Source organism: Phalacrocorax aristotelis, chromosome W (genome assembly GCF_949628215.1).
Source record: "Phalacrocorax aristotelis chromosome W, bGulAri2.1, whole genome shotgun sequence".
NCBI lineage: Eukaryota > Metazoa > Chordata > Aves > Suliformes > Phalacrocoracidae > Phalacrocorax > Phalacrocorax aristotelis.
This window is the reverse complement of record NC_134310.1, coordinates 16270182-16414360: the sequence shown is the minus strand read 5'-3', so window position 1 is coordinate 16414360 and position 144179 is coordinate 16270182. Positions and strand designations below refer to the sequence as shown.

General features: G+C 41.9%; 1 protein-coding gene across 1 annotated transcript; it reads left to right on the top strand.

Moving 5' to 3' along the window:
• The first annotated feature begins 49905 nt into the window (after nucleotides 1-49905).
• Nucleotides 49906-139123, top strand: LOC142049883 (fibroblast growth factor 10-like). The gene is made up of 3 exons (XM_075078046.1): nucleotides 49906-50435; nucleotides 132434-132537; nucleotides 136345-139123. Exons 1-3 carry the CDS (start codon nucleotides 50105-50107, stop codon nucleotides 136540-136542), a joined length of 633 nt encoding a protein of 210 aa, XP_074934147.1. The 5' UTR covers nucleotides 49906-50104; the 3' UTR covers nucleotides 136543-139123.
• Nucleotides 139124-144179: the final 5056 nt, after the last annotated feature.

The window sequence follows — 144179 nt, the reverse complement described above, 5'->3', positions numbered from 1 at the left end:
GGTTGACCCCTAGGGTTTTGGAGTTGGGGATACAGAGGGTCCGAAGCCCGCTATACTCCAACTGAAAAAGAGATATTGGCAGCATATGAAGGGGTTCGAGCTGCTTCAGCAGTGGTTGGTACTAAAGCACAGCTGCTCCTGGCACCCCAACTGCCAGTGCTGGGCTGGATGTTCAAAGAGAGCGTCCCCTCTACACACCATGAAACTGATCCTACATGGAGTAAATGGGTTGTACTGATCACCCAGCGGGCTCAAGTAGGAAACCCCAGTCGCCCATGAATCTTGGCAGTGATCATGGACTGGTGTCGTGGTTTAGCCCCAGTCAGCAACCAAGCACCACGCAGCCGCTCGCTCACTCCCCCCTGGTGGGACGGGGGAGAGAATTGGAAGAGTAAAAGTGAGGAAACTCATAGGTTGAGATAAAGACAGTTTAATAGGTAAAGCAAAAACTGTGCACAGAAGGAAAGCAAAACAAGGAATTCATTCACCACTTCCCATGGGCAGGCAGGTGTTCAGCCGTCTCCAGGAAAGCAGGGCTCCATCACGCGTAGCGGTTACTTGGGAAGACAACCGCCATCACTCCCAATGTCCCTCCTTCCTTCCTTCTTCCCCCAGATTTATCTAATGAGCATGACGTCATATGGTACGGAATACCCCATTGGTCAGTTTGGGTCAGCTGTCCCAGCTGTGTCCCCTCCCAGCTTCTTGTGCACCCGGCAGAGCACGGGGAGCTGACAAAGTCCTTGACCAGTGTAACTGCTACTTAGCAACAACTAAAACATCTCCACATTATCACCACTGTTTCCAGCAAAAATCCAAAACATAGTCACATACTAGCTACTACGAAGAAATTTAACTCTATCCCAGCTGAAACCAGGACAGTATCCACCCCTTATTCAATACCATTTACATCATGCTCAGGTTCCACACCATCCAATACAACCTCATTAACCTCCAACCCCTCCTTCCCATCCTTTGATAAAATACACGAATATCATTTAGTCCATGGCTTCAGGCTCCATCTCTTGTTGTGGTCACCCAGGACAGGAGAGGTGGGGTGTTGCGTGGAGTTACTGGGCACCAATGCCAGCTCAGGTCGGGTCACTGCTGCACTTGCACTGCTCCTTGAAAGGCTTGTCCTCCATTGGTTCAGGTGGTTCCTGCTGTAGTAATTCCTATAACATGCAACTCAAATCACAGGTTACAACAATTTAAAGGTATATCCATTACAGTCTCCACCCCTGGTCCATTTGGATCAGACCATCAGGTTTAACATTGTAATAAACTCCTCCCCTTGCCCCTGCTCTGTCTTGGACTTATCCACAGACTGCAGTCCTTCAGGATTGTACCTGCTGCCAGTGGAGCCTTACCCAGGAGCCACAGTCTCTCCAGGGGCACACCTGCTGCAGCGTAGACTTATCCAGAGCCACAGTTGCTTTGAGGTGCGCCTGTTCCAGCATGGCCATCTGCATGGGCCTCAATACTTTCAGAGCTATACCTGCTCCAGCATGGCCTTACCCACAGCTGCAGTCCCTCCAGAAGTAAACTTGCTCCAACACAGCCTTGCCCATGGCTGTAGTCCCTGCAAAGCCTGCTCCAACATGGCTTTTCCCGTGGCTGCAGTCCCTCCAGAAGTAAGCCTGCTCCAATATGACTTTGCCCCACGGCTTCAGTCCCTCCAGAAGTAAGCCTGCTCCGTTGTGGGCTTATCCATGGCCACGCACTTTGAGGTGCTCTGGCATGACCTCATGCACAGCCACTGATGCTACAAGGTGTACCTGCTGCAGCACCAGCTTATCTACAGCCACAGACACTTCGAGGTGTTCCTTCTCCAAGATGGATATATTCTTGGGCCACAATTGCCTCAGAGGTATACCTGCTGTGGCACAGACATAACCAAGGCCACAGGTGCTTTGAGATATACCTGCTCTGGCACGGGCTTATACACAGACACAGATGCTTTGGGGTGTCCTGCTCCCACATGGACTCATCCACAGGTCACAGTCCCTTTGAGGTGCGTTCACACTGGAGTTCCAGACTGTCCAGTACAGCAGCACAGAAACAGCAGCTGGGCCCTGGCCACCTGCCAGCCCAGGTGCATTGCCATGGCTGTTATCAGAATGTTCCCAGGCCTGGCAGGGTAAGGTGATAAGCAGTACAGCAAGCAGCGAAAGCAAAAAGCACCACTAACGAGCACTAGATTTTAAGGCATACAGTAAGTCAGGCAAGCCCCATAGCAAGCACAGAAGCCTGCCAATTAATAGCTAAACAGCAATAACCGCTATAAATTCCATCTAGCACATTCCAATCAAACCTCTCGTTATCTCAAACCTTTCGTGCCCCACGTTGGGCGCCAAAATGGACTGTCGTGGTTTAGCCCCAGTCAGCAACCAAGCACCACGCAGCCGCTCGCTCACTCCCCCCTCGTGGGACGGGGGAGAGAATCGGAAGAGTAAAAGGGAGGTAACTCATGGTTTGAGATAAAGACAGTTTAATAGGTAAAGCAAAAGCTGCACACGGAAGCAAAGCAAAACAAGGAATTCATTCACTACTTCCCATGGGCAGGCAGGTGTTCAGCCATCTCCAGGAAAGCAGGGCTCCATCTCACATAATGGTTACTTGGGAAGACAAACACCATCACTCCCAATGTCCCCCCTTCCTTCTTCTTCCCCAGATTTATCTAATGAGCATGATGTCATATGGTATGGAATACCCCATTGGTCAGTTTGGGTCAGCTGTCCCAGCTGTGTCCCCTCCCAGCTTCTTGTGCACCCAGCAGAGCACAGGGAGCTGAAAAAGTCCTTGACCAGTGTAAGTGCTACTTAGCAACAACTAAATCATCTCCACATTATCACTGCTGTTTCCAGCAAAAATCCAAAACATAGTCCCATAGTGTGGAGGCCAGTGGCTGAAATATAAATATGTGGAAGCCTGGCAGATTGATTATATCACACTCCACAAACGCACCAAGGCAAGCACCATGTGCTTACAATTGTGGAAGCAACTACCGTATGGCTGGAAACATATCCTGTACCCCACGCCACTGCCCGGAACACTATCCTGGGCTTTGAGAAACAAGTCTTATGGTGACATGGCACCCCAGAGAGAATTGAGTCAGACAATGGGACTCATTTCTGAAACAACCTCATAGATACCTGGGCCAAAGAGCATGGCATTGAGTGGGTGTATCAGTGGGTGAGCAATTGTGGGGTGGGGGACATTTAAACACTGGGATACACATTTAGCAAAATCCACCTGGTTCGTCAGCACTAGGGGATCTGCTAATTGAGCTGGCCTTGCCCAGTCAGAACTCTTACATACTGTGGAAGGAGATAAAGTCCCTGTAGTCTACGTAAAAAATATGGTGGGCAAAACAGTCTGGGTTCTTCCTGTCTCAGCAAAGGCAAACCCAGTCGTGGAATTGCTTTTGCTCAAGGACCTGGGTGCACTTGGTGGGTGATGTGGGAGGATGGAGAAGTCCAGTGTGTGCCTCAAGGGGATTTGATTTAAGGTGAAAATAGCCAATGAACTGAATGGTATGACGTTAATTGCTCTATAATATTGTATGTCATCACTACTATGATTGCTATATGCCGTATCAATGGTGTTACAGTAGGAATCCTCCAAATTAATGAAGAATGAACTTTGATGAAACCAAGTGAAATGCAGCAGTGATGGAACAAGGACTGACTTCAGCATGGAACAATCCAACACCACATGCCCCATCTCTCCTGCCCTGTAAGACTGTTATGGCAGATGGAGCCCAAAGTCATGGACTAAATGAACTCAGTGGACATTTGTTGACATTTTAGAGATATTTTACAGGGGTGGTCCATACACTAAGGCAATGGTATCTGTGTATTATATCAAAGGATGGGAAGAGGGGTGGTGGTTGTCATGATCCACTGTTGGGTTGAACAGTTTGGCAGAGGTTAAACCCCCTTGCTTTCCAACCAACCTCAGGTAGCTCTGGGTTGTTGGGGGCAGCTGGGTTTAACTTCTGATTATCTCAAATGTTTTATCATGACTATTTTTCTTTTACATTCTCAGAAACAGAATTAAGACTCAAAACAGAGTCAAGTGCCAAGTCACTTTATTTGGCCAACAACAAGTATGCAAGAGAACAGGAAAGAAAGAGAGAAGAGAGTGAGAAAGGGAGAGAGAGAGAGTTGTGATAGCTACCACCACAGATCAGTGGCATCCTGTTGGTCCAATGTATCTTTGAATCCAGTGTGAGAACGTTCTTCTTTCTTCTTCCTTCTTCCCTTCCCCTCCCTTCCTGTTGGTCTCCACTACCTTTTGTAGCATTGTTCTTGGAACTGTTTTGCATACCCACGCCTCCCATTCGGCGATGGGGATGCATGCCCAGTACCATCACTAGAGGGTCTAGAGGGTCCAAGCCCCCCCATATGTGGTAAGGCAACCCTGGGCCTGGGTGCATGCACAGAGGACTAGGGCTATGTGCTCTGAGGCAACAGGATGCATATTTGTTCCTGTCAGGTAGAACTTCCATGATGATGAGGTTTCAGTGGTCAAACTGTCCTGGTTGCTGTGGTGATGAGGTTTCAGTGGTTAAACTGCCCTGCTCGGTTGCCATGGTGGTTAAACTGTCCTGGTTGCTGTGGTGGTTAAAAATTTCCTGCCAACAATGTTGAGACACGTTTCTAGGCCCTTACAGCAGTTAATGAGATTGTATTGGATAGTATGGACCTGAACATGATGTCAATGGTATGGTATAAGCAGTGGAGAATATGCTGGTTTTAGCTGGGATAGAATTAATTTTCTTCACTGTAGCTGGTATAGTGCTGTGTTTTGGATTTAGTACGAGAATAATGTTGATAACATGCTGATGTTTTAGTTGTTGCTAGGTAGTGCTTATACTAGTCAAGGACTAGTATAAGGGGGAGTGAGCGAGCGGCTGTGTGGGTCTTAGTTGCTGACTGGGGCTACACCACGACAATCTCATTTAAGGGATAAAAAGTAATTCACCTGACAGGATTCTAGAACTGAGATAAAAGAAACTTTTTGATTCAAAAAGCTGCTGAGGTGATATATATCCCCAGTCCTCCAGGCATTAAAGCTCTTCCCAAAATATAGGATACTTTGACTTATCAATTTGAAGTTGATTATATGAGTTCATTAGAAGGGGTTCCCTGATCACTGAATTATGAGGCATTTTGGACTGGCAATAAAGGATAGTCCCAGTTCCTAATTTCCTCCTCCACAGTTAGTAAGAGGCTTTGGAATGAATTTAGTTCCCATTTTGGGACACTTAATGGAATTTGTTGAGTGGCAAATATTTTGAGCTATAAATGGTTGTACATGTTAAAAAAAATAGTCCTGAATGCTTTCCACATCTTGCTGTCACTTGACAATCTCTATGTCGTCATGACCATATTTTGACATCTATGTTATACTTAGAAATTTGGAATTAATGTTGGAAATCACTGTGAAACCTTTAGATTAGATGAGATGCACTCACAAAATTCACTTGTAAATCTACAAATACATAATATTTACATGTCAATGGGCATTTGATTGCTGTTGAACGGTACAATAAAATTTAATTTGAAAGCTCCTAGTTCTAGATGAAAGAGTCTGCAGCCATGAGTCACAGTGTTGTTGCAATATAAAACCGCCCAATAATTCAGGTGCATTCCAAAAACATTGCTTAATTAATTTGTTACCTATAGGTTTTATGCCAAATACTCTTTCTTTCTACAGCTAGCATAAAAACACAAGGACAGCATACACTCTGGCTCTGTGCTTTAGCTGATTTGACAGCAAGATTCTGTGTCCATGCCTGATCTAGAACCTATTTATATTTCTAGGAATTGGACTGTAAAGGCCTACTATTAATGCCAAAAAGACACATACACAATGATCAGAACAAGATGTGATGTAAGCCAATATAAAAATTAAATAAAACTGTGGGCAAAAATCTTGATACATATGACTGTCAACTCTAAGACAGTACAGCCAAGCCTCACTTTTTCATTTTATCTAATTCAGAAACCTTTGGTGTCTATTCAGTATACGGAGGTACCCTGGTAGGTGTTTTGATTCTCATTAGCACCATGCAGCACACCGCTGCCAAAGAAAGGGGCAGGTTATTGCATATCCAGACAAATTCATGACATTGGATCACAAAGTTGACATAGTTATTAGATTTTTATTAGTTTCTGGCATTAAATTTATGGATGAATTTGAAAAGCAGTTCAGAGTTATCCATCCCTAGAACTGGCAATTAGAACAGAAATTTTTATAGATCTGTAATTTTTGGAAAATGAGAGAAATCATAATTGACATAATGAAATCCTTGTTGGAATTTTAATTTAAACTCAAAGTTCATTTTTGTCAGATTTAAAAGAACATCTGGCTTCTCAATTAGTTCGAGAAACACTCATTGTAGAAAATACAATGCTTTGTTACCTCAACTTAAAAATATATGTTTAGTTTTCTACTTTCTAATATTTCAGTTTGTGTTATGTCTGGAACCCAGTGAGATGAATTGATGGTATCAAATCTTCTCTCTGTGGGAACCCAGAGAGAACATACTGTACCAGATGTTATTATGAACCAGCTGCAGAAGCAGACCAAATGCCTAGTTTGTCAAAATTCATTGGAGCAGTAGCTTTTAGCATCTTATTTAATCTAGCAGGACTTATCAAGACATGCTTCAGCAAGATATACTTATGAGTAGCACAAGTTGTTCATTCTAGCATTTTTCAGACAAGTTAGTATTAACAAGCCTCTAATGATATAATGTGGAGAAGCATTGCTACCACTGGATAAGATGGCTTGACAAATATCTCTCTGACTATCATCACACACATATATGCCCTTTTAGCTTCTAAGCTCATCATCTGTCTGTCGATTAGAGTAAAATCGTTTGAAGCATTCAGCTTTTTCTTCCAGTCAGACTCGAGTCTCCCTGGACTAGATAAGAGCTTCTGCTTTACTCTCTTCTCTTATCTGAAATCAAGTAGTTAGACTACGATAAAGCGTCAAGGATAGTAGAGAAAAATAGCTGCTGCATCAAATTTGTAAAAACATGTTACTTCCACCAAATTCCTCTTCAGCAGATGCCAACAAATCCCCATCTCATCTCCTACTCAAATGCTATGGTGCCTGTTATGGGAAACTCTGTTAGGAAAACGATTCAGAAGTGAGATTAGATTTGTTGCTGCTTCTTAAGGTATTTAAAATGGTAACTGGAAAACTTGAGATGTAAAAAGTTGAACCAGCTATTGATTAGAGACTATTTGTTTTGTTCTGCTTATTATGCATGTGGCCATGATGGCAGCAAATTCCTCTCTACGTTAATTCTGATGATGAGCTTTCCCATGATTATGAAATCCAATAAATGTTTTCATAACACAGTTGTCAGATTTAATTTAGTGTTGCTCTTTTAAAAAAAAAAAATTGGCACTTTTTTCTTCAGCTAGCTGGACACTAGTTGTTTCAAATGCACTTACACCCCTGTAAATCATCTTCTGCCATTTGTTGTTGCTATTGTTAGGAGCATCATGAGCTCATAAATCAGTGGACTTTTCACATTTTTAGGATTTTCTCTAGAAAAATCTTTATAACCCTTAAGCTGATTCCCACAAGAGAGTTTACCACACTTCATTCCATGATAAAATGTCTTATGGGATAGTCTGCCTCCACACATTCAGATCACATGGCCATCCACTTCATATGCACATTAGAGAGCTCCCTGATGCATTTGTTCTTGGTAGGACTTCAGTGTCTGCTACCTCCTGCCACCAGAGAATGTCCATGATCTTTGAGGCAACTTAAAGAGAAGTGTGTTTCTTAATGTGGCTGTGTGACAACACACTGGAGATGTTACAGCATTGTCTTGCAGGACTTAAGTTTTGTTCTCAGTTTGATGCCTCTTCTCTCCACAGTATCATCCAGAGTCTTCTAAAACTATTAAAGCCTTTGATAATCTGTGGTTTATTTCATCATGTGGGCATGCATTCTATAAATGGTGCTTCTTGGTGAATTACTTCATCCATTGCAGACAGCAAATGCCTAATGGTGATGTTCGCTAACAACAACAGGAGCTGGTTGATAAGTGTTTTTTACCTTTTTAAAATTAAGAGTAGAAACCAAGTTATCACAAACCCTACAGACCTTACAGCTACCAATAACACTTTTTTTTTTCTCCAAAGAGTGTTAGGATCACCTGAATTATTCTTATGTGGAACCAATGGATCAGAAAAGGAAGAACCTAACACTGAGTTCATGAGAGAGTGTTGTTAGTAAAACAAAAAAGGTCTTCAGAAAGACAGAGGATTTAATGAAAGATCCTGGGCTGAAAAATCTTGCTGGAAATGGAGACTAGGTGAAGACAAATATGCAATTATTTCTCCATTTTGGGAAGAGAGTGGATAAATGAAAGGCAACTCATAACATAGGAAGAAAGGTAAGATAAAGGAAAACAGTTAAATCAAAATGAAAAATTGCCCTGCTTAAATATTGTGACTTAGATTGATGAGATTCTTATTCCTGATGGACAACTTGCAGACTAAAGAACTTTTAACTTTTTCAGCCATAGTTTATGTAAGTTGTTCACATTACTCAACCTCTAAAGATGTACTTGGCTTAATTGTTTGTGGTCTGGTTCTCATTTGTCTGGCTTTACATTCTAAGATTGCAATGACTCAGATTTCCTTTAGTTTTACAACAAAAAGCACTACCATATATTGTATGAGACATCTCAAATTTATTCACTTGTTTGTGGTCTTCTTGTGCAGGCTTCTCAAGCAGGTGTATCCACATATTCAGAGGACAAATAGAAACTCCCTGCTGTAGTGTTAATATAGTGACTCCTTCACTATATAAAGACTGACTTATATTTGAAGTTTTAAATGTAATTGGAAAATTTTCAGTCTGGGATGTTCCTGAGAAATTATTTGATCACAGTCCTTTATTTTTAATAAAGATTGAGATCTATGTTTTTATTCCTATTTATTCCTAGTTTTGTTTTGGTTGGTTGTGGGTTTGTTTTTTTTTTAAGGCATGGAAGAAAAAGCTATACTCAAGTTATACTATGTAGGAGAAAACAAAAATTGCACATAATTTACTTGGCAGTGCTTCCAGCAAACCTTGCTTAACCTTTATTCAGACAAAGCACTGCTAAATTTGATAAGTCTTTTACCTGGAGCAGGAAGGCAGGAGTTGGCTACTGTGGTGTTACAGTATGTTTTCACTTCACTAAAAAAAGAATTGCTATACATTTCAATTGGCTTTAAATCAATTAGTATTTTTGCTGTAAGCAATAAAAAAAGCTATTCAAACGTTCATGCTGATAAAGTGAAATGGATTCAAGAATTTTTTTGGGCATATGACTTCTATGTATACTTGAGAGCAGAAACAATGGTGTAAACTTTAGCATATGCTAACCAAAGATGTACTCAGATTCCCTTCACGGTCTATACTTTGACTGTTTTTGCCTGTGGCTTCATTGGCACTGGGTCCAGCTAGGATTATTAAAATTAAAATTAAACCAGAGTCAAGCATATGCTATTATCTCACCTTCCCTTTGTCACAACAAGAATGCAACACATGCAGGAAGAAAAAGCCTAAAAAAGGAAAGGAGGAGCTGTGAGCAGTTACAGAGATTTTGGAAAAATAGAATGATCAGTTTCTCTGCTGCACTTGGAAATGAGATAGAATTCAAAGGGACCTTGAATTTAATTCCTAGGATCTAGATTCCTATGGATATTCCTTTGGGCCTATCACTCCAAATTGGTGGCCAAGGGGGAAGAGTGTGGAAGAGGATATTGAAAAGACCCACCAGAGACAGATGATTTTTGAGAGAAGAACGCGTGTTCTACTTTGGATGGAGAATATTCTTCCCAGGACTGTAGAAACCCATCCCTTCAACAATCAGTAGGACCTAGCTAGTAGACTGAGATCAGAGGCACTGTATAATGACTACAGAGGACTCTGGATTTGATTGACACTGTGAGAAGCAACCCAGTGAAGCCTGAGAAGTCACATTTTGGTGACAAACATTTTCTTTGCACTTGCAAAGATTCAGTCACATAATAGTTTTAGTTCTACATATAATTAATTTAACTAGATTATTTAATCATACTCTCTTATGTCCAGCTATATTCTCTAAATAAAAAATAAGTAAGGGGGGAAAAAAAAACAAACCAAAAAACCCTCTGTGGATAAGCAAAGAGACAAACCTACACAAAATACTCACCAGGAGGTTTTAAATAAAGTCTGTGTTGAAATAGATCTATCTGGACAAGAAAATTTGTTAAGCATTTATTTATCATTGACAACAGGAATTCAAGAAAATCTGTAAGATGATCTAATGATCATTTTGTCAACAAAAAAATACAGTCTTGGACATTTTCATGTTCTCTGATTACTGCAATGGTTTAAATACAAGCTGTGTATTTTTTCAAATATCAGAATATTTTCCATCTTTCTGCAGTGGCCAAAAAATTAACTAGGAACTCATAAATCCTCCTGACCATGGAGAAAATTGTGTGTTTGCCTGCAAGCTGTTGTTGGCTTATCCTGTTCTTTTTCATTTTCTTTTTCCTTGGTGCCCTCAGCACTGACCCCTAAAAACCAGGCACAAAAAAAAAATCAATTTTTTTCTCTTTTCCATGAAGAAATGGCCAATAACAAAGATAAATATAGTAGACTGGGTGGCCATTGCCCTGAATCATTTTAGCACTTCATATAAACTTATGTAAAATTCAATTGGTTCCTGGAGTTTGACTGCATTCCATTATTGATGCATTTCCTGGGATCTTAGCTCAAATTCACTCAATCAGCCCCCTAAGCATCTCCAAGTATTCTAAATCTCTTCCTCCAGGGCACACTGTTTGACATGGTTTTAGCTGGGATAGAGTTAATGTTCTTCACTGTAGCTGGTATAGTGCTGTGTTTTGGGTTTAGTATGAGAATAATGTTGATAACACACTGATGTTTTAGTTGTTGCTGGGTGGTGCTTGTACTAGTCAAGGGCTTTTCCAGTTTCCCATGCTCTGCCGGGTGCACAAGAAGCCAGGAGGGGAGGGGGCACAGCCAAGACAGCGGATCCAAACTGGACAAAGGGATATTCCATATCATATGACGTCATGCCCAGTATACTAACTGGGGGGAGCTGGCCGGAGGAAGCAGCGATTGTGGCTTGGGGACTGGCGTCATCAGTCAGCAAGTGGTGAGCAGTTACATCACTTGTGGGTTTTTTTTTTTCCAGGTTTTATTTCTCTCTCTCTTGTTATTTTCCTTTTTATTATATTATCATTATTATTATCATAATCATTATTGTTATCATTACCATTATTACTATTACTGTTTTATTTAAATTATTAAACTGTTCTTATCTCAACCCACGAGTTTTCTTGCTTTTGCTCTTCCGATTCTCTCCCCCATGCTACTGGGGTTGGGGGGATTGAGTGAGCAGCTGTGTGGTGTTTAGTTGCTGACTGGGGCCAAACCACGACACTGTTCCAAAACCAGTATTTGTTTTCTCAGAAATTACTGTAGTGGCATACCAAAAGAAACTTTACATCCCCACACATGATTTTATAACATAGAGGATCCCAAGATTTCAATAAGCAATGCAAATTGATACTGATGAAAGCAATCAGCTTTCAAACTGTTCAAGTATAGAACACAATGGATCTGTAGCCAGTGGAAAGGCTTCTCCTTCCCTTTCCAAGGTTACTTCAACTGGCTTTGGATTAGACATTGTGATTATTATTTCCCCATAAGGACAATGAGAAATTCCATTATGCAATTCACCTTGAAAAGCTTTTTACATTTGAAGCTGTCCCAAAAAATGTAAAATATTGTAATCTTGTTACACAGATGTTTTATTCTCAGAACAGCACTAATAGGAACATTGTTTCATCATATGAAAATAATCAGTCATCGAAGCAGAAATGTAGGATTAGGAAACTAAGTTAGCGTCATCCTAGGAGATGCAGCACCTCCAAAGCAGAGAAGTTTGTGCAAAGACCAGTCCCAAAGGCAACAGCACCACATTGTCATAAAATCCTTCTGGTTTTCTGCAGCTCTACACTCTACTACATGCAGTGTCAAGGCTGAAAAAGATACAGCTTATCACTGGCATACTTGTACCATTACACCCAGGAGAGGATCAGGCCTCCAGTGGGTTTAACTGTGTCTAAACTTCACTTAATGTGAGGTCTTCACCCATGGCTAGTGTGGCCCATTGGAGAGGAAGCCATTGTAAGATTCAGATGTGAACCCTGACTTTGATCTTAAACTATGGAATTAAAAAAAAAAAAATTTAGTAATTAAGGATATTTTATGTTCCATTTCCATAACTTTAAGGAGGTTTCATATTATACAGAATTCTAACTAATAGCAGCTTGTGGACATTTTTTCAGACTCTATAATTTTTCAAGTTTTCTCCTCCTCCATAACACCAGATAAAAGCACACAATTTAAAATAAATCCTGTAACTCTATGGGCTTTTCCAGCTAGTACCGCAAAGAACCATTTCTAAGATTAAAAATTAGTATAAGCTCTGAGTCCAGCAAGATCATTTAAAAGAAATTATCCTCTTTATCCTTTACTAGTCAAAGTAATTATTCAAAATTAAGTCATTAGAATTTATTATATTAAATATACAAGACACCAGTTCCAATAAATATCAAAAATATAGAATGTCTCCAAAACAGAATAACACTTTCCATATTGCAATTCCTTTACAGAATAATAAAGACTAGAAGAGCTATCAAAATAGCCTGCTGTCCTCTCTTCATGTTATATTCACTAATATAACCTGACCTGCTCTTCAGAGAGAAGCACTGGGGTACTCGGGGGGAGGGGGGATGCACACAAGTGGTTATCCTCAGGATCAGGGTCCATCTCTCAGTCCTACAGATTTTGAAGGGTCAGTGGAAGGCCCAAGGCCACCCTTATAGCACTGCTCCTTGGCTGCAGGTCTCTGACCACTCCCTGCAGCGCATTCAATACTTGAAAGCCCCTCTTTAACAAGAGCACCTATTGCAAGCCGGAAGAGATATGGGACTGTATTATCCCTTAGTCTAGTCCAGGATGCTGACAAAAAAATGGCATATCCTGTTCTCTTTGGATGAAGCTTCAGGCACATAGAGAAACCTCCATGATCATGTAAGCAGAAAAATAGAAAGAAGAAAAAGGAACACTGATGTGAAAAAAATGTCTCTCCCCATACTTCAGGCTCAGCACATAGGAGCAGGGCCAAGACAAGGCAGCTTGCTTGGAGGAGGAAGTTGAGATAAGCTTAAGGGTACAGTAGCCTTAGCAAGGCACCTAAGTCTGAATGGGAATGCACAGTAAGAGGGCAGGACCTTTGTGGTGGGGGGATCCTGGCTTTAGGGGTTTGCAGGAGAAAGGTGGTGAGAAGGGGAAGGAGACTTTAGACTTCCAGTTCATACACACAACCTGCACAAAACAGGAGCTTTTAAAAAGGCCACCTGATAAAAGAAAAAACATAGAAGGCCAATTCGGGGATATACATAAAATGTTATTTGTTCAAAACAAGTTGTAAAACAGTCCCATAGTGTGCTGGTCAAGTGGGTAAACTGCTGAAAGGTAAGAGCCCTAGAAAACCTGTAATCTTATTCCCACAAAATTTGCAAATAAACTTTTATTCTAAGTTTGTCATTACAGGCTATGTCAGTGCAGGTACTTGCATAGTGAATTAGAAATCTTAAAAATTCAGTAAGAAATTGTGCCCAGCAGTTGAAAGTGATTTCTGAAAATGCAGCTCTATGGGCCTGAATGTGTATGAGTCTACCATCTACTTAGTGGAAAAGTTCCTGTGGAATTATACTCCCTTTCAATTGTTATCACTGGTATTATTCATTGCGCTTTGGCTCCTTCTTAAAGGCAAATTTTGGGGGCAATATAGAACAGCTAGTCATACTTTGTAGATGAATAACATATCTGAAAAATGTATATATAGGCCTCTATTAACCCAGTGCTCAAAACAGTATTGGTGTTCAATTTAAACAGTTTTAGAGTGCAAATTAGTGATGATAGAGCTAAAGCATTATACTGCTCTAGCATTGTGTATATATATATTTATATATATGTGTATATATATAACCTCAGAAGTTATCTCCTAGTACCTTTACAAGTCCTGATGATCAATACATCTAGATAATCAAGCCTGAAACCTCTAACTGCTCTACTATTACAGCCCCATACTATAATGCTTGCTTATTGAAATGAAATTATTCATTAGGACTTTACAATTAAGCATCCCACTAGCACAAGCAGATTTTAATCTCCTTCTACCCAATCTGAACAGAAAAAAAGACTTACTGTGAAAGATGTCAGTGTAAAGACTGCTAGATTTTGATACCTGGACTTCTGATTACAACCCATTTTCTACCACCCTTTAATGAGAATTATCTACAGAAGTTTTATTTTTGTCCAAACTCTTGAAATCCAAACAGTGTGTCTCCCGACTAGGTTGTGCATTAGTTTGCTGATAAATTTCTGCCAGAGAGAATTGCTTGTTCTTTGAGATTATCAGCCATTTTAAGCCAGATCTATCAGCTGCAAGAAGATCTCTCAAGTCCTGAGCAATTTCTCCTCCTTCACAAGCCATCTCCTATTAGGCATAAAATTTGCTGGGATAGTTCCAAATTCCCTCTTCATCCCTCTGGGATGTTTCTTAAATCTCTGCACCAGGTCCTCAAGAAAGGAATGACCTCTTGGGTTTGGAATCAACAAGAATAAACTGTTTAGTTTCTTACTTATTGGGCTAGGCTTTCTCCAAAAAAGACTAAGTTTGAAATTCTTATTCTGGCTACTTTTTCTAATCAAGAGCCAAGAATTTTCTGCTCCCTGGATGGGCACATAATTATTTTCATTTCTTTGGGGCTTCTACTGTCTTTACTTGCAGCTCAGAACTGCCTTATATTCAGGAATACTGTGCTGAAGGCAGAGATATAACAACACTGTGACAACAGCTACCTAGAGAGGACTGATAATTATCAGTACCTTTTTGTTAAAGCACAGGAAAGCAGAAGTGTAAAAATAAGCTCTGGGAAAGTAATGAACAATAGAGCACTAGCAAAGACAACAAATGTTATTTTTATATTCTAGCATTTATAGTCTTCACCAAGACTTTAAGTGTTTAATTTGCAGCCTCCAAACCCCATACCAATCAAGCTCAATTTATTCAAGTGCAAATCCCACAGCAACTTTTAGCATTGCATAAAAATAATTTCCCATACAGAAGCCACAAGTGACTAGGATTAATTTGGAAATTTAAATACAATCTAGTTCAAAAAAATCCTTTCTTCACCAATTCAAATCCTTTTTGCTGGTCCTCTGTCAAAAGTCACTCAATTATTTGGTACTCCAATGGCATTGCCCGCTCAACAAAACTGTATACAAGTCTTCTGTACTTTCAAACTAATGAATTTCTTCCAGTCTTGAAGAAATTTCTTAGCTATTTCTAATGGTCAGTTCTGTAACTGGAGCTGCAGGAGCATGGATACACAACGTTACTTTAAACTTGCATTCTGTTCCTGTGTGTTAAGATGTGAACTCTAAATTGGGAACACTCATTTGGATAGTTTTAGAATCCTTCCGGTTCCTATCAAATAGCTCTGCTCTATTCCATATAAACAACTGACATAGTCTAAGCACTTGAGAACATCTTCCATTCCTAAAAACTTGCGTTAGATCACTTACTGCTCACCAGTGAATCCAAAAAGTATTCCACAGTGAGCTTTTCCTCACTTTAATTATAACCTGAAGCAAAATATATTACATATTTTGCTCCCAATGTTTTACATTCTCTGCTACAGGAGAAAGTTGTTAACTATCTTGAACTACCTGTGCATTAGGGATCAGGGTCAACACATGTCCTCCAGTTTCTGTCATACTTTTAAAATTATTATCGTAAAGGATGTCTAATCAGCTTGTTATTTAATTACTTTTATCTTTAGGTGGTACACCATAAAAAATCCTACACGATGACTTTCTGTCAATAACATGGTCTGGTTTAAGCTTGTCCTAGTAACGCACCAGATCAAATCTCCCAAGTTTTCTGTTATTTTGGAAAATAAAATAGCATATGTTGAGAACTGTAGTTAAAATTTGCGCTTCTTGCCTTTTTTTTTGTTCCTCTCCTCCAAGGCATCCTCTAGATCTCTGATTCACAGCTGCTTCACAGCTCTTATTCTCTGCAATTAACATTGCAGCATAAGTTGCAGTGAACCCAGTATCCTTGGTTCATTCAAATCAGTTTCTGACTGACTGATTCTTGGTCAGCCTCAGTATTCTTAACCATATGTCACTCAGGAGTACAGCTCTCCTCTACAGAGAAAAAATTTTAATTTCAAATGCCAGTGCATTCACTGCCACAATCCAGTGCTAGTTTTATGCACTTGCATTTCTACTTCATTGACTTTGGTTTGAGAAACCTTCTCATGATGAGTTGGCCTTTTCCATATTTTGTCCCACTGACCTCAGAGGATCAATCATTTTGCTACGATTAAGGAGTATTCTGTATGTGTAATTGCTGCAGAATTCACCCCTGACATCATCACCACATCCTTCCCCACTTCCCGAAGTTTTCTTTTACTCCTCATGCCCCCTGTAATCTACTGAGTTGCTAGCCAGGGGAAAAAAACGTCAGCACTGAACACAAGTATTTCACATATACTTAGAGCTTCAAAAAGGCTACAACATCATGAAAGACTATCCCAAATGATAAGATTTATAGACACCATTGATTAATTTAGAACTAGACAGGACAGACAAATTGCAACTACATAAAAGCAACCACTAGATAAATCTGAAACTAAGTGCCTTAACTAGGTAATTTCACATCATTGCTTTTATTTGGTTTAATCAAATCTGAAACAATATCAGCCAAGAGTGGGAGGACAAGAAAAAATTTAGGTTCCTTTCTTAAAAATAAAATTTTTTGCTAATTTCTTTTCTAGAAAGCTTTCATACTGAGAGAAATCAGATTCTTAGAAATGGAAAGAAAAATCTTGTTCCAAGACTCCACTGGGGTACTGTTTTCAAAAAGATCTTGGAGGTGTATGTGTCAAGCACTTGGTTTAGGGAGGCTAGAGCCAGTGAGAGTGCTCTCTGTCAAAGGAAGACATTTTGACCATCAGAAATGAAAGCATTTCTGAAGTCCTAACAGATTTACAGGAAGTCAAGATATTTCCATATAAAATGAAATGCTTTTGCAAAAACATCCTATATTTGAAAACTTAATTTTCTATGAAAAACAAATATAACCCAAAACCACTTGATCACTTCTGGCTAGATGCATGGTGACATGTAGTGAATTATTTCTAAAGGCTTCTGATTTACTGTGTTGCTCCCTTGATCATCAAAACTTTGCAGATATCTGTTAACTAATAAATCTAGGCAAAAATTAAAAACACATTTCTTTAAAAAAATATAAAAAGCTGTAGAAATGTGAACAGGAAAATATTGAATTCTCAAGCATGAAGAAAGCAAGACTTTTTTCTGGGCATTGCCCTGCAAGAGGAAAAACCTCAAGTATTCTCTGAAGTAATTAGAAGAGTCACACTTAAGAAAACTATACACTCACTCTTTAATGTATGAATTAATCACTTATTCAGAAACAGAAGCAAAGTAATCCCATGTCAGAAAGTTTAATCTCTTCACTATTTGCTACTGTTATGTTCTCTTCACTGAAGCACTAACAAGGTATTTTATTGTGTTTAACATGCATAGCCAGCACAACTGCAATTTAAGTTCTAACGTGCTTGGTGCTGCACAATCTTCAACAAAAATACAGTTCCCTTCACAGTCCTACAGTTTCATAATTTGGATAAGATCCTAAGAATACAATTCCTATTTAATTCAATGGTAAGCACATAACTAAAACCCTGTGCAAGGCATTGAACATTTAGCACAGTATTCACTAAGTAGACCCAGATGATGGGCCAAATCCAGCTCTGATGTAGGTGGGCAAAATGCCATTGAAATAATTTGAGTTGCAACACTACAGCTGAATTTGACCTTGTATTTTTTGAACATGATGCCAAATGACTGCAAAAACAATGTAGTTTTTACTCAAGTGCAAATGAATGTGGTGGCTTCATGCTAGCCCCTGGAGGACATGTATTCAGAGCACAAAAGCATCACAGTTTGGCAGAGAAATGATCTAGGACTAGAGTGTTCAGGGCGTTGCAGGTCATGGGCGAAGGAGGCGAAGCAGGATAGCTGCATGGACATGGCTGCACAATGTTTGCCTCTTGCTAACCTCTTGCCAGCACTCATTTCCTCATTTTCATCATTCACTTTTTCAAGAACGTGTTTCGAGAACAACAAAAGCAATTTGAATTATTCTGAAGTCTCAGTGGATGTGCATTTTTCCTCCCCAGGGCCTACTGAAAGGCAACTCTGTAACTTTGTATTTATGCTGATAGAACTACAAAGTGAATTTGTCTTAGTGCAACTATTAACACTTGGCCTGTGTAATGTTTTACCTTCAAAGATGTCAAGGGTCTTTCTGAAGGTAAATTTGTAGAAGACAGTGATAAATGGGACTGGCATTTTTAATACATGTACTTGTGACCCATTCATATTTTCATGTTTAGACTTTGGCTTCCAGAATTACTAAGCATAAGGAAATTTTATTAGCTTCCTTGAGAACTATAGTCACCCTGTGCCTCCAGGGACCTCATTCAGGATATAAATCCAAGCCTTTAAGCTCCCTTCAAGTCGGTGGCAACATCTTTAATTAGCACAAATAAGCACAAGACAGGTAACAACTGAAAAAAGCCCAAATCTATATAGCCTCCAAAAAGGCTGCCTGGATCATCAGATCCAGCAACTAGATAATATGAATGTGGTCAAGAAGGGCTCAAAATTCTACCTTAAACTTGTGCCTTCTCACTGCTTTATATAAGGGCATTAAGTAAATTTAGCACCATCACCTGACTGCTGCTTTTCCTATTTACCTTTTCTATCTCAAGAGTAATTAGAAAAAGCAGAAAGCTTTCTATAGAAAAAGGAAATAAAAGGCACAGAAGTATCACGTCTGGGGAAAATTTCCTCATTTTGAATACTGGGGGGAGATTGGCATCTAACAAATTCAATATTCAATAAATAGAGGAAGAAGATGCAAGTATTCTGTTTTTGCTGGTATTTAATAAGGACTTTTGTTCTGCTCTTTGTTCATCTCATTTGTACTCTTCCAAACGGTACTGCCACCAAAGAAACTTCCCTGAAAGAAATCACGAGGATAACACCCCAGGGCCGCAGAATAGCTGAAGAAATAAGCTGCAGTAGTACTTGTTCTCTTCTCACATAGAAAATGTGAAAGATAATTTGTTCCTCACAACCTTCTCCACTCTCTTAGCAGTTTTTATCACCAGTTTAATTCTTTCTTCCAGAGTTCTCTGATCTGTCCAAATGAAATATTATAGCAGTGTTTGTTTTGCAGCTGTATGGATCCTATACTACCTCAACCTGCAGACCAAATCTACAAAGCAAACTGAAAAACTGAAGTAAACCCAAAGCAGGCAGTACCAATGTGAAGTGAGCAGAAGCATCTCTTTGGTCATCTAGCTAGACTATTAAGGAACAATTATGAAAAACACAAATGGAAGCTGAGGCTTTATCGGGAACTTTCCCAAAAGCAAAAAGTGAAATTAAAAGTCTAACTTCATTAATCCAGTTTTGACCATCTTAACTTACTGCTCTACATGCTTCTGATTTGGGATTTTTAATTTTAATTAGGAATACATGCCATTCAATGTTTTCCAAGATATTCTAGAAGAAAAAGGTTCTGATCTCACAATTCATTTAGACATCTTTCAAAGAATCTAGTCAACCAACAGCATGTAATATTGTTACACCTACATAAACTTCATCTGGTTGCAATGACATCAGAATTTTTTGCTAAATCAGACTTCAAATAGTGAGCTTTTCTGGGAGGAATTAAAAAACACTCACAAACTACTCCCATTTTAGACTGATTTTGACATTTCATAAGGATGTTAGAGCTAAGTCAAGCCAACTCTCAGGTGTAAGACTTCCAACCCAGGATTCTGTGGCACATAGGGCTGATGGATAGAATCATAGAATCATTTAGGTTGGAAAAGACCCTTAAGAGCATCGAGTCCAACATTAACCTAACACTACGAAGTCCACCACTAAACCATGTCCCTAATTGCCATGTCTACACATCTTTTAAATACCTCCAGAGATGGTGACTCCAGGAGAATGTTGTAGGAAGCAGTGTCAAAGGCTTTACTAAAGGCCAGGTAGATAACATCCACAGCCTTTCCCTCATCCACTAAGCAGGTCACCTGGTCATAGAAGGAGATCAGGTTAGTCAAGCACAACCTGCCTTTCATAAACCCATGCTGACTGGGCCTTACCACCTGGTTGTCCTGTACATGCCATGTGATGACACTCAAGATGATCTGCTCCATAACCTTTCCTGGCACCAAGGTCAGATTGACAGGCCTGTAGTTCCCCGGATCCTCCTTCCGGCCCTTCTTGCAGATGGGCCTCACATTTGCTGATCTCCAGTCAACTGGGACCTCCCCAGTTAGCCAGGACTGCTGATAAATGATGGAAGGTGGCTTGGTGAGCACTTCTGCCAGCTCCCTCAGTACCCTTGGGTGGATCCCATCCGGCCCCATAGACTTGTGTGTGTGTCTAAGTGGTGTAGCAGGTCTCTAACCATTTCCCCTTGGATTACAGGGGCTTTGTTCTGCTCCCCATCCCTGTCTTCCAGCTCAGGGGGCTGGGTACCCCGAGAACAACTGGTCTTACTATTAAAGACTGAGGCAAAGAAGGCATTAAGTACCTCAGCCTTTTCCTCATCCTTTTTCACTATGTTTCCCCCCACATCTAATAAAGGATGGAGATTCTCCTTAGCTCTCCTTTTGTTGTTAATGTATTTATACAAACATTTTTGATTGTCTTTTACAGCAGTAGCCAGATTAAGTTCTAGTTGGGCTTTGGCCCTTCTAATTTTCACCCCACATAACCTCACGACGTCTTTGTAGTCCTCCTGAGTCACCTGCCCCTTCTTCCAAAGGTCATAAACTCTCTCTCTCTCTTTTTTTTTTTTCTGGAGCTCTAGCCAAAGCTCTCTGTTCAGCCAGGCCGGTGGTCTTCCACGCTGGTTCGTCTTTCAGCATATAGGGGTGGCCTGCTTTTGCACCTTTAAGCTTTCTTTCTTGAAGAACATCCAGCCTTCCTGGACTCCTTTGCCCTTCGGGACTGCCTCCCAAGGGACTCTGTCAACCAGGCCCCTAAACAGGCCAAAGTCTGTCCTCTGCATAGATCTATTATAAACATTGATAGTCTTAATATATGCTAACCTACCGATTCTGTAAGTGCAAAGGATTTTGTTGTTGTTCGGGTTTTTTTAAAAGGTACTAGATGGCACTGCTATTCCAGGCTTTATTTTGAACAGCTGGGTTTCATAAAGCTATGCTGCAAATTATGAAAAGGGCATGTAAGGTATTACTTAAATTTGGCAGCTAACTCACTCTGAGAAATATACACCATGATGCATACAATAAAGTTTCCACTGTAATAGAATTCAGGTTTAGGTCTATAAACTCTAGTTAACTGCACTTAAAATTGTTGTACAACTATTGTTGTGTTTGCATTTTGTCATCTGTGTTTCCTTTTCACCTGCCACCTCATTTCATAGTCATTGAGTTATGATAGCATGGAACTTGTTACATATTTTAACCTGGTATTCAAAATGTTGGCTGTGGTATTTTACGTGCTTTTTTAAATTTAAGAATTAGCGATCCAACAATGGAAAAAGTATACATTATTTTACTTGAATCGTTTATTTCATAAACATTATGCCACCCATGAAAGTAATAAAATAATTATTTTGCAGTTCTGCAGAATATTTAAGTATCGCTGTAATCATAGTGCTCTCCGTTTCCTTCATTTATTTTATCATTTATTTAATCTATAGTTTACCTTTCTTTTATAGAAGGTAGGGATTCGATGGTGTTATCTGCTAACAGGTGAGTGTTTCATTTCAGAAAAAATACATTTTACACATAAGAAATGAGTGGAGGGAACAAAACAAAATCTTTGCAGTAAAAGACTCCAGTAACATGCAAAGTTTTTCCTGCTGCATAAAGATTTGTGACTTGAAAAATCTTATACAATGTTATTGACTGTTCATTCTCTGTTTACTTAGTATCAAATTCCCTTCTTTTGTTTATTGTGCAATAAGCTTACAAAGAAACTGCAAATTCTCAGCCTTTTGGGCAGACAGTTGGATACCATGTCTAAGTGTTCTGAGCCGTTCTGACCACTGGCTGGGTCACTGGCTGAGGTGTAAAAACTCACCTGAGTAACTTGAGAAATCCCTTCGGTCTCCCCTTTTGATTTGCCTTTCACAGGCCAATACTTTTTATTTCTTCTCATCTGTCTGATATCATGCTAACAAGCAAAGGAGCATCTCAGCAATTCATTGACAGTATAATAAAATGGGATTTAGATTTCAGTATTTGAAGAATGGCTTGTTTTTAGGGTTTTAAGCTTTTGTCTCGTACTTATATTTCCCCAGTGATCAAAAAAGCCCGAAACCCCACAATGTATGTAGTTGGCCCTATGAATTGTTCACCTAAGTTGTCCATTCATAACTGGCAGAACATACAGTGTTACATATCTGTAATACTATAATATTAAACAATTAATATTCTGGGGGGCTTTTCTCAGGCAATTACTTCCAGCTAAATAAAACTGAATATGCAAAGTCTAATTCAACACAGTTGACTAGAGAATAGCTCAAATTCATTCCAGACATGAATTAAGTGAACTGATGAGGTGAATTTGGCCTTGCCTATCTGCATAGGAAAACTCATACTTCCCCTTGGAAGCCCAATGAAAAAGTAACCTTTGAACCTTATTGCTTTGAAAATCTGTGCTACGTGATATTCTCAGATGAATATTGTGCTAAATACTTCATGACTGTTGAGATGTTGCTTGATAATGTTGAGTTTAGTTCCTAGATGAAAATAAACACTTGCAGGAGTGAGCATTGGTAGAAGATTATTTATTGTTGACAGAACAACTATAGTATAATGCAGTATTGAAACATCTGCAAATTAATATACTCTAAAATACTGCAAAACTTTTGATTTTTATAAGGCTGACTAAAATCACTAAATAAATATATTTATTAAAACATATAAATATATATTATATATTACATTATTATATTATATATAATATAATAAATAAAAAGCATTATTGCTTTCAAATAATGCTTCTGTATATATTTAAGTTAATTGTAATAGGTTTTATCTGAGCAAAAGAGTAATAAGAGTGATATTTATCTGAATGCCAAACATCGTTGTGCCATCTATGGAAAAAAGTCCACCTATATAGGTTTTACTCAAAACTGCAGTTCACCAAGTATGCTGGTAACAAATATGATGATATCTACTAGGATAAATAGCTATGTCTATTAGTTTGTCAGCTGTTCCTAATTCTGCATAATTTAGATGCTGTCAACTGGAGAGGAGTGCATTATTTATCAGGAATGTATGTGTGGATTGGTTTCATATCAGAGAAAGGTGAGTAAATAAAACCACTCTAATGCGCTCTATTTGTTATTAATCAGTGCAACAGAGTAACTCTTAAAATATCTCAGTGCGCAATAGACATCAGTAACAACTTTAAAGACTTCTGACCTATTCTGCACTAAGTTTTTGAGATCCTTGTTTAAATTGTTATGATTCTATGTCTAAAGGTAGTCTAATGTAGGATTTGATGTGATTTTTAAAATAGAATTGTCCATTTTGCCTATTCTAATTTTAATCCATGTCAGCAAGGAAGAAATTCAAATTAGGGCTTCTGTTCTTTAGAAACTCCCGTAACATATTAAGGCACTTCCTGAGAATTTAATTGGCTTCCCATATAGATATAGGGTCTAGCCAGGAGGCTTTCAGTGCAAGGTTAAGACTGAAACTAGCAGAGGCTGAGCACATCTTAAAGAAGCTGCATTATTCTTATCAAACTGGTGCCTGGAAAATAACCCAGAATTAATATAAATTCCATGCAGAGAAAAACATCAAGATGGAATCCAAACCAGCTGATTAGAGTCACCCAAGCTAGTCTGGGTGAAATGCAGTGAACAAAGGTGGGTTTTGTTCTGCTTTTGAATGTTTTATATATTTTATTTACGATTTCAGAGAGGGATCTCAATTTGGAAAACTTGTGGGGTGCCAAGTGGGTGGGACATTCAAGCATGGCCATCTCATGAGAGGTGGGAACATGGGCTTGTGCTGAGAGGTAGGTTTCTTCAGAAAAGAAAGGATAAAGATGCATTCACTTGCTTCTGGAGTCTGTTCCAGGAGACTGGGGTTTCATGCACCATTCTGCAAAAAGCCTTGCTCTTTCTTGCTGTCATCTTCCAAATCAATAAATTTTGATTTTTTGTTTGGTTGGGTTTTTAGTGGATCAGCTTCATCGCAAGGGTCTGAAAGCATCTATTCCTTACCTGACATAGTCATCAGACTAGCCAATACCTGGAGGGCTTAGGCACACCTGGGGACATGAACTCAAATGTCCTTGTGTAGAAAATTATTCTTTCATAATCTGCACATCTGCTCTGATCTCCTGGTGTAAAAGGGAAGGTAGTTCTTTCAGGCATCTTCTAAATGAAAGGAATTGCTACTGTGTTTTATGTAGAACCTATTTCAGCTGGCGTTCAGTAGATGTGCTCAGAAACTGAGTGCTTGATAAGAAAAAAAGGAAGAGTGACCCCAAATGCAGAGCTATTCTTACCTAACCCTATCAATGTCTGAGGTACTTGTCCTGTTGATGATAAAGTGAATGGAATCTATACCATAGTTCTGAGCAAATCTTGGGCGAAGGTAAGTTGTGCCCCAAACTCCATTAACTACAGTGGCTTGATCTCCCTTGACCAAAGAAAGATTCTTGCTGATAATATCAGAATGGGGCACCTACATTGTAGACCCCTGCAGTTTGACGGAAGGGTCTTGGTCCCAGAGCTTTAGGTCTACATCTGGCCATGGGTAAGTGGTAAGTTAAGTAGGGAGCACTATAACACTTAAGCTGTTTAGTCTGTGGTGAATTGGAAATAGATATTTATGATAACAGAGGCACCTGCAAAGTTTAGCAAGCTTTTGAAGAAGAACTTTCAGGGCTCTTATTATGGAATTAAGTGCCTCAACTGCTCTTAAACTAGCATCAGGCACCTAAAGCCTATTTTTTAAAAACCTGAGATGTCCTAGAAGTGGGATTTTGAGGTTCAAGATCCATAGAATATAGAGAATTTGTTTGACCTAAAATATAAGTACATAAAAGGCTATCCTATTTCTTTCAAGATTTAAGTCTAATGTCACAGGACTGATCTGCCTGTACTGGAGCTGGACTTATAACATTACCTTCAACAGAATCAAAATTGGCTTCCATTTGTGTGCACACACAGTAAATCTGAGGTATGAACAAGCCCTTCCTGATACTACAGTACTTTCTAAAAACTTTCATTTTTAACCAAGTGTGCTATTTTGGTTGAGAAAGAGTTAACTCTCATTAATGTAGCACCTGTAGTAGCCAGGGACCTTTCCAGCTTCCCATGCTCTGCCACGTGGGCAAAAGGCCGGGAGGGGTGGGGCCACAGCCAAGACAGCTGACCCCAACTGGCCAATGGGATATTCATTCCATACCATGTGATGCCATGACCTGTATATTAACGAGGGCAGTTGGTACATGTATGGGTGAGGGGTGGTGTTACATGTGGTTTCTTTGGGTTGTTCATTCTCCTTGCACCTGTGTTTCATGCCTCCCATTGTTTTCCATTCCATTATTGTTGCTGTTACTGTTTTATTTTAATTATTAAACTGTTCTTATCTCAACCCATGAGTGTCACCCTTCTGATTCTCTCCTCCATTCTGCCAGTGGGGGAGTGAGTGAGTGGCTGTGTGGGGCTGAGTTGCTGGCTTTTTTGGTCTTTTTTGGTGACCAACACGGGGCTCAGAGGGTTTGAGATAACAACACCTGCTGGTCACAGCACCATGTTGTCATTTTTGCAGTTGGTGTTAAAGATCGGTGTTGGTTTGTTTAGTCTGCTGTGATTAGTAACATTTTGCCTGAGAGATTTGTTATGCAAACACTCGTTTTCAGCTTTATCTGGTATTTGGGGTTTTTGCTGAAACCGTTACTGTACTTCGGATACCACCTTGCTGAGGCAATTAGCAATTATACCTCCTCCTCTGAGAGATTTTATATGGAGGAAATACAGAATAGTACCTTTGCAACTTTGTTCTATGATGTCTTGGCCTTTATTACAACCACCTTTTTGTATCTTGAACATCCTTGGGTGGTTAAGGTGCACTAACTGTTAGTTTTTGGGCATGCTGTTTTGGTTCTGACTAAGCAACTTCAGAATATCAACCAGAAATATGCCCCAAGGCTTGATAGTTACAAGTGGCAGGGCATGTGGGATAACATGGGCAAACACCTAGGGCAGTGGGCACCCCCATGTTTTGGAGTTTCACCCCCGAACAAGTGCAGAATCCTGAAAAACTAGTAGAATATTTGGAGAAAGTATGTTGTTGTGCTGGGAACTCCAGAGAGACACAGATAACGGCAACGTACTGGGGCCTGGCCCATGCATACCGATCCCTGCTCAACAGTATTCAGTGCTCCCAAGGGGAAGAGAAGCTCCCTGGATTGAAAGACAAAGTGACAGGCACTGCAGCCACTCAAACCCCTAGAACAAGCATGGTGGCTACTCAAACCCCCACGATAAGTACTGAAGCTGGCTCAGAGGATCAACCCATGCCAGTATCAGTTGCCCCCATACACAAGAAGAAATCTTGAAAGCAGAATTCAACTTAGAATGGGATGATGAAGAAGCAGGGCCATCACAAGGACAGGAGGAAGAAGTCATAAATGAAATAGAGACCACCCCATCCCTGTCCTTGAGCAAGTTGCGAGATATGCAAAAAGATTTCAGCCATCGTTCAGGTGAGGACATTGTCACCTGGCTGCTCTGATGCTGGGATAATGGGGCCAGTAGCCTGGAACTAGAGGGAAAAGAAGCCAAACAACTGGGATCCCTTTCTGGGGAAGGGGGCATTGACAAAGCAATTAGAAAAGGGACAGAAGCCCTCAGCCTCTGGAGGTGACTCCTATCAGGAGTGAAGGAAAGGTATCTCTTCAAAGAAGATGTTACATATCACCTAGTGTCGTGGTATAGACAGCAGCCCAGCCCCACACAGTCGCTCACTCACTCCCCCACCAGTAGATGGGGGAGAGAATCAGAAGGGTAACGCTCATGGGTTGGGATAAGAACAGATTAATAATTAAAATTAAAAGAAACAACAACAATAGAAATACAATGTAAAGGAGAACAACGAGAGGCGCAAAGCCCCAGGGGAGGGGGGAGGAGAACAAACTGACAAAAGAAACCACATACAACACTCACCACCTGACAACACACCACTCCCAAACCACAAACTGACCCCCCTTAATATACTGGTCATGGTGTCACATGGTATGGAATAAACCTGCCATTGGCCAGTCAGGGTCAGCCGCCCCCACCATGGCCCTGCCCCTCCCAGCCCCGCCCCGCCACGCGGCAGAGCGTGGGAATCTGGAAAGGTAGCCGACCCCCACAGTGAGGAGAATTAACCCCTTCTCAGCCAAAACCAGCACAGTCTCCACCCCTTATTCCATACCATTTACACCATGCCCAGGTCCCATACCATCCAATACAACCGTACCAACCACCACCCCTCCCCTTCCCATCCTTTAACATAATACACAGACATCATTCCCTTAGCCTATGGACCTTTCCTGTAAAATGTCCATTAAAATGTCCATTGTGTTCACTCAGTTCATGTCTCTGGGCTCCATCTGTTGTATCAGTCTTCCAGGATGGGAGAGATGGTGTGTGTGGCGTTGGGTTGCTGCACACCAAGTCAGTCATCGTTCCATCACTGCTGCACTAATTGTTTCACAGTCTATCTTGCATGGATTGGGAGGCTCGTACTCTGATATAATTGATAAAACACAGAGGTGACACACAATATTATATAGCAGTTCACATTGTGCCATTCAGTTCATTGACTGTTTTCACCCAAAATCAAATCCCCTTGAGGCACACATCGGATTTCTCCATCCTCCTGCATCACCCACCAAGTGCACCCAGGTCCTCGAGCAAAAGCAATCCCACGAATGGGTTTGCCTTTGCCTGAAGCAGGAAGAACCCAGACTGTTTTGCCCAGCATACTTTTTGTGTGCACTACAGGGACTCTATCCCCTTCCACAGTATGTAGGATTTCTGACTGGGCAGGACCAGCTCAATTGGCAGATGCCCTAGAGGTGACTAACCAGGTGGCTTTTGCTAAATGTGTATACCAGTGTTTGAACGTTCCACCCCCCATTGCTCTCAGTGTAGTTTTTAACAGTCCATTGTACCGTTGAATTTTCCCAGAGGTTGGTGTGTGATAGGGGATGTGATACACCCACTCAATGCCGTGCTCTTTGGCCCAGGTGTCTATGAGGCTATTTCGGAAATGAGTCCCGTTGTCTGACTCAGTTCTCTCTGGGGTGCCATGTCGCCACAGGACTTGTTTTTCGAGACCCAGGATAGTGTTCTGGGCAGTGGCGTGGGGGACAGGATATGTTTCCAGCCAGCTGGTGGTTGTTTCTAAAATTGCAAGCACATGGCGCTTGCCTTGAAGGGTTTGTGGGAGTGTGATATAGTCAATTTGCCAGGCCTCCCCATATTTATATTTCAGCCATCGTCCCCCATACCACAGAGGCTTTACCCGCTTGGCGTGCTTGATTGCAGCGCACATCTCACATTCATGGATAGCCTGTGCAATAACATCCATGGTCAAGTCCATCCCTCGATCACGAGCCCACCTGTATGTTGCATCTCTCCCTTGATGGCCTGAGGTGTCATGGGCCCACCCAGCTAGAAATAGTTCACCCTTATGCTGCCAGTCCAGATCCACCTCAGCCACTTCAATCTTGGCAGCCTGATCCACCTGCTGGTTTTTTCAGTGTTCTTCAGTGGGCCGACTCTTGGGGATGTGAGCATCCACATGATGTACCTTTACAACCAGGTTCTCTACCCAGGCAGCAATATCTTGCCACAATGTGACAGCCCAGATGGGTTTGCCTCTGCGCTGTCAGTTGCTTTGCTTCCACTGCTGCAGCCAGCCCCACAGGGCATTTGCCACCATCCAGGAGTCAGTATAGAGATAGAGCACTGGCCACTTTTCCCGTTCAGCAATGTCTAAGGCCAGCTGGATGGCCTTTACCTCTGCAAACTGGCTCGATTCACCTTCTCCTTCAGCAGTTTCTGCTACTTGTCGTGTAGGACTCCATACAGCAGACTTCCATCTCCGGTGCTTTCCCACAAGGCGACAGGACCCATCGGTGAACAGGGCATATTGCTTTTCATCTTCTGGCAGTTTGTTATAGAGTGGGGCTTCTTCAGGACGTGTCACCTCCTCCTCTGGTGATATTCCAAAATCTTTGACTTCTGGCCAGTCCATAATCACTTCCAAGATTCCTGGGCGACTGGGGTTTCCTACTCGAGCCCGCTGGGTGATCAGTGCAACCCATTTACTCCACGTAGCATCAGTTGCATGGTGTGTAGAGGGGACGTTTCCTTTTAACGTCCAGCCCAGTGCTGGCAGTCGGGGTGCCAGGAGCAACTGTGCCTCAGTACCAACCACTTTTGAAGCAGCTCGAACCCCTTCATATGCTGCCAATATCTCTTTTTCAGTTGGAGTATAGCGGGCTTCGGACCCTCTGTATCCCCGACTCCAAAACCCTAGGGGTCGACCTTGGGTCACCCCTGGCGCTTTCTGCCAGCGGCTCCAGATAGGGCCATTCTCCCCGGCTGCGGTGTAGAGCACATTTTTTACATCTTGTCCTGCCCGGACTGGCCCAAGGCCTACTGCATGAACTATTTCCTGTTTAATCTGTTCAAAGGCTTGTTGTTGCTCAGGGCCCCATTTGAAATCATTCTTTTTCCGGGTCACTTGATAGAGAGGGCTTACGATCAGACTGTAATTTAGAATATGCATTCTCCAGAAACCCACAACACCCAAGAAAGCTTGTGTTTCCTTTTTGCTAGTTGGTGGAGACATGGCTGCTATTTTGTTGATCACATCCATTGGGATCTGACGATGTCCGTCCTGCCATTTGATTCCTAAGAACTGGATCTCTTGTGCAGGTCCCTTCACCTTACTTTGTTTTATGGCAAAACCAGCTTTCAGAAGGATTTGGACTATTTTCTCTCCTTTCTCAAAAACTTCTTCTGCTGTGTTGCCCCAAACGATGATTTCATTGATATATTGAAGGTGTTCTGGAGCTTCTCCCTGTTCCAGTACAGTCTGAATCAGTCCATGGAAAACTGGACAGCCCTCCAAGTGAAAGCAAACTGTGGCCTGCACTCTGCTGCCAGAGGGATTGAGAAGAATGCATTAACGATGTCAATTGTGGAATACTACTTGGCTGCCTTTGACTCCAGTTCATGCTGAAGTTCTATCATGTATGACACGGCAGCACTCGGTGGTGGAGTGACTTTGTTCAGGCCACGATACTCTACTGTTAGCCTCCACTCTCCATTACACTTCCGCACTGGCCATATGGGACTGTTAAAGGGTGAGTGAGTCTTACTGATGACTCCTTGGCTCCTCAGTTGGTGAATGAGCTCATGGATGGGAATCAGGGAGTCTCTGTTGGTGCGATATTGCCGCCGGTGCACTGTTGTGGCGGTGATTGGCACCTGTTGTTCTTTGACCTTCAGCAACCCCACAACAGAAGAGTCCTTTGAGAGGCCAGGCAAGGTAGACAGCTGTTTAATTTCCTCCGTCTCCAAGGCAGCTACACCAAAAGCCCACTTGTACCCTTTTGGGTCCTTGAAATACCCTCTCCTGAGGCAGTCTATGCCAAGGATGCACGGAGCCTCGGGGCCAGTCACAGTGGGGTGCTTTTGCCACTCATTCCCTGTTAGGCTCACTTTGGCCTCCAATACAGTTAGCTCTTGGGATCCCCCTGTCACTCCAGCAATACTGATGGGTTCTGCCCCTATATAGTTTAATGGCATTAGGGTGCACTGTGCACCGGTGTCCACTAAAGCTTTATACTCCTGTGGGTTGGACGTGCCAGGCCATCGGATCCACACAGTGGATCTCTCTAGTTCCCAGCACAACAACATACTTTCTCCAAATATTCTACTAGGTTTTTAGGATTCTGCACTTGTTCGGGGGTGAAACTCCAAAACACTGGGGGTGCCCACTGCCCTAGATGTTTGCCCATGCTATCCCACATGCCCTGCCACTCCTAACTATCAAGTCTTGGGGCAGATTTCTGGTTGATATTCTGAAGTTGCTTAGTCAGAACCAAAACAACATGCCCAAAAACTAACAGTTAGTGCACCTTAACCACCCAAGGATGTTCAAGATACAAAAAAGGTGGTTGTAATAGAGGCCAAGACGTCATAGAACAAAGTTGCAAAGGTACTATTCTGTATTTCCTCCATATAAAATCTCTCAGAGGAGGAGGTATAATTGCTAATTGCCTCAGCAAGGTGGTATCCAAAGTACAGTAACAGTTTCAGCAAAAACCCCAAATACCAGATAAAGCTGAAAACGAGTGTTTGCATAACAAATCTCTCAGGCAAAATGTTACTAATCACAGCAGAACACAGCAGACTAAACAAACCAACACCGATGTTTAACACCAACTGCAAAAATGACAACATGGTGCTGTGACCAGCAGCTGGTATTGCCTCCAACCCTTGAGCCCCACATTGGGCGCCAAAATGACTGTAGTGGTTTAGCGGCAGCTCAGCCCCACACAGTCACTCTCTCACTCCCCCACCGGTAGATGGGGAAGAGAATCAGAAGGGTAACGTTCGTGGGTTGAGATAAGAACAGTTTAATAATTAAAATTAAAAGAAACAACAACAGAAATGCAATGTAAAGGAGAACAACGAGAGGCGCAAAGCCCTGGGGGAGGGGGCGGGGAGGGAGGAGGGAAACGAACCGCCAAAACAAAGCACACACGACACAGCCGCCCACCGACCCGATGCCACGCTGCTCCCGAGCCACCACCTGCCCCCTCTTAATATACTGGTCATGGTGTCACATGGTATGGAATGAACATGCCATTGGCCAGTCGGGGTCAGCCGCCCCCACCATGGCCCTGCCCCTCCCAGCCCCCCTGCACTTGGCAGAGGGAGGGAAGCTGGAAAGGTAGCTGACCCCCCACGGTGAGGAGAATTAACCCCTTCTCAGCCAAAACCAGCACAGCTCCCAGTCACCCAATTCAGATAACCAATGTCACCAGTCTGTGACACACCACCAGTGAAGTTTGTTTCCACAGAAACATGCACAAAACAAACCAAACAAGACACAGTTTAATATAACATTCTGCATCTGGCTTACATGAAAAAAACACAAACAAACAACTAAGTGATGTCAATATAACTCTTTGGCAGCCACTGTGAAGTCACCTGTAACTATCTCAAAATCATCGTTCTTTTAGCAGCCTCAATAGAAAAGTACTATAACTAGATATTTATTTAGATGATTCTCTTTCAGGGAACAAGTTTCTTTTACCAAAGAAAAGCCCCACTTTACTATTATCTATTTATTACAACTGGTATTATATAAGGTTTTATGAACTTCAACTATGGCACAGCATTCAGCTGAGTTAGATACAAACAGATTGTACATATCCATGATATTCCTATTTTCCATGTCAGAACTTGAATTGTGTGATACTAACACAGTAATTAATTGTGTATTTCTCTGAAACACTTTTTTTCCCAAGTGTGAAATGCTACTTCCCTGTAAGAATAGATATTTTTAAAATATAACATATCTGTAGTACTTTGAAAGAGACCAGCAGGTTTTAAATAGAGAAATGGAAAAGCAAAGCATCAATGCTTTAGTCTGATAAAATGTTTTCACCCTTGTAAAAAAACCAAAAAAAACACCACACTAACAAAAAAAAACCCAAACAAACAAAAAAAACCAACAAAAAATCCCCACAAATGGTAGCAGTATGCTGTATGTTTTCAAATACAATCACTCTAACTTTAGGCCTACCAACAGAAAGGAACAACATGCACTTTAAAAGACTCTAAAGAAAATGTGGGAATGGAGATACTGCAGATGCTTTATAGAACTACTTTCTGCCTTCAGGTCCTTATTTCAAGACTGCTAGAAAGGAAACACTATGAGGTGGTAGCCCAGAGAAAGTTTTATTTTCAACTCACTGCTTAAATGCAAGTCTGTATTTTACATTTTTGCTGTGTTCTAATCAAGAAACTTCTATTTTCCCTTCTTCTTTTTCTTCTGTTATGGCAGGCTAGTGTGACTGGGAATTCATCCCTACTGTGTAAGTCTCTGCTAACAGACCTAGGGAATCACAAAAGCATAGGTTGGAAGGGACCTCAGGGATCATCTAGTCCAACCTTTCTGGGAAGAGCACAGTCTAGACAAGATGGCCCAGCACCCTGTCCAGATGACTCTTAAAGATGGCCAACGTGGCCGAGTCAACCACTTCCCTGGGGAGATTATTCCAATGGTTGACTGTCCTCACTGTGAAAAATTTCCCCCTCATGTCCAATCGGAATCTCCCCAAGAGCAATTTGTGTCCATTCCCCCTTGTCCTCTCCATGTGACTCCTTGTAAAAAGGGAGTCTTCGTCTTCTTTGTAGCTACCCCTTAAGTACTGGTACATGGTGATGAGATCCCCTCTGAGCCTCCTTTTCTCAAGGCTGAACAAACCCAGTTCTCCCAGCCTATCCTCGTATGGCAGGCTTCCCAGTCCTTTGATCATCTTGGTGGCCCTTCTCTGGACTCCTTCCAGCCTGTCCACATCCTTTTTGTATAGCAGGGACCAGAACTGGACACAGTACTCCAGGTGTGGCCTGACAAGCGCTGAGTAGAGTGGGATAATGACTTCCTTATCTCTGCTGGCGATGCCCTTTTTGATGCAACCCAGCATCCTGTTGGCCACCTTGGCCGCAGCAGCACACTGTTTGCTCATGTTGAGCTTTCTGTCCACCAGGACCCCCAGGTCCCTTTCCACAGAGCTGCTCTCCAGCCAGGTGGATCCCAGTCTGTGCTGCACTCCTGGATTATGTTTTCCCAGGTGCATGACCTTACACTTGTCCTTGTTGAACTTCATAAGGTTCTTGCTGGCCCACTCTTCCAGCCTATCCAGATCTCCCTGCAGAGCAGCTCTCCTTTCTGGAGTGCCTACTTCCCCACTCAACTTGGTGTCATCAGCAAACTTCATCAGGCTACGCTTGATGCCGTTATCCAGATCACTTATAAAGATACCGAATAGCATTGGACCCAATATTGATCCCTGGGGGACTCCACTTGTGACAGGTTGCCACTTGGAAAAGGAGCTATTTATTACCACCCTTTGGGTGCGGCCTGTCAGCCAATTCCCCACCCACTGCACAGACCACTTGTCTAGGCCATAACGTATTAATTTCTCCAGGACACTGTGAGGGACCATATCAAAGGCCTTGGAGAAGTCTAGGTAAACCATGTCCACTGCCCACCCCATGTCAACCAGGCAAGTCACTTTGGCATAGAAGGCCACCAGGTTTGTCAAGCATGATCTGCCTTTAGTGAAGCCATGTTGGCTTTTCCCAATCACGTGCTTCATTTGACTTGTGATGGCCCCCAGGAGGATTCGTTCCATAACTTTCCCAGGGACTGAATTAAGGCTGATGGGCCTATAGTTACCCGGATCCTCCCTCAATCCTTTCTTGTAGATAGGGGTAACATTTGCCTTCCTCCAGTCCTCTGGGACATCACCCGTTCTCCATGACTTCTCCATGTTCCTTCTTGCAGTGGTTCTCAGGTGAGTGGAGACCATAGCTAGGGCCTCTCCTGGGATGGGGGGTGATGACCACTAGCTGAGTCACTCTTTAGAGCCAGGAAAGGGACAGCCCCCTGCCCGCACACCCTGCCTACGCAAACTGCTGAGCCACACCCTTCTGCCATGCCACACACTATTTGCCCACCCTGTTCACCTGGGGGCTGCTTTTGTATGTGCGGGGGGTTTTGTTGCCTTGGCTCTTGTCCCCACCCACACTGAGTCAGAGCTGCCTCACATCAGGAGCTCACTCCTTCCTGCTCGGTTGGGCGGGGCTGGGCTACCCTCGCTCTCCCTGCGCTTTTGCTTTTGCCTTCATGCTTTTTGCTGTGGTTTTGCCACAGTTTTGCCGCTTTGGGAAGGATCCTCTGGCGCGACACTCCACTCCGGAACCCTTCGCCTCGGTGGCCAATTACTACTGGCCCTAATGTCTGTGAAAAGAGTCTTTATCAATAACAGATGTAGATTTTATACCATATTTTATAGAAAGCCTGCCATGTACAAAGCTACAGAGCTACAAAGCCGGTAGTAATTTAAAAAGAAAGGCAAGATGTAATGGACAAATAGAGAAGTAAATTCAATCATTTATTTCGTAAAATTTTAAACTACATCTGATGAGCAAAATAGCAAATGAACAAATAAGCAGATGAGCAAAATCTTATTTTGTCAGCTATTCTACGAATCCAAGGTAAGCGGACACTACATGGGAAGAAAGAATTTGCTGTATAGATGGAATAGCAGACTAGGATTCTGGAGATTTGGCTCTTACCTCTTCTACTGGCCTTATAGGTTGCCTTCAGCAAGCCACTTCCATAACTTCTACCTCTGTTTCCTAGTATGTAATGTGGCTTTCCTCTGTAAAGCATTCTAAGATCTGTTGGTAGTGGTCTCATAGTTAAATTGGATTGTTTTCATATTTTAGAACCATAGAATATCTTGAGTTGGAAGGGACCCATAAGGATCATCAAGTCCAACGCCCTGCTCCTCGCAGGACTACCTAAAACTAAATCATATGACTGTGTCGTCCTGACAGGCTTGGTGCCATGACCACTTCCCTGTGGAGCCTGTTCCAGTGACTGACCACCCTCCCAGTGAAGAACCTTTTCCTAATGTCCAGTCTGAACTTCCCCTGATGCAGCTTCATTCCATTTCCTCCTGTCCGATTGAGGAAGTTGTAGACTGCAATGAGGTCAACCCTCAGCCTTCTCTTCTCCAAGCTGAACAAACCAAGTGCCCTCAAGATCTTTCACCATCTTGGTCACCCTGCTCTGGACACACTCTAATAGTTTGGTGGCTTTCTTATACTGAGGCGCCCAAAACTGCACACAGTACTCAAGGTGGGGCCACACCAGTGCAGTGTAGAATGGGACAATGACCTCCTTCAACCAGCTATCTATGCTGTACTTGATGCACCCCAGCACACGTTTGGGCGTTTTGGCTGCCAGGGCATGCTGTTGACTGATATTCAACTTGCCATCAACCCAAACCCCCAGATTTCTTTCCATGGGGCTGCTCTCTAGCCTCTTCTCCCCCAGTTTGTATGTATAACCAGGATCACCCCGTCCCAGGTGGAGAATCCAGCACTTGCTCTTATTAAATTCCATACGGTTGGTGATTACCCAGCTCTCTGGTCTATCCAGATCTCTCTGTAGGGCCTCTCTACCCTCGAGGGAATCCACAGCTCCCCCTAATTTGGTATCCTCAGCAAACTTACTTAATGTACATTTGGCTCCTGCATCCAGATAATTCATAAAAACATTAAAGAACACTGGACCTAAAATTGAGCCCTTACTGTAATCTTATCCTTTTTGAAGGCAAAAAGTAGTTTGGGAATGTGTGATATAATTTATCCCACAGCACCACTGTTGGGCAAATAATATTAATCCAGGTTTATTTATGTATCCAAAATGGGATATAAGGCAGACTTATGCATCTAATCAACCGAGGTTTTGAATACATTTGCTCAGAGATTGTTTAAAGTTCATAGGGGCCTCAGGCTTCAACAAAGGTGCATTGGCACCTACAGATCAACTTCTAGTGTGTACAAAAGCACCTAAGCACCTAAAACTGGACAGGACCAAGCAAATCAGCACACTGGTGCATTCCATATATCACGGTGTGAGCATATGTCCTGCTGGAATCCTAAAACTAAATCTGCTTATTTCCATGAGGGATTCAATCCAGTGAGCGTTAACAATCATACCTGTGAGAAGACAGACTTGAATTTGAGTGCCTGTTTGAACTGCTGCTTATTTATTTTGCATTAGGCAGTCATAAAATGCATAAACAGAGCATGGAGCAGTGACTGGAACCCACATCTTTATTTTAAGAGGAATGCTTTAACCCTAAGCTACTGTGTTACAGTTGGTGTTTTTCTGGACACTAGTCCATGCAAAGCGGAAAAGTGACATCAGAATTGAGTAAGAAGAAAAAGAGAGAAGATTATTTTGCCTAACATTCATCAAGCAGTTCGTTGAACTGGAGATGTGGACCTAAATCCTCTTCAGGCAGAGGGATTTGAACCAAAAAGTCCTATCACATTAGTAAGAACCTGTGGATGAAAGGCGATCTCCACTTGTGCTTTCATCTCTGTTTCACAGTACTTCCTACTTCATTTGAATGAAGATTTACCTTAAGTGTCTATAAATTCAAAGGAGAAGAAAGCATCTTCCTCTAGTACAGAAACAGCACTTAGGTCTCCAGCAGAATGATAACCAGGTCAGAATGTTTTCTTAGATATACAGACAACAATCTAGATGCAACAGCCTGTAGCTGCTTCTAGAGGAGCCAAGCATCTGATACTTAGGGACTGTGATGATGAACATCACAGTGCCAAAATCCTTTATTATGAACAGATTCTCATGGTAGTTACATTGCACAGAAACAGGAGCTCATTTGTAGACATGATGATGTCTCCAGGCACCCAGCAATTTCTGGCAGTTCTGACAGTGATTTAGTTCTGATTCCAACTTTATAACACATACATTTTCTCATAAAAATATGCAGGAAGAATGTTTTAGACATCTTGCACTTACCAGTAAGAAATTACATTCTGACAGTCACATAAAGGCATAATCAGTAACTATTCTGACATGTCCACGTCTATTTCAGGTCCATAGTACCTTAACCTGCTGTTATATTTATTACAGGTAATTTCAAGAATGTTGCAAAAAGCCATCAGTGAAGGGAGGGCAGGGGGGGTATGCACATACATTTCTGAAGAGGTTGATTCAGTCAGGATTTATGGCAGTATAAATTAAAACTTCCTGAGTTTTTATTATTGAATTATTTGTTTGAATGCCAGCTATATGAGGATATGATTCCTGGTAGAGTTCCCTGGTTTTCACACCTTTTATCTATACAGAAAATACCACAAAATCTGGCTCAGTAAAAGACAAAGACAAGACTACTTGAAATTGATGGAGTATTGACCTTTTTGACACAATTTAAAGCCAGCAGGAGCTCTACGAGTAAACAGGCTGCAGAATCGGTCTAGGACCATGAGGTCTTGGATTGTTAACTTAGCCTTGAGTGACAAATAAACAGCATCATGACAGAAGAAGCCCTTTTGAGTCACAAAGCCTCTCCTGACTTTTTTCCCCCTGTCCTGGTTTCAGCTGGGATAGAGTTAAATTTCTTTGTAGTAGCTAGTATGGGGCTATGTTTTGGAGTTTTGCTGGAAACAGCAGTGATAATGTGGAGATGTTTTAGTTATTGCTAAGTAGCACTTACACTGGTCAAGGACTTTTTCAGCTCCCGGTGCTCTGCCAGGTACACAAGAAGCTGGGAGGGGACACAGCCAGGACAGCTGACCCAAGCTGACCAATGGGATATTCCATACCATATGACATCATGCTCAGTATATAAAGCTGGGGAAGAAGAAGGAAGCGGGGACATTGGGAGTGATGGCATTTGTCTTCCCAAGTAACTGTTATGTGTGATGGAGCCCTGCTTTCCTGGAGATAGCTGAACACCTGCCTGCCCGTGGGAAGTAGTGAATGAATGCCTTGTTTTGCTTTGCTTCCGTGCGCAGCTTTTGCTTTACCTATTAAACTGTCTTTATCTCAAACCATGAGTTTCCTCACTTTTACTCTTCTGATTCTCTCCCCCGTCCCACGAGGGGGGAGTGAGCGAGCGGCTGCTTGGTGCTTGGTTGCTGACTGGGGCTAAACCACGACACCCCCCTTTTCTATAAAGATCGATAATATCACCAGCAAAAGATCCCTTCCTCTAACTCAGCACCAGAGGATTAAGAGGAACTTAGTCTACCTATTCTGTTACCACCATCTCCCAGCTACCTTGGTGAGCCAAGCACATGCATACATAACTCCTACTTACCACTTCCATAGCAGACCAATGTCCAAGACAACAGAATAAGGGTAGCTGAAGAAGTACTCTTTTTCTCAGCTGCAAGGATGCATTCTTCAGACTAATTGGTTACAAATGTTCACTTAACAAGCAAAGTTATTCATATGTTACAGTAATGCAATAGTCCAATTATTATGAAAACCCCCCATCCAGTACTTAAAGCAAATGTCATTTTTAATTTAGGGAAAATTTGTATCCCAGCATTTAATGGAGTTAGCTTGTTTGGTTTTTTTAACCAGAGAGCAAACCCTCTATATGAATGCACAGCACAGTTAAAAAATGATCAAGGATTAGAAATACAAGCAGAAGCCTTTTGCTGCTATGCTACTGATTTTTTCACTTAGTTGTGATGAAATAGTCATACTGTCTGACAGGTATTCAGTGCACTGTGTAAAACAAACTGCTAAGTCAAGCTCCTAGTGGATGTGTACACGTGACACAAATATACTACACTGGAAAAACTATAGGCAGAATGAAAAAAAATCAGCACACACTGAATGAGCATTAATTACTGTCTTCCTTAGTCTGCACTGGGAATTTCCAGGGAATTTCTAGAATTGCCACGCCCTGATGTATTTTCTGCAATTTGGTCAGCGCAGGAAAACCACATAGAATCTGTTGAAGTCAGCTGCCCAGAATCAACTGAAATTTGAGTCCTGTTTATTCTCTAATTTTTGCAGAATTAGAGTTTTAGAGAGAAAGGATCCTCATAAAAAGAAACGGAAAATAAATTATTGTGAAAGGACAAGAGAGCTTGCTCTGTTCTTGCTTATGCTGTAGTTTTGCAGGAGATGTCACTTAGTAATGCAAGCATTTTGTTAAGCTTTTAACTGAGATTTATTTGGTTTCTTCAAAATAATGAAAACTATAGAAAAAGAATCCAGTGATCATCTAAATTGATCCCTGCATCAGATCAGGTCCACCTAGAACAACCCAACTGTCTAACTTGCTTTTGAAACTTCCCATGAAAAAGATCGTATGACCTACCAGTTCCTTGTAATGCTCATCAAAAGCACCAAACATTGTGTCTGTAATAACGATTTTCTCCTGGGAGGATATATAACAGCTACTTTGGTACCATTCTTTCCAGTTATGAAAATGTTAGTATCTTTCAGACTTGAAAAAGTGCCATGCAAAAATAGTTTCTTCTCACATTTTGCATAGTTTTAAATCCCTTAAAAATCTTGATAATCTCACTCCTGATATCCAGATTTCTAGAAGAGGACTTCCACACCTGAAGAGTTTTTTATAAGCCAGCTGAAAGTGTAAGTAAGAAAAGGTGAATAATCCTGCCCTAAGAGTACTTAAACACACATGTAGCTTTAAATATATGTACGGTCATATTGAAATTTATTGGAATATTCAGATGCTTAAATACATGCATAAGAAATTGTTTGGTTGGCTGGCAGAGGGCTCAATGCTTTGTAGGGCCAAGTCCAGTTTTTCTTGAAGACTTCTAATAGATTAGAGGGCCTTATTTATGGATAATATTTTCTATGTCATTTTACTTAGCAGAACACTATGTTTTGGTGAGTTGACTTGCATTTATTTCCCTGACATTAACCTCAGTAATTATCTCTTCATAGATATGACTTGCACATTTGCTCCTGTTGTAGAGAACAATACTTTTTACATATTAGCTGATATTCATTGATTTGCTTTTGTCAGAAATCAGGGCTGGACATAGTCATTCATGGTGCCAAGCCACTCCCTATCCCCAAATCTGTTCAGTGTTCAGAAAGGAGATCTACACGTATCAGCCACTAATCAAAACACTGAGGAGAGGACGTCCCAGCCATCACTTCTCTGCAGATGCTCCATTTTGGGAATAGGATAGCCTGTGTTTAGGGTCCACAGAACTGTGCATTTCTTAACAGACCTTCAAGGACAAGTTTCCACTTTGGAGGAGGTATGGCTTTTCCCTAGCTCCCATTTGAGGATACTAAGCAATTGCAAGAGAATGGAAGGATACTTCTTCTGAAAGCCACTAGGGAACAACTTGTCCAATGGAGCTATGCATAAGCTCCCAGTTTTAGATTTATGGAGGAGCACCTTCTACTGCAAACTGTAGAGAAAAAAGAGCTTTATCCCCCCCCCCCCAGCTCGGAGCCTAATGTTTTTCCTTTCAGCAGTGAGAGAAAAGAGAGCTGACATCTGGTGGCTTATCTGATGATGCGATTTGTTGACAAATTTGGATGCATGTCCATAGGGAACCAGGACCAAAAAGACTGTTTGGTAATTAAATTGTATGGTCTGAGTTAATATATTATTTGTAAATGCTTTTTTAATTTTTCTGAGTAATTGCCATTCAGTTACCATGAATCTAACTAGCTGACTCATGTCTAGAGTTTTTTGTAGGGAGCATTTTCTTGCCACTTTAAAAACAAACTAACTAACTAACTAACTAAAATCATTAATTAATTGAAGAGTTTTGTTGCCTTTTGGTGTATGCCTGACATAAGTACCAACAAACCAAGCTGATGTGGGGCAGGCTGAAGCAAGGATCACTACTCTTTTGTTGAATCATTTGTACAACAGACTCACAGAACTTCAGAAAACATTAAAAGCACTAGTGTTGAATGCCTCAGAAATTAAGCAAATATTTTTATCCCTTTATCATCTGTGGAAATTGTAGGTTGGACTATCTATTCAGCCCTTCCATATGTTCTCTGCTTAGACGACATTTTGTATTAAGTAGTGCTTTTTCACAGACGACACTCAACATTTGCCACAACTAAGTGACTTGCTCTTTGCTGCTTATATTTCTATTGTTCAGATACACAAAAAAGGCTCCAAGATTATATTCTTTTCCTGGTAATCACGTGAATAGGATAACTTGGTGATTCAGGGCTGGAAGGAATAACAGAGGCAAGGCAGCATCACAAGCAGAGTACAAGAGAAAGAAATGGAGGTGCCTCTCCTTTTTTTGCCTCCTCCCTCCATTCTTTGGGTACAAGATGCTCTTGTATGCTTTTGAAAACTGCTCAGAATTAGCTTATATCATATATACAGGCTTCTACTGCTTGTTATGATCAGTAACATCTCTTGTTTGGCAGATTCCAGCCTGGTTTAGGGGCTACATATTCCTGAGCTGCGCTGAAAAAACTGCAGCAGGTTTTTTTTAATATTTAGAAATAGCCAAGGAAGGTATTTTACCAATTATTGGCATGCAAAAACCAATGTGTGTCATTTTCAAAGTTCCTTGCTTTTAACTGCATGTAGGATACATAAAACATGATGTCAAGTGTAGGGAATATGGCATTTAGGAGCTAATTATTATCATCAGTAACTGGCAACATGGTTAAAATCTGCAATAATTTGGATGTGTGGCCAATTGTTACCCACATGCTGTAAAGAAAAATAACCTCTTTAAAACTAGCAGAATGGATGACTGCTCTTCAGAGAGCTGCTTAAATCTTTAACATGCTGTAAACATTTTAAATAGTGCTAGAAAGAAGGTACCATATTGTTATCCTTTGTCTCTGTGTATTGATCTTAATAAAAACTACACAATCTAATAAATATAGAACTACTTAAGCTGCATTTCCAACACCATAACTGGCAGCTGGAGAGTACCTTCTAACAGAAGAAAAACATCTTTAAAAAGATCAGAGTTCAGCAATAAACTGACTTTGAGGGACTTGTTCTTTGATACAGAGCCTAGCACAGCAGTAGAACCTTGCTGTTCTTTCTGAAATCCAGGACTAAATAATAATAAGGGTGTATCTAGCTGGGAAATTATACCTGAGTCACAGTGTTCTTACTAATAACATTAAGGGTACTAGTATGCCCTAAGCTATGAAGTGCTTAAGAAAAAATCCCACATATTTCAGCTGACTCCATTCACATATATTTTTTGTCTTCACAGTATCTTCAGTGAGACATATTTGTAACATGTATGGTTAAAGTCTTTGGAAAGGTGGTATCCAACCCTGCACAGCATTTCTGTGGAAATACAGGTGGAATGTACCCTATAAGAGACACTGTGATACATATCTTCCAGATGATGCCATACGTAGGAAGGCTGACAGGTGCCCAGCCCGGCTTGCAGCAGCTCTGGCACTGCCCGCTTCAGCAGGAGGCATAGGGAGCTGTCCCTTGCTTCCCAGCCCTGCCCCACACTTCTCGGATATCAAAGGGCTCACTTCCATTACCCTTCCTCACGCTGAGAGGTATTTACTCACAAAAGTAATTCCAGTGACTGCTACAAATTAACTGACAAAGAAGAGGCAATGTGTGAGCTATTAACTAGCTCAGAGGGAGCCCAGCTGGCTACCCCGGTTGCCTGTGGTGAGGCAAGCATGTTCAGCTGTTGGGCTGATGTTCCTAGCTGTCAGCTCTGTTTCAGACAGCTCCACAAGCAATGCCTAGAAGAGACTTCTTGACTCCCTTCCAGTAGCATTCAAGGAGGATGGAGCCTAGCAGAGCTGCAGAGTTTTGGTTTGGCTTTTTTGCCTTTGTAAAAGGGATCTTGGTTGGATCCAGAAAGAGTACTGGATAATTAGTACCTTTCAGGGTACACACCCCTGTTAATAAAAAAGCTTGTATAACTTTTTTTTCCTCTGTTATGTCCCATACAGAGACCTTTTCCACTAAATTAATAGATACAATTCAAAGATGCAAAGATGATCTTACATATTTAAGTACCAAATTATCTCTATTTCTGGAAAGCTTCCTCCAGGGAACGGAGCTTCAATGTCTCAAATAAGCCAACACCTTGTTTCAGCTGAAGGTTTGGATCCTGGGAATGGTTAGTGAAAATGTTTATAGTGTATCTTCAGAAGAAGAGAAGTTGTTTTATAAACGGTTAGAATGTGTGTGTGTGTGGGGAGGAGAGAATTCATTACCATCAGCATTATCCATTACAAGGAAAACCCACAGGTGTATTAGCTTATGTGGAGGGAGGGTATATCAGAATGTGAAAAGTATTTCTTCAGAGCCCTGGTAGGTTTCCCCATGGAAAATGTAGGCTTAGATGAGATTGAGTGAGGGGAAAAAAAAAAGAAAGAATTCTACATTTGATTCTTCCTGGCAGTTTCTGACAGTTTTGTTATCAATTGTTCATATTTATAGGAGTATTTAAGTGGTCTGCATTCATGGTAGTTCTGTATGAAATGAGAAAGAAAAACAAATCCTCTAATATCAAAGTAACTCCTTGAAAATATTGCCTTTTTAATTATTTTTGTGCCACAGAGTATGCAAAATTGGCTGCCAGCAGACCGTTACTAAACATGGTCAGTGTCCAACCCACACACATAGCTATTTATGGCATTGCAGCTCAATGTCTGGGGGTCTGTAGTCTCCTCTAGCTGACCTCTGTAGAATGCATTTTTCTTTACTTATTTTTTTTTAATAGATGTATTTATCAAACAAAAATCACACAGATCTTTTAAAATTTGTCATACATACCTTATTCACAAATCTCTCTGTAATTTCTTTGTCAGACATAGCATAACCATAAACATAAGCGAATAGCCATAATTAGCATTTTAAGAAGAATAAACAATTTTCTTAATTGTCTGCTTGAAGCACAGTATTCAGACATCTTTGCCAGTACATCCATGAGAAACACATCCTACTAATTTAAGTAACAGGGCAAATCCCAGTGACCAAATCCTGCCTGATCCCACAATTTATATGTCTGTATACAAGATGACCTGTGTGGTCCTAAGAGCTGACATGTTTTGATTTTGTTTCTTAAAAGTAAAACATAAAAAAATGGTATATTCCAGCTAATCATTACTTATTGCCAGTGGCAGTGCTAGCCCAGCCAACCCTTCATTCTTCCACCCCATTTCAGAGAATGAGGACCATCTTACTCTTCCTGAGGACTAGCCTCAGCCTGGGCAAGGCACTTGGCCATTCTCACTAGCAATTCTGTAGGTTGGGTGGAACCACGTCTGGCTGAACTAAATTTTGGTTATCTCAGACTCATTTTGCACGTCTGTTGTTATATCTGACCTAGAAGCGTAAGTGGTTTTGAAATAAAAAAGAAATGCTGAAACAAGCATTTTATTAACCTCTGCTAAACTCTGCTCAAGTTCTTTTCCAGTTTTGGATGCTTAGTTGGAGAGGAGTGTGCACAGAGGAACCGAGGAGTATGTTCTACACACTATCAAATCCCACTACAGGCAGCTAAAATACTATTCTGGCTTTATATTTCTTATTCCAGCTACATATGGCACACGGATGAGTTACACCTCGTTCAGTCTTGATCTTTGTCAGTTTAAGGGTTTATTTTATACCTCATTCTATACATAAAATTAGAATAATATTAGACACTTTTTAAATGACATGGAGGTACACGAAAAGGTGAAAAATAAAGACAAATACAATGATGGTGATTTTTCAGATTTCTCAGAAGAAAACAACTATAATGATGGCTTTTTTCAAGCTTTAAGACGCACTTAATTCAGATAAAATGCAATGGCCTTCAGTCCCTGTTGTTGTTGGTCACGAACTCCACAGTGTAAAGATTCTGGCAAGTAGCACTGCATCTCAAATCAAACAGCTTGTCTCATTGCTGGTTGGTGATTGTGAACGTTATGTGCCACTGCCTTTTCTTTATAACTGAGATTAGTGTTTTACAACACTGTCAAGTTCTGCAATTCAGAACTGACATATAGACAGAGGCATCTGAAACATCACTGACATTTGGCATTCCTTGCCTCATTTCTGGCAGAGCTGCCTCTCTGGCAGTGACATTCCTGGCCCAAATCTCTCTCAGTGAAGTCACTGGCAAATTTCCCAACACCTTGAATAAGAACAGAATTGGGTCCCATGACGAGAAGATGCATGTGCATCTCTCATCATACTGTAAGCAGCAAATGGTCATGATTGCTGTCTAGCAATCCAAACTGAGGGGCTGGTGACATCTGAGTGAGTTGATTATATTAACACTTAAAGGCATAGACAGAATTTATTTACAACACCAGAAAAGATAACACATTGCCTAAGGGAAATTATACAAGACAAAATCTATTATAACTACCTTAAAATATTCCTTCTCTGATTCAAGTCATCTACTTACCATGGGGGGGGGGGAAAAAAGCAACTCGAAAACATCCCTCCTTGCTTATCAAAACACAAAAACATGACATAAGCAATTGCTAAAAATATATTAAAAATATTTTGCTTAGACTATTTTTCATTAAAATCCATCTGTGCAATTCATTTTCCTGAACATTCTTTGGAAAAAAAAAAAACCAGCCCCAAAAGAAAATCCTTAAAATATATTTTCTACTTTTTGTACATTGTTAGAAAGGGTTTTCTTTATTTCATTCTGGATGAGTCAATGTAATTCAGCATTTATAAAACTGAAGTGCAGGAAACTTTTCACAAAATCTTAGAGCAGTAAGAGGCAAAACAGAAACACTTAGAAGCAGCAGGTATCATTTTCTAATCTAGGACCTGTACTCTAAGGTCAAAACTTCATGGAACAATTAATAAAGGAACCCATTAAGGTCTGATTGTTGCTGCTAAAAAGGAAGGTTGAATTTCAGTCCTTTGAAGTAACTGAGAATGATTCTGGCCTCATTACAGAGATATAATCTACATTCATACATTTATGTTAGTGATTCAAATCTATTGGGACAGATTGAATTCCATTACATAGTGCATCTTTCCTGTGGAACTTTTCTCAGGCTTTGTCAGGCTAACCTAAGAGGTGACCCAACAATACATAGTAGTGGGGTATTTAGGGATTCAACTGTGCTATAAAAGAAAAGCTATACAGAAAGTAGAAAAAAAGAATGAGATATAATCTAAAAAGTTATGTCAGCTTTTCATTTGGACTCTGTTTTGTAAATGCCCTCCGTGTCATCACACAGGACTGAAAAGGACTCTATGCATTGTAGTAGTTTTAAGTACTGAACTGAATATTGCACCTGCCAGAAGCAGATTTAATATGAAATTCTGGATATGTGGGGTTTGTTCTTAACCCCAAGATCTTACAACCAACATACAGCCAATCACAAGCTAGAAATAGGTCTAAGCAGAACTCTTCTTGAGAAGTTCAAGATGGTACCTATTTTTTTAAAGGAATAGGGGTTAAATATATCTGTTTGACCCCCACACTGCTATTTTCTCCTGCCACCAGAGATCCTAAAATGCCAATTCATTGTATTTTCCATCATTTGACAGGAAAAGAGAAAAAATGAAAGGTTTCTTCAAATGTATTGTTTTAAGATGTTATGGTAATTATTTATGATTTAAGCTGTTGGAATCAGAACTTCAATTTTAGAAATAATGTGTTGTGCCTTTCCTGACCTAGACAGCAAGTGAACACTGACATCAGCTTTGCAGACATACATGTAAGCTGTCAGGCATTCATCGAAGAGTAGACTTTTGCTTTTCATTTTGGTTTTATTTCTTTTTTTATTAGTTGCCACAAAAGGAAAGCCTAAATCAGATTCACCAAAAATTTTCTGAAATGCTTTGCACTCAGTGCAAATACATGCAGAATAAATACTTTGAAGTACCATAAACAACATCATAAACCATATCAATTCTAACATTAAATGGTTTCATATTTCAGGCTGTTTAAATGTCACACACACCCCCCAGAAGCTGAACGCATAAACTTAGGAGCCGACTCTCTCCAAATAAACACCATAATAGGAGAAAATAATTTCTAATTTCTGTTGTGAAGTTAACAATATATTTAACACCCTAATCTAATGAATCAGTCTAATTTTAGAACTATTTCTTTTCTGCATTTTCTGTTGTTCAAATTAAGATTGACTCCAGATGCCAAATGTAATCGCACAGGCGTTTTTCCATTGCATTCTGCTGATCTGCGTTATTAAACTGCCTCTACTTCAAAAAAGTTCTGGGTTTATGTATTGAATAACTCATTGTGTTTCGGTACCGCTTCACTTCTCCGCTACTCCATTCTCTTAGCAAATGTTCCACCTACTTGCATTCCAAAACAGTTATTTTACAATACTAAATACTGAACCAAAATTTAATATTTTGCATGCTGCCCATATCCTGTCAGTGCCTGATCCCTTATCCTGGTGTTAAAAGATAGTACATCATATGGAAGATGCCTGATAATTACTGGGAAAGTTGACAGTTCAGTGATAGGCTAGAAATATGAATCTGTCATAACATTCAGTATGTGAAATGACAAATCCATTAGGAGAGATGGAATCAAAGGAAAAAACAACATATGCCCCTCCAGGAAAATAATAGCTTGAAAAATTCCTTGTTTCTGGCAAAGGAAACTGCATTAGTTTAAAAAAAAAAAAAAAAAAAAGGAGGCAAAACATTCAGACAGGTTTTATGGGGAAACCTTTGCAATCCCAATAAAGCCCATTTTGCTTTGAAGACAGATGCGTGATTCAGTAAATGACTCATGTTAGCAATTAGGAAATGGTCATTTAGGGCCCTGATTTCTTTTGAGACAAGGAGAGTGAAGGTGGGGAGAGAGACCCAATAAAAGGCTTAAAAGGAAAAGCAGGCTAAAGTATGAACCTTTTTATTTCAGCAACGGAAGCGAGAAATCAGTGATTCATTAAAGGAGGGTGAAAGACCTCCATGGAAGCTGACAAAGAAGGAAACCGAGCTATTACATCTCTTCCCTTTTTACTCTCTCTGACCAGCATATAAACTGCATTTCCAGGGTCTGCCTGTAGTATATACTTCTTTCCAACCTCTCCACCCAACCCCTCCTCCAGCAGGGGGGAGGGGGAAGATCTAGCAGGCAACAAGCTCCAGGTAGCTTTCTCAAGCACTTCACTGCCAAAAAACCTAAAATCCTCCACTAGAAAACAAGCTTCTCTCAGAGGAGTTGAATGGGGGGGAAGGAAAGCCTCCCTAGAGGGAATTGATTCAGCCTGGAAGAAAGGGAAGTTAGTAAAGCATGAGTCTCTAGGCCATTCTGGTGGTCAGCACTCAAAAAGAACACTTTAGGGACCCTGACAAGCTGCTGAGGGAGACCAACTCCCAAAACTCCCTCCACAGCAATAGGCACTACTCACTCCAACTATAAAAGGATTTCAGATGTCCCACCCCTGCTTAACCCCCTGTAAATAAGGGTTGACTGCCAGAGCCACATCCCATCTCTGACTTGTAATCACTGACATTTAGGCTACAGCTTCCAACCTGTTTATAACTAAAAGGGGAGAGAGAAGTTGGGATTTCTATTTCTCTCTTAGTCTTTTTCTTTTAATATTGTTCTGAAGAATTCAAAGCAAAACAAAGAAACTGCCTTCTCTAGGGCTGTCAGTGAGAAAGGACAAGTTGTGCAACTGGTTTGGGGCTTGCAAACAGGCAAGAGGGTGGGAATCAGAAGAAGGTGCATAAACCACAAAGTGTGAGTGTGTGTGGGTTAAGGTGGGGGGGAGGGGTGTACGTGTGAAAAATCCCTTCCAGCACCCTTTTCTACTGGTTGTTATTTTTGTTGTTGTTCACTTTGTTGCCATCTATTTTTCAGACCTTTCTGCATCTAAGATGGTGAAGAAAGGAGTGAGGAAGAGAACAAAATAACTACTGGGAAGCCTCAAACCAGGTTGGGGAGTGCATATGTATTTGGGGGGGGGGAAGGAAAGAGGATTAGCCACAGCAACTTCCCCCCCCAAAAAAAAAACAAAACAACAGCTCTTTTTTTCGGAGGGAGGACTCAAAGGATTAAAAGGTAGCAACTTCTGAGCCAGTTTGCCCTGAGTTATGGATGTTGGTGTACTTACTTCAGGTCAGATCACAGCTCAGAGGGATCTAACCAGAAGCAGCAACTACCAGCTCTCTATTTGCCTTTTACCAGGTTCTACCCTTCCAGTATGTTTCATTTGATAAGACATTTTCCAGCTCCCAGAGTTTCAGTACAATGTGCAAATGGATACTGACAAATGGTGCCTCAGCCTTTTCCCACCTGCCTTATTGCTGCTTGCTGCTGCTCTTCTTGGTGTCTTCTGTGCCTGTCACCTGCCATGACCTTGGCCAGGACATGCTGTCCCCGGAGACCACCAACTCTTCTTCATCCTCCTCCTCTTTCCCCTCGTTCTCATCTCCTTCCAGTGCGGGGAGACACGTGCGGAGTTACAATCACCTCCAAGGAGACGTGCGCAAGAGGAAGCTCTACTCTTACAACAAGTACTTTCTCAAGATCGAGAAGAACGGCAAGGTCAGCGGCACCAAGAAGGAGAACTGCCCCTTCAGTAAGTACGGTTTTGCCGCCGCGCTGCCGGCCAGCGGCTGCTTGCCTCCCCCACTAGCGCGGCAGCCCCGGCCCCGGATCGCCCGAGTCCCCTCGCTGGGGAGGGATGGGGTGACGCCTCGGCGGGGTGGGGGTGCGGGGCAGAAGTGAAGTGGGGTGAGCTCGGCTCCTCCGGGATGCCGCTCCCCGCCAGCCCGTATTGCAAATTCCTCTGGTTACGTTTGTTTTGCAAACGGCTTTGCCGAGCACAATTTGTTTCTCTGCCTGGCAAGAAGAGAAAATTAGAAAGATTTGTAAGGATGTGGCGGGGGGGCATTGTCTCCCGAATCTGAAAATCATTATCCCCTGTCATTAAAGTGCCTTGACGAGAACGCTATATTGAAACAAGGCATCGATTTCCCACACATACACGTTCTTCTCCCCGAGCCGCACAAGAGCAGTCTGCTCTGCACTCCCTCATCCCTGAGCCCGGAAAAGTAGGTTTTCCTTCGGGCTGGGATGTTTCCTGGGTTTGCTCTCCGCGTGGGGGTGCCTAGCGGGCGTTAGGAGACAGTGCGCGGTCGCTCAGCCTCTCGCGGTAAGGCGATGCTCGTGCCTGCCGCGCGCGGTACGCCCCGCCGCTCTCAGGTTGCGGCGCCACTATACTGCTTACTACTCGCTCCATTGTAAACATCTGGGGCTGAACTCACACAGACCTCACGCATTTCATTCTCTCTCTCTCAGGAATTATTTCAAATTAGAAGTCATAGCTGTTTCCATGGCTGTAGTTTCAAGCTGTTCTGTAGTACTAATTAGGATTTTAGTAATAGCATGTTTCTGGTAATGTATTTTTGGCTGTCAGTGCCAGAAATGTGCCTTTTTTTTTTTTTTTGATTTTTCCTGCCTGTGCAATCTCAAATTGAAGTAACTGTAGTAAATCACGACATATTGCATTGTAATTTAAGTGACTGCATCTCACTATAGGAGCATGCTGAAAAAATAAGCTCTGTTATACAAGCGTTAGAAGAAGCTCTCTGACTTGCTTCACTGGTAGAAAACTGTTTTGGTTCTTGGGCTGTCTTACATAAATCCAGATAAACCTGGGGATAAATCTTCTGTTTAAATTAAAACAACTTAAAGTAACTTAAGTAGATCCCTTGTTAGTTAATGTGTAAAGTATGGAGTACTTCAGCAGGTTGCCATGTTGTATGATAGACATTGTTAATTCCACTGTATTTTTATTAAATGCCCATAATATAGGCTTGCAAACAGGGAGGAGAGGGCAGCTGTATTGTCACTACTTCACTTGCTCCACCTTGCAACTTCATACTTTAAAGCTTTTTACAAACATTAAGTGCATGATGGATGTCAAAGCAGCTGAATCTTGCCACCTCCCTTTCTATATTTCGTAGAAAGCCAAATTCTTGAAAAACAGAGCTATGATGAAGGCTTCACTTGAATGAATTTGTGTGGAAATAGGTCCTAGCACTGCATTTCTTAGATTACTTTTATTTGTGGAGGAGGACAGCGTCATTCCCCTGAAATGGGATTCTGAAAGCTTTGTGTGCATCTCTGAGAGCACCACGCCATTCTGTTTGCTGCCAAAAAGGCTATAAGGGGCCCAATCTGACAACAGTGTATTCAGAGAAGTAACTCATCCGAGCAGCCCCACTTAGCCAGCAAAACTGTTCAGTGAGTAGAGTTGCACATGTGCATGAGCTTCTGTGAGATCTTGCCAAGAAGAGGTAGAATACACTGAAATGCACACATAAATCTTTCTACTCTTTTTCTACTCTTTTAGTCTACATGCAAGAACACAAGAACAACCTCCTGTAACTATAGGGTGTGATTCCTCCTCCTCCTCCCCCCCCCCTTTTTTTTCCTAGTCAGTGCATCAGAAAGAGAATTGGCGTTCTTGGTGATGTCATGGTTATTGTCACATCTGCAGAGTATCTACTGAAGGAGAGAAGAATGTAATTTTTTTCATATAAATGTAAACCAGTGCTGCTGTTATACATAGTTGTATCCTGTCCCTCAGGTTTATGTCCAGTGAAGAAAAGATTCCCGTTGTCTTAAAACTTGCAACTTGTTAACCACACTTACATTGCAAAGTCAGACATAGTGAACCACATCTTTAAATACAAAGCAATTAGGATCTTGCTAGCAGAAAATAGATCTAACAGTTGTATGTTCTTTAATAGTAATTATAATTTGCAGTGGGAAATTGTGTGTTCTGTAAAAGTACATAGGTTGAGACCATTTAAGTAAACATTTACTGTGCCTGAATTTCAAGGGTGTCTGTGTAGCAAAATGTTGCAAGTGATTCACAAAATCTATGGTTTTCATAATCTCACATGTAGCTGTGCAATCAGAATGCAGCTGTAATCCCCAGCTGGACTGATTCCATGCAAATATGTGGTATCATTAAGGTAGTCTAAAATATGTAATTACATGTGAACAAATTTCTGCCATGCATAAAGGGTTAGCCAGCCAGCCCACTAAATTGCAGCCTGCTTAACATTAAAAGCTATTTAATCTCTAATATAAGTTCCTCTTTCAAAACCATGCTTTCCTAAAGAAATAATAGTGACTGTTGACACACAAGACTGAAATATTCCAATTTGGGGGCTAATTTTCTTTTTCTCATATGCTAATGTTTAAAGTTCATTTATGCTCAGGAAAGCCTTATCTGTAGGACTGTAAGATCGTGATATGTTGTGTAATTAGACAATAGCTTTCATGGCTGGCTGCCAATTAAGCGCTGTCAAGTAAGAACGGTTGGAGAAAGTCAGAATAAACATTCAGAAAACAGAATTTAGTCCCTGGTCTTTAAAATGGCTCAAGTAGCATTCATAGATTTGCTCTATAAATATTGTGTAGAGTGCGCTAAATAAGTTTACTTTGGCAGATGTTTCCCAATTTGATTGCTTGGAACTATTCCATCAGCCTTTCTCTACCTATAGGGTAATGGGAACAGAGGGGACTTCTGACTGCTCTGTCAGGAGACTGGGGGAACTTGCAGAATTTGTCATAGCTGGATATGTCACTAGATAGAAGTAGGACACTCTTTAGGTTTTATTGTTCCTTACATCTGGAGTTTTGTCCTCAAAATGCAACTACTCAGTACTAGCTCGTCCCTCAGCACCACAGCTGTGAAGTCCCTTGTCCCTGTTCTTGATAGACCCATTTGTATGCATGAATAAGGACAGCTGTACTGCTTTTTGGTGATTTATGTACTTGTGGGGGGAAAACAAAACCAAAAAACCTCCAAAAAGTAATTACAAAGGCTTTTGCTGTAACTTGAGATCTGGGCTGACAAAGAGGAGTTTAAGCCATACATAAAAATTGAGAGAAAACTGCATGTGTGTAGATTCTCACTTGCACCAAGAAAGCTTTCTTGAAGATAGTGAAACTCTTTGGGTTTAAAGAACAGCATGCATTGAGCTACATGATATATGATAAGCTGGTTCAGGAAAACTTGAACGTATTTTTGAGCGTTATGCTATTTTTAATTGACTTTTAAGGCAATTAAGTGTTATGAAGCACGCACTTCAAATTTACAGGACAGATCTTAGTAGCTGAAGAATGGTAACACAATGTGCAATGCTTAATAAGCAGCAGCTAACCTCCAGTCTGTGGAGGGAGTTCTGCCTGAGCAAGAATTACAGGATCAGGCCATTATTTAGGTATGTGTTTAGGGAGAATGGAGTTTGTGTCATTGAGCTTGGATATTAGTGGGAAGAATTGCTGGAGCGATTCCTGTGGGCTTTGGACCAAGCAGTGCTATGCAAAACCTACGGTAGGTGGCGGCACAGACACTGTCTGGTGTCACCTCTGCTCGAAGTAGGTGGACAAGAAGGGGGTGGATTCTCAGCTGTATGAGCTAATTTAGCTCAAGCAAAGCTAAAAGGGCTTACACCATCTGAGAGGCTATTAATTCGCCTTCTGAGCATCCACAGTGGATTAATCCAAACAGTGCAAAGGCACTGCAATTGCAGAATAAGAATGTTTACTGGGGGAGCTAGCATGAAATAATTAGCTACTTCTCTATTCCAGGTATTTCCCCCGAGTATGCAATTATCTTTTATATGTAGCATTAGTCCCTCATAGTCTTTCGTTTTGCTATAGTTAGTGTGGGATCAGATTGGCAACATAGTGGCTACTAGCAAGACATTTTTGAGCCTCATTCTGTAGCCCAAAAGATTGTAAACAACCACTCTAATAGCTAGAAATGCTGAATGTTACTACTGAGGGTTTCAAGTGTGTGCATATATATGTGACACACAAATACAGATTTAAACTATATGTTGGGTTATATACATAAAAATAGCATTTAAAGTGTTTTAAGTATACTCAGTTTGATACTCAGTTTATTATACCTCAGGTGTAATTAATAATGTTTGATAGTAACATTAACCTCAGATGTACAGCTCAAACCAGATTAGAATACTTGGTGAAATATGTGGGGTTTTTTTGCTACTGAACATTTTTTAAGCTGTTTGGGATAATCAGCTCCTCACAAACTGCTGTTTGCAAGAACTTATTTTAAGTTGTGAGAACTTTTCTCCATTTTTTCTAATGACTGATGTTGTGGTTTAGCGGCAGCTCAGCCCCACACAGTCGCTCGCTCACTCCCCACCGGTAGATGGGGGAGAGAATCAGAAGGGTAACGCTCGTGGGTTGGGATAAGAACAGTTTAATAATTCAAATTAAAAGAAACAACAGTAGAAATGCAATGTAAAGGAGAACAACGAGAGGCGCAAAGCCCCGGGGGAGGGGGGAAGGGAGGGGGGAAGGGAGGGGAGAGGGGGAACGAACCGCCGAAACAAACCGCACGTGCCGCAGCCGCCCGACGCCGCGCCGCCTCCGCGCTGCCACTGCCCCCCCTCAATATATTGGTCATGGTGTCACATGGTATGGAATGAACCTGCCATTGGCCAGTCGGGGTCAGCCGCCCCCACCATGGCCCTGCCCCTCCCAGCACCCCCCGCCACACGGCAGAGCGCGGGAAGCTGGAAAGGTAGCCGACCCCCACAGTGAGGAGAATTAACCCCTTCTCAGCCAAAACCAGCACATTCTCCACCCCTTATTCCATACCATTTATACCATGCCCAGGTCCCATATGATGCAATACAACCGTACCAACCACCACCCCTCCCCTTCCCATCCTTGAACATAATACACAGACATCATTCCCTTAGTTCATGGACCTTCCCTGTAAAATGTCCATTAAAATGTCCATTGAGTTCACCCAGTCCATGACTCTGGGCTCCATCTGTTGTATCAGTCTTTCCGGGTGGGAGAGATGGTGTGTGGCGTTGGGTTGCTGCATACCGAGTCAGTCATCGTTCCATCACTGCTGCACGGCTTGTTTCATAGTTGATCTTCCATGGGTTGGGAGGCTCGTACTCTGATATCATTGATACAACACAGAGGTGACACACAATATTATATAGCAGTTCACATTGTGCCATTCAGTTCATTGACTGTTTTCACACAAAATCAAATCCCGTTGAGGCACACATCGGATTTCTCCATCCTCCCGCATCACCCACCAAGTGCACCCAGGTCCTCGAGCAAAAGCAATCCCACGAATGGGTTTGCCTTTGCCTGAAGCAGGAAGAACCCAGACTGTTTTGCCCAGCATACTTTTTGCGTGCACTACAGGGACTCTATCCCCTTCCACAGTATGTAGGATTTCTGACTGGGCAGGGCCAGCTCGGTTGGCAGATCCCCTCGTGTTGACTAACCACGTGGCTTTTTACTAAATGTGTATCCCAGTGCTTGAATGTTCCACCCCCCATTGCTCTCAGTGTAGTTTTTAACAGTCCATTGTACCGTTCAATTTTCCCAGAGGCTGGTGCGTGATAGGGGATGTGATACACCCACTCAATGCCGTGCTCTTTGGCCCAGGTGTCTATGAGGCTATTTCGGAAATGAGTCCCGTTGTCTGACTCAGTTCTCTCTGGGGTGCCATGTCGCCACAGGACTTGTTTCTCAAGACCCAGGATAGTGTTCTGGGCAGTGGCGTGGGGGACAGGATATGTTTCCAGCCAGCCAGTCGTTGTTTCTACCATTGTAAGCACATGGCGCTTGCCTTGGTGGGTCTGTGGGAGTGTGATATAGTCAATTTGCCAGGCCTCCCCATATTTATATTTCAGCCATCGTCCCCCATACCACAGAGGCTTTACCCGCTTGGCTTGCTTGATTGCAGCGCACATTTCACATTCATGGATAACCTGTGCAATAATATCCATGGTCAAGTCCACCCCTCGATCACGAGCCCACCTGTATGTTGCATCTCTCCCTTGATGGCCTGAGGTGTCATGGGCCCACCGAGCTAGAAATAGTTCACCCTTATGCTGCCAGTCCAGATCCACCTCAGCCACTTCAATCTTGGCAGCCTGATCTACCTGCTGGTTGTTTCGATGTTCTTCAGTGGCCCGACTCTTGGGGACGTGAGCATCCACATGCCGTACCTTTAGAACCAGGTTCTCTACCCGGGCAGCAATATCTTGCCACAATGTGGCAGCCCAGGTGGGTTTTCCTCTATGCTGCCAGTTGCTTTGCTTCCATTGCTGCAGCCAGCCCCACAAGGCATTTGCCACCATCCAGGAGTCAGTATAGAGATAGAGCACTGGCCACTTTTCCCGTTCAGCAATGTCTAAGGCCAGCTGGATGGCCTTTACCTCTGCAAACTGGCTCGATTCACCTTCTCCTTCAGCAGTTTCTGCTACTTGTCCTGTAGGACTCCATACAGCAGCCTTCCATCTCCGGTGCTTTCCCACAAGGCGACAGGACCCATCGGTGAACAGGGCATATTGCCTCTCCTTTTCTGGCAGTTTGTTATACAGTGGGGCTTCTTCAGCACGTGTCACCTCCTCCTCTGGTGATAATCCAAAATCTTTGCCTTCTGGCCAGTCCATAATCACTTCCAAGATTCCTGGGCGACTGGGGTTTCCTACTCGAGCCCGCTGGGTGATCAGTGCAACCCATTTACTCCACGTAGCATCAGTTGCATGGTGTGTAGAGAGGATGTTTCCTTTGAACATCCAGCCCAGCACTGGCAGTCGGGGTGCCAGGAGCAACTGTGCTTCAGTACCAACCACTTCTGAAGCAGCTCGAAACCCTTCATATGCTGCCAATATCTCTTTTTCAGTTGGAGTATAGCGGGCTTCGGACCCTCTGTATCCCCGACTCCAAAACCCTAGGAGTTGACCCCGGGTCTCCCCTGGTGCTTTCTGCCAGAGGCTCCAGGTAGGGCCATTCTCCCCGGCTGCAGTGTAGAGCACATTTTTTACATCTTGTCCTGCCCGGACTGGCCCAAGAGCTACTGCATGGACTATTTCTCGTTTAATCTGTTCAAAGGCTTGTCGTTGCTCAGGGCCCCATTTGAAATCATTCTTTTCCAGGTCACTTGATAGAGAGGGCTTACGATCAGACTGTAATTTGGAATATGCATTCTCCAAAAACCCCCAACGCCCAAGAAAGCTTGTGTTTCCTTTTTGCTAGTTGGTGGAGACACGGCTGCTATTTTGTTGATCACATCCATTGGGATCTGACGACGACCATCTTGCCATTTGATTCCTAAGAACTGGATTTCTCGTGCAGGTCCCTTCACCTTACTTTGTTTTATGGCAAAACCAGCTTTCAGAAGGATTTGGACTATTTTCTCTCCTTTCTCAAAAACAACTTCCGCTGTGTTGCCCCACACAATGATGTCATCAATGTATTGAAGGTGTTCTGGAGCTTCTCCCTGTTCCAGTACAGTCTGAATCAGTCCATGGCAAATGGTAGGACTGTGTTTCCACCCCTGGGGCAGTCGATTCCAGGTGTACTGGACGCCCCTCCATGTGAAAGCAAACTGTGGCCTGCACTCTGCTGCCAGAGGGATTGAGAAGAATGCATTAGCAATATCAATTGTGGCATACCACTTGGCTGCCTTTGACTCCAGTTCGTATTGAAGTTCTAGCATGTCTGGCACAGCAGCACTCAACGGTGGAGTGACTTCATTCAGGCCACGATAGTCTACTGTTAGTCTCCACTCTCCATTAGACTTCCGGACTGGCCATATGGGACTGTTAAAGGGTGAGTGAGTCTTACTGATGACTCCTTGGCTCCTCAGTTGGTGAATGAGTTTATGGATGGGGATCAGAGAGTCTCTGTTGGTGCGATATTGCCGCCGGTGCACTGTTGTGGTGGCGATTGGCACCAGTTGTTCTTTGACCTTCAGCAACCCCACCACAGAAGGGTCCTTTGAGAGACCGGGCAAGGTAGACAGCTGTTCAGTTTCCTCCGTCTCCAAGGCGGCTACACCAAAAGCCCACTTGTAACCTTTTGGGTCCTTGAAATACCCTCTCCTGAGGTAGTCTATGCCAAGGATGCAGGGAGCCTCTGGGCCAGTCACAATGCGGTGCTTCTGCCACTCATTGCCAGTTAGGCTCACTTCGGCCTCCAATACAGTTAGATCTTGGGATCCCCCTGTCACTCCAGCAATGCTGATGGGTTCTGCCCCTATATAGTTTGATGGCATTAAGGTGCACTGTGCGCCAGTGTCCACTAAAGCTTTATACTCCTGTGGGTCGGACGTGCCAGGCCATCGGATCCACACAGTCCAGTAAGCCCGGTTATCCCTTTCCTCCACCCGGCTGGAGGCAGGGCCCCTCTAGTCCTGATCATGGCAGTCACAACTCACTTCCTGTAAATGTGAATCAGGAGTCCCTCTACTACGCTTAGAAATAAAATCTGCGCTTCTACTCCTCTGTCTGGGGACTTGCTCGCTGGAAACTGGAGCAGCAGCTTTCCTGGAAGAGCCTCCCTGAGTGACTGTTCTTCCTTGCAGTTCACACACTCGTGCCTGTAGGGTCGAAGTAGGCTTGCCATCCCACCTCATCATGTCCTCTCCGTGGTCACGCAGGTAGAACCATAGGGTGGCCCGTGGTGTGTATCCCCTTCTTTGAGCCAAAGGACGCTTATTCCTAACAGCTGAGACACTGCTCTGTCGAGGTGGGGAGTAGGACAGATCTTCTTTGAGTTGCTGGACCTCTTGGGATAGTTTCTCCACAGCAGAGACAAGCGAGGAAGAGATATTTGTTTCATAATCCCGGAGTCTATCAATCACCTCTGCCACCGTTGGTGTCTCGTCATCTTTCCAGGACATCACTGCCAATGAGTTTGCATGCGAAGATAGTGCGCTCCGTACAAACTTCTGCCACATGGGTCGTGTGCACTCGGCTTCATCTGGATCTTTGGATGACCGTTGATCGTCCAGGTCACCATAAGTCACCTCAAACACAGCTAATTCCCTTAGATACTGGATGCCTTTCTCCATAGTTGTCCATTTTCCTGGGCGATATGTAACATCTTCTTTAAAGGGATACCTTTCCTTCACTCCAGACAGGAGTCGCCTCCAGAGGCTGAGGGCTTGTGGTTTTTTCCCCAACTGCTTTGTCAACGCCCCCTTCCCCAGAAAGGGATCCCAGTTGTTTGACTTCTTTTCCCTCTAGTTCCAGGCTACTGGCCCCATTATCCCAGGATCAGAGCAGCCAGGTGGCAATGTGCTCACCTGAACGATGGCTATAATCTTTTCGCATATCTCGCAACTCGCTTAAGGACAGGGATCGGGTGGTCTCCGTTTCATTTATTACTTCTCCCTCCTCTCCCCGCAATGGCCCTGGTTCTTCATCATCCCGTTCTAAACGAGTTGATGTCCGCTTCCAATATTTCGTCTTGTGTATGGGGGCAACTGATACTGGTATGGGTTTATTTTCTGAACCATCTCCAGTACTTGTGGGGGTTTGAGTGGCTGCAGTGCCTGTTGTCAGGGCTGGATTGTCTACAGTGCCAGTCACTTTGCATTTCAATCCAGAGACATTCTCTTCCCCCTGGGGGCACTGAATACTGTTGAGCAGGGCTTGGTATGCATGGGCCAGGCCCCAGCATGTTGCAGTTATCTGTGTCTCTCTCTGGAGTTCCCAGCGTAACAACATACTTTCTCCAAATATTCTACTAGTTTATCAGGATTCTGCACTTGTTCGGGGGTGAAACTCCAAAACACTGGGGGTGCCCACTGCCCTAGGTATTTGCCCATGCTATCCCACATGCCCTGCCACTCCTAACTATCAAGCCTCGGGGCAGATTTCTGGGTGATATTCTGAAGTTGCTTAGTCAAAACCAAAACAACATGCCCAAAAACTAACAATAAGTGCACCTTAACCACCCAAGGATGTTCAAGATACAAAAACGTTGTTGTAACAAAGGCACAGACATCATAGAACAAAGTTGCAAAGGTATTATTCTGTATTTCCTCCATATAAAATCTCTCAGAGGAGGAGGTATAATTGCTAATTGCCTCAACAAGGTGGTATCCGAAGTACAGTAACGGTTTCAGCAAAAACCCCAAATACCAGATAAAGCTGAAAACGAGTGTTTGTATAACAAATCTTGTAGGCAAAACATTACTAATCACAGCAGAACACAGCAGACTCAACAAACCAACACCGATTTTTAACACCAACTGCAAAAAGGACAACATGGTGCTGTGACCAGCAGCTGTTGTTATCTCCAACCCTTGAGCCCCACGTTGGGCGCCAAAAAGACTGTCGTGGTTTAGCGGCAGCTCAGCCCCACACAGTCACTCGCTCACTCCCCCACCGGTAGATGGGGGAGAGAATCAGAAGGGTAACGCTCGTGGGTTGGGATAAGAACAGTTTAATAATTAAAATTAAAAGAAACAACAGTAGAAATGCAATGTAAAGGAGAACAAAGAGAGGCGCAAAGCCCCGGGGGAGGGGGGAAGGGAGGGGAGAGGGGGAATGAACCGCCGAAACAAACCACGCCCACCGACCGGACACCACGCCCCCTCCGCGCTGCCACTGCCCGCCCTCAATATATTGGTCATGGTGTCACATGGTATGGAATGAACCTGCCATTGGCCAGTCGGGGTCAGCCGCCCCCACCACGGCCCTGCCCCTCCCAGCCGCCCCCCCCCCCCGCCACACGGCAGAGCATGGGAAGCTGGAAAGGTAGCCGACCCCCACAGTGAGGAGAATTAACCCCTTCTCAGCCAAAACCAGCACACTGATTAGTGGGCATATGTATTTTGTTGTTTTAATCTCCATAGAGTTCTGGTTTATTGTTTTTACCGATTAAAAAGACTGAAAATAGGAAATAATACTGTCTTAGTGAAGTAATTTGAATCTTAGGTTCTTTAATATTAAATTATCTTACAGAGATGATTTCTCACTTTAAGTCTTTTTTTTTCTTTCCCCTGCAGAACTCAGTTACATACTTTTTAACCAGCAGTATACGACCTTAGGCACTTAGGATTTATGAATGTGGAAAAAATTGTAGTATTTAATGTCTACATGACACACTCCTGTTACCTTTACTGCATTCCTGCCTTGTGGGCCCTCCATGCTGATACTGTAGTCCTATCATAAATCTGTTCAAAATATACAATTGTAAAAAGTTTTTGTCTTATAGCCACTTGCAAAAAAGAAAGAGTTGGGGGCAATTGGAAGCTTGTTCTATTTTAAGACCTGAGGAGTGGCAATTGGAACCCAATCTGTATATTCCATGCCATTTAGACTATGTAACAGCTATATATTACTTAGTTATTCCTTTGTATTTCCTTTTCTCATATGGCATAAACCAGTCAAGAACAGTGATTGCTCGTTGCTTCAAATCTGATGGTAACTGAGTATTAAGGAGCTACAAGGCTGAACCCACTGACATTGCTAAAAACATTTTAAGATCACTATATGGAAGACACAGAAAGATTACTATTAGTAAATGCAGTGTGTTAAATACCTTGCTATAGGGTTTTGGATGAGGAAATGAATTTCAGCTGGATGGTATACCTTACAGAACAGCTGCTCCTTCCAGGCTGCAACTAAATCGGTTGGGAAAGAAAAGGTCCAATACCAGCATTCTTTGTAGAAGAGTTTGGGGATTTTTTTGAACTTCAGAAAGGTTCTTAAAGACCATGATGGAATTTTTTTGTCAAAACAAGACTGAAATGCATAAGGGCTGGAACAATGACCTGACACTGTGGGAAACTAAAGGCTCATGTCCTTAACTTCACAGCTCGTGGTGATCATGGGCGTAGAAGGAGCTGGGGGACTCTGAGTTCTCCATGCTCCTCCTGCTGATGGTCAAGCAACACAGAAGAGGAATCTACTTAAAGGGAAAGGGAAGAAGACCAAACAATTTGGCACAAGGATAGTCTGTGGGAACTAAACTTTGAGCATAGGAAGTGCCATAAAGTGTTAGGTATTATGAAATATCAGGTCCTATATGTTTGTTAGCTGTTGTACCCCAAAATTTATAAATGTATTTGACTCCAATCTCTCTTTGATTCCTTGCTGCTTATAAAATGAGGATAGTAATACTTCCTACATGAGCATGGGTGTTATGAAAACAAATTATTTGTGAAACACACAAATAACACTGTGGTAAATGCCAGGGAAAAAAAGCCCACCAGGAGAGTAATAATTCTGTTTTTACAGAAAGGTTTGGATATAAGGAATAACAAGGGTAGTTTTGTCCTCTTTATAGAATAGCAAAGAGTAATCTACTTAACTCTAGCAGAGTTAGGGTTTCTAGTCAAAGGACAAACACCTGAACATTCCCCCACCACCACCATAAAAAACCCCACCCTATTCTGTAGCTTCCCTTGCAAGCACTCTGTCAAGATTACTCAACAAATTTGTTGCTGTCATTGCATAGCATAATACAAGAGTTAATGGCAAAATAACTCCTAACCAAACAGCATGGGTGTAGGTGCAAATTGGATCTGTCAAGCCGAGCTCTAGATCTGGTCATGCTGATTGACCATTATAGTTGAGAGATGTCAAAATTGACTTTGATTTAAAGGTCTGAACATTAGGATGTTTCAGCTCAAGGAGCTATATAATTTCCATGACTAAACAGTTACAATATAATTGTAATTTCACTCTTCTCTCTTTGCTGTTTGTAGTGGTTTAGCTGGCAACTCAGCCCCACACAGCCACTTGCTCACTCCCCCACCAGTGGGACAGGGGAGAGAATCAGAAGGGTAAAGCTTGTGGGTTGAGATAAGAACAGTTTAATAATTAAAATTAAAAGAAACAACAACAGAAATGCAATGTAAAGGAGAACAATGAGAGGCGCAAAACCCGAGGGGGGGAAGGGGAATGAACTATCAAAACAAACCACATGTGACACAGCTACCCAACACCATCAGTCTCCAAGCTGCAACTGCCTCCCTGTGCACCAACCACCCCCATTAATATACTGGTCATGGCATTGTATGGAATGAACATCCCATTGGCCAGTTGGGGTCAGCTGCCCTGGCCATGGCCCCACCCCTCCCAGTTTCCTGCCCATATGGCAGAGCATGGGAAGTTGGAAAGGTCCCTGACAACTACAGGCACTACAGCGAAGAGAATTAATTCCTTCTCAGCCAAAACCAGCACGCTGTCAGGCCTATCAGTTGAAGAAATTTGAGCATGATCCTTCCCTAATATTTACAGTATTTGGCCCTATTAGACATTTTTGGGACTGCCTTAATTTCCCTGAAATGCTGTCTGTGTTGGAGTTAAGATACTGGAATTATTTGTTTGGGATTTATTTCTTTTCCTATCTTTTTTTATTATTATTGATGCTTTCCTTCAGTGTTACTTTTACGTGTCACAACTTCTCTTTGAAATGACAGCCATTCAAGTTCAAGTCTTTTCAACTATAGTGAGAACACATAATGAGGCTGACACTTGGCTCATGTGGTATTAATCTGGTCTTTTGGTCATTTCTGTGTTTCCTGCTGCAGTCTGCTCTGAAAAAGGCTTATCTGCAGCTGGGGAGTACATAAGATTAACTTCTGCCTCTCTGTGGCTTTTTGCCTCAGACCACACACCAAATAATTCCTCAAAGCATTATCCAGATTTGCTCAAAATTCATTCCTTCAGTTCTGCCACACATGCATTTGTGGACTCTGCTTGCAGCTGATTCTGCTTATGAAACAGGAAACACTGCAAAGATGTGTATTTGGAGACAAACAATTGTAAAATATCTGTAATAATTTTTCTGTGGAATTCTTCCCTTTTTGGTTTTGCTGATTTTGTAAATGTGTGCACAGTAGACCATAAAGGTCAGCAAGATGTAACCTTTTTGTTTTCAGCTGCATTCAGGGCATAACAAAGCCCAATCTAGTTTTTCAGTACAGACTGAATTCTAGTAACTCCTGTGTCTAAAATGAAATAAATTTTAAAAAGGCAAACAGGACATAGAACAGATTTCCAGATGCCTTTTTGATTCATATGATAATTTAGGTTGGAAAAGGAGGTCATCTGTTCCAACCCCCCTGCTCAGAACAGGGCTAACTTCAAAGTTTCGTTAAGTTGCTCTATTTCTTCTTTTTGGTATCTATGTTATCTCTCACGTGGCTGTCCTAGAAAAGAGTTAAGTGACTTCCATGACTGAGGATCCTTAGAATCCATCTCTATCAACAAACGCTTCCAAAATTGCATCTGCCATATGCAAACTGAAACTTCAGTGGAAGTCACTGTGGTAGAACTGGCATCATATTCAGAATCTGGTCCTGATTCCACTGAAAATTAATTAGAAGCATTAAGCTTGGAGAAGATCACTAACTTTTGATAAGAAGGTGGCTAATGGGGCACTGTAAAACATATGCAAGAATACAGTGACAGCTGATTCTGATTTCTCTTCCAACATGTGGATTATTTTACATCCACCCAAGCACTAAGCTTTTATCTCAAACAGCTGTGAAGGTGAAGGCTTCTGGGGGTCTCATTCTCTAATTATGCCTGACTTAGAATTCATTTAACTTAGACTAACACGCATAGGAAGTCAAGTTCTGTTAGCTGTTCCACCTTTCACCTTACCACACATCTGGGAAATATTCAGATCAAGATCATAACCTTGCATTTTGGTATTAGCTACCTAAAAAAAACCCATTAAGATATTACCAACAACTTGCCTTTGACTGGGAAAATTAGAAGCATATTTGAGATGTAAACACTGTTGTGGCACTAATATTGCTGGTAATGATTAAAAGCTGCTACTTTAACTATAATGGAATAAACCAAAACTGACAGTCTTAGTCCATGCCCATTTTCAGTTAAAACAAGATAAGGAAATCCCAGTGTTATATCATATTCTGAAAGAGGAGGAAAGCTGGGAATATTCAGAGATTAATAGTTTCAATGAGGTCTACAAATGAAAAGCAGTAAATTTCAGAACTTGAGTCTAAAGTTGGGCCTATGGTAGTGTTGCCTCAACTGTATATATTCTTCCTGGATGAAATGGAATAGCGCAGGAATTATTAGTAGTTAAGGGAGGATCACAGTTGAGGCAGTACAGAGAGTTTTTAAAAAGGAAATGCGATATGTCAACTTGTTAGGCAGCTCAGCATCTGAGAAAGTAGCCCTGCCTGTGTGACACAATCCCACACAGGCTAGGAGCCCGCATTGATTTATCTAAATCATTTGATTTGAATGTAACATCCTTAGAGGTGTTACACTGTGTCTGATCAAAAATAAAAACAGGTAAATAATACTTATAATGCCATCACATTGTTCAGAGGAACTGTCTCCTATTTTGTATTTGTACTGTGGTTAGCATAACAGGATTAGCACCACAGATTTCTAGGTATTCAGCACGCAATGTATTAGCTCTGCAGAGTGATTGAGCCCAGTGGCTTGACTGCTGCTGGTACTCAGGAAGCTAGTTTAAAGCCGGTTTAAACATCTCTGTAATACTATGGTGAAGAAATTCATTGTCTCTTCTCCAGAATAAACCTCACCCTTTCTGTTTGACTCATTCTGATTCTCTGTGCTTAGTCACTCTCCTGCATTAGATGCTATCTTTTTGTGGGCTATTGGTCCAGCTGACCACTTTTGTTCCTATGTTATCATGTCTTCAGATAGTATTTATAAACTGGCATCTGGTTGTAGAGACTAATTTGCCGTGAACAGTTTTACATGTTCCTTTACTTAAAAGACACCAGAAAAAAACCAATTTACTTCTAGATTTAGCAACAAAACTAAATTGATAGAGGTCAAATCTTTATCTACATTTCTCTTGTTCATAACATTAAAGTGTGTGCAGGAATTTTTTTTTTTCACATGTATACACATGTATATTTTTCCATATGTACTAAACATATATATCATCATATAGATATGTACCTCACTATGTCTGTGAGGTAAAAATATAGATCCAGCCATATCACAGAATCACAGAACGGTAGGGGTTGGAAGGGACCTCTGGAGATCATCTTGTCCAACCCCCACTGCTTGAGCAGGCACACCTAGAGCAAGGGGCACAGGAACGCATCCAGGTGGGTTTTGAATGTCTCCAGGGAACGAGACTCCACAGCCTCCCTGGGCAGCCTGTTCCCCTGCTCTGTCACCCTCAGAGGAAAGAAGTTTTTTCTCATATTTAGGTGGAACTTCCCATGTTCCAACTTGAGCCCATTGCCCCTTGTCTTGTCATAGGGAACAACTGAAAAGAGCCTGGCCCCATCCTCTTGATGCCCACCCTTTAGATATTTATAAGCACTAATAAGATTCCCCCTCCGTCTTCTCTTCTCTAGGCTGAACAAACCCAAGACTTTCATCCTTTCCTCACATGGGAGATGCTCCAGTCCCCTGACCATCTTTGTAGCTCTCCACTGGACTTGCTCAAGCAGTTCCATGTCCTTCTTGAACTGGGGGCGGGGCCCCAGAACTAGATGCAGTACTCCAGATGTGGCCTCACTAGGGCAGAGTAGAGGGGGAGGATGATCTCCCTCGACCTGCTGGCCACACTCCTTTTAATGCAACCTAGGATACCATTGGCCTTCTTGGCCACAAGGGCACATTTCTGGCTCATGGTCAGCTTGCTGTCCACCAGCACTCCCAGGTCCTTCTCAACGGAGCCGCTTTCCAGTAGTTCAGCCCCCAGCCTGTACTGGTGCATGGGGTTCTTCCTTCCCAGGTGCAGGACCTTGCACTTGCTCTTCTTGAATTTCATCAGGTTCCCCTCGGCCCATCTCTCCAGCCTGTCCAGGTCTCACTGCATGGCAGCACAGCCTTCTGGTGTATCAGCCACCCCTCCCAGCTTGGTCCATTGATCACGACCCTCTGAGTTCTGTTGTTGAGCCAGTTCTCAATCCACCTCACTGTCCACTCATCCAACCCACACTTCCTTAGCTTGCCTGTGAGAAGGCTATGGGAGACACTGTCAAATGCCTTACTGAAGTCGAGATAGACAACATCCACTGCTCCTCCCTTCGTCGACCCAGCCAGTCATGCCATCATAGAAGGCTATCAGGTTGGTCAAGCATGATCTTCCCTTGGTGAATCCATGTTGGCTATTTCTGATAACCTTCTTTTCCTCTACATGCCTGGAGATGACCTCCAGGATGAACCGCTCCATCACCTTTCCCGGGATGGAGGTGAGGCTGACTGGCCTATAGTTCCCCGGGTCCTCCTTCTTGCCCTTTTTGAAGATAGAAGTGACATTTGCTGTCCTCCCATCCTTGGGCCCCTCTCCTGTCCTCCACGACCTTTCAAAGATGATGGAGAGTGGCTCGGGAAGAACATCCACCAGCTCCCTCAGCACTCACGGGTGCATCCCATTGGGGCCCATGGATTTGCGAGGATCCAGTTTGCATAGGTGATCTCTGACCCAATCCTTCTCAACCGATAGTAAGTCTTTCTTTCTCCCGATTTGTGCTCTCTTCTCTGGGGGCTGAGATGCCTGAGGGCTAGCCTTAGCAGTAAAGACCAAGGCAAAGACAACATTCAGTAACTCCACCTTCTCTGCATCCCATGTCACCAGGGCCCCTTCCTCGTTCAGCAGTGGGCCCACTGTATCCCCAGTCTTCCTTTTACTGCTGATGTATTTGAAGAAGCCCTTCTTGTTATCTTTGACAAGCATTGCCAGATTTAATTCCAAGTGGGCCTTGGCCTTCTTGATAGCCTTGGGCTTCTTGTTAGCTACTGAAATAGTGTTTATGAAGGCTTCATATATATTGAGCATTTCACATATAATTTAGAAATGTATTCCTAAACTCTGACGTACCTCTAACTGGACGTTAAATCCCTGGTATATTTCCCATCAGAAGCCAAATTGTTGCGTAGCTATCAAATTGGTCACACTCTCAAATTATAATGAATATTTATAAAGCACACTAGCTAGTAATGAATATTTCTGATGCGTAATATAATGTATAAAAATTACAGGTTCATACATGCAGGCAAAATTATAGTGACCTCTTGTAAATACTTCATGTAGTCCAAGGGCACAGGGTGAATTTGCTTCTCTCAAAATTTGATATATTTCAGGCGTGAGACACCATTCATCTTCCCTTCTCATATTTCTACCTACAAGACAGATGTCAATGTTGTCTAATAGATAGATCTGGTCTCAGGTATTTCCCATCTGGAGGCAGGCAAAACAAAAGAAATAACAGCTAGAACCAGAGAAGGATGTCTTTCAGAAAGTATTTGAAGGTTTTCACTAATAGTATCTTTTCAGCTCAGCTGTGTTTAGCCAACTTACAGCAAACATCTATGAAAAACACAGTTTGTCTCTGGTGACGTCAGATAACACATATGTTACATTATTATACATGGATATTTACATCCATATATCCCTAAAGATAATAATATCTACTACTACTAATCTAATTGATTAATATTATGCTCAATAATGCAGGTGTTTACATCACTCTCCATGCCACAGAAATTTTCTGCCACATATCCCAATGCATGATTTTTCACTAATCCTATAAGTAAGCAGAAACACCATCAAGTGACATAAAAGAGAATAAATAATGAAAACTGAAATTGATGGACTACATTGCAGTGTGAGCTTCAGCATGGGGCTGAAATGTATTCACACAGTGTGCTCGCAGACTGACCACAGATACATCACCAGTGCACCATCAAAACTTGGTCTGTATAGGGACACTTCATTAATAAAGAAGAGATTGCCATGAAACGTTTGGCTGGCTCTGCTGAAAAGGAATTGTAAAATGTAATTTTGAAATGCAGCATCTGAAAATGGGTGTACAAAATGGCTGGAGTTTATAGTTTTTCTTCCTGTGAGACATGAACAGGGCTGGCAAATACAGTGGTGACAGCAGTTTTAGAAGAGATGTGTCAGCTATAGTTAAATCTCAAGTTTGTTCTCTGGCTTCTCCACATAAAATATTTTCACTTTACAGCCTGGAAGTCTTGCCAACACTGGAAACAATCTACTGCTTGAAAAAAGGTTCAGATCCCTCAAAACATCATGAATAATAAAAATCAGAGTTTAGGGACTATTGCAGAATTAATAGATATTATAGTACACAAGAACATTTACAGTTCATCATACAATTTCCAAGGCAACATTATTTTGCCTTGTTTATTGCAGTAATATTTTATTTTTGCCAGTAGAGTAGGCAAATAAGATAAACGCACAGTGACATTTAAGACTGGCCTAAACCTAAAAAGTTAATTCTTGTGCTAAATCTGCTTCCATCAAAATCAGTGTTGAATCTCTTTCAACCCTGCATCCCTCTATCCCTTTATAATAGTCTCCTCGGTATCTACTGATTGAGCGTTTAGCCTTGAAGGACTCACTGAGTGTATGAGGTGCAGAGTAACTTCTCAAGGGTGGTTTATAGTCACCTTGCTCCTCTAGGTTAGGGGCTAAGCATGCCATCAGTAAGAACAAGCAGATACCGGTTTTCACTGATGTAAGACAGGGACTCCTAGCTCCAGCTCACCTTACTGCCAGCATCTTGTCTCTGTGCAAGCTTAAAATGCTGGGAGCTAATGATGGGAGCAGCTCCGCTCAAATATGCCACAATCAAGAAATTCAAAACTCAAATGCCTGCAAGCTGCTTGGACATCCCTGCCACTGTGGATCTCTTAGATACATAAACAAATATTTCTTTGATTGCAGTGGGTTGTACAAAAATCTGAATACAATATTGGTTTTTGTACTGGTTTTGGCTGGACTAGTTAAATTTCTTCATAGTAGCTTGTATGGGGCTGTATTTTAGATTTGTGATAACAGTGTTGGTAATACAGGGATGTTTTAGTTATTGCTGAGCAGCACTTACACAGCATCAAGGCCTTTTCTGCTCCTCACACTGCTATGCCAGTGAGTAGGCTGGGGGAACTACAGGCCTGTCAGCCTGACCTCAGTGCCGGGAAAGGTCATGGAGCAGATCATCTTGAATACCATTACTCAGCACATGCAGGACACCCAGAGGATCGGGCTCAGCCAGCATGGGTTTATGAAAGGGAGGTCCTGCCTCACTAACCTGGTCTCCTTCTATGATAAGGTGACCTGCTTAGTGTATGGGGGAAGGCTGTGGACGTTGTCTACCTGGACTTTAGTAAGGCCTTTGACACTGTCTCCCACAGCATCCTCCTGGAGAAGCTGGCTGCTCACGGCTTGGACAAGTGCACTCTGTGCTGGGTTAAAAACTGGCTGGATGGCCGAGCCCAGAGAGTAGTAGTGAATAGAGTCAAATCTAGCTGGCGACCAGTCACAAGTGGTGTTCCCCAGGGCTCAGTGTTGGGGCCAGTCCTGTTCAATATCTTCATTGATGATCTGGATGAGGGGATCGAGTGCACCCTCAGGAAGTTTGCAGACGACACCAAACTGGGTGGGAGTGTTGATCTGCTTGAGGGTAGAAAGGCTCTGCAGAGGGACCTGGACGGGCTGGATCGTTGGGCCAAGGCCAATTGTATGAGGTTCAACAAGGCTAAGTGTCGGGTCTTGCGCTTGGGTCACAACAACCCCATGCAACGCTACAGGCTTGGGGAGGAGTGGCTGGAAAGCTGCCTGGAGGAAAAGGACCTGGGGGTGTTGGTTGACAGCCAGCTGAACATAAGCCAGCAGTGTGCTCAGGCGACCAAGAAAGCCAATGGCATCCTGGCTTGTATCAGGAATAGTGTGGCCAGCAGGAGCAGGGAGGTGACAGTGCCTCTGTACTTGGCACTGGTGAGGCCGCACCTCGAGTACTGTGTTCTGTTTTGGGCCCCTCACTATAAGAAGGACATTGAGGTGCTGGAGCATGTCCAGAGAAGAGCAAAAAAGTTGGTGAAGGGTCTAGAGAACAAGTCTTATGAGGAGCAGCTGAGGGAATTGGGGTGGTTTAGTCTGGAGAAGAGGAGGCTGAGGGGAGACCTTATTGCTCTCTACAACTACCTGAAAGGAGGCTGTAGTGAGGTGGATGTCAGTCTCTTCTCCCAAGTTACTTGTGATAGGATGAGAGGAAATGGCCCCAAGTTGTGTCAGGGGAGGTTTAGATTGGATATTAGGAAGAATTTCTTTACTGAAAGAGTTATGAAGCATTGGAACAGGCTTCCCAGAGAGGTGGTGGAGTCACCATCCCTGGAGGTATTCAAAATATGTGTAGACGTGGTACTTTGGGACATGGTTTAGGAGGCATGGTGGCGTTGGTTTGACAGTTGGGCCTGATGATCTTAAGGGTCTTATCCAACCTTAATGATTCTATGATTCTATACTTGGAACAGTAACTTCATGTTGACTTTTGATAAGTAGTGGCAGAAATTTTGCTGAGTTGCAGCAAAAATGAAAGTAACAAGTAGTCAAAATTCTTACTTGTTATAGAAAATCTAGAAATATTATGCTACAGATTTTAGGTTTGCTGTTCAGTGTTAGACTTTTTCATCTCTACAGCCATTACCTAACCAAACCTTAAAATATGGGTGGGTTATTTTCCCCTTTTTCAGAGACAGGGACTGAGGCAGAGATTTTAAAGTACTGGATTTTCTCTCTTTTGTCTCTATTCAAGCTTATTCCACCATAAATCCCTGGACTGATGATTCTACTCTGTTCCTTATTTTGTGTTCACAACACAAAGGATTACATTAATGTTTGTAATAGAAATGGGAATTGAAAGGTAAAGTGTAATTCTGTTTGTTTTTTATAGCAGAGTATGTCTCCAACATAGATGTATATGTATGATAGATTAAATGATGACTTTAAGACTAGCTTAAGATACAGAAATTAGAAGAAAAGTTTACAGGAGTAACTGAAAATAGACAATATGCAATTCTGTTTAAATACAGAGGTACTGGAATGTGTCTCCTCTTGGTAAGATGCCTTTCAGCTAGTGGAGTCAAGAAAATTAACAACATTTGAAAAATAATTGTTCTTAATGAGCAAAGCTAGGAGCTGCTGGTAACCCATAAGCTATCCTTTGGAAGAGCGTGGGAACTGAGTTTGTTTTATCCTGAAGATAAATGTTTTAAGTGCTGTTAATGTATTTGCCACTGATACCAGCTGGAGGAAGCCTGTCCTTTAGGGAGTGCACAGTCTGAAAGCCAGCAGATTTTGCATATGGATTCTAAATTCATAATTTTAATTGCTTCTTTCTCACATTGTTAAGCTTTTATGGTGTAGTTAGTGTTTAGGAGAGTTTTAACTGAAGAAAAGGTATTTACTCTGGAACAAAAGAAAATTGCCTACAGAAAGGCAGGAGAAAGAGGTCTGACATTGAAAAAAATGAAGAGAGGAGGAAGAATTTTACAGCAGAATTTTTCAGTCCTTTGAAATATATGGTACTGTCATTGAGAGAGATAGGACATGAAATGACATAAAGACTGCCTAGTATAGATTATTTTTTCCCCTTTAGTCATGATTCATAACAGAGATCCAGGATGTTTTAGAAGGAAAAAAGTAAAGGGAGTGTTAAAAGGAGTGACATTTGATATAAAATCACCAAAATCATTTAGACTTTGAACAGAGAGGATGGAGTTTTGACCCCGTACCTAAGTGCAGCAGTCCAGGATCTCTGTTAAGTATTCCTTGTATTTCTCTCAAATTTACAGTGTAAAGTAGCCAATTTATTTACACTGTGATTTCAGTTTCTATCAAGAGTATAATTTCAGCACTTTATAAAAGTAATAATATCACCTTAGAACCTAGTCCAGGAGAAAATACCAGTTGATTTTATGGGTTGTGCCTATCCTGGAAAAAACTGCAGATATCAGCTTTACAGAAGGCTGAAATAGCCAAAGGAAAAAGTCAGTTGTGGGATAAAGAGGAAAAAGAAATTTAAAAAGAATTCTTTGTCCTGCAAGCTGCAGTGGGGAGACAGGAGCACTCCGAATTCACACAATAAGCTCCTCATCTCTTGTGCCCTGCAACTACCTTATAAGCTGTCTTTTCTTTATCTGCATAAACTTCAAAGTTAAAACACTAGTATTGGAACCATTCCTACTGGATAGCTTCAGCAGACAGTTTCTGTGGAACAGCAGTCTATGCACGGTATCAGCGACATCTTCACTACACTTCCAGAATGCTCCCTCTTCCACAAGATGGGCACTTCCAGACAGCCTCTCTCACCTACAGACATTCAGTCTGTGGCAGTTTGAGAGCTGTAGGTAGGCAGGGAGTGCTTTGTGGATCTTGGCCTAGAACAGGGAAGCCCTACAAGGCATTGTCATATGTAACCAGTGAACTTAGGGTACCAAAAAAAAAGTCTCTACTCATCTTTCTCTGGCTTCTTCTTTTAACATTAATTTTTGGTGGATCACTTCAAAGTGGTCGAGCAGGTTGTGTGTCCCAGGATCAGGAAGCAGCCAGCATTGCTGTGTGGCTTACGACTGGGGAGCTCTGCTGCGTGCACAGCCTTGCCATGGGCGTTTGTTACACCTGGTTGGTGTTTGTCTGTTAATTAAAAATGTGTCAAAGCACAGGAAAGCAGGACCAAAGAAAACCTTCTGAGAATCCTAATATAGCCCCTGTTATCACCAGCACTTGTCATATAAATTTGTTCAGAAGTTTCTCAAGTTCAATTAAAACCAGATAGGTTCTGCTCACCATGCTACTTAGCTGAAGGCTGTTCACTAAGGGCTACAAATAATTTTTATTTTCAGTCAAGATGCATTCATAGTAAGCGCTACTCTTCCCACTCTTTTTCCAGTAGTGTCCTTCACTGCCCCGCAGCTTTTCTTCTTTAGAGTTCACCACAGCAACGTACATGTGGGCAACAGTTATATTCTCTTCCTTTTTTTTTTTATTTCTGCTAAACTTAATATGCCAAGTTCATTGCTAAACAGAGAACAGTGTGGGGAGATGTAGCCTACCATCTTCCTGCTGGTTCCGGACACGAAGCAACATAGCTACATTCACATAGGCTAATAAGCTGTGCCTCTTGGTGGAGCATATTAATTCCTGTGTGACACCCTGGAAACATAGCTGTTTTGCTTTTGAAACCCAAGTTTAATATCTTTTTGGGTGCAGTTTAATTTGAAGTATTTTTTGTGGGTTTTCTGGTTGGTTCTGTGTAGACATGCCCTTTTCTTGTAAGATAATGCTTTCATTCTCCCGCCTTTCTAGAACTGCTTCTAGGTGCCTGGTCTTAAACCAGAATTGCACACCATGTCCAAGGCCTAATAAGAAGAATTCTAAGATTGCCCAAACTAACAAAACCCCCAAACAAACCTTACGTGCCACTTGGCAAAGGCCACCCTTTGCCCAGTAAGTAAAAGAAATGTGGACTATAGAAATGGGCCTGGTTTACAGTGTGTTTGACAGGGCAGAGGGCTGGAAAGGTTGAAGTACTCTGTTAAGAGTGATGGTGAGAATATAGCTGATGTAGACAAAGGTGAATTGAAACAATTTATCACATAATGTTTTACTCTCATTGATTTGCATATGAGGATTCTCTTTAAATTTGAAAGGAGAGTATTGGTTTATGGGAGTTTTAGGGAAGGATCTAAGTTTTCCCACTTTCTGAAAGATGTTGAAATGGCAAAGTATTTTCCAGAGTGAATATGAAATATGGAAACAGACTTTCCTACAAAATCAAAGTCCAAAATAATATCAGTTTAGATTAAGCAGGGCATTTTGTGGGAATTAGAAATATATAATGAAAACTGTCAAAATTGAAATATTTCTTTACTATCTTAAGCTTAACAAGATGTTTCTATGTCATGGTTCAGCCTCAGTCAACAACTAAACACCACACAGCTGCTCGCTCACTCCCCCCACCCCCCTGGGATGGGGGAGAGAATTGGAAGAGCAAAAGCAAAAAAAAAAAAAGAAAACTTGTGGGTTGAGATAAGAACACTTTAATAATTATAATAAAATAATTATGATAATAATTATGATTATTATAGTAATAACAATAATGATAATACAATAAAAGGGAAGAAACCAGAAACACAAACAATACAACCGCTCACCACCTGCTGACTGACGCTGCCCATCCCCAAGCCGCGATTGCTGCCTCCCTCCCCCAGCCAGCTCCTCCCAGTTAACATACTGGGCATGATGTTACATGATATGGAATATCCCTTTGGCCAGTTTGGATCCGCTCTCTTAGCTGTGCCCCCTCCCCTCCCGGCTTCTTGTGCACCTGGCATGGCATGGGAAGCTAGAAAAGTCCTTGACTAGTACAAGCACTACCTAGCAACAGCCAAAACATCAGTGTGTTGTCAACATTGTTTTCATACTAAGTCCAAAGCACAGCACTATGCCAGCTGCAGTGAAGAAAATTAACTCTATCCCAGCTAAAACCATGACATTCTATTTTTTTAAGTATAAAACAAATTTTATTATAATTTTTAGAAAGTTAAATTGAAAATTTGGTTGAAACCCAGGTCTCTGTCCAAGTCCTTGGTCCAGGCAAGCAGTGTGACTATCTGTAAAATGTCTGTTAGTACTCGAGGCTCAAGGCATTAATGTCTGTACGACTGAAGGAAGAGACAGTTCCAGCCAGTCCTTAGGTAGTTTCAGTCCCTAAGAGTTATTGTATTAGATATACCAGAGAATACCTGTAATGGCTTAACACTGCGCACAGAACTGTTGCTTTCCATGTAGAAACCTGCCCACAGGTCATTATCTCTCTGTCCCACATGTAGGAGAGAACAGGCAGATTTCATTTCATACATATACTTCCTTGGCTTCATTCCCCGGTATTATCAGTGGTTTTAGGGTAAACATTAGGAAATATGCTTGTTTTCTCCTCTCCAAGCAAAGCATTGCTTCCCCTGACTTTTTTTCAGGAGTAGCAAGACAACTGCCATTTGTTCTGGATACAGTGCAAGCTGAGGAACTAGTACTTTTATTCATGAAGTTGTATCTTTTTTTAATGCTAAACACATCTGTATTTAGAAAAGTACTTTAGGAAACAGTGTGTTTTATGTGGCTGTGTATTTGCATTTAATATAATCCACATTGGTCTCTTGCTTCTGCATTGAGGAGGGATGAAAAGAATGTGTTGACAATTTATTTTTTTCCATATTGTGGCAGATCTTTTCACTACAGTATTTTCTGATGCCTTTAGGTATAATTTCACTTGTTCCTGCCATTCTAAGATAGATATATCAACCAAAGCTATTCTTAGTGCTTCCATGGTGCATAAAGATGTCATAGAAGTGTGGACTGTTGCAGCTGATAATGGAGATAATGGTCACCACATGACAATTTTTTTTTTCCTGTTTTCCTTTTCTTTTACTGTCTGTATCTCTGGCTTTAATCAGTGATTTCTCTGTGAAATGTTGCAATTGGGCCTGAACATGCTTTTTGCTCTTCTCTGATATGGACCTGTGGATTATAGGTGAAACTGCATTAAGAGGCTACAAGAGGTTAATTATGCCTGAAAGTTTCCAGTACTATCCACATCAGTTGACACTCTCAGCACACTACATAAACAATCTGGGAGAAGCTATCATTAGCAAAGCAGGAGACCTGCGCTCGCCCAGCCCCTGCACTATCTGCTTGCCTTCACACATGGCTGTGTATTTTGGATGAGTCATTTATGCATTCAAAAAAAATTTGTTGATCAGCTGCACATCTTGTGTGTGGTATTTTTTTCATATATACAAGGAAAAAGATTCCTACTTATCCTCAAAAAGTTTAACACCTAAACAGACCTTTCTAAAAGCTTTCTTTTTATTTAAAGTACCTAATCTTTCTTTTTTTAATAATAGCTTGAAGTAATTTTGGTAGAAGACCTGCATATATTGTACTTGTCAAGAACTTTTGAAGTTCTATCATCACATTTTGCTAGTTTAAAAACCATTTTTTTCTCTGTTGTCCTGTGAAAAATTCGTATTGACCCAGAAGCTAACTTTCATTGGGAAAATAGTAAAACTGATTAAATAGAATTGTTGTCAAGAGTGCAGTGTAAACATACTGATAAATCATTGCTCTCTTTTTAATAGAATCTTTGTAGTTGTTAGGTTAAAACCAGAACGCATAAGGTTTTCAAACAAAAAGCAGTCCTCAGGACAATCATGTATCATTTAAGATTATTTTATTTCAGCGCAAACTCCAGTGAAATTGGTTATCTCCTATGCAAAACAGGCAAATGAATGTGCAAGTACCTGCTTCCCTCCATCTCTTGTTACAATGTTTTCTTACATTCCAATGCCATTTTCTTTACTCCTTTTGAAGACAAGAGGCAGCTTTATGCTTTCGAGTGTGCAGGAATCATAGAATCGTTAAGGTTGGAAAAGACCCTTAAGATCATCGAGTCCAAGATGAGGAAGGGTTGGAAGGTCAGCCAGTGAGCTTAAAGAGTGGCAATTCACTTCTTTCTCACCTCATTCCTGCTTCTTCAGAGCAGCAGCACAATACTCTTTTAAATCTGTTTGATATGGCTCGTATGCTTGAAGCAACTTGGACACCACTTACATAGGAGCTGTCTTGAATTTGCCTGTATGAGATAACAGCAAAAAAATTATCATAGGACACTCAAGGAATTCTCCAGGTTGCTAGATTTAATTACCAGAATTTCTAAGGAATTCTTTTGTACCAAAAATAATTGCATCATCATTTTTTTAAAAAGTGGATTAGATACAAAAATATAATGTAAAACAGCCATTACATTGAGATATGATATGGGACACTTTTAGCTGTCAAAATGTGCTTAGAAATGTATAACAAATGCCAGCATGATACTGTGAATTATGAAAAGGAAAAAACATAAGTTCTGCTGTTTAATGTTGCCAGTAAATGTCTACTTTTGTTTAGACATTATGACTACAAAAGCCAAGATAAGATTGTCATTTGCCAAATCTTGCACTGTACTGTCCAATTCGAGTATTGAATTAAAACACATATGCCAAAATTTATGTTTATATCATCTAGTATGTTGTGTAATAAAAGAGTGTTAGGTAGTCCAGTTAAAGAAATTATTGAATTTTGGCAGAGTGGTGTTAAATTGAGTTTATATTTAATATAGTTTTGGAGGAGAGTGGATGGAAGGAGAGCTGAATTCTACTTCATATTAATTGAAATAGACTAAGCTGTTGTTGCTATAATAATGCCTGTAAATAGCAATTAACTGCTATGCGATGGTTGGTTTTTCTAAGAAGACAACATGGAAAGAGTTTGCTTTAGAACAGAACAGTCTAAAATTGAGCTTTTATTCCCTGTAAGCAAGGCTCTGTGTAGATGTCTTCCCTTTTGGACAGGTGAGATGTTGCTGGTCCCAGGAGAGCCATGCACTGGGAAAAGGGTATTTTAGCTCATAGTGCAAGTCAAAAAATGAAAGTTAAATATTCTGTGGTAGAAGTTGGCCCATGGGAATTAGCACACCCTTTTATCTTCTATCAAATGAGATCTTGGTTCTCAAAGCAAGTGTGGCCTTTTCCATATTTTGTAAATTAGAATCATAGAATGGTTTGGGTTGGAAGGGACCTTTAGAGGTCATCTAGTCCAACCCCCCTGCAATGAGCAGGGACATCTTCTACTAGATCAGGTTGCTTGTCCAACCTGACCTTGAATGTTTCTAGGGATGGGGCATCTACTACCTCTCTGGGCAACCTGTTCCAGTGTTTCACTACCCTCATCATAAAAAATTTATTCCTTATATCTAGTCTGAATCTACCCTCCTTTAGTTTAAAGCCATTACCCCTTGTCCTATCACTACAGGCCCTATTAAAAAGTCTATCCCCATCTTTCCTATAGTCCCCCTTTAAGTACTGAAAGGCCACAATAATGTCTTCCTGCAGCCTTCTCTTCTCCAGGATGAACAACCCCAACTCTCTCAGCCTGTCCTCATAGGAGAGGTGTTCCATCCCTCGGATCATTTTTGTGGCCCTCCTCTGGACCTGCTCCAACAGGTCCATGTCTTTCCTGTACTGAGGACTCCAGAGCTGGATGCAGTACTCCAGGTGGGGTCTCACCAGAGCAGAGTAGAGGGGCAGAATCACCTCCCTCGACCTGCTGGCCATGCTTCTTTTGATGCAGCCCAGGATACAGTTGGCTTTCTGGGCTGCAAGCGCACATTGTTGGCTTACGTCTAGCTTTTCGTCCACCAGTATCCCCAAGTCCTTTTCCACAGGGCTGCTCTCAATCCCTTCATCCCCCAGCCTGTACTGATACTGGGGTTTCCCCCAACCCAGGTGCAGGACTGTGTACTTGGCCTTGTTGAACCTCATGAGGTTCACATGGCCCACTTCTCAAGCTTGTCCAGGTCCCTCTGAATAGGATCCCATCCCTCAGGTGTGTCAACAGCACCACTCAGCTTGGTGTTATCTGCAAACTTGCTGAGGGTGCACTCAATCCCACGTGTATGTGTACAGTTTAAAAGATCTCATTCTTTATATCAAAACCCTATTGTAGTCACTTGAATAATTTCCTTGTGGATAAGTATCACTTGGATGGAGGAGTTTGCAGGATCATCTTTGGTCTCCTTGCAAGTTGCCCAGGCACTTTCAGTTGGACAAAATCTGCACACCCTAGCTTTTATGAGTTATGTTTGTTGTTTATTTTTCCATTATCAAGATGACCAGTCATATGTTTCATAAGTAGTTTTTTGATTAAGAGTGTGGAAAACAAGCTCCATTTGTCCCTTGTTTGGTTTGACACCCTTCCTGGATGCTAACACTTAATCAGTTATTGTCTAATTTGAGGAATTTGAGTAGCTTGTTGTTTTTCACAGAATCACAGAATGGTAGGGGTTGGAAGGGACCTCTGGAGATCATCTTGTCCAACCCCCACTGCCTGAGCAGGGACACCTTGAGCAGGGGGCACAGGAACGCATCCAGGTAGGTTTTGAATGTCTCCACGGAAGGAGACTCCACAACCTCCCTGGGCAGCCTGTTCCACTGCTCTGTCACCCTCACAGGAAAGAAGTTTTTTCTCATGTTTAAGTGGAACTTCCTGTGTTCCAACTTGTGTCCATTGCCCCTTGTCCTGTCATTGGGCACTATTGAAAAGAGCCTAGTCCCATCATCCTGACACCCACCCTTTAGATATTTATAAGCATTGATAAGATCCCCCCTCAGTCTTCTCCAGGCTGAACAAACCCAAGTCTCTCAGCCTTTCCTCCAGCCCCCTGATCATCTTTGTAGCTCTCCGCTGGACTTGCTCAAGCAGTTCCCTGTCCTTCTTAAACTGGGGGGCCCAAAACTGGACACAGTACTCCAAATGTGATCTCACTAGGGCAGAGTAGAGGGAGAGGATTTTTTTTTTGTTTGTTTATTCCATCCCATCAGTAAGTAGAGCAGTGTAAGACATATCTTGAAACAGAACATGATATGAAATGTCCATGTTGTAAAATTGCTTGTTATGGGTAACAGAAGTTAAACCAATGCACCATTCTTAAATCCATGTTGATTGTGCAATGAGAGACAACGCTCTTCTAAATTACATATCAGAAAAAGAGAGGGATGGATTGAAATTGTATCTAGGAATATCTGTGAAGTTTGATGGTGAAATTAAACTCTCTTCTAGGAAAAAAGGAAGTAGGACAGAATTTGAAAATACAGTGTATTTAAGCCAGTTTCAAATAAAGCTGTCTAAAAATCAACAACTGCAGTTGTAAAGGGCTCATGTTGTGCTATCAGCCTAGGCATATACTGCCCATTCTCCTGAGTATTAGTTTTCTAGTTTGGGTTTCACTGAATAAAAATGTTAAAAGAAAATTCAAGTTCTAGAAAGATTTCTATGTAGAGAAAAATTCCAGCCCTGTTCCCTTTTGAATGATTTGTATAAACACTTGCAACAATTCAATCCTAAAATGTTCATTACAGTCTATGTCTGCTAAGCTTCACAATTTCTGGATTTACAGTGAATATTTCCAGTTATTGCAAACTAGGTAATGGAGTTTTTTCCCTTTTACTTAGCATATTTTGCTGTAGCAATAAGCAAAGAGGCAGGTAAAGATGTTTTAAAGTATTATTTTGTTTGGATCAGTTCAAGCCAAACCTTGACAGCTTGTATTTGTATGAAATCTTTCCCTTCATATTTTCTTTAAATTAAAAGAACTTTAAAATCTTTGATGCTGGAAGCTAAGCCTTTGGGTATCCACCGATAGTGTCCAAATGTGCATAGGTTTTTTTGCACATTCAAGCATTTGTAGCTACTGTCAGGAAAGATATGCCAAATAATTTCACCCTGCTCACATATATTGCAACAAAATAGTTAGGAGTAGATAAAAAAGGCGAGACAAGGTCCAGAATAATAAGATGAGAGATGAGAGGTTTGGTTATTTAAAATTATAAACAAAAATTTCATTGTTTACATGCATCTCATGAGTATTTTCTTAGCAGAAATATTTATATAAGATGATCAGGTCTGACTGCCCAGCTATAGGAGAGTATTAGGTGTCTTGTAGTGCTACGGGTGTAGTGAAACCATGAGAATTAAAAAGAGTAGGTATGTATGTGTGAGTGAGTGTGTGTATTTACAAAGAATAGATTAAATAACAGATCTTATCTTACTCAAGGTGATTTGCGGCAAAATAACTTTTTGGGGATTTGGTGGTTTTTTTTTAATTAATTAATCATTTGGCTTGTTATCTAGCTGCCTGGTTTTGTTGTCATGGCTACAGTTGTTTTGCCTATATACACACATGCATGAACATACATTGTAGGGGATTTAGAGGAAGGATTTAGAGTAATTTACAGAATTTAGCCACATGAAATGAAAGCAAGGGCATTCCTGTTAGAAACCTGACTTCAGCTAGTGTCTGCCTAACCACTGTTGAGTCTAAGGCATAGCAATGGAGCCTGGTATTAAGAAGTGCAGGGAGTCATCAAAGGTAATAAAATTGAGATTAGACCAAAGCAGCATCTGGGAGTGAAGTTTTAAGTAGCAGACAGGAATGTGTACTAATTATTGCATTGTTAATATGTTGCATGTGTTGGTTGAGTAGAGATGGTGTGTCTAAGGGCAGGCAGTAGCACAGCCAGCAGCCCTGGATTTTATCCATCACAGATTCTGTATTAAAACTCCAGCTGCTTTATAACTTTCCTAACATGACATATTCCCATGCAAAACCTGTCTGTCCAACTGAGCACACCACTTCTTTCAGTTGTCACCAAATTTATGTAACAGCCTAGGACCGTTTGGCTTCCTGCTAAACTGGATTGAAAGCTTAGAAGAGACAGCTGGACAGTGTTTCATTGCTACCAAAATATTTGCACTGTATACATCAGACACTCAAGTTCATCAATGTGCTTTGATGGTTTCTTTCCTATATATACAGGAGGAACGTTTAGTTGAGATTATGTTGCAGCGTTGCCTTCAAACACAGCATTCCAAGGTGTCTTTTATCCTTAGAGAAGATTGTTCTTCAGTCTGTTCTTGTTCTTCCTTTTTATAGATCAGGAGGCCTTGGAGAAAGTATTGGGTTTTTTTCCATACAAGATGTGCCAAAGAAATACAGAGCAAGTACACGTCACCAGCCAAACAAAAACCTCTTCATCCTGAATTTTACATGTATATTATCTGAAGTATCAAAGTTGTGAAATTAAGCGTAATACTAATCAACCTGTTGAACAGAATAATATTTAGTGTTTGTACTTCAAGTGTTCAAAGCTATAGCGACATAAGCTAGTTAATGTTCTGGAAGCACAGGAAGCAATAAAAGTCCTGTAGTGCTTTGAATGTGATGTAGCAGGATAACATAATCAGCTTACATGTTTGCATGAGAAATAGTCTTGAATATTAGCTGGAGTAATAGTGTAGTAAGTGAAGCCATCATTTTCCTCTGTGAAGTGTCCAAATTTTGATGCTTTTGCCGTCAATTTCTGTTTAAAATGCAGAAAATTCACCTGTTATCATTGCTGTTTGCATCGTTTTCAGTTTATGTCCTGTTCTGCTCCCAGACTTCCTTGGGATATCTGCTATAAATGAAAAAATCATAGGATTATGCCAGATGTCAAGGGAATTTGCCTCTTACACCTAGTATCCCTGTGAAACTCTTACGGAAATTTTTATTTCTCATGTCAGTCTGGATGTTGCCTTCATGTTAGGGAAATATTTTAATTGTTTTTAAGTTGTACAAAATGGAATTTGTCTGTCAAGGGTATTTGTAGGTATCAAATACTTCGTGGACAGTCTGCTAATGTAGTTGTCAATCCATGATGAAAACTTTTGGTTAGAGTAAGTGAAAAGTAGAGAGGCACTGAAGGGCCTCACATCACCATCCCTTTGACCTGGGAATGGAATTCCATTTATGATTTGATCAAGAGCGTATGCCAGGAACTGTCCTCTGATTAGGTTTTTCCTATTCTCGTTTTGCTCTCAGACTCTAGTGTTAAGAATGTGTGATTTCTTTTCCCCAACTCTGTGGATTTTGAAACATATCTTGTTACGATCTCTTTTGCTTTGTAACATTTTACTTTGGATGCAAATACTCACCCATCTGATTTCAGCGGTAGCAGTAGCTTGGTCAGCTTCCTTGGTGCAGAGTGGGAATACTTTTGAAATCTTGAAATGTTTCCTGGGCTAGAGAGTTGGTTTCCCACCCAGCTCTTGCTAGCAGTCACGTATTTATTCATGGAATCCCCATATGGCTTTGTGGGTGGTAATGTGTAGAGGGCAGCTTTCCCACCTGGGATAGAGTTAATTTTCTTCACTGCAGCTGGCATAGTGCTGTGCTTTGGACTTAGCATGAAAACAATGTTGATAACACACCGATGTTTTGGTTGTTGCTGGGTAGTGCTTGTACTAGTCAAGGACTCTTCTAGCTTCCCATGCTCTGCCAGGTGCACAAGAAGCCGGGAGGGGAGGGGGCACAGCTAAGAGAGCGGATTCAACCTGGCCAAAGGGATATTCCATATCATGTAACGTCATGCCCAGTATGTTAACTGGGAGGAGCTGGCTGGGGGAGGGAGGCAGCAATCACAGCTCGGGGATGGGCAGTGTCGGTCAGCAGGTGGTGAGCGGTTGTATTGTTTGTGTTTCTGGTTTTTTTCCCTTTTTCCCTTTTCCATTTTATTATATTATCATTATTGTTATTATTATCATAATCATTATTATTATAATTATAATTATTACTTTATTGTAATTATTAAACTGTGCTTATCTCAACCCACATTTTTTTATTTTTGCTTTTGCTCTTCCGATTCTCTCCCCCATCCCAGAGGGGTGGGGACAGTGAGCGAGCGGCTGCGTGGTGTTTAGTTGCTGACTGGGGCTTAACCACGACACTACCACAGCAGTTTTCCCCAATACAGATTTATTTCTCTCTTGCTCTGCAGAATTTTCATTCTTAACCACTGCTAAACTTAGGCCTGGTGTTTGTATTAACTGTATGAGGAAATAGCCTATATTGAACCTTACAGCTCCTTGGATACCCATTTGTTACTTTTTGTCTTTAAAACTGGATAATTATTTTGAAAGTTTCCTCATCCTGCCTAGAGGCAGAATAGAATGTACAAAATCCTGGCACCAAGTCTTTCATTATAAACTCCGTCCTGGAGGCAAATTGGTGACTCTCTGAGGGTTGAAAACCTCAGCCATGCAGAAAGCAGAGAGCCAACAAAAGCAGAGTCCTCTGGCTGACTCCTGTAGATGAGAGCAATGCAGTGATCTGTGTACATAGCAGGGTTCAGACAGCAGTCAACTTTTGGCATCTTTGTCAGCTCTGAAGTAAGCACTCCTCAGAAATTCATAGCACAAAAGTATGAGAGCAACAGGGTCACCCTGAAATTGATAAATACCAGTTTGAAAATGTCTTCCATTTTATAAAGATTGGCCTGAACCAGATCGAGTGTCACATATCTTGCCCTGTTAACTTGTGAGCTGAATCCAGGAATTCAAGATGTATACCTGTCTTTTGTTGTTAATATGCTCCAAGGGGCTGAGAAGTCTTTTTGTCCCGGTCCAGTAGATACAGATCTTAGCTCAGTTAGAAGGTGCCTCTCTGGCAAATACTGCTTATTCTCTTTGAGGAAATATTGTTCTTATATTGTGGGGGGAAAGGGAAAGAATAAGACATGGTTCATATATCCTGTCCTCACTTGATACCTAGGGTGTGAGAGGCATTTAATGCACACTGTGGCCTTCCATTGCAGCTTGGTCCAAAGGCAAATGTTGTGGCTGGAGATAGCAGGCACTCATCTCTCCTTCTCTTGTAAGGTGCATGGAAGTATCACTATCTCACTCCCATCATACTCATGGGGCCGAAGTAGACTGTAGGCATCACTGAGTTTTTCTTCGTTTCATTGGAGTCTTCATCCCCACAGGCCAATATTCTTTTTAAAACAGTAGTTCTAAACAATATTGTATGATGATCTGATATGAAATGTAAAAGCTGTTAGAGTTGTGGGTGTCCATGCAAAAACCTCACAATGGCATGCCAAAGCATATAATCTTGCCCAAGTCTGGATTTTTTTTTTAAATTTTAGGATTGCCTTCAAAGTATTTTTCTCCTTTTAACTGCTTAAAATTACATGATCATATACCTTTTAGTTGGACCTAAATTTGCATCTTACCATGTTTAGTTACTTCATAAATGCTACTGCCTAGCATAATGAAAGTACAAACAAAACAAGAGGAAAGATTGGTTGAGTCTAAACTCTATATGGAAGTGCTAAACACTGCCATTCAGATACTGCCATTCAGCTTTCTCTGATGGATACTGTTTAAGCAAAAATAGCAAATAAATAGGACCAGTTACTAAAGTACAACAAAGCAAATCAATCAGTTGTAATTAATAATTAATTTTATTTTGGTTCATGTCAATAAGTTATCCTTACATTCACAACTATTAGAAAACCAAAGTTGTGAATTAAAACTAGGTGCAAGTGTGTGTGTAAGCAAGCACCTAATGAATGCAACTTCCTTTTCCCTAATAAAACAGGCAGTAAAAGAATTTGATTTGCTGCTGCTGCAGTCAAAAGAAAGATTGCCCTAAATTGTGTATGTTGTTTGCCAGCTAGAGACATTACATAGGTTCTCCTCTATAGTAACATTATCCTGATTTAGTCTTATCATAAAAAGAAGTACTGAATATTTTTGAAAGTACATCTAAAAGACGTGAGGCTCTTCCTTCATTGTTTCCAATTGCTTGGTGGGGTTTCTTTTATTTTCTTTGTATGAAGTAGTTGGATTATGGGACCACAAGGGCCACTTTTCAAGGTGCTATACAAGCACTTAAGAAAGCATAGTCTCAGCACTGTGGCACTGGGAAATCTTGACAATATAAAGCACTAGTAGTATATGGGAAGTATTTTATGAGATTGGTGAGTGGAGAGGTGGGAGGAAATTAGATTGTATAAAGAGCAAGACACCATTATGGACTAGTAGCAAGAATATATATTATAAGCAACTATTGATTAATCTGGAAGCAGGAATTCATCATACAGCTTCATCACAGAATGAATAAGAATTTCTAATGTGATGCAGCCATGGAAAATATAAAGGCAAGACTCTAGTATTCTGCATTAGAGATTTCCTGTAGAGGTGGAGTAATTGTAGGTCCATTCTACAAAGCACTGTTAAGAGCTCATCTGAAATAAAATGCACGATTCTAGTAAATTAAAAAAATGGAAATGGGAGCTGAGGCAGACAAGAATCTGTGAGTAGCTCTGCAATGGAGAGGCACAGTTTTACCAAGGAGTCTGAAAAAAACTGACTTCTTTAACCAAGCAAAAGAAAGGATGAAAGAGGATGTAAGACTTCTGTTAATATATCTAAGCAGGAAGATAAAGAGGAGTAACCCTACAGGTATGGAAAGAGACAAGATGACTGCTTACGATAAAAGAGACTAATGATACAGAAGAAAATAGGTAAAAAATGATCCTTTAAAAATTTTGCTGGAATTTATATTTTTTAACTGTACAATACAAGAAATTTTTGAGCTGCACTTTCAGCAAAAATCTAAGCAAGAATTAAGGTTTATCAGTTTATGAACTGAATATATGATGTGGTTGCTTCACATAACAAGTAACTCAGTTTTACTACCCCACTCTCTATTATCAGGATTTAAAGCATCCAACATGAATATTTAATTTAAAAACAATCATTTTGCATTTGTTTGCTTTAGTCATTTTGTTGGTTCTCACTGCTTGGTACTGTTTAACACTCTTCTTGCTAACCACAAAGTATCTGCAGATTAGTATATGCATAGTTATATGGTGTAATGAATAATTACTCAGATTCTTAGTTTTTCCTTTTTGGTTTTGCTAGAAAATGGTGGAGGATAAGTTAGTTATTTACAAGATAATTATTTACATATGGCTTTTGTCAAGCCACATTTAGAAAGAAATTAGCATGTAACTAAAAAAAATTAAAACCCAGCAAGTTAACATTTTTTTGCTAGTTACATGTCGTGGTTCAGCCTCAGTCGGCAACTAAACACCACGCAGCGACTCGCTCACTTCCCCCCACCCCTCTGGGATGGGGGAGAGAATTGGAAGAGCAAAAGAACTTGTGGGTTGAGATAAGCACAGTTTAATAATTACAATAAAGTAATAATTATAATAATAACGATTATGATAATAACAATAATGATAATATAATAAAATGGAAAAGGGAAAAAGGGAAAAAAACCAGAAACACAAACAATACAACTGCTCACCACCCGCTGACCGACACTGCCCGTCCCCGAGCAGCAATTGCTTCCCTCCTCCCCCCCCGGCCAGCCCCTCCCAGTTAACATACTGGGCATGACGTTACATGATATGGAATATCCCTTTGGCCAGGTTGAATCCGCTCTCTTAGCTGTGCCCCCTCCCCTCCCGGCTTCTTGTGCACCTGGCAGAGCATGGGAAGCTAGAAAAGTCCTTGACTAGTACAAGCACTACCCAGCAACAGCCAAAACATCTGTGTGTTATCTCAACATTGTTTTCATGCTAAGTCCAAAGCACAGCACTATGCCAGCTGCAGTGAAGAAAATTAACTCTATCCCAGCTAAAACCATGACATTAAATTACATTAAATGACATTATGTTGGAAACACAGAGTAATTTGTCAAAACATGCTTTGCATTTAGTATGAACTAATTTATTAAGCAAAAGACGTGTATGCAGTTAGTGTACTAAACTGACTGTTTCTGGTTACTGTTTCCTTTGGGTTTTTAAAAGTAGTAGAACTCATTTTTTTACACCTTATTTTTAATAATTTATTTATTTCCTGATACAAATTTTACTTTCTTTCAAAATTCCAATCACTTCTTAACTTTGAATGGATGACTTACTGACATGAATAAGTTGAACAAATCATAATTAAGTTATTTTCTTTGCTAAAACTTTGATGCAAGGTGTTTCATCCATGTCCTTTGCTACTCAGATGTTTGACACTTAACTTCATTAGCAAATGTATTACTTCCCCCCCAGAGAAGGGGGAGCGAGCTCTTGATGAGCAGCAGCTCTGAGTCCATGTGGGTGGGGACAAGAGTGAAGGTGGCCAAATCCCCTCAGATACAAGAGCAGCCCTCAAGGAGTGTGACAGTTTGTGTAGGCAGAGCATACAGGTAGGGTGCAGTCCCCAGTCCCCTTCCTGGCTCTAAAGGGTAGCTCTACTAGTGGTCATTGCCCTCCCAGGAGAGGACCTAGGTATAGTTTCCATGCACCTGAAAACTATCACCAGAAGGAACGTGTCGACCCAGACAGAGCCTCCACACAAAAACACAGCTGTCCAGGTCTCCAGCTGCAGGGAGTGCCTGAGCCTGGCACTCGTACCAGAGGGCAGCAAAGACAACAACTGCTTGTGTTGTGAACAGGTGGATGATCTGCTCAGCCTGGTAGCAGAGCTGAAGGAGGAAGTTGAAAGGTTAAGGAGTATCAGGGAGTGTGAGAGGGAGATAGATTGGTGGAGCCACACCCTACCATCCCTGAGGCCAAGGCAGCAGATGGAGGCTCCACAAGAAACAGAGGTTTCCCCTACCCTCTTGCCACATAGCAGAAGGAGGGAACCTAAGAGATGGGGGGGAATGGAAACAGGTCCCTGCTCGGGTCAGCAGGCGAATCCCCTCCTGGCCTCCCTCACCTTCCCAGCTGCCCTTACACAACAGGTATGGGGCTCTGGAACTTGAGGGCCAGGCAAATGAGGATGTAGGTGAAGGTCCATCCAGGGGGTTGCCTAGGGAGAGTCGGTCAGCCCCACGCATTATGACTGCCTCTGTTAAGACAAAAAGGAGGGCAATTGTTGTAGGCGATTCCCTTCTGAGGGGGACAGAGGGCCCAATATGCCGACCAGACCCATCCCACAGGGAAGTCTGCTGCCTCCCTGGGGCTCAGGTCAGAGATGTTACTAGGAAACCCCCTGGTCTGCTACAGCCCTCTGATTACTACCCGCTCTTGGTTATGCAGGTTGTCAGTGATGAGGTTGCGGAGAGATGCCCAAGAGCGATCAAAAGGGACTTCAGGGCACTGGGGTGACTACTCGAAGGATCAGGAGCACAGGTAGTGTTTTCCTCAATCCCATCAGTAGCAGGAAAGAAGAATACTGAAAGGAACAGGAAAACTCATCTGATTAGCACATGGCTCAGAGGCTGGTGCCATTGGTGGAATTTTGGTTTTTTTGATCGTGGGGAAGTTTACGTAACACCAGGCCTGCTGGCAGCAGATGGAGTTCGCCTATCTCAGAGGGGGAAAAGGACTCTTCCACATGAGTTGGCAGGGCTCATCGAGAGGGCTTTAAACTAGGTTCAAAGGGGGAAGGGGATATAGCCAGGCCCACTAGAGAGGAGCCTAGGGGCGGTGTGCCAGGGTTGGGGGTGAAATCAACAGCCCAGCTCAAGTGCATCTACACCAACGCATGCAGCATGGGCAACAAACAGGAGGAGCTGGAAGCCATTGTGCGGCGGGATAGCTATGACTTAGTTGCCATCACAGAGACATGGTGGGATGACTCTTATAATTGGAGTGCTGCAATGGATGGCTATAAGGAAGGGATAGGCAAGGAAGGAGAGGTGGTGGGGTGGCCCTGTATGTTAGGGAGTGTTTCAAATATAGAGCTTAGTGATTGTGATGATAAGATCGAGTGCTTATGGGTAAGGATGAGGGGGAAGGCCATCAAGACAGATATCTGGCTGGGGGTCTGTTATCGACCGCCCAACCAGGATGAAGAGGTAGATGAAGCATTCTACAGGCAGCTGGCGGAAGTTTCAGAGTCAGTTGCCCTTGTTCTCATGGGGGACTTTAAATTACCGGGCGTCTGCTGGAAATACAACACAGCAGAGAGGAAACAGTCTAGGAGGTTCCTGGAGTGTGTGGAAAATAACTTCCTGACAGCTGGTGAGTGAGCCTACCAGGGGAGGTGCCTCGCTTGACCTGCTGTTCACAAACAGAGAAGGACTGGTGGGAGATGTGGTGGTCAGAGGCTGTCTTGGGCTTAGCGATCATGATGTGATTGAGTACTCAGTCCTTGGTGAAGTAAGAAGGGGGGTCAGCAAAACTACTACTGTGGAGTTCCGGAGGGCAGACTTTGGCCTGTTCAGGGCACTGGTTGGGACAGTCCCTTGGGAGGCAGTCCTGAAGGGCAAAGGAGGCCAGGAAGCCTGGGCATTCTTCAAGAAGGAAGTTGCACAGGAGCAGGCTGTCTCCATGTGCAGCAGGACGAACTGGCAGGGAAGACAACTGGCCTGGCTGAACGGGGAGCTTTTGCTGGCACTCAGGAAAAAAAAGAGTGTCTACCGCTTTTGGAAGAAATGGGGAAGCAACTCAAGAAGAGTACAGGGATCTCGTTAGGTCATGCAGAGACAAAATCAGGCAAGCAAAAACCCAGCTAGAATTCAGTCTGGCCACTGTTGTAAGGGATAACAAAAAAATGTTTTTGCAACTACATTAACAGCAAAAAGGGAACCAAGGAAACTTTCCATCCTCTGTTGGATGCGGAGGGGAACATTGCCACCAAGGATGAGGAGAAGGCTGAGGTACTAAATGCCTTCTTTGCCTCAGTCTTTAACCACCAGACCAGTTATCCCCAGGGTGTTCAGCCCCCTGAGCTGGATGGCAGGGACAGGGAGCAGAACAAACCTCCCATAATCCAGGAGGAAGCAGTTTACGACATGCTACACCACTTAGACATATACACAAGTCTATGGGGCCAGATGGGATCCACCCAAGGGTACTGAGGGAGCTGGTGAAGGAGCTTGCCAAGCCACTCTCCATCATTTATCAAAAGTCCTGGTTAACAGGGGAGACCCCAGATGACTGGAGGCTTGCCAGTGTGGCACCCATCTACAAGAAGGCCCAGAAAGAGGGTCCAGGGAACTACAGGCCAGTCAGCCTGACCTTGGTATGGGGGAAGATTAAGGAGCGATACATCTTGAGTGAGCTCACCAGAAATGTGCAGGACAACCAGGGGATCAGGCCCAGTCAGCACGGCTTCATGAAAGGCAGGTCCAGCCTGGCCAACCTGATCTCCTTCTATGACCAGGTGACCCACCTAGTGGATGAGGGAAAGGCTGTGGATGTTGTCTACCTGGACTTTAGTAAAGCCTTTGACACTGTCTCCCACAGCATCCTCCTGGAGAAGCTGGCGGCTCATGGCTTGCACGGGTGTACTCTTCGCTGGGTAGAAAACTGGCTGGATGGCTGAGCCCAGAGAGTTGTGGTGAATGGAGCTAAATCCAGTTGGCGCCTGGTCACGAGCGGTGTTCGCCAGGGTTCAGTGTTGGGGCCAGTTCTGTTTAATACCTTTATCAATGATCTGGATGAGGGGATCGAGTGCGCCCTCAGGAAGTTTGCAGATGACACCAAACTGGGTGGGAGTGTTGATCTGCTTGAGGGTAGGAAGGCTCTGCAGAGGGACCTGGACAGGCTGGATCGATGGGCCAAGGCCAATTGTATGAGGTTCAACAAGGCTAAGTGTCGGGTCTTGCGCTTGGGTCACAACAACCCCATGCAACGCTACAGGCTTAGGGAGGAGTGGCTGGAAAGCTGCCTGGCGGAGAAGGACCTGGGGGTATTGGTCGACATCTGGCTGAATATGAGCCAGCAGTGTGCCCAGGTGGCCAAGGCGGCCAACAGCATCCTGGCTTGTATCAGGAATAGTGTGGCCAGCAGGAGTAAGGAAGTGATTGTCCCTTTGTAGTCAGCACTGGTGAGGCTGCACCTCGAGTACTGTGTTCAGTTTTGGGCCCCTCACTACAAGAAGGACATTGAGTTGCTGGAGCATGTCCAGAGAAGAGCAAAAAAGTTGGTGAAGGGTCTAGAGAACAAGTCTTATGAGGAGCGGCTGAGGGAATTGGGGTGGTTTAGTCTGGAGAAGAGGAGGCTGAGGGGAGACCTTATTGCTCTCTACAACTACCTGAAAGGAGGCTGTAGTGAGGTGGATGTCAGTCTCTTCTCCCAAGTTACTTGTGATAGGATGAGAGGAAATGGCCCCAAGTTGTGTCAGGGGAGGTTTAGATTGGATATTAGGAAGAATTTCTTTACTGAAAGAGTTGTGAAGCATTGGAACAGGCTTCCCAGAGAGGTGGTGGAGTCGCCATCCCTGGAGGTATTCAAAATATGTGTAGACATGGTACTTTGGGACATGGTTTAGGAAGCATGGTGGTGTTGGTTTGATGGTTGGACTTGATGATATTAGAGGTCTTTTTTAGACCTTAATGATTCTATTCTGTTAATTTAATATCGTGATTTTAGTGTCAGCATTTATATGTTGTCATACAGCTGAACTTTTTCATTAAATATGATTAAATAAAAATAAACTAGGTAAGTAAATATAATGTTAAAAGTAAATAACATTTTAATATTGATACTTTTTTAACTAAAACAAATCTAATGATACAGATTTGCATTTTTCCAATTATACAAAAGAGAGATATGGTGGATAGTTTAATAAGGAGGAGTGCTGTAACATTGTCTATAATAATTACTTAAGCAACTTAAATGGTTCAAAACTGTCATGGTTTAACCCTGGTAGTGAGCTAAGCACCACACAGCTGTTTGCTTAGAATTGGAGAGGGTAAATATGACAAAACTTATGGGCTGAGATAAAGACAGTTTAATTATTATTAAAAAAAAGACAAACAAAAGACAAAAACAATAAATAGGAAGAGAAACAGAACCAAGAAAAGCAAGTGATGCAAAAAAAACCCCAAAATCAATTGCTCACCACCAACCTACTGATGCCCAGCTGAGCAACAGCAGCCCCAGCCAACTTCCCCCCCCACCAGTTTTATTGCTGAGCATGGTATTATATGGTATGGAATATCCCTTTGGTCAGTTGGGGTCAGCTGTCCCAGCTCTGTCCCCTCCCAACTTCTTGTGCACCCCCAGCCTACTCACTGGCATAGCAGTGTGAGGAGCAGAAAAGGCCTTGATGCTGTGTAAGTGCTGCTCAGCAATAACTAAAACATCCCTGTATTACCAACACTGTTATCACAAATCTAAAATACAGCCCCATACAAGCTACTATGAAGAAATTTAACTAGTCCAGCCAAAACCAGTACAAAAACCAATATTGTATTCAGATTTTTGTACAACCCACTGCAATCAAAGAAATATTTGTTTATGTATCTAAGAGATCCACAGTGGCAGGGATGTCCAAGCAGCTTGCAGGCATTTGAGTTTTGAATTTCTTGATTGTGGCATATTTGAGCGGAGCTGCTCCCATCATTAGCTCCCAGCATTTTAAGCTTGCACAGAGACAAGATGCTGGCAGTAAGGTGAGCTGGAGCTAGGAGTCCCTGTCTTACATCAGTGAAAACCGGTATCTGCTTGTTCTTACTGATGGCATGCTTAGCCCCTAACCTAGAGGAGCAAGGTGACTATAAACCACCCTTGAGAAGTTACTCTGCACCTCATACACTCAGTGAGTCCTTCAAGGCTAAACGCTCAATCAGTAGATACCGAGGAGACTATTATAAAGGGATAGAGGGATGCAGGGTTGAAAGAGATTCAACACTGATTTTGATGGAAGCAGATTTAGCACAAGAATTAACTTTTTAGGTTTAGGCCAGTCTTAAATGTCACTGTGCGTTTATCTTATTTGCCTACTCTACTGGCAAAAATAAAATATTACTGCAATAAACAAGGCAAAATAATGTTGCCTTGGAAATTGTATGATGAACTGTAAATGTTCTTGTGTACTATAATATCTATTAATTCTGCAATAGTCCCTAAACTCTGATTTTTATTATTCATGATGTTTTGAGGGATCTGAACCTTTTTTCAAGCAGTAGATTGTTTCCAGTGTTGGCAAGACTTCCAGGCTGTAAAGTGAAAATATTTTATGTGGAGAAGCCAGAGAACAAACTTGAGATTTAACTATAGCTGACACATCTCTTCTAAAACTGCTGTCACCACTGTATTTGCCAGCCCTGTTCATGTCTCACAGGAAGAAAAACTATAAACTCCAGCCATTTTGTACACCCATTTTCAGATGCTGCATTTCAAAATTACATTTTACAATTCCTTTTCAGCAGAGCCAGCCAAACGTTTCATGGCAATCTCTTCTTTATTAATGAAGTGTCCCTATACAGACCAAGTTTTGATGGTGCACTGGTGATGTATCTGTGGTCAGTCTGCGAGCACACTGTGTGAATACATTTCAGCCCCATGCTGAAGCTCACACTGCAATGTAGTCCATCAATTTCAGTTTTCATTATTTATTCTCTTTTATGTCACTTGATGGTGTTTCTGCTTACTTATAGGATTAGTGAAAAATCATGCATTGGGATATGTGGCAGAAAATTTCTGTGGCATGGAGAGTGATGTAAACACCTGCATTATTGAGCATAATATTAATCAATTAGATTAGTAGTAGTAGATATTATTATCTTTAGGGATATATGGATGTAAATATCCATGTATAATAATGTAACATATGTGTTATCTGACGTCACCAGAGACAAACTGTGTTTTTCATAGATGTTTGCTGTAAGTTGGCTAAACACAGCTGAGCTGAAAAGATACTATTAGTGAAAACCTTCAAATACTTTCTGAAAGACATCCTTCTCTGGTTCTAGCTGTTATTTCTTTTGTTTTGCCTGCCTCCAGATGGGAAATACCTGAGACCAGATCTATCTATTAGACAACATTGACATCTGTCTTGTAGGTAGAAATATGAGAAGGGAAGATGAATGGTGTCTCACGCCTGAAATATATCAAATTTTGAGAGAAGCAAATTCACCCTGTGCCCTTGGACTACATGAAGTATTTACAAGAGGTCACTATAATTTTGCCTGCATGTATGAACCTGTAATTTTTATACATTATATTACGCATCAGAAATATTCATTACTAGCTAGTGTGCTTTATAAATATTCATTATAATTTGAGAGTGTGACCAATTTGATAGCTACGCAACAATTTGGCTTCTGATGGGAAATATACCAGGGATTTAACGTCCAGTTAGAGGTACGTCAGAGTTTAGGAATACATTTCTAAATTATATGTGAAATGCTCAATATATATGAAGCCTTCATAAACACTATTTCAGTAGCTAACAAGAAGCCCAAGGCTATCAAGAAGGCCAAGGCCCACTTGGAATTAAATCTGGCAATGCTTGTCAAAGATAACAAGAAGGGCTTCTTCAAATACATCAGCAGTAAAAGGAAGACTGGGGATACAGTGGGCCCACTGCTGAACGAGGAAGGGGCCCTGGTGACATGGGATGCAGAGAAGGTGGAGTTACTGAATGTTGTCTTTGCCTTGGTCTTTACTGCTAAGGCTAGCCCTCAGGCATCTCAGCCCCCAGAGAAGAGAGCACAAATCGGGAGAAAGAAAGACTTACTATCGGTTGAGAAGGATTGGGTCAGAGATCACCTATGCAAACTGGATCCTCGCAAATCCATGGGCCCCAATGGGATGCACCCGTGAGTGCTGAGGGAGCTGGTGGATGTTCTTCCCGAGCCACTCTCCATCATCTTTGAAAGGTCGTGGAGGACAGGAGAGGGGCCCAAGGATGGGAGGACAGCAAATGTCACTTCTATCTTCAAAAAGGGCAAGAAGGAGGACCCGGGGAACTATAGGCCAGTCAGCCTCACCTCCATCCCGGGAAAGGTGATGGAGCGGTTCATCCTGGAGGTCATCTCCAGGCATGTAGAGGAAAAGAAGGTTATCAGAAATAGCCAACATGGATTCACCAAGGGAAGATCATGCTTGACCAACCTGATAGCCTTCTATGATGGCATGACTGGCTGGGTCGACGAAGGGAGGAGCAGTGGATGTTGTCTATCTCGACTTCAGTAAGGCATTTGACAGTGTCTCCCATAGCCTTCTCACAGGCAAGCTAAGGAAGTGTGGGTTGGATGAGTGGACAGTGAGGTGGATTGAGAACTGGCTCAACAACAGAACTCAGAGGGTCGTGATCAATGGACCAAGCTGGGAGGGGTGGCTGATACACCAGAAGGCTGTGCTGCCATGCAGTGAGACCTGGACAGGCTGGAGAGATGGGCCGAGGGGAACCTGATGAAATTCAAGAAGAGCAAGTGCAAGGTCCTGCACCTGGGAAGGAAGAACCCCATGCACCAGTACAGGCTGGGGGCTGAACTACTGGAAAGCGGCTCCGTTGAGAAGGACCTGGGAGTGCTGGTGGACAGCAAGCTGACCATGAGCCAGAAATGTGCCCTTGTGGCCAAGAAGGCCAATGGTATCCTAGGTTGCATTAAAAGGAGTGTGGCCAGCAGGTCGAGGGAGATCATCCTCCCCCTCTACTCTGCCCTAGTGAGGCCACATCTGGAGTACTGCATCTAGTTCTGGGGCCCCGCCCCCAGTTCAAGAAGGACATGGAACTGCTTGAGCAAGTCCAGTGGAGAGCTACAAAGATGGTCAGGGGACTGGAGCATCTCCCATGTGAGGAAAGGATGAAAGTCTTGGGTTTGTTCAGCCTAGAGAAGAGAAGACGGAGGGGGAATCTTATTAGTGCTTATAAATATCTAAAGGGTGGGCATCAAGAGGATGGGGCCAGGCTCTTTTCAGTTGTTCCCTATGACAAGACAAGGGGCAATGGGCTCAAGTTGGAACATGGGAAGTTCCACCTAAATATGAGAAAAAACTTCTTTCCTCTGAGGGTGACAGAGCAGGGGAACAGGCTGCCCAGGGAGGCTGTGGAGTCTCGTTCCCTGGAGACATTCAAAACCCACCTGGATGCGTTCCTGTGCCCCTTGCTCTAGGTGTGCCTGCTCAAGCAGTGGGGGTTGGACAAGATGATCTCCAGAGGTCCCTTCCAACCCCTACCGTTCTGTGATTCTGTGATATGGCTGGATCTATATTTTTACCTCACAGACATAGTGAGGTACATATCTATATGATGATATATATGTTTAGTACATATGGAAAAATATACATGTGTATACATGTGAAAAAAAAAAATTCCTGCACACACTTTAATGTTATGAACAAGAGAAATGTAGATAAAGATTTGACCTCTATCAATTTAGTTTTGTTGCTAAATCTAGAAGTAAATTGGTTTTTTTCTGGTGTCTTTTAAGTAAAGGAACATGTAAAACTGTTCACGGCAAATTAGTCTCTACAACCAGATGCCAGTTTATAAATACTATCTGAAGACATGATAACATAGGAACAAAAGTGGTCAGCTGGACCAATAGCCCACAAAAAGATAGCATCTAATGCAGGAGAGTGACTAAGCACAGAGAATCAGAATGAGTCAAACAGAAAGGGTGAGGTTTATTCTGGAGAAGAGACAATGAATTTCTTCACCATAGTATTACAGAGATGTTTAAACCGGCTTTAAACTAGCTTCCTGAGTACCAGCAGCAGTCAAGCCACTGGGCTCAATCACTCTGCAGAGCTAATACATTGCGTGCTGAATACCTAGAAATCTGTGGTGCTAATCCTGTTATGCTAACCACAGTACAAATACAAAATAGGAGACAGTTCCTCTGAACAATGTGATGGCATTATAAGTATTATTTACCTGTTTTTATTTTTGATCAGACACAGTGTAACACCTCTAAGGATGTTACATTCAAATCAAATGATTTAGATAAATCAATGCGGGCTCCTAGCCTGTGTGGGATTGTGTCACACAGGCAGGGCTACTTTCTCAGATGCTGAGCTGCCTAACAAGTTGACATATCGCATTTCCTTTTTAAAAACTCTCTGTACTGCCTCAACTGTGATCCTCCCTTAACTACTAATAATTCCTGCGCTATTCCATTTCATCCAGGAAGAATATATACAGTTGAGGCAACACTACCATAGGCCCAACTTTAGACTCAAGTTCTGAAATTTACTGCTTTTCATTTGTAGACCTCATTGAAACTATTAATCTCTGAATATTCCCAGCTTTCCTCCTCTTTCAGAATATGATATAACACTGGGATTTCCTTATCTTGTTTTAACTGAAAATGGGCATGGACTAAGACTGTCAGTTTTGGTTTATTCCATTATAGTTAAAGTAGCAGCTTTTAATCATTACCAGCAATATTAGTGCCACAACAGTGTTTACATCTCAAATATGCTTCTAATTTTCCCAGTCAAAGGCAAGTTGTTGGTAATATCTTAATGGGTTTTTTTTAGGTAGCTAATACCAAAATGCAAGGTTATGATCTTGATCTGAATATTTCCCAGATGTGTGGTAAGGTGAAAGGTGGAACAGCTAACAGAACTTGACTTCCTATGCGTGTTAGTCTAAGTTAAATGAATTCTAAGTCAGGCATAATTAGAGAATGAGACCCCCAGAAGCCTTCACCTTCACAGCTGTTTGAGATAAAAGCTTAGTGCTTGGGTGGATGTAAAATAATCCACATGTTGGAAGAGAAATCAGAATCAGCTGTCACTGTATTCTTGCATATGTTTTACAGTGCCCCATTAGCCACCTTCTTATCAAAAGTTAGTGATCTTCTCCAAGCTTAATGCTTCTAATTAATTTTCAGTGGAATCAGGACCAGATTCTGAATATGATGCCAGTTCTACCACAGTGACTTCCACTGAAGTTTCAGTTTGCATATGGCAGATGCAATTTTGGAAGCGTTTGTTGATAGAGATGGATTCTAAGGATCCTCAGTCATGGAAGTCACTTAACTCTTTTCTAGGACAGCCACGTGAGAGATAACATAGATACCAAAAAGAAGAAATAGAGCAACTTAACGAAACTTTGAAGTTAGCCCTGTTCTGAGCAGGGGGGTTGGAACAGATGACCTCCTTTTCCAACCTAAATTATCATATGAATCAAAAAGGCATCTGGAAATCTGTTCTATGTCCCACAACACTGGAATTTTTAAGCTGGGAATCAGAGCCTGATATTCAAATCAGTTAAGAAAATTAGAAAACTTTGCTCTTATTAAACGTTGTAGCCTCACTGGTTAAAACACTGAACTAGAACACAGATACCTGAGTCCTATTTCAAGCTTTGCAATTATTCTGCTAAGTCACTGCTGCAAAGCTATCAGTCTCCTGAACCAATGAGTTTTACTGGCTTCTCAAACTGATCATACTGGCTCTGATACCTAATGATCCTGGAATGAGAGTCACACTCTTTCAGGGTATTGTAATATGTATACACCAGAAGGCTGTGCTGCCATGCAGTGAGACCTGGACAGGCTGGAGAGCTGGGCCAAGGAGAACCTAATGAAATTCAAGAAGAGGAAGTGCAAGGTCCTGCACCTGGGAAGAAACAACCCCATGCACCAGTACTGGTTGGGGGCTGACCTGCTAGAAAGCAGCTCCGCTGAGAAGGACCTGGGAGCGCTGGTGGACAACAAGTTGACCATGAGCCAGCAATGTGCCCTTGTGGCCAAGGAGACCAATGGTGTCCTGGGATGCATTAAAAGGAGTGTGGCCAGCAGGTCGAGAGAGATCATCCTTCCCCTTTACTCTGTCCTAGTGAGGCCACATCTGGAGTATTGCATCCAGTTCTGGGCTCCCCATTTTAAGAAGGACAGGGAACTACTGAAGATAGTCCGGTGGAGAGCTGCGAAGATGATCAAGGGACTGGAGCATCTCCCATATGAGGAAAGGATGAGAGACTTGGGTTGGTTTAGCCTGGAGAAGAGAAGACTGAGGGGGGATTTCATAAATACTTATAAATATCTGAAGGGTGGGTGTCAGGGTGATGGGACTAGGCTCTTTTCATTAGTGCCCAATGACAGGACCAGGGGCAATGGGCACAAATTGGAACATAGGAAGTTCCACCTGAATATGAGGAAAAACTTCTTTCCTGTGAGGGTGACAGAACATTGGAACAGGCTGCCCAGAGAGGTTGTGGAGTCTCTTTCCCTGGAAATATTCAAAACCTGCCTGGACATGGTCCGGTGTACCTGCTCAAGCAGGAGTGTTGTCCAAAAAAGCGGATTCGTCACCCAGTGTGCAATGAGTCAATAATCACATACTCAGGAGAGATATTTCTAATTTATTTCAGGGTTGTACAAGCCTGGGTACTCGGTGGTTTTCCACAAATCAAGCACACCGAAGCTGGCTACCTCATTATATTTATACAATAAGTTCATACATATTCTGCCTATCTAATACATATTCATTCCAATATACATAGGTTGCATAATGGCATTAAGTCACTCCTCTTGGCTCTGCTTCAGATTCTTCTGTGCATGTGCATGCCTTCCTCTCTTCAGGGTTCTTGGTGGTCTTTGCAGGTGAAGTACCCTAGCCCTTTTTACCCATATATGGTCATGTGATGCACAAGGACAATTTAAGGCTATTTTCTCTTGCCAACATTCCATAATTTTCTTGTAAAAGGAACACTCATCCTTGATTAAATGGATAATTGCTGATGGCCAAGATATCCCATCCCTAAGCTTAGGTTAAATATTAAAGGAGTCTAGATTCATGTTAATTAAACATAGACAATGCCTGTTCTTTCCAAGGTGGGGTTGTTCTTTTACATCATCTCCCCCCTTTTTGAGGCTTGAGGTGTCTTAACACCTCTAAGTCTCAAACCATACATTTATATCTCCTCAGGGTACACTGAACAAGACAAGTGGTTATGATTATTAATACAATCAATAAGATAATTACAAACAGTTGCTTTAGACATACTAAACTGGGAATCTACGAGGTTAACCAAGAAAGATCCAATCCTTCCCTTTCATGAGCACCAGAGGCTAATTTTCTCAATTGTTGTATTTTCTTTTCTAGTTGCTGTGAATTATCTGAGATATTGAAACAACATATTCCTTTAAATTCTTCACAACCATGGTTGTGTCTTAACAATAGTTAATAGCTGCCAGGATTTCTAAGGTGGCTTCTCGGATTTGGGTCATTTCAATACCAATGACTGACAAGGCCTGTGAAGTAAAATTGATATCTTTTACAAGTGGATAACCAACTCATTTTAGAATGTGGTAATTCATAGCTACTGGCGTGGTTCAGCCCCAGTCAGCAACTAAACACCACGCGGCTGCTTGCTCATTGTCCCCACCCCTCTGGGATGGGGGAGAGAATTGGAAGAGCAAAAGAAAAATAAAAAAATGTGGGTTGAGATAAGAACAGTTTAATAATTACAATAAAATAATAATGATAATAATGATTATTATAGTAATAACAATAATGATAATATAATAAAAAGGAAAAGGGAAAAAGGGAAAAAAAACAGAAACACAAACGATACAACTGCTCACCACCCACCAACCGACACTGCGTGTCCCCAAGACGCGATTGCTGCTTCCCTCCCCCGGCCAGCTCCTCCCAGCTAGCATACTGGGCATGACGTTACATGATATGGAATATCCCTTTGGCCAGGTTGAATCCGCTCTCTTAGCTGTGCCACCTCCCCTCCCGGCTTCTTGTGCACCCGGCAGAGCATGGGAAGCTAGAAATGTCCTTGACTAGTACAAGCACTACCCAGCAACAACCAAAACATCGGTGTGTTATCAACATTGTTTTCATACTAAGTCCAAAGCACAGCACTATGCCAGCTGCAGTGAAGAAAATTAACTCTATCCCAGCTAAAACCATGACAGTATCCACCCCTTATTCCATATCATTTTCATCATACTCAGGTCCCCTACTATCCAATACAATTTCAATAATCCCTACCCACCTTCTCATCCTTTAATACAATATAGAGATTTCATTTATCATTCCCCTAGTCTACGGACCACCCCTGTAAAATGTCCGTGAAATGTCCATTGAGTTCATTTAGTCCATGACTTTGGGTTCCATCTATTGAACGATTCTATCAGAGAGGTGGTGTGTGTGGTGTTGGATTGTTGCATGCTGAAGTCAGTCCATGTTCTACCACCGCTGCACGTTGCTTTGTTCAATGAAAAATCATTTTTTAAATTAATTTGGGATATTCCCACCATGATAACATTAATATGGCATATAGCAACCATAGTAGTGATAACATACAACATTATATAGCAATTAACAGCATACCATTCAGTTCATTGACTGTTTTCACCCAAATTCAAATCCCCTTGAGGCACACATCGGATTTCCCCATCCTCCTGCATCACCCACCAAGTGCACCCAGGTCCTCGAGCAAAAGCAATCCCACAAATGGGTTTGCCTTTGCCTGAGGCAGGAATAACCCAGACTGTCTTCCCCAGCATATTTTTTATGTGTACTACAGGGACTCTATCCCCTTCCACAGTACGTAAGGGTTCTGATTGGGCAGGGCCAGCTCGATTAGCAGATCCCCTTGTGTTGACTAACCAGGTGGCTTTTGCTAAATGTGTATCCCAGTGCCTGAATGTTCCACCCCACAATTCCTCTCAGTGTAGTCCTTAACAGTCCATTGTATCTTTTCATTTTCCCAGAGGCTGGTGCATGATAGGGGATGTGATATACCCACTAAATGGCGTGCCCTTTGGACCAGGTGTCTATGAGGTTGTTTCAGAAATTAGTCCCATTGTCTGACTCAATTCTCTCTGGGGTGCCATGGCGCCACAGGACTTCTTTTTTGAGACCCAGAATAGTGTTCCGGGTGGTGGCATGGGGCACGGGATACATTTCCAGCCAGCCGGTGGTTGCTTCCACAATTGTAAGCACATGGCGCTTGCCTTTGCGGGTTTGTGGGAGCGTAACATAATCAATTTGCCAGGCCTCCCCATATTTATATTTCAGCCATCGTCCCCCATACCACAGAGGCTTTACCCGCTTCGCTTGCTTGATTGCAGCTCATGTTTCACATTCGTGGAGAGCCTGTGCAATAGCGTCCATGGTCAAGTCCCCCCCTCGGTCACAAGCCCACCTGTATGTTGCATCTCTCCCTTGATGGCCTGAAGTGTCATGGGCCCACCCAGCTAGAAATAGTTCACCCTTATGTTGCCAGTCCAGATCCACCTCAGCCACTTCAGTCTTGGCAGCCTGATCCACCTGCTGGTTGTTTCAGTGCTCTTCAGTGGCCCGACTCTCGGGGATGTGAGCATCCACATGACGTACCTTTACAACCAGTTTCTCTACCTGGGCAGCAATATCTTGCCACAATGTGACGGCCCAGATGGGTTTGCCTCTGTGCTGCCAGTTGCTTTGCTTCCACTGCTGTAACCAGCCTCACAGGGCATTTGGCACCATCCAGGAGTTAGTATAGAGATAGAGCACTGGCCACTTTTCCCGTTCAGCAATGTCTAAGGCCAGCTGGATGGCCTTTACCTCTGCAAACTGTCTCAATTCACCTTCTCCTTCAGCAGTTTCTGCTACTTGTCGTGTAGGACTCCATACAGCAGCCTTCCATCTCCGGTGCTTTCCCACAAGGCGACAGGACCCATCAGTCAACAGGGCATATTGCTTCTCATTTTCTGGCGGCTTGTTTTACAGTGGGGCTTCTTCAGCACGTGTCACCTCCTCCTCTGGTGATAATCCAAAATCTTTGCCTTCTGGCCAGTCCATGATCACTTCCAAGATTCCTGGGCGACTGGGGTTTCCTACTCGAGCCCGCTGGGTGATCAGTGCAACCCATTTACTCCACGTAGCATCAGTTGCATGGTGTGTAGAGGGGACCTTTCCTTTGAACACCCAGCCCAGCACCGGCAGTCGAGGTGCCAGGAGCAACTGTGCCTCAGTACCAACTGCTTATGAAGCAGCTCGAAACCCTTCATATGCTGCCAATAACTCTTTTTCAGTTGGAGTATAGTGGGCTTTGGACCCTCTGTATCCACGACTCCAAAACCCTCGGGGCCTACCTCGGGTCTCCCCTGGTGCTTTCTGCCAGAGGCTCCAGGTAGGGCCATTCTCCCCGGCTGCGGTGTAGAGTACATTTTTTATAGCTTGTCCTGCCCGGACTGGCCCGAGAGCTACTGCATGAACTATCTCCTTTTTAATTTGTTCAAAGGACTGTCGTTGCTCAGGGCCCCATTTGAAATCATTCTTCTTCCGGGTCACTTGATAGAGAGGGCTTACCATCAGACTGTAATTTAGAATATGCATTCTCCAAAAATCCACAATGCCCAAGAAAGCTTGTGTTTCCTTTTTGCTAGTTGGTGGAGACATGGCTGCTATTTTGTTGATCACATCCATTGGAATTAGATGACAGCCATCTTGCCATTTGATTCCTAAGAACTGGATCTCTTCAGCCAGTCCCTTCACTCTTCACCTTTTATGGCAAAACCAGCCTTCAGAAGGATTTGGACTATTTTCTCTCCTTTCTCAAAAACAACTTCTGCTGTGTTGCCCCACACGATGCTGTCATCAATGGACTGTAGGTGTTCTGGAGCTCCACCTTGTTCCAGTGCATTATGGATCAGTCCATGGCAAATGGTAGGACTGTGTTTCCACCCCTGGGGCAGTCGATTCCAGGTGTACTGGACTCCCCTCCAAGTAAAAGCAAACTGTGGCCTGCACTCTGCTGCCAAAGGGATAGAGAAAAATACATTAGCGATATCAATTGTGGCATACCACTTGGCTGCCTTTGAGTCCAGTTCGTATTGAAGTTTTAGCATGTCCGGCATGGCAGCACTCAATGGTGAAATGACTTCATTCAAGCCATGATAGTCTACTGTTAGCCTCCCCTCTCCATTAGTCTTCCGCATTGGCCATATGGGACTGTTAAAGGGTGAGTGGGTCTTACTGATGACTCCTTGGCTTTCCTGTCGATGAATGAGCTCATGGATGGGAATCAGGGAGTATCGGTTGGTGCGATATTGCTGCCAGTGCACTGTTGTGGTGGCAATCGGCACCTGTTGTTCTTTGACCCTCAGCAACCCCACAACAGAAGGGTCCTTCGAGAGACCAGGCAAGGTAGACAGCTATTTAATTCCCTCCGTCTCCAAGGCAGCTATACCAAAAGCCCACTTGTACCCTTTTGGATCCTTGAAATACCCTCTCCTGAGGCAGTCTATGCCAAGGATGCACGGAGGCTCGGGGCCAGTCACAATGGGGTGCTTTTGCCACTCATTCCCGGTTAGGCTCACTTTGGCCTCCAATACAGTTAGCTCTTGGGATCCCCCTGTCACTCCAGCAATGCTGATGGGTTCTGCCCCTATATAGTTTGATGGTATGAGGGTACACTGTGCACCGGTGTCCACTAAAGCTTTATACTCCTGTGGGTCAGATGTGCCAGGCCATCAGATCTGCACAGTCCAATAAACCCGGTTATCCCTTTCCTCCACCTGGCTGGAGGCAGGGCCCTGTAGTCCTGATCATAGTATTCTTCACTCACTTCTTGTAAATACGAATCACAAGTGTCTGTGTTAAGTTCAGAAATAAAATCAGTTCTTCTACCCTGTCTGGTGAACTGCTCACTGGAAACTGGAGCAGCAGCCTTCCTGGATGAACCCCCCTGAATGATTGGTTTTTTTCTTACAGTTCACGTACCTGTGCCTCTATGGTCGATGTAGGTTTTCCATCCCAGCTCCTCATGTCCTCTCCGTGGTCACACAGGGAAAACCATAGGGTGCCCCATGGTGTGTATCCTCTCTCTTGAGCAAAGGGACCCTTCCTCCTAAACTCTGAGATACTGGTCCGTACTGGTGGGGAGTAGGACACGTCTTCTTTGAGTTGCTGGAACTCCCAGGACAATTTTGCACAGCCGAAATGAGTGAGGAAGAGATATTTGCTTCATAATCCCAGAGTTTATCAATCAGCTCCGCCACCATTGGTGCCTCGTCATCTTTGCAGGCCATTATTTCCAATGAGTTTATATGTGACAATAGTGCGCTCCATACTAACTTCTGCCACATGGGTCGTGTGCGCTGGGCTTCATCTGGATCCTTGGATGACTGTTGATCATCCAGGTCACCATAAATCACCTCAAGCACAGATAGTTCCCTCAGGTACTGCATACCTTTTTCCATGGTCATCCAATTTCCTGGGCAAAATACAATATCTCCCTTGAAGGTGTACCATTCTCTCACACCTGACAGGAATCGCCTCCAGAGGCTGTGGGCTTGTGTCCCTTTTCCAATTGCTTTGTGAATGTGCCCTTCCCTAGAAAGGGATCCCAGTTGTTTTGCTTCCTTCCCCTCTAATTCCGGACTGCTGGCCCCGTTATCCCAGCATCAGAGCAGCCAGGTGACAATGTGCTCACCTGAACGACGGCCTAAATCTTTTCGCATATTTTGCAGCTCACTCAAGGATAGGGATCAGGTAGTTTCCATTTCTTGTACGAGTAATTCCTCTTCCTCCTCCTCTCTTCGTGATGGCCCTGCTTCTTCATCATCCTGTTCTAAACAAGTTGACGTCCGCTTCCAATATTTCGTCTTGTGTATGGGGGCAACTGATACTGGCACAGCTTACTCTTCTGATTCAGCTGCAATGCTTGTCACCAGGGTTGGAGTAGCCACAGCATCTGTCATGGGGGTTTGAGTGGCCACTGTGCTTGTCGCTTTCCTTGTCTTTGTCTTTTTAGATCCAGAGGCCTTCTTTTCCCCTTAGGGGTACTGAATAGTGTTATACAGGGCTCGGTAGGCATGGGCCAGACCCCAGCACATTGCAGTGATTTCTATCTCTTTGGAGTTGCCAGGGTGACAACATACTTCCTCCAAATATTCTACTAAATTTTCAGGATTCTGCACTTCTTCAGGAGTGAAGTCCCACAACACTGGGGGTGCCCACCGTCTTAGGCATTTGCCCATACTATCCCACATACCCTGCCACGCATAGCTCTTGAGCCTTGGGGCAGATCTCTGGATGCTATTTTTAAATTGCTTATTAACCTTAGACAGAGCTGAAACAGTTTGTCAAAGCAATATCAACAGATTTATCTTCACTGCCCAAGGATGTTCAAGATACTGAAAAGTTGTTTTAATGAAGGAGGAGACGTTATATAAGATGGTAGCTAAGGTGCTGTTCTGTATTTCCTCCATAAAAAACCTCTCAGAGGAGGAGGTATAATTGCTAATTGTCTCCATGAGGTGGTAGCCGAAGTACAGTAACAGATTCCATGCAGGACCCTAATAACCGATAACGCTCAAGGCCAGTGTTTTAATAACAAATTTAGGCAAAACATCTCTAATCACTGCAGAGCACAGGAAACTACAAAAACCAACAGCAATTTTTAACGTGTACTTCACAATCAGCGTGGTATAGAATGGACAGACTAATAATGAGAACAGAGGAATCAATGCTGTGACCAGCAACTGTTATTATCTCAAACCCTTTCTGCCCCACGTTGGGTGCCAAAATGGAATGTCGTGGTTCAGTCTCAGTCAGCAACTAAATACCACGCAGCCGCTCGCTCACTTCCCTCCACCCCTCTGGAATGGGGGAGAGAATCAGAAGAGCAAAAGAAAAAAACAAAAAGATGTGGGTTGAGATAAGAACAGTTTAATAATTACAATAAAATAATAATGATGATTATTATAGTAATAACAATAATGATAATATAATAAAAAGGAAAAGGGAAAAAGGAAAAAAACCAGAAACACAAAGGATACAACCACTCACCACCCGCTGACCAACGCTGCCCATTCCTGAGCCGCGATTGCTGCTTCCCTCCCCCGGCCAGCTCCTCCCAGTTAACATACTGGGCATGACGTTACATGATATGGAATATCCCTTTGGCCAGTTTGAATCCGCTCTCTTAGCTGTGCCCCCTCCCCTCCCGGCTTCTTGTGCACCCAGCAGAGCATGGGAAGCTAGAAAAGTCCTTGAGCAACAACCAAAACATCTGTGTGTTATCTCAACATTATTTTCATACTAAGTCCAAAGCACAGCACTATGCCAGCTAGTGTGAAGAAAATTAACTCTATCCCAGCTAAAACCATGACAGCTACCCCGGCTCCAGGGGTGAGAATGGCAGCTTCTGTGATTTCACTTGGACTATATAAAATGATTTGTGAATCAAAGTCATTAGGTAGCTGATAAACATATCTTCTCGATTCATGTTGTAAATCTTTATTATTTAAAAGTGGGCCATTCTTCCTATAGAGCAAGGGCCTCCAGTTATATTTGCTGGAGTTCTAGGGGAGTGGCAACTCCTATCAGGCATGAACTATACATGTCTCCTACTGAATTCTCAGATCCAGTACTAAAGGAGGATCTATTGGTTACCTCTCAGGCTAGTAATTCCCATAGATTTTTGATTTCTGTCATATTGTGGTAGCATAATCTGTGAATCACTTTTTCCTATCCAAATTATCAGAACACCTACAGCAATCAACCATTTCATTATTAGTGTGTTTACGCAGGCATTACAGAGCCGATGTGTCCCACACCACTGGAATTGTTATGTTGAAAATCAGAGACTGATATTCAGAGAGTTAAGATCAATTAGAAAGGTCTGCATGATTGCTGAGATCAGTGGGCACTGGGTCTTGTCAGCTGACATTTGCAGCAGTGGCACTGACAGCTCTGAGATCCTTCAGGCAACTTGCTAGAACTACTTGCACCAGAACTGTTCCACTTTGATAGTAGAGTATTGAGAAGGTGTTTTTCCAAGTGGAATTTCTTCATCTCAGTCTTATTAAAGATTTTAGAGCATTGTCTGTTGCTTAGTATGTACATGAAACATATGGGAGATGGAAATTATAAATCGCTTGGAAATAGTGTCAGTAATATATTGATGTTACTCTATTGTCATAAAGAAGGAAATATTTGCAATATAATTTCTACCCTGATAAACAAATTTCTTTTAATCTTTTCTATCAGAGACTGGTTTTGTTATCTTCTGCTCTCTCCGAGGGCTTTCATTTTTTCATGGGCAGCTGACAATGCAATTGGTGGGACTGAGTAGGGTCAGGCAGTCCAATTGCTTTGTAGTGGTATGGAAGTGAATTATGATTTTTCAGATGCATGACAATAGATTTAGCAGTGTCTTATAACTGTTGATTATTGTGTTAGTTTTTACAGAGCAAGGAGCTCCAAGACTGTGGTCTTAGCACACATAGATTTCAAAATGGCAAAATAAATAAAGTACATAAATAGACTGACAGTTTAAAGGCAGCCACTGTGATTCTTAGTTGTGTGTTTCAAATTACTCTTTTTCTATCAAGCTGTTTTGTTAGTGGCTACCACAAGGAGAGAAGAGATTACAGTGTGGGCTTGTGGGGAAAAAGAAGCACCATGAAAATGAACAGAAAAAAGGTATTTCACCAGAGGTGGGCAGAGGAACATGGGAACTGAGAATCAAATTTTCAGATGTGTTTCTGTGATCTTCATGCCTTGCTTTGTAGAACACTTCCTGTCTATGAGCCTGATTTGTGAAAGGAGTCCCACAAATTTGTAAGTCTGATAGGAGCTAGAGTTGGGAGTCCAGCTTTCAAATACTGAATCCGAAGGTCTCTAGGATTTGCCAGTATACAAGCTCAGTGTTTATTTTTTTTAAGTAGAGGTCCCTTCAAATTTCAGAATAACAGGCCTATTACTATTGTCATAATTATGCTTTTCATTACAGAAATAAATAGGTGTCTCATTTCTAAACACCACTGACTACAGTGTTTGGGTGGTTTCTAATAAAACAAAAAAGAATTATGGTTAGTATTGCATTTAATCAGATATCATAGTATCACAGAACGGTAGGGGTTGGAAGGGACCTCTGGAGATCATCTTGTCCAACCCCCACTGCTTGAGCAGGCACACCTAGAGCAGGGGGCACAGGGACGCATCCAGGTGGGTTTTGAATGTCTCCAGGGAACGAGACTCCACAGCCTCCCTGGGCAGCCTGTTCCCCTGCTCTGTCACCCTCAGAGGAAAGAAGTTTTTTCTCATATTTAGGTGGAACTTCCCATGTTCCAACTTGAGCCCATTGCCCCTTGTCCTGTCATAGGGAACAACTGAAAAGAGCCTGGCCCCATCCTCTTGATGCCCACCCTTCAGATATTTATAAGCACTAATAAGATTCCCCCTCCGTCTTCTCTTCTCCAGGCTGAACAAACCCAAGACTTTCATCCTTTCCTCACATGGGAGATGCTCCAGTCCCCTGATCATCTTTGTAGCTCTCCGCTGGACTTGCTCAAGCAGTTCCATGTCCTTCTTGAACTGGGGGCGGGGGCCCAGAACTAGATGCAGTACTCCAGATGTGGCCTCACTAGGGCAGAGTAGAGGGGGAGGATGATCTCCCTCGACCTGCTGGCCACACTCCTTTTAATGCAACCTAGGATACCATTGGCCTTCTTGGCCACAAGGGCACATTTCTGGCTCATGGTCAGCTTGTTGTCCACCAGCACTCCCAGGTCCTTCTCAACGGAGCCGCTTTCCAGTAGTTCAGCCCCCAGCCTGTACTGGTGCATGGGGTTCTTCCTTCCCAGGTGCAGGACCTTGCACTTGCTCTTCCTGAATTTCATCAGGTTCCCCTCGGCCCATCTCTCCAGCCTGTCCAGGTCTCACTGTATGGAAGCACAGCCTTCTGGTGTATCAGCCACTCCTCCCAGCTTGGTATCATCAGCAAACTTGCTGAGGTCACACTCTATCCCATCATCCAGGTCATTGATGAATACGTTGAATAGAACTGGACCCAGTACAGACCCCTGGGGAACACCACTAGTCATGGGCCTCCAACCAGACTCTGCCCTGTTGATCACGACCCTTTGAGTTCTGTTGTTGAGACAGTTCTCTATCCACCTCACTGTCCTCTCATCCAACCCACACTTCCTTAGCTTGTCCGTGAGGATGCTAATGGAGACAGTGTCGAATACTTTGCTGAAGTCGGGGTTATTAACATCCACTGCTCTCCCTTCATTGACCCAGCCAGTCACACCATCACAGAAGGCTATCAGGTTGGTCGAGCATGATCTCCCTTTGGTGAATCCATGTTGACTGTTTCTGATAACCTTCTTGTCCTCTACATGCCTGGAGATGACCTCCAGGATGAACTGCTCCATCACCTTTTCAGGGATGGAGGTGAGGCTGACTGGCCTATAGTTTCCCAGGTCCTTCTTGCCCTTTCTGAAGATGAGAGTGACATTTGCTTTCCTCCAGTCCTCAGTCACCTGCCCTGTCCTCCATGACCTTTCAAAGATGATCCTAATATCAGTTAGGATCAATTAATAAGCACACACCTGCAGATGAAGAGCATGAGGATGAGGGGAGTAAAGTTCACCATTTAGAGGCAAGATCTCCAAAGTTTATACATAATCTGTAAAGACTGCACTGTGCAAAGGTTTATGGTCTTGAAGCTTTTGTGAGACAAAGCTAAATGATCACATTCCTACTCTTGCCTCGAGCTACGACATATCTGAACTGACCTCTTTGGCTGTGTGGTGCTTTTAATGATTCTTTGCATTTATTTTGGAATTCCAATGCATTGATCAGAAATATCATGCAGTAATTCTGACTGGGTAACCAAAAATCTTGACTATTATTTCTCAACTGCACACCATATACACTGTAAGTCCGTACATTTCTGGAAGTGTTGGACTTCTTATGCAAATACTGTACAGAATACTGCTTTGTAGCACAGGAAGTCCAACATTTTCAGAAACATTTGACTGACTTCTTGTATGTGGAAACACAGCTTTATAGGGCTGGAAGAAACCTCAATAGGTCGTGTGGTGCATCCCCTTGTCCTACAGTGTACATATGGATGATACCTATTATCAACTCTGCTGGCCACTTTTATCACCTGCTCTTAAAGACTGCACACACTCCAAAGCATCTTTAATGAATACAGAGAGTTTTCACCACACTTATTAAAATCTTTTCTTAATATCCTCTCTTACTCTTCTGTGCTGTTGAGTCCATTTCTATTGCCTCTTGCATGGAATATTCCCCTCCTCTTTCCATATATTTTTTAAGCATTTGAAAGTTACTGATGTGCTTTCTCTTCACAAATATCCTCTTCTTAAGATAAACAGGACAACTTTATTTAATTTTCCACTGTAAACCATGTTTTCTAGACCTATGGCCATGCTAGTTGCTCTTCTTTAGACATATCTTAAAATGAGCATAGAGCCCAGATGAGGCTTTTCAAGTGCTGGATGAAGTGGAAAGTTTTTCTTTTGTGTTTCACACACTATATTCACGTTTAGATGTGTTAGGAAGATGTTTTCTTTTCATATCGTTCACTCAAGCCCAGGTTGTAGACCACTAGCCACCCAGAGACTTTTCTGCAAAAAGGATATCTCATTCTTCTCCATCCTGTATTTGCATTTCCTCAATACTTCATTTCATTTTGGCAGTGAATCATTGAGAATGAGTCTCTAAATATGGTTTTCTAGCCTGTTTTTCATCCCACTTAAAATACAGTTTTATATTAAACTAGTGTATTTATGATGATGTAATGTGATGGTGTTAAAAGCCAAACTACATAGCTCTTTTCATTATATGACCTGTTGCATTGTCATAAAATGAAATTAGATTTGACAGAATTTGCTTTTCATCAAACTTTGTTGGCTGTTTCTCTGCTTTCTTCCATTTCCCTATATGAGGGGATATATATGTAAGAAATTAAAGGTCAACCCCCACCTCTTCAAACTAAAGGTCAGTCTGGTTTCCTGTCTCTGACAGTAGCGGTAGCAGAAGCCCGAAGAGGAAAAGAACAAGCATATAGTGATAACTGCCTTAATAGGTTAATACTTTCCTAGTGTCCATCAGTATGCAATTCAGAAACTAAAGATGGTACCTATTTACTTGTCGAAGGAACATATTTTTGGAATTAATTGTTCTGATTGCTTTTCAGTTCATGTAAACTGACATCCCACCAATGACTGCTGTAAACTAACAAGTGTGAAAAAAATACCTCCTTTTGTTTGAAACATCTGGCCAATAATTTCATTTGAGAGATTGTGCATAGTTGTTCCTTCTTCGCTTTTTCAAGGTTGCCTACAATTTTATAGATTCCTCCTCCTCAAGCCATTTCTGTTCCACCCTGCAAAGCCCTAGATTTTAGTCATTCCTCAAACAGTAATTAATCCTTATTTCTGATCATGCATGTTGCCTTTTCCTGTAGCTTTTCCAGTTCTACTCCATCTTTTATGAGATGAGAGACTAGGACAGCGTTGTCGCAGTTCAGCCTCAGCTGGCAACTGAACACCACGCAGCCGCTTGCTCACTCCTCCCCCCCCACCCCTGTGGGATGGGGAAGAGAATCGGACGAGCAAAAGAACTTGTGGGTTGAGATAAGCACAGTTTAATGGTTACAATAAAATGATAATAATAGTAACAATGATTATGATAATAATGACAATAATGTTAATATAATAAAAGGGAAAAGGAAGGGAAAGGAAAAAAAAAAGAAATAAAACCACTGAAACACAAACGATACAACCACTCACCACCCGCCAACCGACGCTGCCCTTCCCCGAGCCGCGATTGCCTCCTCCCCCCCCCGGCCAGCCCCTCCCAGGTAACATACTGGGCATGACGTTACATGATATGGAATATCCCTTTGCTCAGTTTAAATCTGCTCTCTTAGCTGTGCCCCCTCCCCTCCCAGCTTCTTGTGCACCCAGCAGAGCATGGGAAGCTAGAAATGTCCTTGACTAGTACAAGCGCTACCCAGCGACAGCCCAAACATCTGTGTGTTATCTCAACAGTTTTTCCATGCTAATTTCAAAGCACAGCACTATACCAGCTAGAGTGAAGAAAATTAACTCTATCCCAGCTAAAACCATGACAAGCGTGCATGTTCAAAATGCAAGCACAGATGGATTTAAACTTTGTTGCTATATTTTTCATTTCCTAAACATTCCCTATTCCTTTCCTGTACATTATTAATTGTTGTTTGGTTATTTATTATAAGACTGAGAAGTGATAGCTGGGCCATAAGCCGTTCTGTAATGCATTCCATGTTTATAAACCTAACATTACTCTTCCCTGTATGCATCACTTTACAACATTAATCTACATTGAGTTTTATCTGGTATTTTATTGCCCTGTCAGCTTGGATCCTGAGATTCTTCTGCACTTACTCCCAGTTCCTTTTCAGATTTACTATCCTGAATAGTTTAGTATAATCAGCAGGGTTTGTCATGGCAGTATTCACCCATTACTGTGGATCATTAATGAATATGTTGAGCACAGACAATGCTAGGACTTTGCTGATTACTTTCCTGGGAAAGCTGGTTTCTTTTTTTCCCTATTTTTAACCCATTACTTATTTATTTATTGTTATCTATACATCAGCTACACAGCATGTGTATAGAAAAGTTGATGCTTCCTGGAATATAATTGTGGAGTTGGTCCATGCACAACCAATAAGACACTGTACATAGAAAGATTTATATTTATTTTCTGTGCATAGGCTGTACAAGCAGCACACGCACCATAGCTCTGACATTTCTCAGAAGCTCCACAAAATTCTCAGCATAGTTCACTGCAGGGACCACTCCTGAGAGGGAATATGCATGAGACCAAGCCAGGCTTGGTTCCTTTGGTTTTATACACTCTTTATATGCCAGGCCCTGCAAGAGGATGTCTACATGACCTTGGCATCAGACTATACAAGCAGCACACTGGTGGGCTGCCACACCGTCTTCACAATATGTCAGACACTCAGAATAGAAAAAGCACAGATATATCTGAGGGCTATGGGTAAAGTCTCTAGAGGTAATAATCTGAGGAAAATTGAACCAAGCACTCTCATGGATACACCAGACAACTCTAGAAGGTGTGAATATGATTGTTAGCCAGTTTTCACCAACTGGCCTAGGGGCCAGGTGCTCTTTGCAATGTTAGACAGTAGTGTAAGCAAAAGTACTTCTAAGCCTGAAATAAAAGTACATAGAGAAGATGGGAGGTTCTTTGCCTGCCCTCTACATGTCCCCTGACAAGGATTCTGCTGGAATCACAGCAGAAATCAGAGTCACTGTCAGCTGAGTGAGTGATTGAAGTTGATTGGGATTTTGTGCTGTTCAACTCCAGTAAGCAGAAGCCCCAATTTAAATACAGAAGGTTGAGTAGAAAAGGTGGAAAGAATGTATCAAGCATTCTGAATTGTACTGTCCATTCTGTCCCAAGCATAGTTTTGTGAGTATTTCTTCAAAAGACTTACATATTTCATGGAAAGGGAATAGCAAAAAGACTTCAGCAACTCAGGCTAGGGAATCAGAGTTTGTATATAAAGGACAAGACATGAAGTGCAAGCACGTGCAATTAGATCACATAAGCCTGTGTGCAAAACATGCTTGTTAGCTGCTATCTGAGGATGTCAGCAGGCAATATGGGAAACCATACAGAAGGAGACTTGAAGGTAATGAAAGCAGAAGGATGTGAAGTGATTGTGCTCTGCAGATCAGTCTTTTAAGTTTCTGTGCAAGATTGACAATTTTGTCATCCTGCTTTTTGATGAGGTTTTGAATGAATGTTTAAGATGACAGCACTTATCACCGCTCATCAGAGATTAAAAAATCCTGTTTGTACTAGAAGACTGAAGATACCAGGTCCAGCCAGGTTAGGAGACAGTCAAGTATTAAAGATTAAAACACTGTGAAAAACATATATCAGGTGCTTGCACTATAGCAGGCAATAATTTACATCTGTGTGCTAGAGTACAGATCTTGTTACTTGCTTTATTATTTCAGCATACCTTTGATGTTGAAGGAAGTGTACAGAATATGTAAGACAAAGTACAAATCCAGCATTAAAAAATGAGAAGCTGATCACATAGCATTATAACAAGAATAATACATGCAGTTATTGAATGGTGTCTTTTTGATTGGTTGTAATTTAGGGTGAATTAAGTACACAGAATTATTTATGTCGGAAAACAAAAAATTAATGGGCAAAGCAATGAACTGGTGATCAGAGGTCATCTAGTTCTTTTCAGCTGCTAAACTATTGGCTTTAATATCTTATACAGTAACAACTTGCAATTAATTTCTTAGTCCATTCACTTTGTCTCTTTACCCCAAGATTGTCCAATAGCAAGTGCCAATGTTAATTGTCTCTTTCAATAAATATTTTGTCTGAAAAAGTTTAGACAGCAGTTTGTTTGCAAAACACCCACCAGGGTTATGAGCTACTCATAATCTATGACTGGTCATCTTAAATCATACACAACGTTGACCCAAACTATGTATATAAGAGCATTAGGATCAGAGGCATGCCTTTTATTTGACCACATCCAGGTCAGTCAAGAAAAGAATTTGTGGAGGAAAAAAACCTACAAGGGACAACCAGCAGTTAGGAATTTTAAGATATACTGAAATACTGTTTGCAGTCATTTTCTTAATACTGATCACTCATACATGCAGCTGCCCTAATCTACACTTCTCATATGTTCATTCTGTCCCCACAGTCATTATGAAGTTTCCTTAAAAAAGTGATTATTGTGACCAAGCAATAATAGGAATATTTGTGGCATTGTAAAAAAAAACTTCTGACGGTGTTGATGAGTAACTGCCACCTAAGATAATTATATGAAAAAGAGCTATCATTATAGCTATCCGGGGTAGTTTGCGTTATAAACATGTGGAACCCATATTTTAAAATACCATGGATTCCTTTTTCCTGTGTGAGGCAAAGACAGACATAAACCATTAGAACCAACAACTAATTGATGTGGCCCAAAACTAGGTCATTGTGCCCATACAGATTTAGGAGAGGCTCCTACCTGCCACAGGCAGTGCAAAGCACATTCCCAAGCTTTGTGGTACAGTTATGCGGTGAGTTTCCCTCTGTCTCCTATCTTCCACAAGAAGAGTAAGTATTTGAGACTAGCAAATGAGAGACCATATTTTTCCAGTCCTGTTGCATAATAGGGAGTCAAGTTGAGATCCATCATAAGAACAAATGAAGCCCAAAATTAAATTGTTGCATGAAACTGTTGTCTCGTTTTGATGTGTAGCTGAGCAGCCTTAGCTAGAACAACAGCTACAGTATGTGTCAGGAAGTCTCAGTAGGAGACAACAAACCTGTTATTTAGATAAAGATTGTTGAGAGACAAGTAGGAGAAGCTGTCTGCAGCACACTGAGTTTCATAAGTGTGGTGAGTTGACCTTGGCTAGACACCAGGTGCCCACCAAGCCGCTTCATCACCCCCCATCCTCAACTGGACAGGGGGAGAAAAATATGACAAAAGGTTTGCGTGTCAAGATAAGGACAGGGAGATCACTCAGTAATTACTGTCACAGGCAAAACAGACTCAACTTGGGAAAATTAATTTAATTTATTGCCATTCAAAATCAGAGTAGGGTAATAAGAAATAAAACCAAATCTTAAAACACCTTCCCCCCACCCCTCCCTTCTTCCTGGGCTCAAATTCACTCATCATTTATCTACCTCCTCCCCCTGAGCGGCGCAGGAGGACAGGGAATGGGGGTTTCAGTCAGTTCATCACATGTTGCTTCTGCCATGCCTTCCTCCTCAGGGGGAGGACTCCTCACACTCTTCCTCTGCTCCAGCATGGGGTCCCTCCCATGGGAGACAGTCCTCCATGAACTTCTCCAACATGGGTCCTTCCCACAGGCTTCAGTTCTTCACGAACTGCTCTAGCGTGGGTCCTTTCCACAGCGTGCAGTCCTTCAGGAACAGACCGTTCCAGCGTGGGTCCCCCACGGGGTCACAAGTCCTGCCAGCAAACCTGCTCCAGAATGGGCTCCTCTCTCCTGCCTGTCCTGCCTCTCTTCTGGCTGCTGTTGCACAGCAGGTTTTTTTCCCCTTCTTAAATATGTTATCATATGCTACCACCATTGCTGATTGGCTCAGCTTTGGCCAGCAGAGAGTCCATATTGGAGCCAGCTGACACTGGCTCTATCGGACATAGGGGAAGCTTCTAGCAGCTTCTCACAGAAGCCACACCTGTAGTGTTCCCCTCCCCCAAAAAAAACCTTGCCACACAAACCCAATACAATGTCTCACAACTTTCATACAACATCTCATAGGGATACCTTTTTTTCATCTGTTTGTACATACTCTGACTGCTTTAGCACCCAGGCTCACTTCTGTCTGCTCATACCTGTCAGTGCCTAAGTAGTGATTGGCTCCATTTAATTATAATTTGTGCCCCATTTGTGAATATATGTACTGTATCTGCTAGGAGCTTCTGACTGAGCAGTGAAGACCTGCCTTTCCCGAGATTGCAGGTGACAGACAGCTACTTCTCCTGGCCATCACCATGTGTTTGACTGTTCTTTCTGCAGTGCCACTGCCTATATATTATTCCTTGTGTGTTAGGATGGGCAATAAATGGAACAGCCTTAACTCCATCCAGTTTCTTCCACTTTGCTGTTGTTCACATTGAGACATACAAATGGTAAAATGCAGGAGGTGAACATAATGGTTATGAATGTAAAAGGTAACTTGGGATTCCACCAGGTTGAAGTAGGCATCTCTGCACACCCCTGAGAATATTTGCTGAGCTATACTAGTCTTATAAGCTTTCGACTGTCCTATGTATTTCTGCAAAGACCTAGAAATTTAAGGTTTGGCAGAAATCCCAAGTGTCTGGTCCTGTCTACTAAATGGAAACATATATGGACTGCCAAGTTTTCATTAGGACTTGGACTGGGATCCAAGTTTTCTTGTAAACGCATGAAGTAATCTTTCTGTTCAATTCAGCACCCATCAGGCCTTAGAATACCAGTCTGTTCTTGGGCACCTCACTTCAAAAAACAGTCAATTGGAAAGAGACAAGAAAGAGAGCAGTAGGTCTAGAAAGCGTATACTACTAGGAATGACTGCAAAAACTTGGATTGTTTAGTCCTTAGTGTTTTAGGTTGATTTGTTTTCTATTGAGAGTTATTTCCAAGCCAGATCATTCAAATGATTTTGCTTATAGTGCTGCTTCACAGTTATATTTGAAGGGTTGTGAACTTCAGCACAGAGGCAGGAAAAAGTATCTAGGGGAATGAAGGGCTGAAACTCCTTAAGCCATCTTTGTCAAGAGAGCTAACAAATCAGATAACTGCAACCCTGTATCTAACCTTATATACTAGGTGGGGGTGTGGAGGAGTTGTTTTCCTTTTTCTTCTCTTGGCATGTGAATTGCTACCATTCCTTGGTCAGTATGAGTCACCAGTTATAACTCCTCCATCCCAGAAACAGTTCAGATAATGAATTCTGACACTGTGTCTAATCTACAAGTTATAAAATCTTGCAATGTTGGGGACAAGCACACTGAGATCTTCAGATCCTTATATTTTCCATCAACATTCACGTAGCTGGTTGTACCTCTTCCTGTCTTGACTCAAAGCATGGAGCTCAAAAAATCAGAGCTCCAATAACAGAGCTAGGTGCAGTTGGCTCTACCTGTAGCCATCCCATCTCCACAGCATGAATTAAATCCATGTGAAGGAAGCAAACATGTTTATCTTCCCTCCCACAAGATAGTTCCAGCACTTTGGCTATATCTGATGACATGCTTGCATGTAAGTGATGAAAGTGATGGACAAAGTGAGGGCAGATCTGAACTCATCTTAACTGACAGTATAGATGTGTCCCCCAAGTCACTTCCTGCATTTCCTTTCCTTAAGTTTAACCCATCTAACTTTGGACATTTAACGTGGTGGTGTTCAGAAATGTTCTTTGGAGTTGCCTATCTCTCTTCACTGACTAGAGGGGAAAATGCAGGCTGTGCCCCTGAATTAATTGTTTCTGTTACATGTCAAGATGTATACTAGTGTAAATTGATTCCTGCCATTTTTTTAGCTAAACTTAAACTCCTCCTTTGCTCTCGCTATTACATCACTAATGAATTTCTAGGGCATGTACCCTACTGCTGCCACCCTTCCATTTACTTGGTCTACAGAGGAGCATAGGTTGAGTGGTCCTTGCTCTGCTCTGAAATTAAAGTCATAAAAGCAGTAGATAAGAAAGAAGCAGCTTATTTTCATTTAATCCCCTTGTGGGTCTGAGAAAGGGCTCTAATAATTAGTCTTTCCTATGGTCTTTATGCACCAAGGAGATTTCACATCTTATGCTGATATTGTGCTAATGCAGGAAGGCTCAGAGGTCTGTTTTCCACAGCCTTCCACAAGTTTGGATACTTATCTGAGGCTTATCCAAATGCATCAGATGTGGGAATTGGACTGTAAAGCTCATGGAACATTCACATTTTGGTTATAGATGATCTAAATATGACATATTAACAGTTTACTTTGTGGTCTTTCAGTAATTTCACTTCTGCTTTACAGCAGGAAGGGTGGAGGTCTCAGCAAATATTAAATAATATCATCACAAGTCAATTGAAGCACGTGATTGGGAAAAGCCAACATGGCTTCACTAAAGGCAGATCGTGCTTGACAAACCTGGTGGCCTTCTATGACAAAGTGACTTGCCTGGTTGACATGGGGCGGGCAGTGGACATTGTTTACCTGGACTTCTCCAAGGCCTTTGATACGGTCCCCCACAGTCTCCTTCTGGAGAAATTGATGTGTTATGGCCTAGACAAGTGGTCTGTGCGGTGGGTGGGGAACTGGCTGACAGGCCACACCCAAAGGGTGGTGGTAAATAGCTCCTTTTCCAAGTGGCAACCTGTCACAAGCGGAGTCCCCCAGGGATGAATATTGGGCCCAATGTTATTCAATATCTTTATATTGATCTGGATAACGGCATCAAGTGTAGCCTGATGAAGTTTGCGGATGACATCAAGTTGAGTGGGGAAGTAGACACTCCAGAAGGGAGAGCTGCTCTGCAGGGAGATCTGGATAGGCTGGAAGAGTGGGCCAGCAAGAACCTTATGAAGTTCAACAAGGACAAGTGTGAGGTCATGCACCTGGGAAAACATAATCCAGGAGTGCAGCACAGACTGGGATCCACCTGGCTGGAGAGCAGCTCTGTGGAAAGGGACCTGGGGGTCCTGGTGGACAGGAAGCTCAACATGAGCGAACAGTATGCTGCTGCAGCCAAGAAGGCCAACAGGATGCTGGGTTGCATCAACAAGGGCATCACCAGCAGAGAGAAAGAAGTCATTATCCCAATCTACTCAGCGGTTGTCAGGCCACACCTGGAGTACTGTGTCCAGTTCTGGTCCCTGCTATACAAAAAGGATGTGGACAGGCTGGAAGGAGTCCAGAGAAGGGCCACCAAGATGATCAAAGGACTGGGAAGCCTGCCATACGAGGATAGGCTGGGAGAACTGGGTTTGTTCAGCCTTGAGAAAAGGAGGCTCAGAGGGGATCTCATCACCCTGTACCAGTACTTAAGGGGTAGTTACAAAGAAGATGGAGACTCCCTTTTTACACGGAGTCCCATGGAGAGGACAAGGGGGAATGGACACAAATTGCTCTTGGGGAGATTCCGATTGGACATGAGGGGGAAATTTTTCACAGTGAGGAGAGTCAACCATTAGAATAATCTCCCCAGGGAAGTGGTTGACTTGGCCACGTTGGACACCTTCAAGAGTCGGCTGGACAGGGTGCTGGGCCATCTTGTCTAGACTGTGCTCTTCCCAGAAAGGTTGGACTAGATGGTCCCTGAGGTCCCTTCCAACCTGTGATTCTGTGAAAAAGCACAGTTAAAAACTGATTTTAACTTCAAATAATATTTTTAGTTTTAAGTCAAAGCTCAGGTTATATTTCAGGTTGGTTCTTATTTGAGATTTCTGCCCAGAACTGTTTCATCATGAGTTGTGAGATTTGTATCTTAAGTTGCCTTCCAAAGACAACCGCAAAGTCCATGAGGTTACATTTTAGTGGAACTACTTTTCTTCATTGAAAAAGCTTCCAAAGGCAAGTCTTGCTTAGCCCATCTTCAGTTTCCTAGGTTTGTTTCATCTTCTACTCCACCATCTTCCTTTTTCTGTTGTCAGTAATTCTTAGGCAAACAAATTAAAAAGATAGGAATAACAGTATAACTTCTGATTTTGGTATGTTTTCAACTTGCTTTGCACAGGTGTAAATGGTGAACCAGAATGGAAACAGAGTCAGTGGCACTTCACTCTTCTCTTTCAAAACCATATCCAACCAATCTTCTCACTGCCTCAAACCACCCTTTTTCAAGCCACCTGCTAAGAGCAGCTTTTTGACCTAACAAATCTTTAATGTTATGCTGTCATGGTTTAGCCCCAGTCAGCAACCAAGCACCACGCAGCTGCTTGCTCACTCCCCCCTGGTGGGACGGGGGAGAGAATCGGAAGAGTAAAAGTGAGGAAACTCATGGGTTGAGATAAAGACAGTTTAATAGGTAAAGCAAAAGCTGCATGCGGAAGCAAAGCAACACAAGGCATTCATTCACTACTTCCCATGGGCAGGCAGGTGCTCAGCCACCTCCAGGAAAGCAGGGCTCCATCATGCGTAATGGTTACTTGGGAAGACAAACGCCCTCACTCCAAGTGTCCCCCCTTCCTTCTTCTTCCCCCAGCTGTATATACTGAGCATGACGTCATATGGTATGGAATATCCCATTGGTCAGTTTGGGTCAGCTGTCCTGGCTGTGTCTCCTCCCAGCTTCTTGTGCACCCGGCAGACCATGGGGAGCTAAAAAAGTCCTTGACCAGTGTAAGTGCTACTTAGCAACAACTAAAACACCTCCGCATTATCACCACTGTTTCCAGCAAAAATCAAAAACGTAGTCCCATACTAGCTACTACGAAGAAACTGAACTCTAAGCCAGCTGAAACCAGGACAGTATCCACCCCTTATTCCATACCATTCACATCATGCTCAGGTTCCACACTATCCAATACAACCTCATTAACCTCCACCCCCCCCTTCCCATCCTTTGATAAAATACACGGATATCATTTAGTCTACAGCTTTGGTCTCCATCTGTTCTTGTGGTTACGCAGGACAGGAGAGGTGGGGTGTTGCATGGAGTTACTGGGCACCAAAGCCGGCTCAGGTCGGGCCACTGCTGCACTTGCACTGCTTCTTGAAAGGTTTGTCCTCCACTGGTTCGGGTGGTTCCTGCTGTAGTAATTCCTATAAAATGCAACTAAAATCACAGGTTACAGGTTACAACAATTTAAAGGTATATCCATAACAATCTCCACCCCTGGCCCCTTTGGGCCAGGTTATAGGTTTTAACATTGCAATGAACTCCTCCCCTTGCTCCCAGCCTGGCTAGCAACAAGGGGTTTCTGCTACAGTAATTTCCATAATACGTAACTCAAATCCTGGGTTAGAACAACTTAAAGGTATTTCCATTACAATCTCCACCCCTGGTCCATTTGGATCAGACCATCAGGTTTAACATTGTAATGAACTCCTCCCCTTGCCCCTGCTCTGGTTTGGACTTATCCACAGACTGTAGTCCTTCAGGGTGGTACCTGCTCCAAGTAGAGCCTTACCCAGGAGCCACAGTCTCTCCAGGGGTACACCTGCTGCAGCATAGACTCATCCAGAGCCACAGTCGCTTTGAGGTGTGTCTGTTCCAGCGTGGCCTTCTGCATGGGCCTCAATGCTTTCAGAGCTATACCTGTGTTGTGGTTTAGCCGACAGCTCAGCCCCACAGTCACTCGCTCACTCCCCCACCGGTAGATGGGGGAGAGAATCAGAAGGGTAACGCTCGTGGGTTGGGATAAGAACAGTTTAATAATTATAATTAAAAGAAACAACAACAGAAATGCAATGTAAAGGAGAACAACGAGAGGCGCAAAGCCCCGTGGGGAGGGGGGAAAGGAGGGGAGAGGGGGAACGAACCGCCGAAATGAACCGAACCGCACGCGCTGCAGCCGCTCGCCTCCCACCGACCCGACGCCGCGCCGCTTCCGCGCTGTCACTGCCCCCCCTCAATAGACTGGTCATGGTGTCACATGGTATGGAATGAACCTGCCATTGGCCAGTCGGGGTCAGCCCATGGCCCTGCCCCTCCCAGCCCCCACCCCCCCCCGCCACGCGGCAGAGCGCGGGAAGCTGGAAAGGTAGCCGACCCCCACAGTGAGGAGAATTAACCCCTTCTCAGCCAAAACCAGCACAACCTGCTCCAGCATGGCCTTGCCCACAGCTGCAGTCCCTCCAGAAGTAAACTTGCTCCAACACAGCCTTGCTCATGGCTGTAGTCCCTCCAAAGCCTGCTCCAACATGGCTTTTCCCATGGCTGCAGTCCCTCCAGAAGTAAGCCTGCTCTGTTGTGGGCTTATCCATGGCCACACACTTTGAGGTGCTCTGGCATGACCTCATGCACAGCCACTGATGCTTCAAGGTGTACCTGCTGCAGCACAGACTTATCTACAGCCACAGACACTTCGAGGTGTACCTTCTACAAGATGGATATATCCTTGGGCTCCAATTGCCTCAGAGGTATACCTGCTGTGGCACAGACATAACCAAGGCCACAGATGCTTCTAGGTATACCTGCTTTGGCACGGGCTTATACACAGACACAGATGCTTTGGGGTGTCCTGCTCCCCCATGGACTCATCCACAGGTCACAGTCCCTTTGACTCGAGTTTACACTGGAGTTCCAGACTGTCCAGTACAGCAGCACAGAAACAGCAGCTGGGCCCTGGCCATCTGCCAGCCCAGGCGCATCGCCATGGCTGTTATCAGAATGTTCCCAGGCCTGGCAGGGTAAGGTGATAAGCAGTACAGCAAGCAGCGAAAGCAAAAAGCACCACTAACGAGCACTAGATTTTAAGGCATACAGTAAGTCAGGCAAGCCCCATAGCAAGCACAGAAGCCTGCCAATTAATAGCTAAACAGCAATAACCGCTATAAATTCCATCTAGCACATTCCAATCAAACCTCTCGTTATCTCAAACCTTTCGTGCCCCACGTTGGGCGCCAAAATGGACTGTCGTGGTTTAGCCCCAGTCAGCAACCAAGCACCACGCAGCCGCTCGCTCACTCCCCCCTCGTGGGACGGGGGAGAGAATCGGAAGAGTAAAAGGGAGGTAACTCATGGTTTGAGATAAAGACAGTTTAATAGGTAAAGCAAAAGCTGCACACGGAAGCAAAGCAAAACAAGGAATTCATTCACTACTTCCCATGGGCAGGCAGGTGTTCAGCCATCTCCAGGAAAGCAGGGCTCCATCTCACATAATGGTTACTTGGGAAGACAAACACCATCACTCCCAATGTCCCCCCTTCCTTCTTCTTCCCCAGATTTATCTAATGAGCATGATGTCATATGGTATGGAATACCCCATTGGTCAGTTTGGGTCAGCTGTCCCAGCTGTGTCCCCTCCCAGCTTCTTGTGCACCCAGCAGAGCACAGGGAGCTGAAAAAGTCCTTGACCAGTGTAAGTGCTACTTAGCAACAACTAAATCATCTCCACATTATCACTGCTGTTTCCAGCAAAAATCCAAAACGTAGCCCCATACTAGCTACTACAAAGAAATTTAACTCTATCCCAGCTGAAACCAGGTCATATGCTTAATCACCAACTTTGACCCAAGGCAACGCCAGTCAAAGGAACCCCTTCAGAGAAGCATCCTGGAGTGTGATCAAAGTTCTGAAAACTCAGTTTAGGGGAACATTACCAAGTTCCCCCCTCTCCAGTTACAGGCCCAGCAGCTTCTTGTCATGATTTGGGAAACTGGAAAGTTTCAGAAGCTCTCAGTCATCATCACATTCCATCCAGCTGAACTCACTCTTCATCTGCAGTATTTCTGCAGACAGAAGAAAAGGCACGGGAGGGAGGGACTGCCTGTTGATTTCCACATATATGGGCTCACCTCTGAAAGGGGAAGGCTCAGAATGAGGGAGGAAGATGCAAAGTGGTCCTGTTCCTCTACATTGACTGCAACTAGGGTTGCAAATATTTAAAGTGCATTTTAAGAACTTATTACAGAAATGATGCAGCTACAGAAAAATGGTCACTGCTGCACACTTCAAAGAAGTTGAATTTGGTCCCAGAATCCAGTGGTTCTCATTGCAGTGTATGTTTGGATCCATTTCAGTACTGCCTTGATAATATATCTGATACTCTGTCAAGTTGTCTGTTTCCTAATAAATTGCTTGACGTAGTTACACAGAAGTTCTAGGGTATTTTGTAATGTTTTTGCTTCATATTACCAGCATTTTTATAAGAACATAGGACATTTGGAATTATTATACAGAATTATGTAAGAGCAATTTTTCACTTTTATTTTTTACAGTCCCACTGTGCAGAGCAAGATAGCCAGTCATCTTTCTGTTGCCTTGTCATTTATATAATGATCACTTTTATAAATTATAAAAATACAGTTTATTTAAGTTAAATATGTTTAGTTTCTATTGGGAATTTGTTTCTACCCTTTGCGACCTGTAAAGAGAGCACATGCATAGTTACAGGGCACATCTCAAGTTGATATTTAAAATGTTTCTAATTATAATGAATTGGAAATGGTTTGCATATTGAAAATCATGCTTTTACAGTGGATGTGGTCAAAGTGGATTAGTTGTAGTTGCTGAAGTTTACAGAGTTATGGCTGTAAAATAATAGTGTACTATCTTGTTTTAAAACCATAATGGAATCCGCAGAATTTTTTTTCTTTTTTTTTTTTTTATTATTATGTTTTCCTTTCCAAGTTCCTAAAGAGCATGGAACCAGAAACAATTAATTACTAATGAGAATTTTCCCCCCAAGAATATTAAGTTTATGTAGTGCTTATTATCAAGCCTAATTACAAGTTAAATTATATCATGAAAATTATTTACTTTACACATTTTCTTGGAGCGAAAAGTTTTAAGCCATGGAAATGCTGGAGCCCAAGCAATGGTATAAAAATCAGATACAAGAAACATGCAAAGTAGTATTTGAAATGCCTTTTTTGTTTCTTTTCTGTGAAGACTGAAACATGAGCTCCAAAGAGAAGCTAACATAGGTTGAAATAGAAAAAGAACAAGATGAAAATGAGTTGGGTGATTTATCTGCTTTTTACTTGATAAAATTTACTTGCTCTACTGAGTAGGTTGGCTAAGCCTCTAGAGATTCATTCTGAAAACTTGAGGAGAAAAACAACTCCCCGGATGACTGAGGAAGTAGTAAATATAATACCTCTCTCTAAAATGGGAAAAAGCTAAAGACCTGGAGACAAGTCAGCATATCCTGAGAAAAAAATATGGGAAAAGTAATTTTTAAATATATGTTATAAGCACCTAAGAAATTATTAACCAAAGAGAATTAATTAGAGAATTAATCAAAGAGAAGTAATACCAAACCAACCTAATTTTCATTTGTGATGAGATAAAAATCTTCATGTATAGGAGAGAAGCAGTAGATACCATAACTTTGGGAAAGATTTTTGAAACTGATGTCTCTAATGATATTCTCTTAAGCAAGATCAGCAAGCAAAATCTAAGTCTTACAGTATGGAAAGCCATACTCAAGAATTAGCAGTTTTTCACTGCCAATCTGAAGAGGCATCAAGTTCCACAAGTCTCTTCAAGGTATCTCCTAATAAAAAAATTCATTAATAACTGAAAATATGGTTATAAAAGTTGAAGGCAATATGAAACTTGGAATAGTTGCAAGTATTTTGGAGAACTGAATAAGGACTCAAAACAGCGTTGACAAATAAGAGAAATTATAAAATAAATAATAGACCACTTAATTGGGGCATGTGTAAAGTATGAAATTTAATTAGGAGTAATCAAATTCACACCTATAGAATGAGAAATGATTGCTTACATTTCTTCCACGTATCCAAGAGTGGTGGTTCACAAATTGAACATGAATCAGTATTAGCATATTACTGTGGAAAAGGGGACGTATGCATAAATATATGAGTATGCATAAATCATTTGAAGGAAATATGAAATGTTCCTCCATGTATCAACACTGATAAGGCTTCAATAAGAGTATTATGGCCATGCTGTGGGGACAAAGAACAGGAGCATTCAAAGGTCTAGAAAACCTGAAAGCTTTAAGGAAAGCATTGAAAAACTGGGCTTCTTTAGAGAGCTAAAGTTGGTAGGTAAGATGTGATAATAGTTCCTGAATATGTAAAAGTTTCTGCAAAGAAAAAAAATCTTTCATCTTATTTTACAGTTTAAACAAGAGTTAATGGGCCCAAATTGCAACAAGGCCATTTAAATTAGATACTAGAAAAACTTTCTGATGTAGATAGTGGAATAGGTTAGCCAGGAGGTTGTAGAATCTCGGTTTTTTAAGGTGTCTGATAACAATCATCTGCCAAGAATGGTTTTTTGTAACTAAGGCCAGTGGAGTACCCTCAGTGGTCTGGCATCCTTTCAGCCATATTGTCTATGATTACACATAGGCTCTTACCACCAAGACTGCAGCGCTTGAAGAATATGAAACCTTACAGAGTTAATCTTGAGACCCCATGGGAATTATGTTTTTTATTGCAGTAGTGTAGAAGTCCAATCATGGCCCATGACTCTACTACATAAACCTTGAGGAAAATATAAAATTTTGCATGCCCTCAAAGAAGTCAGTTTCATTAGATGGTGAAAACACTACAGTTTTAAGCTTTGTGCTGTATGTCTCAATTTCTTTTTCTTATACATTCCTAATGAATTTAATAATGACTCAGGAATAATCAAATCCATATTTTCACCCTTTCATCAAAGCAGTTTGATTTAAATCCAGTCTATTTCAAAGTTCTTGAAAGTCCTTATGACTTCTGCTTGTAGATCCGTGTCAGATGAGTTGGTGGTGCTCTCATGCTGACCTCTGAAATTTGTCTACATCACTGACACCTATGAAAAGACTCCTATCAAATTCATGAAAGAATCTTGTCCTGAGAAAATCTGTAAATAATGCTGAATAATTTGCAATCTAGACAAAAGCTAGTTCTATGTTTGTAACTAGCATGTAACTCCAGTGAAGTCTCTGGGGTGTACAGATAGTAGCAGGGTAGATAAGTACCAAATTAGATCCCTATTATCCAAGGGGTAATAGATCAAGAGTATTATATTTATTTGAAAGAAAAACAGCTATTAAAATTCCCCCTTCTCCTCCCAAAATACTTGCAGAGGTTAGAATATGAAAAATTATCACTGAAAATTATATAACATTTTTCAGCTTCCAAATACACAAAACACACTCAAGTGAGAATAAATCCAGGATCACTGGTGATCAAACCGATAATAGTTACAAAGAATTCAGCTACATTTGGTTCCAGTTAAATAGTATAACTAGGTATAATCTAGCTAGTTACTGTGATATATAATGTAAATGTACTAAAGTTTTTCCTCATTATCTCCTTTCAGCTGCCCCATTGGGGATATAATGGAGTGTCAGATTGTGACCAAACTTTATCAGAAAAAATTAATATATTTTCATGAATTATATGAATGCTTCTGTTGCTTTAACTTGAGTATTGTAGCGAAAAGCAGTGTATCTATCTCCATCATTCAAGTAAAAAACAGTTAAAATGTGTTAATTCAGTGCAAGTTTCTTATTTAAGCACTGTTCTTCTTCAGCTGCTCTCAAAAATTTCACAAGTGCGATAGTCAGTTGAAACAGTCTAATATGGTGTTATTTGATATCAGGGGGGCCTTTGCTGCTACTGAATTGGATACCACTGATGATGGAGTGAGCTGATTTTGGGAACTGCTGTTCTTACCCCTTCACAGGTAGCAGACTTGCAGTGTCATATGTAACTGTGTCTTCACTCTGTTCAAGTCCATTGGGTTTCAAGCCTGAGTGGCAATTAGCACAGCATTGTTCTCACACAGCTGTAAGAAACTCAGTGGATATTCAGATCTGTCATAAAACATGAAGTTTTTTTAGTTTATATGTGCAACTCCATCCTTAGCAATGCTGATTTTTCATGCTGCAATTAAGAATCTTACCATAAAAACCTTATAGCAGAAAGCTTTATAATTGTTTTTTTATTAATACATGATCATTTGTGCCTGTCAACATTTATATTTGCATTTTGATATCAATATTTGTATTGTGAGGCACTCACAAAGAAATTAAAAACAAATAATCCCCCTCTTTCAGCTCTTTATAGGTTTTTCCAAGAATCTTTTATTATTTCTGGTTTAATATGACCCATTTTCTGAAGGGCTTTACTAAATCCTATTGTTTATCTTGCAGTTCTCACTGAAGTCTTTCTCATGTGCAAAGACTCTAGACCTTGTAGCTGGGGCCAACCTAATGCTTTTTGCTAAGTAAATACAAAGCCTCTAGTAACTGCCCTAGAATTTATATATATTCATATCAAAATGTATGTAATTTTTATATATATTTAAAAATCTATATTTATATATTTTAAAATGCATCCAGGAAAGGCCACCTTTCCTTTCTTGACAATAAAATGAGGTATTTCATGTTGAAGTGCTTAGTTTGATGTTCTCTCTCTTTTTCATGCGCATAAACTATGTCATCAGTTTGCTTCCCAACAAAAATCAGCTATTACTTTTCCATGCTTGATTCACAGCCACTGCCCAGCTACCATCAAAGCCTCTGCTTCTAATCACAGAACAAGTAACACCCTCAACTCCTCTGTTAATCCTGAGTTGCATAGACCAGTTCAATGGCCATACAGAATGGCTTTTGCATCATATATAAAGCAGCCATTTAAAAAACAAAAAAATTCAGTGAAAAAACTTCCTCCTCACCTCACTGCACACTAAAGTCCACATGGTTCTACAGTCTGAACAGACTGCATTCAGTTTTAAGGGACAGAAAATCAGCATTTCCGGAAAAAGCACTGAATACCAAGTTGCACTGGTGGCTTCAGTTGGTGTGTGGTTGCCATAAAGAATTTTTAAGTAAATGAAAAAACATATGGATTTTCCAGTACTTCTCTGCTCAGAGAAAAACATAGAACAGATTTAGGAGGAAATTATTGCAGATTCCTCTCTTTTTTTAAGCAGTTGGTGACTCATCAATGTTTTTCCAGCTGATCTATTTGTCATGTTATTTGTTGGCTTGGTCTAGGATGTTTTTTCTCTAAAGTTTCTCAACACTTTTGCCCCTCCTGTAATTTCCCCAGTGGTAGACCTGTCGTGACCACTGAGTTAGATGGACTATTGTTCTGACTACTACTTCTTTAAAAATCAGAAGAAAGGTTGGAGCCAGGCATACTTCCTAGATAAACCATTTAGAAGATATTTGGTTGGAGCTATATTTCTCCTATATTAAGACATGACATCCAAACAACGTAGCCATCCAGTTACTCTAGTAATAGCTGAAAAGGGATCTCCGAAGTCACTATGTAATTTGTAGTAACTTCTACTACTCCCAAATCAGTATGCTCTTGGGCAGAAAATACAGAGATGAAAAGCTCTGTCTCCCATTACTGGCCCCTTGAGCCATCCAATATCCCAGGAAGAGTTTGTTTTAAAGAAAAAACTTAATAATATTTATTGCAAACACAGCAAAATGTTTCCAATATCTGAAAGACAAAGATAATGGTGGGCATTAGGGTTAGTCTTACTATATCCCAAAATGTCAACACACTTGCCAAAAATGAATTTTATCATCTCAGTGCAGCCAAGGGATTTAGTTTATCTAACTGTCCTAAAAGGAATAAATAGTTTACCACTGTTTTTGAAGATTGGGGTAAATCTAACATTTTATTGACATATAATATCGATTTAATTTAATGCCATGGTTCAGATGTCTCTTCTGATAAATTTTAGTAAAATCTATGCTAAGAAGAATGGAGCTGTTTCAGTATTTTTGGGGTTTAAAATGCAGGGTTAGCAAAGGAAACATGTTAATTGAAACAATGTTTGTGTATATTCTTGCAATGATTTGGAGAGCATTGCTAAAGTTTATTGGTCAGTTGGTTCTGAATATTAGAAGTTTAATATTTTTCAGGTTTATTGGTTTTTTCTATAGTGAGAAAATCCTCTAATGAAGATATTAAATAGCTCAATTTTTATTTTTTAGGCATATTGGAGATAACATCTGTAGAAATTGGAGTTGTGGCAGTTAAGTCCATTAAGAGCAACCATTATTTAGCCATGAACAAGAAAGGAAAAGTCTACGGCTCTGTAAGTATTTTTTTATCTTCCAAATGGATTGCAGTAGTCAGCACAGTTCCCACTCTTACCTACTGTAAACCCCGTTTGACTGTGTATTACTGCTAATTAGAGCTGAAATGAGCTGTTCATCAAAATTTCATCCTGTGGTAAACCAGCAGCCCCCCCCCAAGCTCCCTGGTGTTTGTTAGGCTTATATCATAGCAAAGCAACTGCTGGGGGATTTATCATGCTTACCGCTTCAGTTAGGTTTCTTATTAAGTAGTGGCCAATGGAGCAGGTCCTACAAAATGTAATCTTTAAGGCTGCTTTTCCCTGTTTTTTCTGCAGTACAGCCACGTTTATCAGTAATTCCGGGGGGATAAAGTGTACCTAAAATCTTGTAGACTTCCGCTGATGGAGGAGACACACCAAATTATCAACCTATGACTGCCAAGAAGATTTCTAGAGTAGCCATCTTTAAATTGACTGTATTAATACAGAAGATTATGGGCAGTACAGAGAGACAGAGACTTATCTATCATCAGACAGATAAGCTTTGACTGAGCAGAATTTGGATATAATTTGAAAATTGTCCATATATACTCTATTTGTATTTGTGTAAGTTTGGGGTTACTGATACTTTCAGTAACAAAACAAACAAAAACCCCAAACAAACCACAAAAAAAAAAAAACCCAAACAAACAAAACCCAGTAACCATCCAAATATTGTTCTGGTATTACATCTGGTTTGGTTTGTAATTTTGCAGCTTTTTGCCAGTTCCAGTGAGTTTGGACCCACATAAATGTAAGCTTATTCAAGTCATCTGCAAAAAGTTATGAGCCCATCTTCAGATTGCTCGGTATTCAGAAGATCCATAGGCTTTAAACAGAGCACTTCACAGATAAGTACTGGGGCTGGGTTTATCCTCAGGCAACGTAGCTAAGCCTACCTCTCCTGAAAATGATGAAGTAATGCTGGTCTGAGACTACCAGCAGAACCAACTGAAACTTGAGGGAGCTGAAGTCATTTGGCCCTCTTCTTTTTTAAGGAAGCATTTCTATTGGGTGGGTTTAGTTCATACAAACTATATAAACTGTCTTCCCTCACCTGCATTGTGGCTAGTCACTTCTGGTTCATAAGGTTACTTCTGACCTTCTAAACTCCTGAGCAGTGTCAAAGAATCACATTAAGGAAAGACCAGAACAGATAAATGTTTCTTAAGCTCCTGTAAATGCGAATTTTAATTTCTAAAATTACACTGGTCAGCAATACAGGATGATCAGTGCTCAGTCCTGCACCATTGAGAAGTATAAGGGTATACTGAGTTGCTGATAAAGTTACCATTTGTCAGTTAAGCTCTATTCATTGATCGTGGGTGTGCTCCTGGACATATGCAAAGGTGTTAGCATAAATTACCATAGTCAATTCACATGTCTCAGTGAACAGTGTTTAACTTAGTTGTTTGTGATGATCTATCCCAAAGCCTGAGATAAGTTTTCCTACCCAAGTTGTTAGCCACGTCTGGTGTGGTGAGAGTTCATTCCAACCCTATACACACACAAAAGAAGGCAAAGCAGCTTTCACGTACCATAAGTGGAAACTGCTGCCATAAAATTCAGTAATTCACAGTGTATTAGAAATAGTGTTGACAGGAGGATACGAATGTGGAAAACCTTTTTTTTTAATTCCAGCTGAGATAATTTTTCAATATTCTCATCATAAAATCACAACATAATTACTTATCAAAACCTATTCCATAATACTTCAGAGATTTCAAGAATGCTTCTGTTGTTATTTTTCCCATCCTCCTGAGACTTGCAGTTAGATTCATATTACTATGGTGTGGCAGCTAGCAGATGGATATGAAAAACAGAACCAATAAAAATTGTAAAAACACTCTTAAGCACGTGCACAATAGACATTGGTGCAGGGTTATACTGAAATTTGTTTGAAATGAGCAAAGCAGTCCTGGGCTAACACTCAGACCCCTGCCAATAAGACTTCTTAACCACATCACATCATCTGTTCTCTCTGTAGTATCTAAGAATAGAAATAAAAGTTTGTATGTGAGTACAATTATGCATTTGGGAAATCAAGTCAAGTAAGACTGTTTCTGTGTTTATTAAATAGTTTGCCATTTGACTGACTTTGGTTAGAACGAGAGAGCAAAGGAAGGCTCACTATTTGGTTACTTAAAAAAATAAGGTGCTGGCAGATAGGAGAAATTACTGCAATTTAGAACTGTGATTGATGGTTACCTGCTTTCTTAATACCTTGAAGCAGGAGACGGCATATTACAGCAAGTAAAAGTTAAATGATCTGTATGTAGCTTTGTGAATACAGGCAGTATCAAGGGTCATTTTGCAGAGTCTTTGCCTGATAGTGTCTTCCCCAACAGTCATTGTTCAACTAACTACTAATCCCAAAATTGAAGTGCATTTTGGGAGCCAAAATGAGTGTGAATATGTGCAATTCTGTTAGGAAAACATAAGCATGTATTCTGTAATCTTAACAGCAACTAAGTAAAACTAATTATAGACCTGAAAATTCTTACTGTATCAAAGTACTGAACATTAACTAGTTTAAAAATTCTAATTTAAAGTAATAAGAATTGAAAATATTTTTTTAAATATTCTTATGTCCATTTTATTAATGTGGGTACTTTATATCTTTATTAGCTGAATATCTAAGGATTTTGGCCATAATAAAAGATAAAACATCCCTGAAATTCTTATCTGTACGATGAAAATTGTTTTATTATTCAGACATATTTCTTGTTCGCAGATGTGTTAAAAATACCACATGTAGTTAATATATCATACTATGATATTCTAACATGCTTGTGCCTGAGCTGCGAAATAACACCTTGTTTTCTGAAAAGCAGAAACAACAAATGCTAATTTTTGGCTATTATTTAAGTATGTTGTAAATGTCCTTTCAAAAGCTTTCTAAATGAAATATAAGTAACTTAATCAAACTGGGGTTTTATATGTAGAAATTATTTGTTTGTGAAAACAAAGCATTCTTGGCTTCATTATAGAGAAGATGATCTGCATAAAAGTGCATTTAACATAGAAAAAAATAGTCTACCCCTACATGCTTCCCCATGCTTGTATTTTTTTATCCTTTCTAACAAACTGACAACAGTTTCTCCTTTTAAAATCGAAAACCTTTATCTCTGGCACCCTACATGAAATTGCTTTTGAGTTTACTTAGTCAATAAGATACAGGATCATATATGATTCTTTTTTAGGCTAAGCCCCTATTCAGGTCAGCAAAGTAAACAGGCCTCACATCCATTGTAACAGCAGCATAACAGTGATTTGCCACCCATCTAAAAAAGCCCTTTTTCATGGCCAGTGTGGTGTAAAGGATCTTACTTTAAATAAGAAGTAGGCCCATGCCATACATAGTTGTTTAACATATGGTATCAATAATCTGGTTCAAGATATTTAAGGATTATATTTGTTAGAACTGAAATATCATGAATGATTCCAAGATTGCTACTTCATACTTTGAGTTTGCCATATTCTAACACAGGGAAGTTTCATTTTGATTGTGACTGAATTATATCATTTTACTGCTGTAATTATGCACTGAATAATTGATTACATCTTGTTGGTTTCACTTTTTGCAGTCTAACTGATGTTGCTTTAAATGCTATGGACACAGTGAAACTTTTCTTTAAAATACACTGTAGAATCCTAAAAGAGCATCACATACAGAACACACAAATCTTCCAAAATATTTTTAGAAATTATTTACCTTCAGTATGCTGCAACTCTGAAAGATTATGTTTATTCTGAATTTGTGCATTTATTTTCTTCTTTTAACAGAAGGAGTTTAACAGTGATTGCAAATTGAAGGAAAGAATAGAAGAAAATGGATATAACACATATGCATCCTTAAATTGGAAGCACAATGGAAGGCAAATGTTCGTGGCCCTGAATGGAAGGGGAGCCACAAAGAGAGGACAGAAAACAAGAAGGAAAAACACTTCAGCTCACTTTCTTCCAATGGTAGTAATGCCATAGATGAAGGAACTATTTTATCAATGCAGTTGAACCAAAGACTTTTGTGTCAAGAATATTTGGTAATCCTCTTGAAGAGTAAATGCAAGGAAATAGTGCAGATGTCTGCTTGTTTGAAAAGAGAGCAGGGGAAGCCTTTGAAGGTTTTGTACTCATAGATGGTACATGAAATACTTTTATTTAGTTTGGCACCATATCTTATAATCAAAACACAAGCTGGATCAAATGGGATGGAAGTTACTGCCAGCGTGGACTATTTTCGTAATCTCTGTGACAGAACTTAAGGGGCTTGAGACAATCTGTTGAATGACCTTCATGGGGAAAGTTATTTATAGAATACTAACTCATATCAAAGACCTTAATTGCTCATTCAAGCCTAATGATCCAATGAAGAGTTAGACACACAAGCATTTACTGGAAGCACTTGGATCACATGCACAAATAATAGCATTTCTGGAGAAGCCTTGTGGAAGAATGGATAGGATTAAGGAATATAGCCAAAGTAGTGTAAAACTGTTCTAACAAAACAAATAGTATGGTTTGCTTGTATGTTCTAAATTCATTCCTTTTTATTTCTGTTATTTATTTAATAGGATGTTAAATATCTTTTTGATTTGAAATGTTTTCCTCATTTGCGTCTTTGTTATTTTCCCTTTTCTCAGTACTTCACACAGAGGTTGATAGGTTAAAATGTCAAAACCTCATAAGTACTCTGAGAATAGGTATTAGACAAGGCAGAGTTTAATGTGTATAACCCATTTTTTTCCTAAACTGTCTTGCACTTAAGCAGAAGGACCAAACAAGCAGTGCTTGGATTTATGGTATTGGGTGTCTTTATGTTACCATCTTGTAGAATCACAGGCATATAGTGGGAGCAACACTTAAGGACTGAGGGATAAGAGATCCAAAAATCATGCTCGTGCATTTATCAGAGATTATTACTCACATGTATATATAATATGAGACCCAACCAAAAAGCCATGCTGGTATCCAGCTTTAGCATGCCTTTCATACCCATCATAGTAACTGAAAGCTCAAAATACATAATATCCAGCACATTTTTATGACGTGTTACAAGTCCCATGGGTTAACTTGAGCAACTGCAGTATAAAAGTTAAGTATAGTATGAAGTCTGTTCAATTAAAGGTACATAAGGGTTGTTTTATGCTTTACTTTAATTTTAGAGAGCTCTGGATAGCTCACCAATGTAACCATATTGAAATTCATTTTGTTAGAGCAGATAAATAGAAAACAGTACATCAAACAATGTGTATCACTGTCTTCACATTGTATTCCACTAAATAAATAAATAAGCCTTTGCAGTGTCTGTAGTAAGAAACAAAAGTAGTATAATATTATTTTGTTCTAAATACTTTATGAGATTATATTGATGCTGCAGTTTTATCTTCAGTATTTCTTGTTGTGAAAAAGGTTTTATTTTTATTGTTTGGAAACTATTTTGGTACAAAGGAGACCCTTGCTTAATGTGTCTTTCTGAGAATGTTTAACCTCTATAAAGGCTGGTGGTGTTGGAATCTTCTATAACTTATTTAAGTCAATGTTTAACCACCACTTCAATCTTAATCTGTTATTTAAATATTAGCTGTTTTTTAAAAAAAAAAAAAAGCTTTCCCATAAAATACCAAATGGTCAGATTGTATTTCCTGTCCTTAAACAAAGTCAACTGTTTTAAAACCCGGAAGTTATTTGAGAGACAGCATTTTAGCTGATAGCTAACATTTCATTGTACTTTATCTCCAGCTTGATTCTTCACAAATGAGATTTTTCTAGAAAGGGAAAAAAGAATTTCAGATTTTATATGTATATTGGAGGTCACAGCAAAACTTAACTATCATGATAAAAGTGAGTTTCTGTTGTTTAAAATTTGTAATTGACAATTAAAACTGACAAGACATAATGGACCACCCGCAATGAACATTCAATGTGAGACTGGACAAATGCAGTATTGGACCACTTAAAGAACATTTAGGGTACAAATTAATTTCTCTTTTGACATAATTACCTAGATGAGTTGTTCAGGGGAAAAAAACATGCATAAACATTTATCATAGTACTCTAAACACCTTGCTGCTCAGAGACCAAAATCAGGAAATATCACTTTTCCAAAGTGAGTCAGAAGCCATTTGTGACATGAATAGCAGTGAAAAAAAAACATCCTTGAAGGAATCAATGACTCCTGCATGACTGGTATACTGTAATACCCACTGTCGTGGGAGCAAACTGAAGACACACTAGATAGAGTATCACAGATCCACAACCATAAGCTGTTTTCTGTCATCCTCAGCATAACAGACTCCTGAGCAAAAGGAAAATGGGGAGGGATTTAAAAAAAGAAAAGAGAAACAAAAATCACTGATCAACAATGTATAGTATTTTTTATTTAAATAAAAATAATAAAATGTGGGGAATAGAAAATAAGAGTATTGTCCCTTGTTTGTTTTATTAACCTGAAATGGTACTCCACAATAAATATAAAAAGGGAAAAGATCTGTTATATTATAGGATGTGGTTTGGAGCTGTATAGCCCCCAAACAAAACAAAAACAAATAAACAACAACCAAAAAATCACTTCAACATCTGTAATTTTCTTTTTTTTTTTCATGAGTCAGAAATCTCCACACTAATAACAACCAAATGCTTTAGATTCTTTCTGTAAGTATTCAGATCCACCTAGTTTATGCAGTGGAAAAAGTAATGAATTTAAAGCAAGCACATTTGATGAAAGAATGAAGAGTTTTAGGAAAAAAAGCATGTATTCATATTTTTAAAGTAAACTTTAGATATGGAAACTAGTTACATTTTATATGACTTCAATTAATTTCAGGTCACAAAGTTCACTAAAGGTTATGTGCTGGTTTTGTCTGGGACAGAGTTAATTTTCTTCATAGTAGCTAGTATGGGGCTATGTTTTGGATTTGTGCTGAAAAGAGTGTTGATAACACAGAGATGCTTTTGTTATTGCTGAGCAGTGCTTACACAGAGTCAAGGCCTTTTATGCTTCTCACACCGCCCTACCAGCAAGTAGGCTGGGGGTGCACAAGAAGCTGGGAACGTTTCCCGTTAGGCAATGTCTAAAGCGAGCTGGATAGCCTTTACTTCTGCAAACTGGCTGGAATCCATACAGCAGCTTTCCATCTCCAATGCTTTCCCACAAGGCGACAGGACCCATCAGTGAACAGGGCATATTGCTTCTCATTTTCTGGCAGCTTGTTATAGAGTGGGGCTTCTTCAGCACGTGTCACCTCCTCCTCTGGTGATAATCCAAAATCTTTGCCTTCTGGCCAGTCCATGATCACTTCCAAGATTCCTGGGCGACTGGGGTTTCCTACTTGAGCCCCCTGAGTGACCAGTGCAACCCATTTACTCCACGTAGCATCAGTTGCATGGTGTGTAGAGGGGACCTTTCCTTTGAACATCCAGCCCAGCACCGGCAGTCGAGGTGCCAGGAGCAACTGTGCTTCAGTACCAACCACTTCTGAAGCAGCTCGAACCCCTTCATATGCTGCCAATATCTCTTTTTCAGTTGGAGTATAGTAGGCTTCGGACCCTCTGTATCCCCGACTCCAAAACCCCAGGGGTCGACCTCAAGTCTCCTCTGGGGCTTTCTGCCAGAGGCTCCAGGAAGGGCCATTCTACCCAGCTGCCTGTTGTTGCTCAGGGCCTCATTTGAAATCATTCTTCTTCCAGGTCACTAGTGCCATGGTTTTAGCTGGGATAGAGTTAATTTTCTTCACTCTAGCTGGCATAGTGCTGTGCTTTGGACTTCGTATGAAAACAATGTTGATAACACACCAATGTTTTGGTTGTTGCTGTGTAGTGCTTGTATTAGTCAAGGACTCTTCTAGCTTCCCATGCTCTGCCAGGTGCACAAGAAGCTGGGAGGGGAGGGGGCACAGCTAAGAGAGCGGATTCAACCTGTCCAAAGAGATATTCCATATCATGTAACGTCATGCCTAGTATGTTAACTGGGAGGAGCTGGCCGGGGGAGGGAAGCAGCAATCGCGGCTCGGGACTAGCAGCGTCAGTCAGCAGGTGGTGAGCAGTTGTATCATTTGTGTTTCTGGTTTTTTTTCAGTTTTTCCCTTTTTCTTTTTATTATATTATCATTTTTGTTATTACTAAAATAACCATTAGTATTATAATTATTATCTTATTTAAATTATTAAACTATTTGTATCTCAACCCAGAAGGTCTTTTTTTTTCTTTTCCTCTTCCTATTCTCACCCCAGTCCCACAGGGTTGAAGGGACTGAGCGAGTGGCTGCACGGTGTTTAGTTGCCGACTGAGGCTGAACAATGACACTAGATAGAGAGGGCTTATAATCAGACTTTAATCTGGAATATGCATTCTCCAAAAACCCACATTGCCCAAGAAAGCTTGTGTTTCCTTTTTGCTAGTTGGTGGAGACATGGCTGCTATTTTGTTGATCACATCCATTGGAATCTGATGAGGGCCATCTTGCCATTTGATTCCTAAGAACTGGATTTCTTGTGCGGGTCCCTTGACCTTACTTTGTTTTATGGCAAAACCAGCCTTCAGAAGGATTTGGACTATTTTCTCTCCTTTCTCAAAAACTTCTGCTGTGTTGCCCACACGATGATGTCATCAATGGACTGTAGGCGTTCTAGAGATCCACCTTGTTCCAAAGCATTATGGATCAGTCCATGGCAAATGGTAGGGCTGTGTTTCCACCCCTGGGGCAGTCGATTCCAGGTGTACTGGACACCCCTCCATGTGAAAGCAAACTGTGGCCTGCACTCTGCTGCCAGAGGGACTGAGAAGAATGCATTATCAATATCAGTTGTGGCATACCACTTGGCTGCCTTTGACTCCAGTTCGTATTGAAGTTCTAGCTTATGTGGCACAGCAGCACTCAGTGGAGGAGTGGCTTCGTTCAAGCCACGATAGTCTACTGTTAGCCTCCACTCTCCATTAGACTTCCGCACTGGCCATATGGGACTTTTAAAGGATGAGTGGGTCTTACTGATGACTCCTTGGCTTTCCCGTCGATGAATGAGCTCATGAATGGGAATCAGGGAGTCTCGGTTGGTGTGATATTGCCGGCGGTACACTGTTGTGGTGACGATCGGCACCTGTTGTTCTTTGACCTTCAGCAACCCCACAACAGAAGGGTCCTTCGAGAGGCCAGGCAAGGTAGACAGCTGTTTAATTCCCTCCGTCTCCAAGGCAGCTACACCAAAAGCCCACCTGTACCCTTTTGGGTCCTTGAAATACCCTCTCCTGAGGCAGTCTATGCCAAGGATGCACGGAGGCTCGGGGCCAGTCACAATGGGGTGCTTTTGCCACTCATTCCCGGTTAGGCTCACTTTGGCCTCCAATACAGTCAGCTCTTGGGATCCCCCTGTCACTCCAGCAATACTGATGGGTTCTGCCCCTATATATTTTGATGGCATTAAGGTACACTGTGCACCAGTGTCCACTAAAGCTTTATACTCCTGTGGGTCTGATGTGCCAGGCCATCGGATCCACACAGTCTAATAAACCCGGTTATCCCTTTCCTCCACCTGTTTGGAGGCAGGGCCCCTCTAGTCCTGGTCACAGTACTCGTCACTCACTTCTTGTAAATACAAATCACAAGTGTCTCTATATAGGGTCAGAAATAAAATCAGTGCTTCTGCTCCTGTGTGTGGGGGATTGCTCACTGGAAATTGGAGCAGCAGCTTTCCTGGAAGAACCCCCCTGAGTGACTGGCTGAGATACTGGTCCATACTGGTTGGGAGCAGGACATATCATCTTTGAGATGCTGAACCTCCAAGGACAGTTTCTCCACAGCCAAGACAAGGGAGGAAGAGAGATTTGCTTCATACTCCCAGAGTTTATCAATCAGCTCCGCCACCATTGGTGCTTCGTCATCTTTCAAGGACAATATTGCCAATGAGTTCCCATGCATCAATGGTGCGCTCCATACAAACTTCTGCCACATGGGTCGTGTGCGCTGGGCTTCATCTGGATCCTTGGATGACTGTTGATTGTCTAGCTCGCTATAAATTATCTCAAGCACAGCTAGTTCCCTCAGGTACTGCATACCTTTCTCTATGGTCATCCATTTTCCAGGGCAAAATACAAGATCTTCCTTGAAGGGGTACCTTTCTCTCATACCTGCCAGGAGTCGCCTCCAGAGGCTGAAGGTTTGTTTCCCTTTTCCAATTACTTTGTCAGTGCCCCCTTCCCTAGAAAGGGATCCCAGTTGTTTTGCTTCCTTCCCCTCTAATTCCGGACCGCTGGCCCCATTATCCCAGCATCAGAGCAGCCAGGTGACAATGTGCTCACCTGAACGACGGCCTAAATCTTTTCGCATATCTTGCAGCTCACTCAAGGATAGGGATCAGGTAGTTTCCGTTTTTTGTACGAGTAATTCCTCTTCCTCCTCCTCTCCTCGTGATGGCCCTGCTTCTTCATCATCCTGTTCTAAACAAGTTGACGTCCACTTCCAATATTTCGTCTTGTGTATGGGGGCAACTGATACTGATTCAGCTGCAACGCTTGTCACCAGGGTTGGAGTAGCTGCAACGCTTGTCAGTGGGGTTTGAGTGGCTGCAGTGCTTGTCACCAGGGTTGGAGTAGCCACAGTGCCTGTCATGGGGTTTTGAGTGGTCACAGTGCTTGTCGCTTTCCTTGTCTTTGTCTTTTTAAATCCAGAGGCCTTCCCTTCCACTTGGGGGTACCGAATGGTGTTAAAAAGGGCTCGATAGGCATGGGCCAGGCCCCAGCACACTGCAGTGATTTGTATCTCTCTGGAATTGCCAGGGTGACAACATACTTCCTCCAAATATTCTACTAAATTTTCAGGATTCTGCACTTGTTCAGGGGTGAAGTCCCACAACACTGGAGGTGCCCACCAGCTTAGGCATTTGCCCATACTATCCCACATACCCTGCCACTCATAACTATCGAGCCTTGGGGTGGATCTCTGGATGCTATTCTTAAATTGCTTATTAACCTTAGACAGAGCTGAAACAGTCTGCCAAAGCAATATCAACAGATGTATCTTAACTACCCAAGGATGTTCAAGATACTGAAACATTGTTGTCATGAAAGAGGATGCATTATAGAAGATGGTAGATAAGGTGCCGTTCTGTATTTCCTCCATAATAAAATTCTCAGAGGAGGAGGTATAATTGCTAATTGTCTCCATGAGGTGGTACCCGACGTACAGTAACGGCTTCAATATAAGCTTCAAATACCAAATAAAACTTAAGGCCAATGTTTTAAAAACAACTTTCCAAACAAATCATCACTAATCACTGCAGAGCACAGCAGACCACAAAAACCAACAACAAATTAACTCTATCCCAGCTAAAACCATGACAACATATCTATTTATGGAAATTCTGCTGCATCCTCAAGTTGCCTGCTTGGGTGTTGAACTGGCCTTTTGATGTGAAAGTTTTTCCTAACATCTAATATGAATTATCCTTGCTGTAAATTAATCTAACTAAATCATGTTCCGTCTTCTGCAGGGATAAAAACACTTGACCACCATCTTCTTTGTAATAACCTTTTATGCATTTGAAGCTTTTATCATATCCCTTCTTCATTCTTCTCTTTTCCAGACTAAACAAGCTACATTCTTTCATACTTGCTTTGGAGGTCATATT

Excerpts from the sequence above, each read along its gene's own strand:
- LOC142049883 (XM_075078046.1), top strand. The coding sequence starts at position 50,105 with ATGTGCAAATGGATACTGACAAATGGTGCCTCAGCCTTTTCCCACCTG. Across the intron at positions 50,436-132,433 it reads GAAGGAGAACTGCCCCTTCA|GCATATTGGAGATAACATCT; the intron begins GTAAGTACGGTT and ends TTTATTTTTTAG. Across the intron at positions 132,538-136,344 it reads AAGGAAAAGTCTACGGCTCT|AAGGAGTTTAACAGTGATTG; the intron begins GTAAGTATTTTT and ends TTCTTTTAACAG.